A 105,053-nucleotide genomic window follows, 5' to 3' on the forward strand; every position below is an offset into this window, starting at 1 on the left:
GCTGGCTAGCTAACGTTAGCTAACATTAGACATAGTGTAGTGAGTAAAAGTTGTTTTCCCTCTTCATAAGTTACTGCCATCGTGTGCTTGGCAGCCAATCCTCTATTTGGGTAAACTACAATTCGTTGAGACTGCAGTTGACTGGGGGTTTCAAGGTTTAAGTGTTATGTTTTGTTTTTACAGAAGCATGGATTAATCCCGCTCAATAACAGAGAGCCAACTGGAAGCTGTGAGTCGGATGCAGAAGACTGTAGACTGCGTTCTGTAAAGCTGTGGTCAAGCTGTTTGACATTGCTTAGCATGTTGCTAAACATAAACTACAACGAAATAAAAATAAAATGTATTTATGTTTTCTGTCTGTTTTGGTTTAAAAAAAATCTTATGAAAACACTATAAACCTGTAGACTAATATTTTATTACTGCCATTTGATGACAATTGCATATACAGGAAGCCCAAATAAGTATATTTATTATTTTTCACAAAGGTTATCTCACAAGTTTCACAAAATGCCCCTGGTTTTCAGTCAGTGGGGGAAAAGAATTCCCGAACCTAAATAATATGTCCTACCCTGCCGCAAATATACATAGTAAACTGTAAACTAAAGTCAGGTTGGGGGGGTCTCAGGATCACCTCGCTGCTGTTTGCAGAAGATGTGGTCCTGTTGGCCACCTCGGACAGTGACGTCCAGCCTTCACTGCAATTTGCAGCTGGGAGAGTTAGCATTTAAAAATCTGAGGCCTCCTGGGGGCCTCTCCTTTGAATTTTTTATGGACTGGTAAGAGACCCCCGGCACATACTGGAGGGATTACATCTCCCAGCTGGGTCAGCCTGCTTGGCAGGCTGCCACAGCGACCCGACCGTGGTTAAACAATGGATGGATGGACTATAAGGTAGCTGGTGCTCAATCTTTCCAATAAACTAAATCTAAAAGGAAGCGTGTGATCTGATATTAAATACATGCAGAGGGTTCAGTGTTTTCATATTCATTCAGGTAAAGGATGTACGTTAGAAATTTTCTGATATTCATACAAGCATGAGGCTGTACGTTTGTAGCCAGTTTTCTCATTAATACAAAAAATAATTAGCAGGTATTAAACAGGGAGATATAGACTCTTTGAGAATAAACAACATAGAATCTTTTTTTTTAAATTTTACAATATATTTTTCTTTTAACTGCTACTACTACCAATCTATTTAATTACAACTAGCCTAATACTGTATTTTAGCTACCTACCGGCCTAATATATATATTATATATGGTTCGGAACCCAAGGTAAGCAATGCAAGAAAAGCATTTCTGCATCGACTCAAAAAAGTGAGGTACACACTTTTCCAGAGATTTGCGGTCCCCGGTTTACCTATGCCCATCCCCCACTTGCGCGGTCTTAAGTTTCACTTTCCTGAAGAACGTCAGTAGTAGCACGAGGCTTCACGAGCAGGCTGCACAAAACGATGACTGCACATGATGACATGAAATATGGAAAAACAAAGGAAAACAAAGTAAGTAACATTACATTAAACTAAATTTACACTTATTAGCTGTCATTTTTTTATGCTAAGCACATGTTTTCAGCTTAAAATCTCACCAAATGTGGAATTAGCATAGGGTGGTTATGCTAACGTTACCTAGCTAATGTTAAGTTAGTGTTGGACTATTTCTTCAGCATTTTCTTGATTATGGACTGCCAGTAAAATATATAAATAAATCTTAGTTAATATTCTTTCACCTACTACTTTATGGTATCAGTATTTATCATTAGCTTTTGATATTAAGAAGCTCAAGTTACTAGTTCTTATCTAATAGGCCTCAAGGTTTTACACACCTTAAAAAGCTGCAGGGAAGTTGTAGTTAGTGATTGTAATTATAATATTGACTTCACTAACATACAATAATATTTTATTTGCACACACGAGGTAAGCAGGTTATTAATGTTAAAGTTCAGCAGATTAAGAAGCCACCTGGCTGGAGGCAAACTGTAGAGCTGCTAGTCACACCTGAAATAACCGCTATTTCTATTGAAAGTGAAAAATCATAGATTTCTAGGTAAACAGATGTAACATCTACCCTGTGTTCATCCTCCTGCAGACAGAGTGCGCAGACTAGGCTGAGGAATCGCTTAAAACGCCTGAGGAAGCATCACAATGCATGCTTATCCAGGCACATGGAGTGTGAAAAACAGCAAATGCAGGTAATGATGGTCGGCCTCTTATTCATACAACCAAGAGTGATAACTGGGGAGGGGTGGGGATAGTTTTTCTTTTTTTCTATACTGGTGCTTTTAAAACAATACTGGTGCCTAAACCGATAGTCTTTTTTTTATTTTTTATTTAAAGGACAAAACAATAATTGAAATGCTGAGGCAACATTTGTTCTTCAAATTAAACAATAGATTAACTGTTTAATCAATACTGTAAATATAAATAAATGAAAAACACTTGGCTTCAAACTTTTTAACTTCAAACTATGAACAATATATTAACTGTTTACAGTTTTGTAACTTAGTGTTTCCCCTCTATTAAGAGCTTGAAGTGTATATATTGTATTATTGGAAATTGTGGCATACTAATCATTTAATTATAGATTCATGCTCATTGTGCAGGAACTAAAGATATGTAACATATTGAAAAGCATTTATGTTGGATTGACTCCGTTTGTCTCGATGTATTGACAACATGAATGCAGCAGTTGCAAGATGGAAGAGCTGCATTAAGCACGAGAGCATATTGTTTATCTACCGTGTGATCAGTGATGCCAGGAACGCTTAACTTAGTAACGCGTTACTCTAATCCGACCACCTGTTTCAGTAACGAGTAATCTAACGTGTTAGTATATCCAAACCAGTAGTCAGATTAAAGTTACTTGCCCAAGTCACTGTGCGTTACTATTTTGTCATTAATAGTAAACTATATATTTGATTTAATGCGTCTCTGGGAGTGAAGCCACGTTGGTTTAGAGTGTAGAGATCTGCCTCTTTAGCTCTCTGTGAACCTCATTTTCTGGATAAATGGTAACGTGTGTTTGTATCTTGTGTTTAGTCCTCAGAAAGCCCAAACTCAGAGAGGGAGACCTCATCACAACATTCATCTGGGCTACTGGAGGCATCCAAGTGTTTGGTAAGTGTCATGATAATCAAAAGCTCTTTCCTGCTGCTCATTTAGGGAGTCACTGTCTTGTCCTGGTTGAGGAGTGCAAGGTCAGAGGGCAAAGCAGAAAGTGCCAACCAGGCAGACACTGATCTGATAAGGTTGAGTTAGAGACACACCAAGCACCATCCAGCGCTCACGCTTTGTTCCTCATGTTACATTAATGTCAGAAGACACACATTGGATGTGATTGGATCTTGTGTTGCGGCGGGAGGACCTGCTCCTCCTCAACACCAGCCAATAGAAATCTTTCCCTTTTCCCCAACAAAAATGATAAAACATAATGTTCTTCCTGATGTTAGTCAGTTGTTCTTCTGACCTGTGGGCCGACAGAACTGCTCCTGCCTTTGCAAACAGAGCGCTGTTACTTGACCTGTGATCTGACAAATAAATGCCAAAGTTGTTCGGCTGAATTTGTGCAGAATAACCCCAACCGGGCTTCCAATTCTCAAACACGTTTGTTCCCGTACCCCGTAAGTTGTCGGGTTGTCTTGAAATGGGCTGGGCTTTAACCGTTATGCTCTTTTTTATGCAATTGACTCTTCGCAGGGAGCTTAATTAACAGGTGATATGACCAATCATACATGAACTTGAAAAAGAGTGCACTGTACTGACACGTACTGATTCTTTATCACTCATTATTCTTTATCACTGATGATCATGAGAGAGAGAGGGGAAGTGTGTGTGTGGCTTAATTTGTAATATTAATATTCAGTTATTTAACACAACTAGTCAACGTCAGACACTGAGTGCGTGAAGAGAGCCAGCAGACGGTAAAAAAAAAACTGATGACCGGCAGAGAGAGAGAAAGAGAGAGAGGGTCAGTGCGTGAAGTAAAAAAAACTGGTTAGAGCCAACTGAAAAGAAACAAGCCCCACGTTTACCTGAACTCTACAAGTTAAGAACAACAAAGAAAAAAAAACAAACTAAATCCTTTAAATTTATCGGGAAAGACCCGCAAACCTGCTGACTGAGGGAGGGAGAGGAGTTCTGTGTGTGAGTGAGCAGAGCGGGACACAGCAACACAATAAACAGGATGTGTGTAGGGGAGGGGCGCTGTGACTACCAACCAATCACAGAAGGCAGACACAGACAGCTACCCAATGAGAACTTTTATTCAATCCGAGCACAGATATTGACTCGTATTACTCGTATAATACTCGTACTCTGCAAAACTGCTTCATCTGTACCGGATACTCGTTTCAGCCGAGTATCCGGCTCAACTCTACCGTCTAGGACTTAATCACTGAGACACTCTCACGCACACTACAGAGCATCTCACTATACAACATGAGATGCTCTCGCGTTGTATAGTGAAATGCTTTCACGCACAGTGTAAGAGTGTCTCAGTAGTTAAGTCCTAAACGGCTCCTCATATTTACCTCCATGTCTCTCTCTGTCATTGACAGAAAGCACCACAACACTCTGCATCTGTTTTGTTGAGAAAAGTTATTTTCATTCAAAGGAATTCATTTAATAAATAGGACTATCTCATTTAATTTGATGAATCACTTCATTCAATGAAAATTTTCTTTGCAAACAGATGATGACAGAAATTCTGAGGGTCATTCTTAAACCTCAAACAAGTGTGTGTAGCTAAAATGAGATTGCATTTGTAACGGTAACTACTTCTGCCAGTGCTTTATATTGTTTTCTTTTTTTCCCTTATAGGAAACAAGCCTGGATTCTGAGAGCAACACAGATATACTAACACCTGAAGGTCCTTCCCCTAGTTTTGGTGATAACCCAGATGTTCCACCTCTGACCAGAACTGACAGCATATTTGTAAGTTTCCATGATGAAAACTAAAAGATTAGGGTAATTTGTACGTATGCACACAAACCAACAATTAACTGATCTACTAACAAGAATTGCGAGTGCATCGAAAATAATCAATAATGTCCTAAAACTACCCCGACAGTGGTGCTTGTTGTAACTTTGCACTGACCCTGTACAGTGGTTTGAATGTCCGGTTTGGTTGCCCAGTTTTTAAGGGGAATCTTAATGATAATATGAAAATGTTTGATTTAGCTATGATTTAGCTATAATGATATTTTATATTTAAAATTCCAGCTCACCCAAGAATACCTTGGATCAAGTCCCAAGCCGTCAGATGAATCAGAAGCCTCAATGATCTGCAGTGGAAGCAGTGGTGATGAATATAGCCCACCTCAAGACTCAACCAATATAAGCAGTTCAGAAGGATCTTCTGATGAAATCTGCAAGGTTCCATTGATGAAACCAAAGAAGTCACAGAAGACATACAGTAAGACATTGCCCAGTACCCTTTCAAGTCAAAACTCTGTTGACCAAAATCTTGCAAATGTGACAGTAATGAAGCTGAAAAAAAGAAAAGCTGGTGCCAGGGATTACAGTAAAACCCATTACTGTCTCTACTGTCCCATGCACTGCCATAAAATGGCTAGGCACTTAACACGCAGGCACAGCAATGAACCAGCTGTTGCAAAGGCAATCACTTTTCCATTGAAATCAAAGGAACGAAAACTCCATTTTGACCTTATCAGAAACAAAGGAAACCGTGTTCATAATAATGAAGTCCTAAAAGCTGGTAGTGGAACCCTGATCCCAAGTCAGCAATCTACGAACCAGGAGAAACCAAGTGAATATATGCACTGCATTAACTGTGAGGCTTTGCTTAAAAGAAAGTCATTATGGAGGCACATGTCCAGGTGCAAGCTAGCACAAAAATGCAAAACCACAAAGCCAGGGAAAAGTCGGATACAATCGCTCTGTGCCTATGCACAGCCCGTCCCTGATGATGTCAACAGAAAGCTTTGGGAGCTGGTAAATTCAATGCACCAAGATGATATTACAACCATCATTAGAGACCAGAAAAGTATTTTGAGACTTGGCGAACATTTATATGCTAAGCACGGACATGATAAGACGAAACACGACTACATTAGACAAAAAATGCGAGAAATGGGAAGACTAATTTGGCACGCGCGTAAAGCGGGAAAACTCAGACAAATGGAGGACTTCTACGTACCTTCAAACTTCAACTCTGTGGTCAAAGCAGTGAATGATGCAGCTGGCTTTGATGAAGAAAAAAACATATACAAAATCCCATCCCTGGCTCTGAAGCTTGGTCACAGTCTAAAGAAGATTGCGGATATTCTTGAATGTGAAGCAAAGATGTCAGAGGGTGACAATGAGGTGTTGCTTAAGAATTTGGAGCGAAGCAGGGGGCTGTATGAAAAAAAGTGGGATGTTTGCGTCTCTTCACGTGCCTTACAAACTCTCAAAGAGGGGAAATGGAACACTCCTCAGCTCCTACCATTCACGGAAGATGTCAAGATCATGCACATATATCTTGACAAGTGCAGACAAGAATATCTCAGCAGACTCAAAGATGATCCAAATAAGAAGAACTGGTCAAAGCTGGCCAATTTGACTCTTTGTGAAGTGATTCTGTTCAATCGCAGAAGAGAGGGTGAGGTTTCAAAGATGCCACTTAGTGCATTCACCCTAAGAGACACGTCAGAAGTCCATTCAGATTTGGCGCTAGGACTGACAGAGTTGGAGCAAAAGCTTTGCCAGCATTTTCAGCGCATTGAAATAAGAGGGAAAAGAAACAGGAAAGTTCCCATCCTACTAACACCAGACATGCTCTCCTCAATGGAAACCTTGGTTGCACATCGGCGGGCCTGCGGTGTACCTGATGAAAATCCCTTTTTCTTCGCCAGACCTGAAGTTGAGACTCACCTAAGGGGATCAGACGCCATCAGACAGATTGCAAAAGAATGTGGGGCCAAGCACCCTGAAACCCTGTCCTCAACCAAGTTGAGAAAACATGTTTCCACGCTGTCCACAGTTCTAAATCTGAAAGACAATGAAATGGACATACTGGCAAATTTTCTTGGCCACGACATTCGGGTCCATAGGCAGTACTACAGGCTTCCTGAAGGAACACTGCAGTTGGCCAAAGTCAGCAAAGTGCTCATGGCTCTCGAACAGGGCCGACTATCCGACTTCAAAGGAATGAGCCTGGACCAAATGCAAATAGATCCTAATGGTAAAGGAAATACTTATACGATTTCTGACTACATATCTTTTGTCATGTCATATTTGGGTGTTTTCCTTTATTTTCAGAGGAAGTACTGGAAGCTATAAACAGTGACGTCTCAGAGACTGAGAAGGACTCATCTTTCCGCTCTGCGTCTCCATCAGGTGGATTATGCATTTAACTGTTTTTACCATCCAGCCAGAGAGGCATTGCTGTGTGTTTAGTGCTGAGCTAAAGATTAATTGTCATTTTTTGTCGAAGGATCCTCAAGCTCTAAAAGAGGACAACCAACTACTGAGGAGTTTGGGGATGAGATTGGGCCCATAGGTACCTCACAGACTTGCTTCTTCTTTATTTCTTATATGTTATATGTTTCTTCTTATATGTCGTATTTTCGCGACTATAAGGCACACTGGATTAGAAAGACGCACCTTCAATGAATCACCTATTTTAGAACTATTTTCCTATATAGGGCGCACCAGATTATAAGGCGCATAGAATAGAAGATACTGCAGTAAAAAAAAAAGGATTTTAAGTGTGCCTTATAGTCGCGAAAATACGGTAGACAGGAATTCAGAAGAGAGAGATTTTTTTTTTCCAGATTTATTTCAACTGTTATTCTGCAGTGCAAACCTACAATTTAATTATTTTTTCTAATAGAACCCCAAAGATTGATCAGTGGACAGCCGACCTCTGATGATTCAGACAGCGTTCGTTCTGCTATCACAGGTAACCCACATTAGGCCATGGCACTTGGTTTCTGCATTCCCGTAGCCCTTTTCTGACAGAAAAGTTAAACAGACATTATTCAACCAGCACAGTTTTCTTTCAAAGAGGAAGATAGCTATCACTATTACAGTTGATATATATCTAATGAGATTATATATATATACATACATACTGTATATTAGTAATACAAATATTTAAGGACATAGTTTAGGACCGATAGATAATTGTTTAGGTTTTTTGCTTTCCTTCTGGTCAATCTGTACTATTTATATGATTAGATGATGTTGAATTAGTTGCTATACTTATTTGTTTTTTTACAGGATCAAAATCAAAGAAAAAACGGCGCACTGGGTCTGACAGAGGTGGCCCTGTAACAGGTATTTGACCTTTTGTTACTTGATTTTTCAAAAAGATATATACTTTATTCATTCCAATAGGGGAAATTTGTTTGTTACAGTATAAAAAGAAAAGAATAATGTCTTAATATTCTACCTTTTTATTATTCTTTATCACATCCCTGTTTATTCTCTTACTCACCTCATGTGATGAAGGCTTGTGCATCCTAGTCTGATTGAAAAGGTCTCAATTAATGACTACATTTAGACAATGAGGGAAGAGACTCAGTGACACTGTTATCCCTAACTAAAACTCTTAAATCCTGATATCATCTGCTTTGGCCAATAAATCAGATTTTTCTACCAAATATGTTCACCTGCAGGCAAGCGCATGCTCATTAAAATAGATAATTTCCTCAGCTGAACAAATGAAAAGACAGTAGGCTGCTTCTAAAGTGAGAGCCGATCTATACAGGGAAATATTTTGATTTAATCCAAGTCAAAACATGAGTGTGCAGCAGTGTTGCCACAGTTTCTTTGAAAAAGTAATCTGATTACTACTGATTACTCCTATAAAAAGTACGGCTGACGTGTCGTTGACGGCCCGGCTTTCACCCGGTGGGCCGTACACGCTTTTATAATGGTAGGGAAACACTGGCTTTATAGCACTTTGTCGCCACCAGCACAGAGTGCACAATGAACCTTGATATTTTCATCTTTAGCTGAAAAATACTTAAAATAGTGATTGTATTTCCAACTCGAAATGCGCATCTCTCTCTCTCTCTCTCCTCCTCCATTGTTGTTTGTGTCGCTGAGTGGTAGGTCTATGTATGTACACGTGACAAGACCTTCATGCTGAAAACGTGGCTTCATTATGTGGCTTCACTCCCAGAGACGCAAGAAATCAAATATATATTTTATTTTACTATTAATGACAGTGACTTGGACAAGTAACTTTAATCTGACTACTGGTTTGGACATCCTAACGCGTTAGATTAGTCGTTACTGAAACAGGTGGTCGGATTAGAGTGATGCGTTACTGGCATCACCGGTGTGCAGGTCTTAAAATAATATAAAGAGATGAGACCGCTGTACTTGCAGAAGGAAATAGCATCATGTAAATATAGTTAATCATTGTTTTCTGTTGTGAAATGAGTTTGATACATAACAGATTATCTTTAAATCCTTCACATTCCAAGTTTATTTCTTCTTTTGCACATAGGAATAAATGTCAGGTTAGGGTACCACATAGTCAATCTGGTCATCTGATACTGAAAATAAATCACCACTGACTTTCTTTTTTCTTTCTTTTTTGTATCAACCTCAGAGAAGAAAAGCTGGTCACTTGAAGAGATAAATGCTGTCGAAAAGACGCTGATGAGCTCAATACAATGTGGGAAGGTACCAGGAAAAGCTGACTGCATAAAGTGTATTAAAGCTTCCCCAGAAGCACTCAAGAACAGAAGCTGGACCGGGGTAAAGTACTATGTTAAAAATCGTATCACTGCCATTCAGCGGGAAAATACCAGGAGAACAACATGAAGGGACTTACAAATACTACACACTGGTTTGCTATATACTATGCTTTCTTTGTAAAAGACGGTTGTCTTAAGTAATTACAGTTTTCTTTAGGTGCCTAAGTTAGCTGTCTTTGGCACCTAGTGCCTTTGGCTCCTGTGCTGTTCTTTCGTTAATTTAATGCCTATGATTTTTGCCGTTTTGTAAAACAACTGACTTTAGGTGACTTGAGACAGTTGTCTTTGGCACATGGGTCCTTTTGTTGTTTAATGTTTATTGCTATAATGCTCTTTGCATTTTTCATAAAAGAGAGTTGTCTTTGGCTCCTTTTCACGTTGTTTCAGAAATGAATGCTCTTTGCTTATTTCGTAAAAAAGACAGTTGTCTTTAAGTGCCAAAGATGGTTGTTCCTTACCATGTTTCATAAATATAATGCTCTTTTTCTGTTAAAAAGAAAGGAGGCTAGGAATTAAAACCTTTTTTTATTCTGAGCTTAATTTGTCTCTCTTTTGTGTAGTTTTCCCAGCAGATGAAGTTTAAAGACTGTATTTGTATTGTATAAAAGGTAACAGTTTGCAGAGATAACATTTAATGTTGAACCAAACACTGTGTTTTGCTTGTGAAAACGGCCAGGTAAATCCATCAGGTAATACATTTTCCTCAATACTTATATTATAAATCAGAATATGATCTGTTTTTGAAAGTAATGGGGCAGTTTGAATTATTAGATTCAGTGTTAATTTTATATCAGAATAAGGTTTCATCCATTATAGGTTATTAAATGCTTGTCATGAACTGTGAGGTGCCTATCTGTGGTGTTGCCAATAGAAGTCACCTGACTTTTGACTAAAAAAAATAAAACCTGAATTTGTGACCCCCTAGGGACCAGTCCTCAGGGGGGTCACAAATTCAGGTTTTCAATTTTTTTGAGAGTATTTGATGATAAAGGTCATTTCTGTGTTAACAAAAAATTATAATGATTTTAGAAGTTACAACCATGCCTCTACACCATTCAGAAAGGGTGGATCCCACCAGTCTGCTTCCAGTCAGTGGATCCCACGGGGTAGTGAAAACCCGTATGTGTGTGTGTGTGTGTGTGCGCCGATGATCAGTGACACAGCGTGGACCACAGAATCCAGTCTACAGTCGTGAAATCCATAATCCACGAGTAACCATCGCTCCACAGAGCGCCGCGGATGAGATGCCACTTAATTGCCAAATGTTTTCCAGGTCACACACAGTAATTCTTTGGATTGGTCTAAGTAGGCCCGTTTTTAAAAAGGTCACAAAAGCCTCACATCTTCCTTCCCCACCCTGCACCCATCACCACAAACCGGCCTCTTTACCATGGAAACCATCCTCCTCACAACACAGTCCCCTGAGCGACGCTACGTGAAAAAAAGCCACCAACAAAAACCGCTCCCAGTTCCTCCGACGCCAGACGCATGTTATAGAATAATCCCACCGGTTACCTGGATTTAATCTGGCGAAGCACTAAAGGCCATGGCCCTGTCGATCACTCTCCAAGGTCTTATGATTACTTTAACAGCTCCCCCCCCCCCCCCCCCCAGGCAACACGGCCTGCCGACCCTGTATCGCACCCCGCGTGGCCCCGACCTTTCTGATCTGAGCGCGGCATAAAAAAAATAAAAAAAGGACCTTAAACCCTCAAAGTTCCCCAGGCGGAGAGAAGCAGGAGGGAAAAGTTCCCCTTCATCTTCCTCCCAGACGCACACAAAGAAGAGAGCGAGGCAGAACGCTCAAAATTGAGAAGAAAAAAAAAAAGACAACAAAGACAAACGAGTAGCAGGAAGGATCTATTTTCACTCATTATTAGTCTCCAGAGATGGAAAATCTCTTTAAAAGACGAGAGAATTTCTGACAACTGCGTCACTCAGACTCCCTTAGTGCAGGAATGTGTGGATCAATACGGGGCCGTTACAGCAAACCCCTCCAAAAGGTTACAGAGTAATGAGCACAACAAGAAACCAGATCACCAATCAGTGTCCACACAAAGCCTGCTCTGCTTTTACAAACCGCCCACTATTGGGTTTAAAAATAGAATGTTAAAAGAAAACTCCTACAAACATTGTGTCATTTGCTACTCGGGCTGAATGAGGTTTTTAAGTCACATCTTTTTAGGGGGAAGATTTAGGCACCAGTGAATGGTTGCAGTGGCTTCTGGGTCTTGGGAGTCATGTACTCTTGTTTTTGAAAAGGCGCTGATGATGCAATCGCACCACAATAAAGTTCGAGAGCACATTCAATCAATGCATCCATTAATCCATCCACGCCCTTTCAGCTCTGTGTTTTTCATGGGTCGTGGCAGAGACTAAAGGTCGCTCTCACCAGCCGTGGTATTAATGCAAATTATGTTGATGGACAAATTGGATCAAATCTGACAAAAAAAAAAAAAAATCAGTATATGTATGACCACAAAAATGAAAATGAACAAATGCCAAAAAAGGAAGCACACGGAAATGGGACATGACATTTAAACCAAGCCACTACGTTATTACCATGATCTCATTAAACTGTTATTAGCATCCAAAGCCGCTGCATGCCAATGAATGTGTGGGTTGCGGCGCCGCTCCCTACCTTTCCTCAAAAGTGCTCCAAACACTTGACACAGCGAGCAGTAAGTGAGGAGACAGGATCACGCGGTTAGGGAGGGTTCGGGAAACACACAGATGCAGGCGCACAAACGCACGCACGCACGCACACACGCACATACCTACAGAAGCACATATTTTTTGCAAGACTAGCTCTTACAGCATAATAATGCAGCCTGGATCGAGGGCTGGAATAAGATCTCCTGAAACCACAACGTGGAATTGATGAACACAAACAGAGCGCTCGGGTGGCTTTTAAACGCTCTGAGGTCACATTTCAGCTGGATTTTTTTTTTTTATTGATTTTTTTTATCGTTTTCTTACCTTGCGATCGACTCCCATATGCCTTTACTTTCACTATTTTCACTTAACAGATCCTCATTGATCTTCTCGGCCTTTTTCTGCACCTACACAGAAAGGAAAAGCAGACACAAAACGGTGGTTTTGACATTTATCTCGTGACAAACTTTGTAAATTCATCCTCAATTTGTTACCTGCTGAACCAACATCCAACATCCTCCCAAAAAAAAAAAAAAAAAAAAAAAAAACAACTCACCCTGACTTTGATGATTTTACTGTGGAAACTGTTGAGGACAACGACGACATCACCAGCGTCCGCGGGGGAATCGGCTCCATCGTGCCTACGAACAGGTGGAGTCAGAGTGTCAAAATAAACGATTGTGAAATGTGGCTGAAACTTATCAACTAACTGGAGAATGAAATCAATATGACCAAGTGGTGATAGTGGTGACTTTTTTAAGAATCTACACATCAAAGGTCCACCAGCTTTTTCACCCACCTACAGGATTTAAAGTCTAGCTGAATCTTAAGAAAAAAGGAATCCTCTTTTGCAATCACCAATTATTGTCGACATGATTTTCATATGTACAGGTGATGTTAAACATATCTTAAAACATGGTAAGCATCCAAAAGCAAAGATGCTGATATTTGAAGGCAAGTTTGTCGTTTGTCGATCTTTCAGCGTGACAGAGCGGACCGCGTACCTCATCACTGCACATGCCTCTATCAGCACGAACTGGAACGCCTGCACGTTATTAAATAAGCACTCACAGATCGACTCTCGTTTTTTCCGATGCAACGGAGTACTTGAGCGAAAGCACTCCGTGTGTGTGTGCGCGCAAGTGACTGGGCTTGATTCACGTGTTTCAGCCTCGACAACAGCGCAGAGGAAAACGTCTTCGGGACGCCAGGGTCTGCTGGGTCTCCCGGTGAAACCCCCGGAGGCCGTCTTCAGGAAAGAGATGAGCAATAGCCTGTAAATGCACAGCGAGCCATTACGACCCCGGTGCTTACTGAAGGAAAAAAAAAAACGACCCGTATCACTATGATAAATGCTCCCTCCTCATTGGGCCCACAGTGCTGCTTGTGTTTTGTCCCCCCCCCCCCCCGCCCCTTCTGCTGTCCCTGATGCAACTAAGCCCTTAGGCGCTTGTAATAGAAAGCACCAGAGATTAATGCGTGCACCGAGAAGAAGAGAGCTGGCCATCTCGTCCATCCCTGTCGGTGGCAGCGAGGGGGAAGCGGGAAACGCAGGGACCGGGACCGCAGAGCACGGGCACTCCCCGCCACACTCTGATCGGCCACCTCGCCGGAGCAGAGTGCCGCTAACCACAGGAATAATGACACTGCCAAGGTGAAAAATGACATCACCTCTTAGCTTCACCTGGAGGATTGGGGAATAAATCTTAGTCGTCTGATATGATTCCAGAGGAGCCGAGGGCTGTATGTGTCCTAAATCTAATGTGGGGGGATACCGGAGAAGGAAATATCTGTGATTGTAGGGACAAGTAATGTGACGGACACACATGCCATTAGACAGAAAGGGGGCGTTATGTCTTTGTTATGTTAAGCAGAAATGAGTCAACGAGGTTGGAGTTCCTTTGGAGGAGTAAGAATTTGATTTGTTCGAGAGCAAAGTCAGGACGCTCGGCGGAACATTCCGGTTAAAGTTTAAGTGTGGAATTAACAGAAGGCGAGGGAAATTATGTTTTGTGTGAAAACGCGTCAAAGCACAATGCCGTTCCACTTTTTGTCCGGGGGAAATTAGACAACCGCCGACGCACTCGGCCGAGCACAAGGAGCCTTTGACACCTACGCCGTCCAGAGGGAAAAAACACGTTCTGCCGCTGATACTCTGCTGTCTGGGTTGGACGGCGTTGGGAGGATGACCAGCTGAATCATCGCTCCACTCCGTCTTCTCTTTAAGAGCATCCCTCTCCTCCCACATCGTCTTTCTCCCCTCTGTAAGCGAGCAGAACTCCCTCTGCTCGTCAAAACCTTGAACTGCTACGGTGTCGGCGGCTCGCTGTGGTTGCCATAGCGATGGGCTTCACAGCTACCGGTGAGAAACGCGAAAGGTAGCTGAGAACAACCTTCACGCTGAGCCGCCTAATCAGAATCATTACCTCGGGTTTCTTTCTCGATTGACATTGACGGCAACAAGGAGTGAGTCGGGAAACGTACAAAAAAAAAGAAAAAAAGAAAAAAAAACAGCGGGGAATACTCACGAGAGAACCTGGTAGATATCCTCCGATCTCCCTTTACGTAACTTTAGGATCCAAGCGCCGGGATTGGCTTTCAGCTGGAAATATCCCTGTTGTGGTTCGAGACGGCAGGAGTCTGAGCATTTAATACACACGGCCTTCGCCCCAGGCAGATTCTGTTCTAAAACGTACTCGAATCGAATGTCATTGACGACTCTCGATAAGGCTACTGACCAGGTTGGCCATGACGATGGTGTCGTACATGAGCGGCTCCCGACTCATGCCCAGTGTGAACTGCAGCCCTCGGGGCGGCTGGCCTGTGGACAGGTCAAAGCAGTGGCCCTCCAGCAGAAGGTGCTCCAGCTCGTACTCGGCAGCCACCGTGCCGCTCACCTGGAGGCAAAACCCGCGGGTTACCGAGGAGACGGGACAAGAGGTGGGGGGTGGGGGGGGGGATGCAGGGAACGTGGCTAAGAAGCGAGGTACCTCCTGGAGGTGGATGTTATCCAGGTCGTGGGGGCTGCGGACGGCCTGCACCATCCAGCTCTCCGGTGTGATCATGATGAGGGTGAGAAGAGGGGATTCTGGGAGCTCCAGGAAGCGGGCGACGGGTCCAGGGGACACCGTGTCGTTGGCCAAGAAACTCACGTCGGGCTCCAATACGAAGCGGTAGAAGCTGGGAAAGCAAAGAGAATCACAAGGTGTGTGCCTGCCTTCCATATAACAGCACATTAATGCGGTGGCCGAGGCCATTTGGAGGCCTGAGACGGGCGGACGTCCTGCAGGACTTTTTGCCACTGCAGTCAACAATTCTATCCAACAAACGAGCAATGAAATGATGACATGTGGCGAAATGGTCTGCTCTCAGGGACCAGGGAGAAGGGCAGCTGGGAATATACAACCTCCTCAAAGTAAAGAATGCAATACTATTAATGCTTGGACAACAGAAATGTGTGTGCTGGTGTTTGCACCTGAAAGGTCCCCCTTCTTTGTTTTGTTTTTTTACTCAAAGCTGTCACAAAACTAATTGTTTTTCTTAAGTGCGCCTGTTGACACTGAGGAGTCATAACGGGGCGTACAAATCAAATGAAGCACAAAGCATGAAACCAGTGGAACACGCGGATACGTTCGTGCACTGGAGGTGTAAAAGAGGACAAAAAGGCCATTAACCATAAAGAGGGATGTTGATAATCTGTCAACACATATTTCATATTCATGGACAACTTTATAACCTTTGTACGAGGACTGTAAAGAAGGAAATAATAATAATATATACTCAAATGAAGATATTTAAGACCACATGTGAATTCGCCTTGTTTATATAATCCTTAGACATTCGTTTTTTTTAATTCACTTAACTTAGGTCACATGACCACACATGCAGATTAGGGTCAATAAAGTTGCAAAATTCCCTCACAGATGCTTTAGGGAGAAGCTAAGTACAGTTTGTAGAAGAAATCAAATTTGAAAAAACACTACAAATTACATGACTAACATCAGACCGTTAATGGTCAATTTAAACCCTGTAATTTGCTGTTATTCATCTTTTATTTATTTCTTTACACGTCTTCAACCACAACAGCGCGAGCAGTAAGCGATTTACCTAGAGATGCCGGGGGAGGCCCCAAGCAATAAGGTGGTGTTATTAAGCAGATTACATCTGCGCAGCATATTCTTACAAAAGGGAAGGAGCACTGCAGAGATGCCAAGCCTGCAGCGGCCCGAGGCCACACAAAACAAAGCAGGAAAACGCAATTACGGCGGGCGCCTACCTCTTGAGGGGCATCTCGGACAACTTGGCCCGGCAATTCATGAACACCTGCAGTCTCACGTTGACCACTTGACTGAGCACCTGCAGGAGTCACAGAGGGAGAGACCCAGTTACACATAGCAGGAGCAGAGCCCCCGACAGGGTCACAGCCCGCCGGAACAAAAAAAAAAGGGGCCGGAGGAAGCTCAGTAACTCTCGTCCCACCGAGACTCTGAGACACGCGCGAAAAGGCGCTCTCGTTTTAAAAAGCCCTTTGAGTAGCAACGTAATTTGATTTATTGACATATCACTCGTGACGCAAACAGTGGCCAAAAAACAATTAGCCGGACAACTGCTGTCCTCACGACTTCTACCGCACAACACTACACAACATTACTGAAGAGTGTACACTGGGAGCTGCAGCCACTGTCTCACTGGCTGTCTGCAAAAGGCCCGGTGAGTCATATTTAGATATTCCCCTAGAGAGCTAGTGGGATTCAGTAAGGTGATTCTAAATAACTTGCGACGAATACGCACACTTGTTTAAGCTCAGGATGATACTAAAGAAATGCTTATGTGCTTATGTGAGGATTTCTATCCGAGTGTTGTGGCACGCTGGCAAGCCTCTGCTCCTCTTCCCTTTCAGGGAGAGGGCTTTCAAAGCGTCCCTGTTGCGTCAGCGGCCGCCGGGGAACGAACGCAGCTTACGATCAGCAGAGGGGACATCTTCTGCGCCTCCCTCGTCAGGGGGTCAACGATGGCCACCACGTCATAGAAGACCTCGTTCTCCCGCGGGGAGAGGCGGAGCACACTGGGGAGGAGAACAACGAGGCCCCCGGTGAGGACGGCGGGACCCTTTTCTATTATGAAAAAGGAGGACAGAGCGTTGCCCACCTGTGGCTGTCTTGGACAAAGTGGACATCCCTCCTGACCTCTCCCTGGGGGGCTGCGGTGAGGAGGGCGTCGACCTTCATCACCAAGTCACTGGCGCTAAAGGGGGGGGGGGGGGGGAAGAGGTCGGCATCATATATTAAAGGGCTGCGTATGAGAAGAGGCGTCGAACAGAGGAGCCTTACGAAGTTAGCCTCATAAATCAATTAAAGCTGATGTGGCGGATGATTGCTTTTAAACACAAGAGGAAAGTGTCAAAGTGTCAGGTATTGCACATTAGAGCGGCTACTGTTATTATCATTTCACCGGTGATGACTAATAAGAAGGAGGATGCAGGAAAATACAAACGTACTGCTTTGCTTTCATGCCCATCAGTTTAACTTTAGCTTTGACTTTCTCTGCAGAAGCGCTCAGCGTAATCTTCTCCAGCAGCTGGAAATCCTCCGCGGTGAATTCTTCCTGCTCTTCAAACGGGCCGAGTACCTGGAACGAAGACAATAATGCAGTCGGAACACGGCTCCTCCGACTCTAATCTGGGCCGGTATTACATCGTTTACTTCTTGCCAAGGGAGTGCAGACGCCTGTGTGATTGTAACAAGGGCGTTTCATTCACTTTAAGTCATGCTTTTCTGTCACGGGGCCTTTGTTCTTTCCTCCATTCTATTTCTGGACGCCTGCCACTGCAGCAGTGGGATGTAAAATGATATTAACTGTTACTGCCATCTCAGAGGCTGCCCTCTTCATCCGGGGCTGTCAGCATCCCTGCTGCTGAGATATCAGTCATCAGCTCTGTGCATGCATACAGACCCCCCCCCCACACACACACACACACACATCTGCCACCTGCCACCTATAAACAACCTTCGTGACGATTTGGCGGCACCAAAAAAAAAGAAAAAAAGGGAGCTCCCCGTAAACATAAGAGGGTCAAATCTCCCGTAGTGCAGCGGCTCAGAGGAGCTACGAGGCAAGTTATTATTACAGAGACGTCTCAGGATCGATATTCTGAAAGAACGCCGAAGGCCGCTTACCCTGCCGTTGCTGATCACTGCCTGCTGCCCGGGGCTCAGTTTCAGGACATCTCGACAAAACAGCTGCTGACTGCGGATAAAGTCCACTTCCAGGGTGTTGAACTTTTTCTCGAAGGCATCTCTGTCCATGCCCTGCAGCGGATTAAAAAAAACCAACAACAAAAAAAACACTTTTTACTGGATGTGGGATCAATGGATTGCATCGCTGGCTCACGTTTGAATTTGTGCTGAACAGCGAGACCCGGCAGAGTAGCTCATGAACCCTTAAAACAGGCCTGTCCAAAAGTGAATCGGAGTGATGCATTGGTGTAAGGAATGATGCATGTGCGGCAAAAAAACAAATTAACCGCAACATCATTGATGCCCCGCATCAACGCAATCGCTGAAGTTTTGAAACGGCAAATATCACAGCCAGAGCCGAAAATGCACCAGCGAGAACGAGATTAATCAATTTGTAATTAATACACCAAACTCTTAATTAAGCCTTGACTATTTTAGTCCATGACAAATCTTGTGCGTGGAGTGCGTGGAGTGTGTGGAGAGTTTGTGCGGTCGGGTTATTAGTTTCTTCAACACCTCTCCTCAGGAGAACAGGTGAAATAGCAATAATGTCAGCACGATCCAGTCAGCAGGTCTGTGTGGCAGCCAATAATAAACTCATGTCCCTCGACTCGGGCTCTCGGCTCACACGGCTGCCTCCTGCTCATCTTCCCGTCGCTATTTCCAGCCCATTCTCTCACCGTCGTTGAAGGCTGGTATAATTGAAGGACTGTTTTTTTTTTATTTTTTATGGCTTGTCCGTCCCAAATGTAAACGGTTCAGTGTGACTCTCCCCCCCCCCTCTGACGGAGGGGATGGGAGCTCTCCCGTCAGCTAATTCCACGATAGGCACTGGAGAATTTGTTTTTCCTGTGTGTGTGTGTGTGTGTGATGCTGAGTGGGGAGGGGGAGGGGAGAGGGGGGGGGGGGGTTTACTGCAGGTCCAGAGGCTACCGGCCGTGGACTGCTTACAGAAGCAGAGTGATGGAGTCAGGCTCGGCTGAACGCATGTGGCTCGCAAAACCGGTGAGCAAGGAGCTGGACAATTTTATTTATATATATATTATATTATATTATATATTATATATATATATAGGGTCCCGGAGACCACGCACCCACCGGCTCTTTGAATTTAAAAGATGCGACGTGTGTAGCCCGCCTGGTGCTGGCCTCTGTGACGGATCAAGTGGAACTGACAGTGAGTCGGCCACTTGCCTCGGCATCCACAGGGTGTGGAGCATCACGCGCGCTCTAAATTTATTCTGTTTGTTGGTGTTGCGGGAAGGGAACAAGAAGAGGGGCTCATCAATCACCGTTTTCCTCGACTCTGCACTTGAATCAAGAGAGCAGTAGCGGACGGATCTTCTCAGAAGTAGTGATGCTCAACCTTGTTTTGTTGTGTCATCAATTACATCAGTGTTGAATACCTTTCCTCTCGTTTAGCAGAGAATTTCCCGTATACACTGTTCGCTGTATTTATGTAAAAATACATATACATATTTAAATAATAACCCCCACAAAAAAGGTTTTTGTGTTGAAAGTAAGAAATACAATTTAGGATTGAATGAAATTACCCTATATAAGACAAAATTATACATTGAGGTAGCGATCCCTTTGCATGGAAGGCAGTGTTATGGCCATATTGGATTTATAGGTTTTAGCAGCAGGGTGATGAAGTACCTCAGGTACTGTACCACACAGATTCAGGCTGAAACAGATACTTGCATCAGTTTAAATAATTTATCCCTAGATTACAGGTTATAAACTATATCTTCACAATATATATTGATATTGTAACCTAAGATTACACAAAGATGATGGCCCACCAACAGAAAATATCACAATAAACCAATATTCGAGATTCATTCACCACCTCCAATCAAAAGCATTCATGTGTTTAACAAAGCACATAACACATTGTAATTTTCTAATCAGCCTCCACTGCTGGCATGAAGAAAGAGGCTTCGCTGAGATGTGTCAACGCATGCATGAAACGTGGTGGTAGATATCAAAGGCATTTAAAAAAAAGGTCAATTAATTGTAATTGTTACTGGCGTTATTGTAGGTGTGACGGCCATGCTTCAAGGGTTGGACTTGTTGCTTACCAAATATCTTACTATATATATATAAAAATATATATCATCATGATACCAGTGTGAGATTTTAATAGTGATAATTATTGGTGCTTTGAGAATGTATTCAAACAATATTAACATTGATACGATATATGTCAATATATCATATCAATATGATATGTCAATTTCACACACTTATTTTATTATTAAGTTAGACATTTAGTCCTAAATGAAACAACTCTTTTTGATACTCAAACACTACTAACACATTATGTTTAGCATTAAAGTATTGAGGCTGAATGCCCCGCCTGTGACCATATGCAGCCATGAAGATACGCCTATGTCATAATGCAATAATGCAACTGGGTATCAACTAGTCTCATATCCTAACTTATCAAGCAAATCACTATGTGTCGAAGAAAGAGAAACACTTCTTTAATCGCTCCTTTACCTGCGTCAGAAGCTCCTTCATCTTGGTCCCCTTTTGGAGAAGCAGACTACTTTCCTCTCTCAGGAGTTTCTGCACAAACTCTGCTGCAGCCTTGTTCTTCTGGGTGAGGAGCGAGGCCCAGATCGCCCGATACAGCGCGCTGTTATCTCTGCTTGGCTTTCCGCTGGGGTTATTGATCACCCCAACACGCACTCCAGGGCTGACCTTCTGCTCACACACACACACACACACACACACACACACATTAACATAATTCACACGGTCCCATATTTCCACAGCCCACAGGTGTCACTCACAGATGGCGATGAGAGAGATGGGAGTGTTGATTAAAGTAACAGAAAAGGCATTTCCTTTTCTGCTCACTCTACCAGTAAAACAGAAAAAAAGGCCTGTCTGCTATATCACACATAATTCATCAGTAGTGTGTTAACCGGGTTATTTGTTGTTATGTAATCTGTGGTGATGCTTTTGCAAAGGGCATGATGCAGAGAATTCATTTAACGAATCAATTGGCCTGTCCCAATCAGAGAAACAGTGTCTCAATGTAGTTCATCTATTCCCCTCTGATGGGACATTTTCATTTACATTTGGTGTCTAAGGCGGGCAAACGTGAAAAGCTTCAAAAGCTAAATTGAAGCAGCATTTCCTCCCTTTAAAAAAGTAGGACTGCGTAAACAATACTCACCACGCGTTTCAGTGCACCGAGCAACAGTTTTCTCCCGGAGACCTTGTCAAAATCTCCGACTATCCACATGGTCACGGCACTCATCCCATCCTCATCTAAGGCACAAGAGCAATGTACTCTCAGCTCTACATACAGGTCACATTAAGGGCCAGTGAGTCTGCCCAGCGGTGTGCAATAAACTGTTAATAAGAAGTACCAGTGGAGGGCAAATGTATTTCTGAGTAGTTTTCTGCCTCATCGTGATGAGAATTCAGAAGAACAAAATGAGGCGTAGCGGCTGTTTAGTTTGTGTGGAAGACGCGAGGAGAGGCCGAGGCATCTGCCGCGGAGCGCAGTACACGAGTCGAGAATTGGGCCACGTGTCCCCCCCTCCCGCCACCACAGCCCATTCATTCAGTCAGTCAGTCAACTAGTCCAGCCTCCTCTGCCTCAGAGAGACAGCGGCACTCCGGGCCCGAGCACCCAAACGCAGCTCTGACCACCGTTTACACATTTGGCCGATAGCCAGTCAGCAGAAATGGCAATTATCTCGCTGGAGGCGCAGCCTGTCTGCTTTAACTAAGGTCAATTTCACACTTTCATGGATAAGTAAAGCAGTGTGGGATTGATTTTGCTTGGACAGCACTCATCTGACAGACTTTCAACAAGTGAACGCCTCACGCTGCTTCCAGCTTACGTGACAAAACGCAGATGCTCGACTAAGTGATTTAGATAGTCTTCTCACTGAGCTCACCGGCATTTGTAAAGTACTTCATCCTCTTGGCCATCACAGCGGTTTTGTCCCTGGAGTCATAGAAGGAGAACATGGTTGTGTCCTCCCAATCATCTACAACTGCAAAGCAGGAAAAGAAAAGTTGAAATCGGGAGTGCGGAATGCAGGCGGCGAATGCAAGACGAGCGCCACGGCTCACCTGGTTTGGCAGTGAAGTCGAGGTACTTCCTGTCAGTGCTCAAGATAAGAGGGTTCATCCTGGGAACCACGTTGGCCTGCTCCATGAGATAGTCCACCACACTGGAGCCTTCAGTCAACTGACCCTGTCAGCGCCGGATAAAAACAGTTCAGGGAACATCAATCCATAAAGAAACGTGAATGTCGTTTCTGCCCAAATTCAGAACAGCTCAATGGAGAAGTTTGAGCGTCTCCAAATTCAAGAATGTGTAGGAACAGGGAGGAATAATCACACAACATTAATTTTAAGACTGTAATCCAACCAAGTAATGTTGGCTATTAATTCATTTTAATGATTTACAAGATTATATTAAACACTCGGTATTAGCTCAGTTTGAAGCATATTCTCTGCTTGTAATAACCTCAGGCTAGCATGTGAATTATTCCTTGTATGAATACTATAAGCATGGGTGTACTGCAGTTGGTTAGAATTATCTAGAGTTTCATTACTTCAATTCATGCACAGATGTGTATATCTAAAAACATATTAATCTAGAGTTTCTCCTCCTGGCAATAAAAAAGGTGTAGATTTGGCAGGCTGAAAGTGAAGCGCGCACCGTGAAGACGGCCCTCTGGAAGCTGGTGGTCGTGTCCATAATGCGCTGCAGGATGATGGTTTCCAGCTCCTCTGGGTCCATCTCATCGGGGCTCAGGGGCACTCCGTTGAATAAAGCCAGCGGTAGGGAGCCCAGGCCGCTCTTTTGGTAGAAGACGGCCCCGTCCTGCAACGTGCAAAGCATGGTTGGATTCTTGGATAATTATATTTAATAAGTAACTATTTGAATTTCCGATAAAGAGGTAGAAACAAGTGACAGATGTTCGGTTCTTCTTACCTTCCTCTTGTCATCATACTCAGAATCTACACCGAGGATCCTTGCAGCGTTGGCTTTAGGGAATTTTCTCTTGAGGTGAGCAGAGATTGCATCAACAGACAGCATCTCCCCTGCCTCTACTTTGTTGTACATCTGCAAGAGAGTGGTCGTATCAGACCGGATCTCCACGGCTGTCAATAAATTCCTAACTCTATTTGAAAAAATCCCACTGATTCATCTATTTCAGAGATTGTCTCAAACCACGAGAACACAAGGCACAATAAAAGAACTGACGTATGAGGCGTGGACAGATATGAGCTGGCGAGGAGTGTGCTTTAGTTATTCTTAAAGAAGTGCTTTCTAAAACAACAGAGATTTATGAATGCAATATACTCACTGAGACCATGGACATCAGAGCCTGGGATAAATCATACTCGTCTGCAATGTAATTCAGCACCCTGAAAAATCCAACCCCCGCCTCTGAGAAGCCATCAATCTCATCTTCGGTGTTGACAACAAACACAAAGCCAATTCTATAGAAGGGAGGGCAAAAACAAGGAGTCAATTTGTAGCTGAGATGACAATCACTACCTGGTTAGGATCCTAAATGTCAAAAGAGGAGCATATAAACTCCTTCATATGAGCACCAACCTCAGGGGGATCTTGTGCTTGTAGAAAAGCTCTGCTAGTTTCACCAGCTCAACACTTTCTGGCCTTACTGGATCGAGGAACAGCACCTGACAGCAACAAAAAGCCTCATCGTCAATTCTAAAGCATAACACAGTGAGAAATGCTCATTATCTGCCTCGGATCATGGATGGATGGTCCCAAACAGGTCTGATAATCAGCTAAGTGTTAAGTATTAAAATGTACTCCGTGTTCTTTTCTGCGAGCGTGAGTAGAACCGCAGCACCTTGAAATCATTACAAACACCCAACGATTTGATGAAAACCCTATTTTATCTAGACCAGCAAAGAGGAGTCAGAAGCATCCACAGCTCCCTTTATCACCAGTAGCCTGCAGCATCTCTGGAAGCAAGGAGACTCACCAGGTTGAAGAGATTACGTCGGATCTGCCGAATGACTCCGGGAAAAGTGGCTCGGAGGAGCTCCTGTACACCCATTGGCCAGCTGCCGTACACTGGGTCGTTCTCGATGTCATTCATCCACTGCAAAGAGCATGACAAAACAAGGAGGGCTTGTGTGAAGGAAGATAGGTAGAAGCAACCCTGGGAAAGGTAGCGGTGAAATACCTCACCTCGAGGACATTTCTTGCTAGTAGAGGTTTTATATTTCTTATTGCGGCCATATATAGTTTGTCCTATTCTGATAAAAAAGTCGTTGATAACGGCTTGGAAAAGGGCAGGTATGCTCGGCAGATGATTGGATGAATCAAGCTCCTGTCGAAACATGTCAGTAGATGAAGGATAACGTCTTTTCTTCAGACAGAAGCCTTCAGTATTTTTCTTTGCACATCTGTAAATGAAGAACTAATCTCCAACCACGTGATCTCAAAATTCCCTTGTGATGTGGCAAGAATCAAGCCTGCCGTGCAAGGGTGATACTGGTGAAGACTAAGAATACCTACAGTCATTCCCAAATGTTGGGTATTCAATACGCGCATCACGGTAACTGCACCCTGTAAAAATGATCATCTCTTTCCTCTTTTCAATAAACAGGTAATACCAGGCCTACAAGGGCTATGTGCTGGATCGGATGTGAACATTTGTACATTGTTATGAAGGCACCCAAAATCAGTGCGCTTTTGGAAATGGCTTTTTATGATAAATGGCCATAATCATAGTTGCAAAGTGATCCGTCATTGCAGGACAATCTGGCACTAACGCCAAGGTCTTTCTAGCATTCAGTAACTTATCGAACAAGCCTGTTCTCAGTAACGAGAGGGGGGTGTGCGAGATAAAACGACAGACCTCTTGATTGAATGTGGAAAGGCAGAAATCCTTCAGCATTTTTTTTTAGCACCTAGAATATTGTAATGGCTAGAGGGACCAAAATGAAAAGGTTTTCATTTGAGAGCTGGTCTTGGCGGAGTCCCAATTAATACCTGAAGTTCCTGGCAGGCTCGACTAATACACTTAGTTCACACAGGAGGAGAAAAAAAAGATAAAAAAGGGCCAGAAAAATACTGCTCTTGGACAGGACTCACCATTATAGCTGGATGCCTGATATCTAAGGCGTATCTGTCATCCACGGCGTTCACAGGTAACCTCAGCAGCTTCCCTTGTTGTTCTCCTTTTATGCCTAGGTTATGAAGCCCTTCTAAGACCCTGGCCTCTGCTCTGAGGATGTCTAAAATGCTACAAATATAAGATCAAACGGTTAGTGTGTTGGACATACTTAGCTGCATGCCAGTAGCCGAGTGGGGCAATAAACGCTGATCTTGCTGCAGCAGGATGACGGAGCCAAAGCGCAGGCGGACCCCCCTTTGTCTCCCCCCCCCCCCCCCCCCCCCGCGCACCTCCTGCCGGGTTGCCTACCTGAAAGGGTTGTGAACGTCCAGGTCGATGTGCCGTCCGTTGATGAAGAGCTCTCCGTCTCCCGGGTGTACACCAACGGACTCACTGAGATGCTGAAAGATCAAGCTCAAACTCTTTAGTCGAATGCCAAAACCCCCCCCCCAAAACGAGAGAAAAATAAAGAAAGGACAGGTGTGCAAACGGATACTACAAGCGGTTAAATGAATACAGTGTGTGCAGATAAAATAGAACATTTTATGTTGTTATGAAATGTTGTTTATTCCCGATACTGATTACAAACCGGCTGTCTAAAATAACGGTGTTATCGGGGGAAAAAAGTCATGTGGAAGGGCTGCTTATTACGTCGCACCTTTTGGTTTTCCTCAATTTCTTTTCTCATTTCCTGCGTAACGGCCACTTTCGTCAGTGATCTGTGGGAACAGTAAAACACGTACAGCCACCATCAGCTTTAACGGCATCCCAAGCCGGCAGTAAAACACCAGTTTTAATCTCCAAAAGCATATGGGCTCCCGGTGTTATGTTTTCAGTCAACTCCCCATAAACAGTCAACTCTTACTCAGCATTATTTTGTGTTTTTACAAGCTGCCGGAGACAAAATGAGCAGACATCAAAAAGCTGATTAGATATCCGTGACAAACATGTATTTCATGTGTTACGTACAGTGCTCTATGGGGATAGGTCTACAGATTTTGTGTTGTTGGTTTGTGTTGTTTTTGTCTCCCCCTTCTGTTTCCATTCTCTCACTTCACAGATGTGCACACCTGGTTCCCCTCATCCAATCACCACACCTGTTCCAGATCTCCCATCAACCATTCCCTTTATATAGTCTGTTTGTTTTCAGTGGAGAGGAGGTTTTTTTGTGTTGAGCTGGGCCCGTGTTGTGAAGAGCTCTGTCTTGTGTTGGAATTGAATTGGTAACAGCCTACTGGTGTTTTGTGATATGTTTTGGTTGTGCGCACAGGGTCAATGAGGACAGGTAAGATACTCCGGGGTTTACATATTGCATACACGTAGGTGTACCTATTGTTAGTACCCTAGGCTAGAGTGAGCACCACCCACTGTATTTTTGGGTGCTAAGCACCGGTCAATGGGGGCGGGGTTTGTTTATGTTCTTTTCTTTGGTGCCACTGACAGTCCTTGTTGATCCCTGTGTCGTTTTTTTTGAACAATAAATACCTGTTTGTTACGTTTTGTGTGTTGGATTTTGTGTGGCTAACGCCTCACTTGCCTTGACCTGTTGCCCTTATGTTGCGCTCCAGGTCGAGCCACCAGGGAGTGTAACATAAAATGGGGGCTCGTCCAGGATATTTGATCCTTTATAAGCAACAGGTTGGATGAGTGTTGGTGTGCAGTACACACGTTGAGTAGGCTGGTGGTATTGGTTAGTTTGAGACAACATGAGCATGTTTGATCTTCAGGATTTTCTTGATGATCCTTCTGTGGAGCAGATTAATCACTGCACAAAAAAGGATTTGTATGCCATTGCGGCACATTTTGAATGTGCATTTTCACCAGTTCTGCTAAAAGCAGAATTAAAGGAAGCGGTGGTAAATATGTTGGTAAGCAAAAAAGTGCTTGTTACGGACAGCAGTGCGACTGCTAATGAGGTCGCTATTCCACAAACCTTGTCTTCTAGCGCAGAGGACAGTTGTGAGGAAGAGGTAGTTGATGGAGGGCTGGTTGCTGATAAGCCCGTTCCTTTAGATGCGGCCCCTGAGTTAGATCTGAAGCCTCCTCGTACGGTGCCCCGATTTTCTCCGTTTTCCTCTCCTAAAGTAAGCGATGAGGCCCGCCATAAGTTACGCCTAGCACGTTTACAATTTGAGGCGCAGGAGAAAGAGCGCGACGCAGAATATAGTCACAGGTTGGCTATTCGGAAAATGGAGTTAGGAATTGAGGCAGAAAGAATGGCATTAGAAATAGCAGCAGAGAAAGAGGTGAAGTTAAAGCGCCTAGAACTAGAAGCTGCTGCTGCTGCTTTGAGTATATCTCAATCTCCTAGCCCTAATAGGTCTATACACCTGGATCCCTCCGCGCCTACAAGAGGTTTTGAGGTGAGTAGAAATATTGTGTTGGTCCCTCAATTTCGCGAGGCGGAAGTAGACTCTTATTTTACTGCTTTTGAGCGAGTAGCTACCTCACTGGAATGGCCAAAAGAGGTCTGGTCAATACTGCTTCAGTGTAAGCTGACAGGGAAGGCACAGGAGATTTTAGCTGCACTATCTCTGGAAGATAGTTTGTGTTATGAAACAATTAAGGCTGCTGTGCTTCGTGCCTACGAACTAGTGCCTGAAGCATATCGACAAAAGTTCAGAACATTAAAAAAATTGTCTAGCAAAACATTTGTTGAGTTCGCCCGCGAGAAGGAGACTCTGTTTAATAGATGGTGCAAGGCGAGCAACGTGACTAGTTTTGACACTCTGTCGCAATTAGTTCTCATCGAAGAATTCAAAAATAGTCTGTCTGATCGAATTGTGACCTATCTCAATGAGCAAAAGGTGGAGACATTAGCGCAGGCTGCGGTGCTTGCTGATGAGTTTGCGTTATCACACAAACAAACGTTTGGAACTCTCAGATATGAGAGTAGGTCTTTTACTCCTTCTGCCTCGGCTAGAATGCAGTCTAGTCCGTCATCGCCACTCCGCTCTACTGAGGAACGAGAGTGTTTCTACTGTCACCAAACAGGTCACATAAAGAATGATTGTTTTATGCTAAAACGCAAGCTGTCACAGCCAAGCAAACGACCAAAAGAGGTTGGTTTAGTGCGTGCGTTGGTGGCTCCAGTGTCACTGGCCCCGGAGATGGAGGGTGATACTCTGGAACCTTGTTATGAACCATTTATATTGGACGGCCTGGTTTCCCTCAGTGCAAATTCGTTGAACCAGTGTCCAGTGCGCATACTTAGAGATACGGGCGCCGCTCAGTCTTTCATATTGTCAGACGTGTTACCTTTTTGTGATGACACTTTAAGTGGCTCTAGTGTGCTTGTGCAAGGCATTGAAATGGGGTTTGTGTCTGTCCCTCTCCATGAGATACATTTAGCCTGCGACCTAGCAAATGGAGTGTTTAAAGTGGGGGTGCGCCCGTCTTTGCCCGTTAGAGGCATCACATTTCTGCTAGGGAATGACATCGCTGGTGGTAAAGTTATGCCAGTTTTAGAAATTCTAGAACGACCTGAGATCTTGCAGCCTGATGTGTTGGCTCAGGACTTCCCTGAAGTGTTCCCTGTGTGTGTGGTCACCCGTGCTCAAGCACGTAGCTTGGGTGAAGCAGTTGTTTTGTCAGATACTCTGTTCGCGACTGAGTTGAATGGCCAGACTGTTTCCCCTGTGTTTCCTCAGTCTACTGCTGAGCCGAGTGTCCAGCCTAAGGTTCAGTGTGATCGGTCCACCAAAGAGACAACTAGGTTGCCCATGGTTCGAAGTAATCTAATTGCTGCTCAGAAGGAGGACATTTCTTTAGCAAAGTGTTTTGCTGCGGCTCTTGCTCCAGAGAGCGCTAAAAATAAAGAAATAGCTTATTTTATGGAAAATGATCTTCTGATGCGGAGATGGAAATCTCGCGCGGATTTGGATAACGAGTGGAGTTATGTCAGCCAAATTGTTGTTCCTACACAGTACCGACAGTCCGTTTTATCTCTGGCTCATGAACATCTCTGGTCTGGTCATCTAGGTATTACGAAGACCTATGACCGAGTGCTGCGACAATTCTTCTGGCCAGGTTTGAAGAGAGATGTGTCCTTGTTTTGCCGTACATGCCATGTATGTCAGGTCACGGGGAAGCCTAATCAAGTTCTTTTCTACTTTCGGCCTCCCTAAGATCGTGCAAACCGATCAAGGTACCAACTTCCTTTCGGGTATTTTTGAGCAGGTGTTAACATCACTGTCGATATCACACAGAATCTCGAGTGCTTATCACCCGGAGTCGCAGGGGGCACTCGAAAGATGGCATCAGACGTTTAAGTCAGTGTTGCGCAAATATATCATGGACAGCGGTAGGGAATGGGATGATGGAGTCCCCTTGGCTTTATTTGCAGTTCGGGAAATAGTGCAAGAGTCACTAGGTTTTAGTCCAGCAGAGCTGGTATTTGGCCACACAGTTAGAGGACCTTTAAGAGTGTTAAAGGATCAGCTAACAGGAGAGAGTTCGCCCACCCAGCGAAACGTGCTGACCTACGTAAGTCGCTTCAGAGAACGACTGCACGAGGCTTGCAGTATCGCTAAGGAAAGTCTCTCTGTTGCACAGCAGGGTATGAAGCGGCAGTTTGATAAAAAAGCACTTCCACGTTCTCTTCAAACAGGTGACTTGGTTTTAGTGTTGCTGCCTATTCCAGGTACTTCAATGAGTGCTCGATTTTCTGGACCTTATACTATTGACAGGAGGTTGAGTGATACTGACTACGTTGTCAGGACTCCTGATAGAAGGCGGAAAACCAGAGTTTGTCATATAAACATGTTGAAAAAGTATTACACTAGAGGCGATGTCCAGCCTGAGACTCGCAGTGTACCTCTTGTAGCCACTGTTGCAGTGTCAGCTGTGAGTCCTAACGCCGAGAGTGACGAGGATGGACTGAGTTTGCGCAATGCTCAGCAACAGACCCCTCGGTTGTCAAACTCAGAAATGTTGTTGAAACTTCCATCCTTAATGTGTCATTTAAGCAGGGAGCAGGAAGCTGACCTACTCTGCCTTATCTCAGAGTTCCCCTGTCTGTTTGGAGATGTGCCTACCCGCACTACGGTGCTAGAGCACGACATCGATGTAGGTGAGTCCAGACCTATTAAACAGCACCCGTACAGAGTAAATGCATACAACAGATCTCTGATGAAAAAAGAGGTTGATTATTTACTGGAGAATAACTTGGCACGACCCAGCTCCAGTCCATGGAGTTCTCCGTGCTTATTGGTTCCAAAGCCTGACGGCACTGTCCGATTCTGCACAGATTATCGTAAGGTAAACCATGTAACGGTGCCTGACTCATTTCCTATGCCCCGCGTAGATGATTGCGTGGATACCATAGGATCTGCTCGCTATGTCACAAAGTTGGATCTATTGAAAGGTTATTGGCAAGTTCCCCTTTCACCAAGGGCTTCTGCCATCAGTGCTTTTGCAACTCCTGATAATTTTGCACAATATTCCGTGATGGCTTTCGGGATGAGAAACGCTCCGGCCACTTTCCAGAGGTTGGTGAGTAGTGTTTTCAGTGGTGTGCCTAACTGTACTGCATATTTGGATGATGTGGTAATACACTCGTCAGAGTGGACTGCTCATGTGGACACTCTAAGAACTGTGTTTCAGCGACTAGCTGATGCATCTCTGACACTAAACCTTGCAAAATGTGAGTTTGGAAAGGCGACTGTGACCTACTTGGGTAAACAGGTGGGCGGAGGCCAAGTGCGACCCTTGGAGGCAAAGATCGCAGCCATCAAATCTTTTCCAGTACCCACCACTCGGCGGGAATTACGCCGATTCCTCGGAATGACTGGTTACTACAGAGGGTTCTGTAGGAACTTCTCTACCGTTGCAGCCCCGATGACTGACTTGATCAGTCCATTGGTAAAATTTGTCTGGTCAGATAGGTGTCAAATCGCTTTTGAATGCTGTAAAGCGCTATTATGTAATGCCCCGGTACTAAGTGCTCCTGATTTCAATAAACCTTTTTCCATTGAAGTCGATGCAAGCTCTATTGGTGCTGGTGCAGTTCTAACTCAGATGGATTCTGAGGGTTTGGTCCACCCTGTGGGATTCTTTTCAAAGAAATTCAATAGTAGCCAAATGCGCTACTCGACCATAGAACAGGAGACGTTGGCTTTGCTGCTCGCGCTCCAATTTTTTGAGGTTCATATTGGGTCTAGTGCGGAGCCTGTGATGGTTTACACAGACCACAATCCGCTGGTGTTTCTGCATCGCATGCACAATCACAACCAACGACTAATGCGTTGGTCCTTGATTATCACCAATTACAACCTGGTGATCCACCACAAAAAGGGCACTGAAAATGTGTTCGCAGACGCTCTGTCCCGGGTGTAACCATTGTTGGTTAGTGGTCGCTAAGTTTTTGGTCTTTATTTTTTTTTTCTGGATTTGACTGTTTAAACTTGGTTAACCCCATGATCTGATGTATCGTCAGCCATGGGCTGACTCTTTATAGGGGGGAGTGTTACGTACAGTGCTCTATGGGGATAGGTCTACAGATTTTGTGTTGTTGGTTTGTGTTGTTTTTGTCTCCCCCTTCTGTTTCCATTCTCTCACTTCACAGATGTGCACACCTGGTTCCCCTCATCCAATCACCACACCTGTTCCAGATCTCCCATCAACCATTCCCTTTATATAGTCTGTTTGTTTTCAGTGGAGAGGAGGTTTTTTTGTGTTGAGCTGGGCCCGTGTTGTGAAGAGCTCTGTCTTGTGTTGGAATTGAATTGGTAACAGCCTACTGGTGTTTTGTGATATGTTTTGGTTGTGCGCACAGGGTCAATGAGGACAGGTAAGATACTCCGGGGTTTACATATTGCATACACGTAGGTGTACCTATTGTTAGTACCCTAGGCTAGAGTGAGCACCACCCACTGTATTTTTGGGTGCTAAGCACCGGTCAATGGGGGCGGGGTTTGTTTATGTTCTTTTCTTTGGTGCCACTGACAGTCCTTGTTGATCCCTGTGTCGTTTTTTTTGAACAATAAATACCTTTTTGTTACGTTTTGTGTGTTGGATTTTGTGTGGCTAACGCCTCACTTGCCTTGACCTGTTGCCCTTATGTTGCGCTCCAGGTCGAGCCACCAGGGAGTGTAACATCATGGATATTGCTAAAACAAATGGGTTTCTAAAACACATAGTTCACATGCACTTCAACAACAGCAATGGTCATTACGGGATTCACAGACACACAGAGAAGGGGTCCTTAAAATATGGATTTCGGAATGGCACCAAATGTGTTCGAGATGAATTTCCTCACCTGGCTTCGCTCGGGAAGTTCTGACTGAGGTCTCTCATGAGCTTCAGAGCATCGAACTTTGGCACGGACATGATTCTGGCAGCTGCCTGGACACTAAGATCTGAGGAGATGAAACAAGGAACTCATCAGCGTCTGTACCTACGAACACACATGCTCTTTACGCAAAGCAAAGCAATGAAATTAGATGACAATTCTTTATGCTGATGAACTTAGCAACTGCGTGGCAAAAGACAACCATTTAAAATGAAAACATCTGGAGCAACAGATGGTATAATATGCACCAACTCAACCGCTAGAACAACACAATTGCAGTAATTATACTGTTTTCTGTCATCTTTCTTATTCCCCCCAAAACCATTAAACCGGTGAGATTAAAAATAAAAAAACCCTACCTTGCATCTCCCACACTTTGAGAGGAACCATATCATTTGTACTCTCGAGCAGATGTTTGCGAAGCTCGACCAGTTGCTGCTTGAGTTCAGGGTGAGATTTCCTTAAAAAGAGGAAATTGAAAAGGAATGAGATGTAAATACAATTATGGATTTATTTTCATCTCGCCCGTGAAATCAGCACAGCGGCAAAAACGGAAATCACAGGAGAAAAATCAAAAAGCGGGCAGTGATGCTTACTTTAAGGTTCCAAAAACAAACCCTTGGACCTCCTCGCCCTCGTCTTCCTCAGCTTTTCCGCCCGACTCTAAAAAGCACAAGATTTCGGTTTTGTTGCCTTGTACACAGCGAAATCCACCACGCAAAAATGTTTGACAAGCCACAAACTGACCTTTCACTTTGGTGTCGTCGACGGCTTTGTATTCGGTGCTTTTGATAGCCAGCTCCACACCGTAGCCAGACAAAAGCATCCTCCGAGGCTTCGGGTCCTGCGAGCAGTGGGAGGCGGGGGTGACGGCTTTAATGTAAAAAAACCCGTCCAGTTCTGTTTACATGCACGTTTCTTTCAAAAGCACCGGGATAAAAATCATCAGCGAGCGCCGATCCATTCCATGGGAAATTAATCGGACGCCATCTCTCCACTAAGTTCGCCAGTGTTGTGGTCTGGAAGATTATTGCCACACAGGAGACGCTTAAGTTCTGTAATTGTGAAAGGGAAACGGGGCCCCCCCCGGGGAGCAACAGCAGCTAAGCTGCACAGAAGAGGGCTGAATGCCGACTCCCAGAGAATTATCTTGACACGACCAGGAGAAGCGCCTCGGGACGCGACGTAGATACGCAATCGGGGGTCGGCGACTCGTCCCCGAGACTCAAAGCATCGCCTTCGTGCTTTCACCGGCGCAACGAGAGGTCTTTCTGCCGAACTGACATCTTAGATGGAAAAGGCAACTTTCTACATGAATAGCATCTGTAGTATTCTACTAAAAAGAATAATATTTCACTTCAACTGGACTGTCTAATATAGGCAAAATGACCAAATCCAATAAATGGGCTAAATAGTATAAGAAATAACGCTAATTTCCCAGGTACATCCCAAGAAGGACAAACAAAGTTATACTTGGTGACTTTTTGCAGAGTCTAACAGCAAACCGCCTTATTGATTAAAAACATTTCAGCTGTAGAACATTACTTCTACAAAAGCTACAGAAGAACTGAAACTCACCGCTACAAAATGACGCAGCACGTACACGAGTTTGCCGCCTTCAGCCTTCTCCGACAGCACCTTATGAAACGAGGTGAACTTCTTGGTTCCAATCTCAGCATAGAGGATCGCGACCGGCACATCTGTTGTATTGACCCCTGGATACGTGTGCTCGGTCTTGTATAGATATGGTTTTGGTCTGCAAACAATTTGAAAATGGTATAAATGGAGTCAATAAGGGCATCGTTGTTTATGAGAAAAATAACAGTTGGAGTATTTCTACACATGGGAGGAGAGCGCTTTTCTGTGTTACCTGCCTGCGGCTGCCTTCAGGAGCTTCTTGATGTCTTTGGTACTGCAGCTATGTTGACCGTGGACGGAGACAAAGGCAGGGCAAGCCTCCGGCGGGCCCTCATCATTGGCTATCTGTTAAAGAACATGAAGGAGCGAAGGAATGCTCTTTTAAAAACAGCGGCCACGACGTGACACCAACAACGCTGCTGCATTGCCCAGCACCTCGTTTCAGCTGCGAGGGGCCATTATTCCGTCAACTTCCTCAACTGGGGCATCGCTTTATACTACTAGGTGAACTTGGGCATAAACCTCAGAATCAGAGACATTGAAATTTGGACAAAATGAGAAGAAGATCGGAAGAAGATTAAAGTGACTGATATTCCTGCTGCGTTGACCATGAATATCTGAATCAAATTTTGTCCGATTCCATTGGGAAAATGTTAAGATATTTCATTTGATGAGTGAAATGTTAAGAAAAGAGAAATGTGCATGTTGATAAATGCATCAGAGACGGATTACAAAAGCAGTCCGATCAACTTTGATTACCAATGATAACTCTTATTTGTCACTGGATTAACCGAAGATAATGAACCTCATCCACATTTGAATTCTGCGTTAACCCACAGGGAAATACTGCTGTGAAAAAACAAATCATCTATTTGTAGTATTTAACACAGTGGATTAAGAATAATAACCGTTAAAGACATTCAAACTGTAAGGGAGCCCTGCAGAGCAACTTTGGCCATGAACTATTTTAAAAGACTAACAAGAAACTAATCCGTCTCTCTGGCATGGAGTAATATTCCCACGCTGAGTGTGAGAGTTTTGAAATAGTCGTACTAATGTGATAACAACGTACCTGCTGAGATGCTTGAACGGCTGGCGAGTACGACCGCAGGGACAGGGCAAATTTGAGGAGATTCACTTGAAGATCCGTAAGAAACTGGCCGGCTTTCTTGAGGATCAAGTTGTAGTACGAGCGCACGGATTCTGAGAGAGAAATCAACGTTAATCATTATGAGGTTTCAGAGGAGAGAAGCACACGTGCCGGGATGTCAAACTTAATTAGATATATTCTGGTTCAGATTACCTCCTTGCTTGTACACAGTGAGCTCTTTCACGGTGTCAACAAACTGCCAGAATTTTTCGTTCCCATCTTCACCAATAAACTCACTGCATAGGAGTAAAAATATTAAGTCAGCATCTTTACAGTAACCACCGAATGCCCAAATTACCAATTAAAGCTACAGACCAGACAGTCATTCTAAATATTTAAATTCTGCACAGGCCCGGCTTCATCGTTCACTGTGGAGTATCACACAGCCCTAAAAATAACGCCTGCCGTTAGTTACTATAAAACCATATTAAAATGTGTTCACACAGAGAGTTTCAAAAACAAAATTACTTCTGGCTGCTAAATCAGTCCACTGTGTGTGTGTGTGTGTGTGTACTGAAGTTAATAATTAAGGGGCACATGTTTACAGCACTGCGATGTTTTTTTTGATGGAATCAGTCAATTTAAGAATAATGTTCCCGTCAAACTACTTTAAAACATGTAATAGTTTCTAATGACTAGAATTACAGGCAACTAGACAACAAGAAACCATTTTCTGGATTTCTTTCCAAGGCCCTTCCAGGTCTATGATGTCATGTTATCTGTGTTCTGTGGGACGGTTCCAATTCAATTTGATTAAAGTAGAAGGAAGTTCAACCATTAAAAAAAAAACTAATTGTTGCCATTTCATAGGTCAACTCCTAATTTAGACACAGTATCTTTGGATAAGAAATTATTCCATATCTTGGATTGTAATCCTGGCAGTATGAATTATGTTGCAAAAGAGGCATAGGCTGCAATAAGAGGGCTTGAACTCATGACCCCCCGACCTCCGGCATTTCGGTACCTCGTCTCCAGAAGGAAAGGCGTCATGCTCCACTTCGCCGATAGACTGGCAGTGACTCCTTTGGACGTCGACAGCACATGGTGTATGTTCAGCAGCAGGGAGAGCGCAATAAGGTTCCTCATTGCTTCTGGCGAGACGTCACGTGAACCTGCGGCGGAGTAGAAAGCCAAACGCCGCCAAGTGCAGTTGCTTTTGAGAGGTGCCAGTAGGTGCCACGTAGCGGCGGTCACTCAGATGTAATGTGTACTCCAAAAACCATTACACCCGACGCGAGGACCCCCGTGAACCCCGATGCAGAAGATGCCAGCTAAGCGTTAACGTCACACGCGTAAGAAAACCGCGTAAGACGGCATTTGTTGGCGAGCCGTTCTTTTCAAGATACCGTTTTATTTGATTGAAAGGGGGGGTCAGGCACAGCGGAGCAAACTTGAGATGTTTAAGAGCCGTAAAGTAAACCGTCTTGTCGCGAAGCAAAACGACTGAACACAATTAAGTCCACAAAGGTCGTATGTGGGGGAAAGAAAAGAAAAAAAAACCCACGTAACGTACATTAGAAATACATAACCGCAGGTCAGCGTGTCGCTCAGTTATATACTTATATACATATATATATATATATATATATATTTATCCTTCACTCCGTTAGTGATGCCGACCACTTCCATACAAAGCGACTGTATTTGGGGCACTTAACAACGGGTGCAGCTGAAGCTAGTTGCCGGGGTAGCAGCGCATTGCGATGGCCGGCGTGGATGGTCGTTCGTGTCTGAAACAACCGTGACATAAAACATTGGTTGTGGCGTATCGTCCTTTTTTAGGGTCGAAATGTTGTTTGAGTGAACACAATCGGTCAAAAAAAGTGAGTGTAAGGTAGAAAATGATTGTGGCGACGTTTTAATTCGTTCAGGCACCGCGGAAGACGACTAAAGAGGCAGCCGCTGACGCTCAAACGCTTTCCCACCAAACACTAAATAACATGATCACAAGGTACAGAGTAATATGATTTAACAATTATAATATAACTTTTGATCATCTTAAGTTGTTATACATACATTCTATTTTTATATCGATCTATCAATCGAATATGTTTAGGCTGTTTTAGTATCAGATTTCCGTAAAGTTGGTGTATTGGTGGTAAAAAGCCTAAATCAGTGCGCCGGAATATTACAAATTGGTCCGCACCATTGCATCTTCCATTAGATCTCCCACTTCTGGTAAATGCTCGGGTCTTCGGATCTCCATGCACCCAACTTAAAGCCGGCTTTTAGAAGACTGAATTTGACCACGTCAAGATGATAACTTCAGAGGATCATTTTGGAAAGCTCCTTCCAGAGCCACAGAATACATCACAATACCGTTTTCGTGGTGACCTGTGCTACCCATTAACAGTGAACTTGTGTTTAAAATGGTTCTCGTTTAAACGTAATGTTGGTATCTCTTTGCACGACCATTTAAATTCTCTCTGCATTTCATGTAAATGCAAATTCTGAAGGATCAATTGATTAAAACTAAAGTGCCAAAGCTAAATCCGTGGTACTTCTTAATTGAGTCTATAAGGAGCAGTAATGAAACAAGAAAACAGCGAATCTTAAAAATAAAAAAGATTAACATAATGACGGTGATGAATATATAGAGCATATGTTAATGCACAGTAGTCCACTTCCCTCTGCAAATGTGAGGTTGTGAGGGTATTTCATGGTTCAAACGAATGTGATACCATTACTGCTGCAGATAAAGCAGCCTCACTTTTAATTGGCTCTAGTCCTGTCTTTTTAGCAGATATTAGACTTTAAATTGGCCTATTTAAAAACAGTATTCATGTCCTTGCCCTGGTAACGGTATACAGCACTGCCCCATTGCTTTAATCATAAAAGGTCACACTTGGGTAAATTCGGTAAAAACAAATTCGAATGCGTATTTGGATACATTTCCACGTTGTCTCCGTCCAGTGTCTTCGTGGGCTTAATGGCGTTATGGGACGGACGGATGGGATGTAGCCCAAACAACACGAGAACATAACGCGTATTGTGTCGGCTTCGGATGCAGCAGCAGCAGCATCAGCATCATCATCCTCCTCTCCACAGCATCACAGCACCGTCAGTCGGACCGCCGCGGAGGATGCAGCCGGAGGATCGAGCCCGACAGCCCTGCGCCGCGCCACGTTTCCTCTGGAGTCAGTCCAGCACCGAAAGGAACCTTACTGCGCTTTAGACCGGGATCGGCATCGAGGTATAAAAAAAAAAAAAAAAGAAAGAAAAGAAAAAAGAAGGAGGGTGAACTCAAAACTCAAATCAACTGGCTCAGTTTGAACTTGACGCCGGATAGAATGGGAGTCGCCCGCGCGGATGCGGCTCTACGCCGGCTTTAGAAGTTGGACACATGTGAATGCCACGACTCTGGACTTTGGACAAGAATTCCAGCGCATTTCAGACGGGAAAAAAGCGGGTTTTATTCCAGTTTAACCGAATGGTTTTATGTGCTCAACATGTGGCACGTTAATAACAGGCATCTTTAGTGTTTCTGACGCATGGACCATTATGATATTGATCCCCGAAGAAGCCACGGGCGCTACTTATTATTCACAGTAATGGAATGAAGAACATCATCTTGATACAATGGATGATAGATCCAGCAAGCTCATCTTGGCTCCTATTTTAGCTGTACTTTTCGTTATGATAGGCTACCAGTACATCTGCCCCGCTGGCAGCAATTCGTGCTACTTTAAGCCCGGGGAGAAATCAGCCGGCGTGAGCCTCCTCTCCACCCCGTACCAGGACACCGAGGACCTCTACCGAGATCAGGACCTCGAGGACGACAGCCCGGCCAGGCAAGCGTCACAGTTCAACTTCACCGAGCGAGACCTGGACAGGCACGTGGAGTTCGACATCAAAGCGGACGACGTGATAGTGTTTCTGCACATCCAGAAGACCGGGGGGACCACTTTCGGGAGACACCTGGTGAGGAATATTCGCCTGGAGCAGCCGTGCGACTGCAAGCCGGGCCAGAAGAAATGCACGTGCCACCGACCCGGGAAAGAGGAGTCGTGGCTCTTCTCCCGGTTCTCCACCGGCTGGAGCTGCGGGCTGCACGCGGACTGGACCGAGCTAACGAACTGTGTGCCCGACATTATGGATAAGAAGCAAGCCCAGAGGAATAACAGGTATACGTCTGATTTCCCTTGTGTGTGTGTGTGTGTCGTTTGTGAACGCTGGTTTGCTAGAAATAAGCTCTGTGGCTCCCAAACCACCGGAGTCCCAGAGCAATGTGTACAAACAGGCGTGCAAGACACATGCACTGGAGTCGAAAGTCCCCCCCCCAACCCCCCAACCCCTGTTCATTAACCATTGAGCCTTCGGTCGTGAGCCGCAGAGGGAGAAATAATAGATTGTGTCCTCCCACTGGAGTGATATTTCAGCCGGTGAGTCGGTAACAAAGTGCCTCTGCTGATTGTCCAAGGACAAATTATTGCCACCTCTGGGGACAACAGTACAAACTGCTACAACATTTACGACATGTTTTGCGTTGCTTGACCTTCAGACATCTTTTGTTTGTCATCGCATCCGTTGCTCACAATGATGCTGCCATTGCTTTCATAAAGAGTCCTATGAAGACTGTTTGAATTCAAGCAGAGAAGCATGAATTATAGGTTGTGTTTGGTAGAAATGATGGAACGTGTGTCCTGCTTATAGACTTGGTAGTTGACTTCAAAGAGTGGATCCGTCTCTGTAGTCCTAGTGAAATGCACCAGAACGTCATTCCGCCCCCTGCATTGTTGGTCGGTGGTGATTTTTCCCGTTGGAGTGTTCTTGTTAACTCAGAGAACAGGTTGATGCTTGATGCAATCTCATTGGAAGACAACAGTGTTTCGGTGAAGATGCCCTGAACCTATCTGAGAGGAACGGAGACGAAGAAACCTTCATTTGATCATCAATATACAGTATTTGATTATTACATTTTCTGTTATAATTCCATTGGAGGTGTAGAGATGCGGAACCATCACTCAAGGGGTCACGTCTTAATAACCTACTAAACATGAGCAATATGGGTGTGTTGTCAAACAGCAGAATAGATTTGTGTATTTTTCCATTACAATTAGCTTTTCTGGAGTGAATCTATAATATTTCCAAATCAATTAAGGTTAACTATCAAAATGGCGTGTTAAAAGTTTGTTGGTGATTTCCACAAAGATACTTTATGAGAAAATTCACCAACCACACAACGACAATTCCATCCTCTGTTTTGAAAAATACAATCTTGCCCTAAAGTACCTGAGCACATGATTTATTTCTGCTGTGCCAAGTGTTTTCCTTTACTTAGGAAAGTGCTCAGTGGAAGCGACAGCTCTTCATTTCACAGCTGCAGCATCTATTCTGCACTTACTAGTCCTCCCGTCCCTTGTTCTCTAGTGAAGCATCTATTCTGAGATAATTCTGCCTCGACGAACACTGTTGGCAGACACACTAAGTGCGACCCCCTCACTGCCGAGGCCGCTGCGCGCGGGACATTCACCAACTATTATGCAAATTTCATCTTCAGAATTATCATGTGTTGGAGCAATCTGTTAATTGAGATTTCTGAAACGGTGCGAGTTCCAAGTTAAACAACCCACCTTGTACAGTGAAATACGTACCCTGCAATAAATAATCCACGCTCCGCCCTGAGGGCGCAACGAGGAATACCAATCGTTCATCGCTGCCAATTCAGATGGCTCTCAGGTGTTTTTTTGCGGCCCGAGGGCCGCTCAGATTGAGTGGCTGTCTTTCAGCGGCAAGGGGGGCGGGGGCGGGCCAAGGTGAGCGGACGATGGCGCGCCGGGCCTGCTGCCGTGACACCGTGTGGCCTTTCCAGGCGGAGCCGGGGCCACTCAGGAGCTGTTGAGCCCGGGCCGCGCTGCCCGGGGAAAAGGTCAGGCGAGTCAGAGCGGATCACAGCGCTGCGTGTCCCGCGGGCCGTGGCTCCTCTGGAGCGGGCCCGTCAGTCAGGGGAGAAGTGGAGCGAGGCCGCGCTCTTCGGGGGGCTTTCTGGAGAAACGCACCTCTTAAGTGCTGTCCTCTGGAGTCGCTTGGCCGGAGAGCGTCGTGGCGTTACCATGCACGGTGGTGGGGGGGGGGGGGGGGGGGGGGGGTGATGAAAGTAGATGTTCACAATGCGACACGGGGTCACCGAAGAGGAGCTGATTTTCAAAACTGTGCTTGCACGAAGCAGGGAGTTTATTGTGTTTTCAGTTTTGCATTTGTAGTATACCTCGGATTGCTTTCCATCAATATGAAAATGAGCAAATTCACTTTCTAACTTCTATTTTTTACCATTCTGGTGCGGTAAGAATGTCTTTTATTGAGATTGCCCATAAGTATGTGAATGTGAGAGTGAATGTTTGTGTGTCTCTATGAATGTGGTAGTGAATGGTTGTGTGTCTCTATGAATGTTGGAGTGAACGTTTGTGTGTCTCTATGAATGTTGGAGTGAACGTTTGTGTGTCTCTATGAATGTTGGAGTGAACGTTTGTGTGTCTCTATGAATGTTGGAGTGAATGTTTGTGTGTCTCTATGAATGTTGGAGTGAACGTTTGTGTGTCTCTATGAATGTTGGAGTGAACGTTTGTGTGTCTCTATGAATGTTGGAGTGAATGTTTGTGTGTCTCTATGAATGTTGGAGTGAATGGTTGTGTGTCTCTATGAATGTGGGGATGAATCTATGTGTGTTTTTATGAATGTTGGAGTGAATGTTTGTGTGTCTCTATGAATGTGGTAGTGAATGGTTGTGTGTCTCTATGAATGTGGGAGTGAATGGTTGTGTGTCTCTATGAATGTGGGAGTGAATGGTTGTGTGTCTCTATGAATGTTGGAGTGAATGGTTGTGTGTCTCTATGAATGTGGGGATGAATCTATGTGTGTTTCTATGAATGTTGGAGTGAATGGTTGTGTGTCTCTATGAATGTTGGAGTGAATGTTTGTGTGTCTCTATGAATGTGGTAGTGAATGGTTGTGTGTCTCTATGAATGTTGGAGTGAATGTTTGTGTGTCTCTATGAATGTGGTAGTGAATGTTTGTGTGTCTCTATGAATGTGGTAGTGAATGGTTGTGTGTCTCTATGAATGTTGGAGTGAATGTGTGTGTGTCTCTATGAATGTTGCAGTGAATGTGTGTGTGTCTCTATGAATGTGGGGATGAATCTATGTGTGTTTCTATGAATGTTGGAGTGAATGTTTGTGTGTCTCTATGAATGTGGTAGTGAATGGTTGTGTGTCTCTATGAATGTTGGAGTGAATGTTTGTGTGTCTCTATGAATGTGGTAGTGAATGGTTGTGTGTCTCTATGAATGTTGGAGTGAATGTGTGTGTGTGTCTCTATGAATGTTGGAGTGAATGTGTGTGTGTCTCTATGAATGTGGGAGTGAATGGTTGTGTGTCTCTATGAATGTGGGAGTGAATGTGTGTGTGTCTCTATGAATGTGGGAGTGAATGGTTGTGTGTCTCTATGAATGTGGGAGTGAATGGTTGTGTGTCTCTATGAATGTTGGAGTAAATGTTTGTGTGTCTCTATGAATGTGGGAGTGAATGGTTGTGTGTCTCTATGAATGTGGGAGTGAATGGTTGTGTGTCTCTATGAATGTTGGAGTGAATGGTTGTGTGTCTCTATGAATGTGGGGATGAATCTATGTGTGTTTCTATGAATGTTGGAGTGAATGTTTGTGTGTCTCTATGAATGTGGTAGTGAATGGTTGTGTGTCTCTATGAATGTTGGAGTGAATGTTTGTGTGTCTCTATGAATGTGGTAGTGAATGGTTGTGTGTCTCTATGAATGTTGGAGTGAATGTTTGTGTGTCTCTATGAATGTGGTAGTGAATGGTTGTGTGTCTCTATGAATGTTGGAGTGAATGTGTGTGTGTCTCTATGAATGTTGGAGTGAATGTGTGTGTGTCTCTATGAATGTGGGAGTGAATGTGTGTGTGTCTCTATGAATGTGGGAGTGAATGGTTGTGTGTCTCTATGAATGTGGGAGTGAATGTGTGTGTCTCTATGAATGTGGGGATGAATCTATGTGTGTTTCTATGAATGTTGGAGTGAATGTGTGTGTGTCTCTATGAATGTTGGAGTGAATGTTTGTGTGTCTCTATGAATGTTGGAGTGAATGTTTGTGTGTCTCTATGAATGTGGTAGTGAATGGTTGTGTGTCTCTATGAATGTTGGAGTGAATGTGTGTGTGTCTCTATGAATGTTGGAGTGAATGTGTGTGTGTCTCTATGAATGTGGGAGTGAATGTGTGTGTGTCTCTATGAATGTGGGAGTGAATGGTTGTGTGTCTCTATGAATGTGGGAGTGAATGTGTGTGTCTCTATGAATGTGGGAGTGAATGGTTGTGTGTCTCTATGAATGTGGGAGTGAATGGTTGTGTGTCTCTATGAATGTGGGAGTGAATGGTTGTGTGTCTCTATGAATGTGGGAGTGAATGGTTGTGTGTCTCTATGAATGTTGGAGTGAATGTGTGTGTGTGTCTCTATGAATGTTGGAGTGAATGTGTGTGTGTCTCTATGAATGTGGGAGTGAATGGTTGTGTGTCTCTATGAATGTGGGAGTGAATGGTTGTGTGTCTCTATGAATGTGGGAGTGAATGGTTGTGTGTCTCTATGAATGTTGGAGTGAATGTTTGTGTGTCTCTATGAATGTGGTAGTGAATGGTTGTGTGTCTCTATGAATGTTGGAGTGAACGTTTGTGTGTCTCTATGAATGTTGGAGTGAACGTTTGTGTGTCTCTATGAATGTTGGAGTGAATGTTTGTGTGTCTCTATGAATGTTGGAGTGAATGGTTGTGTGTCTCTATGAATGTGGGGATGAATCTATGTGTGTTTTTATGAATGTTGGAGTGAATGTTTGTGTGTCTCTATGAATGTGGTAGTGAATGGTTGTGTGTCTCTATGAATGTTGGAGTGAATGTTTGTGTGTCTCTATGAATGTGGTAGTGAATGGTTGTGTGTCTCTATGAATGTTGGAGTGAATGTTTGTGTGTCTCTATGAATGTGGTAGTGAATGGTTGTGTGTCTCTATGAATGTTGGAGTGAATGTGTGTGTGTGTCTCTATGAATGTTGGAGTGAATGTGTGTGTGTCTCTATGAATGTGGGAGTGAATGTGTGTGTGTGTCTCTATGAATGTGGGAGTGAATGTGTGTGTGTGTCTCTATGAATGTGGGAGTGAATGGTTGTGTGTCTCTATGAATGTGGGAGTGAATGTGTGTGTGTCTCTATGAATGTGGGAGTGAATGGTTGTGTGTCTCTATGAATGTGGGAGTGAATGTTTGTGTGTCTCTATGAATGTTGGAGTGAATGTGTGTGTGTCTCTATGAATGTGGGAGTGAATGGTTGTGTGTCTCTATGAATGTGGGAGTGAATGGTTGTGTGTCTCTATGAATGTGGGAGTGAATGGTTGTGTGACCCCGGTCCAGGATGAACCCGTACCCGTCTCTAGCTAGCTGGCATTGACTTGCCCCCCCCGAGCCTCTAAGGACAAGTGTTATAGAAGATGACTGACTGACTAATTACTCTTATTAAGTTTAACCAATGTTTGCTTACAAGTATATACCCGGAAAACGTATTTAAAGATCCCCTGCAGATGAAATAATTATGAATATTTAATATGACGCAATGGTATTCATACATTAACTGAGGTGACAACATTCTCTCCGAGCCGTTTGGTTTTAAATTAAAATCAGGATAATGAGTTTCTCATTTATTACATATTCTTGAGCTTTCATTCTTCATGACTCTATTAACTCTACGCGCCCCTAACCTCCCTCTTAGTTTTTAATGCCTTTTAGGACCCATTAGGACACATGGCAAACTCGATCTGCTCCATCTTATCTATTACAACACAATAGGCTGCAATGGGTCCTTTGCACTGGTGTTGCTCAGGACACACACATTTGTTTTTTTAATTTTACTCTTAAAAAAACGGAAAATAGAGATATTAAATCCTCAGGGGAAAAAATTATTAAACAAGTCATAAGAAAATGAAATAAAAAAAATTAAGCACCTGTATGACATGAATAAAAAGCATACCTATGTATACGCTTATATATGTGTTTATATGGAACTGGATGTTCTGTTTCTAAATTTAATGTATAGAATTATTCAGGGTCATCGCTTGCATTGTTGCTGCTGTTGACATCAGCATCTCTTACTGTGTGTCCAGTCTTTCCCTCACCAATATAACATATGGCGCTCGCACCAAAACGACTGCCCTCCTCACTTCTATTCAAAAGCACATGTTCCCACTCAGAGTTGCTAGAAATTCAAGTTTGGAATTCAAACTAAATTGACTTTGGTACATGAAACACTGATGTCCCCTCGAGTTCCGTGCCTCCTCCACTTGGCAGGTACATGAATTCACAATTCGGTTCAAAATGCATTTTTCTTTAATGTCTTTTTCAAGTATTAGGTAGTGCTAACATCCTCCCCCGCCCCCCGTTTCATTTCCTATTAGCTGTCTCCCTCTTAAGCGCCGGCCTCGTGGTAATTTCATGCAGATGCTGATGTTGTAGTTTTCATAAATTATATCATCATTAGCAGCTTTCTGGTTGCTTATGCATAATTAATGCTCAGTTCAGAAGTACAAAGAGACCAAACCCCAAACATGACTACAGCACGGTCGCTCTTCGATACTCTCCTTTGATGAGAGAGAGAGAGAGAGAGAGATGTTCCTATGCAATGCAATGGATGTCCTCTGCTGTGAATCTGGATAATGAACTTCAGTTCGCCGTGTCCTCGAGGTCACATGTCATGTGCACTGAAAAGCTGTCTTTGAAGTAGTTTACATACAACAAAAAACGGGCAACTACTTTCTTTGGGTTTTTGGATCATTTCTGTGAATTCTTTGCTTCCTAATAATATCACTAGCTGAAGGGTTTTCTCTCAAACGATTTGTATTGTAGTCTTGCTGTACCCTGATTTAAAGGCTCTTTCACAGCGCTCGTAGACTTAATCTGTGAACGGTGCGTAATTCAAAATGTTTAAAACTTTTATCCACCAGTCATGAACATCACATATTCACATTCCCTGAGCTCCTACAACAATCCTACAGGAGCGGGAGTAAGACTGTTATTGATTACACGGCACATCAATGACATGACCTTTGCAGAATAACACCCCAAAATTATTTTTTATGCATCAGTGACGCAGAGAGGGCCGCATTTACAGCGTGGCCAGTGCCACTTACAGCTAGGATCATTGAACCATGCACGTCTCACACTCTCTGCATTCCTTCAGTCATTCTGGATTGAAATTATACAAAGGGAGAAGGTGCGTCAGAGACATAAGGTGTGACCTTACTACGTGACAAGACATTGACCACAAAACAATTTGATCAAGTACCATAGCATACATCATCTGAAGTTCAATGTTCTTTTTTTTCCCAGCAAAGAGATGTTCTAATTATCTCACTGTACGCAGCGCCAAATATAGCAAAACTGTGGAGCATTTTGCAGCTAAAGACCCAGAAGTTTCCCTGAGGAATAAGTCGAGAACAAAGCGCAGCAATGTGAGACTTATATTCATGAGGTGGATACAAACAGGTCTCTCATTGAATAGTAATTTTGCTCGATGTTGGATGTGTGCTTTTGGGACGATATCTAACTTCTATTAAATGAACACTTATAAAGACTGCAGCACGCATTTGAAACGTGTTAAATACAGTATTACCCGTAGATGGTTGCACTTTATGGAATGGCAGGAAACTTTTCTAAGATGCGTCCTGAAGCCTCTGGCCTAGCGTGAAAGAGAAAGCAGCAGACCTCCATGAGCACACTGAGGCAGCCGGGTGATGGATCGCCTCGAGACACAAATGAACTGGAAGGGGGAAAGTTGAGCAGATTTACAGTTCTGGTCTCTTCTTTAGATAAAGGAGGCAAAGTGCTCATCACAACGGTAGGGTGTTTATAAGGTGTGGAGGTGGGGGGGCTCCCCGCAGGCTGTGGACTCGGAGGGTGCGAGATTGCTTCTCGCGTGTCATTAATTGAAGTCGTCATCGCTGGCAGGCCTCAGCAGCCATCCAGTCGTTCTGATAATTAAGTGTTACCTGTGCAGAGAATACGTCAGAATCCAAATCGTTGCAGAAAGACGTATTTAACACGAGGACGTTAAACACAGCAGCGTGTGTTCTTTTCAAAACAACAAAGTCGATTGGCCATTTTCAATTCGTTACAGTTTAGAAATTGTCATTCCTAACATCCAATTAAAAATCTATCATAGTACTCTAAAAAATGATTACTTTGACTGATGCTGCGTGTCATCATGCAATACTGATATGATATTTCTGCACATCGGAGAGTTGGATATTAACATAATGGGAAGTCATGTAGCAGTAGAAGTTCAAGGTATAACATGGGTTAGACTTTTAGGATAAAAGGATTCATCTTTGCACTACAATCTTTAACACAGCTTTAGAAAAAAAGAGGGCAATCAAAGTTATTTGACAAACTAGGACTAATATTAAAAATAATACAGGCCATTGACTAAAATCTCTGGGGTCTGCTAAATCGTATTTGATCACGCAATGCTTGTATCTTAGTGAAGATGTGTAGTACTTTGTGTGACTCTGCACCCCACTTTCAAAAGTTTTTAATCACTTTTAGGAAGATTATACATTTTGTGCACTGTGGTGCCTCCTTTATTGGAAAGAGGATTAATGCCCTAGTTCCATGCAGAGCTCTGTTGCTTAATACATGATACACCAAACAGCGATTTGACTTTATATCAAGTAGTGTTGCACAACATATCTTAAATTCAATAATTGAGCACTTATTGGCCACTGCAATATTAGCATTTGGAGAAATGTAAACGCGTTGCATGTGTTTCAGTTGTACCGGCCTGGTTGTCACTGTCCATTTGGCTTGAAACTGTTGGAGATGCAGTGTGGATGGAGCTTACCGTCTTTCTCTAAAAGCCACTCTAGGTAATGAAAGCCATCCGGCTTGCCAGAGCAGTCTTCTAGTGTTTCCAATGCGGCTGTCAAATACTTGCTGGTCCGGCAAATATGAATCTCCAATGGTCTGAATCAGCATTCATAGTGCGATTAAAGGGGGACATTTGGTCAAGTCGCTGGCAACAAACCCCCCTTTCCTGGAAGACTCGGGTATACTCGGATCCACCCGTGTTAAGAAATATGGAATAACAGCCATGTTTTAAATCTTTTGCTTCATTAATAATGTTCCTCACTGAAAGCAATGACATTAATGATTCAGCTTAAAACCATATTGGCTTTAGTCAGAAATATTTTTTTCATAATTTTCATCGATCCCATCACATATGATGAATACCTTGTTCTAACGCTGAGCTATCAGATCCCAGGCATGCTGCCGTGGAGCTTAACTCCTACTTCCCAGTCACTTTGTGATGAGAGAAGAAAAGCACCTCCTCCAATTTAGTTAAACGTGCTCTGCGGTGTGATGGAAATGAGTCAACTGCTGCAGCAAATCAGGGATTCCGTGCTTAATGTCCCAGAGAATCCGGCTCAAATGCTAAAAAATGCCAGAGGGGCAATTCACTTTGGCCCTGTTCCCCCTCTAATTTAGTAAGAAACCCTGTCATTTCCACTTTAACAGTTGTATTTGTTCGAAAACTTTTTTAATTTATTCACGACGAATCCTCTGATGGTTTCTGATCACTAAGTTTACCAGTATTGAAAACACTGGTTATTGATATTTTTACCGGTTTAGCTTTTAAGTATCACCGTTGTTTTTTAATTCAAGACCCAATAAAATGCATGCTTATGATTAACGCGTTCTTTAACACTCATATAACGCTGCAGACATGTTAAGCCTCCTTGATAACGATCCTTGAGATTTCCTTCCCCCGTGTGTGCACGTGTTTTGTCCTGGCCTTGCGTCTTTACTTGACCGATAGACATACCAAGCATTTGGTAAAGGTCAGAAGGGGTTGCCGGGCTGTGTTATTTCTCAATTGATACCTGTGAGGCGCGAGGAGAGCACCAAGTCGGGAATAGCCGCCTCTGGTGTTGATTTATTATATCAACGTAGAAAAAAAGGTCATTTGTCCTCATCCGGGGTGAGCTGGTGACAGGTGTGTTATATACCGCCTCACACTGGCCCCCCAATTTGGATTCAGAGGTTCAGTGAGTACCTGGCACACACGGAAGTGTACGCACACGTAGAGTCACCTTCACACGGACTAATCTCTTGTGGCGTGAGGGAGTGTGCAAACCTCCCCCCCCCTTACGTCTTTTGGATAAAGCTCTGGATCTTTTGATGTTTTTCAGTGTTGGCTGGCGATGTGGTGATATGTGTGGGGGGGGAAAAAAAATGAAACCTTTCACAGTGGTTTCACTACAGGGAGAAGGTGCATTAAGATAAAGACAAACAAATCAGTCATGCCACACATGTATGTATAAAAAATGGTAATCCGTAAAGTCTTTACTGCTGGCGTCCTTGGCGTCCTCCCGGTGCGGCAGCGTCAGTCGGACTCGCTGTGAGAGACATTTGAATAATCTCACTGAACAGATTGCAGTCCAGATTGCCTCTTAAATTCGCCATTTATAAATAGGTGCTTGGGTTCTGCTTCATTTTGCAAAAAATGATTTTAGATATTTAAACAGCAGGGAACGTTGATCATTAATTAATACAAATTAATCTGCAGTGTTGATCAAACAGATATTTGCATTATTTATTAAATAAATCTATTCAACAAATGGCATAACAAAACAACTCCTACGAATCTATAGAATCCCTGTCTTGACCCAAATATTATTTTATATGTATTACCATCCTCTATATTATTTGATTAGTAGGGAGATAACTTGGGATGTTATGTTTTTTGCTGTATGTTATGCTGACTGAACCATCGCTTATTTTGCATCAGAAAAGAAATTTCCAATGCCAAGCAATTTATTTTCACAGCCCCACTACGATATTGCAGTATAAATTGGGTCCCGGGCCACGGTATAATGTGTATGGATTGGAAATCTGTCCAAACAGCAGCACGGCACCGGCGAACATGTTGTGGCATCGCAGAGTGCTGGCGTGGAACAAATAGCGTTGCGTCCTAGCACATGTTGCTGTGATGCAGCACATCAACTTCATCATAGGAATCCGATGTCCCTCAAAGCAAGGCAAGTCCTCTGGAGACGTCAGGCGAAAGGCTACGGGCCCGAGCTGTGAACCCCCCCCCCCCCCCCCCCCCCCCCCGCAAATCCAGGGATCACTTGGCATCGCATCGGTCCCCATTAGGCTGTGGATACTGGACTTTGCTTCATTCATCATTCTGCGTAAGCCTCCCCTCTCATGTAGGGAATCGCAGCTGATCATTTGTTTGCTTTCTTTCAAGGGTGTTGAGAAGAATTTATCCAAATGCTGCAAGGCGTTTGCCTCACTTGTAATGCTCGGCATGTCTGTGAATGATGACAAGTTTGGAGGAGAGGAACAATCTTAAGTGTCTTTTAGTGGTTCCTTTTCAACAGTATGTATGAATTATCAACAAATGGCTTTTCCCTCTCACTGTCATCAAGAAGCAGATTATGCCTTTGTTAAATATTTCAAGATGCGGTGTTAATGAATGCATATTTATGCAATATGTTGTACTTAATTGTTGTTTTTTATTAACATCCACGAAAGTCAGTGTAATGCAAAAGCCCTGTGTGGTATCTTTAGAGCTTTTAGCAACAATGTGAGAATTTTGCTGGGATTGCAATGCAGGGTGCCAACATGACTAATGGGCCGAACCTGGATCCTCTATCGACTTGCACAGAAATACTCAGGGATTGATTTGACTGCTTATGCCACTGCCATAATCTCCCTTCCAATGATAGGGTTTCACGGCTATTGTAAAAACTGCTGCCGCAGCCCTTTTTAAATGCCGGTTGTAATATCCAATCTGATCACTTAGGCTGCTCACTGTGTAGCCATGTGTCGAGTTACTCTTTTGAATTCAGCCCGCCTTGTCACCTCAGCATTACAACAATGAACGGATGTATTCCTTCCCTGGAAGGCACCTTGGAAGTGGTTGCAAAAAGAATGATAGGGTTACGTATATAATCGTTTTTACTCAAATAAAAAAACATCCATGCATGTATTCTGACTGATAATACAGCATCAATTGGTTTTGAGATATCTTACATCTTAAAATAGACATTGTATTTGACCACACGGTTAAAAGGAAAGCACCTTTGCAAAAGGTTGCATCTGGAGACAAGCCATAGCATGAAGGTCAAGGTCAAACAAATGTGCATGTTTCCGAGTTTAAAGCTCCACTGGGATGTCTTGTAGTGCGTTCTAACAGGCAGGGCATACCCTGGTATATACTCAATCTCATAGGGGCAGGGTCCCCGCTTTAAAAAAAGAAAAAAAGGGAACCTTGTGTCCCTAAAGTTTGAAAGCAGAGAGCTGAGCTCTAAGCAGCTGTCCTAGGACTGTGGCCTTTCCATGTAGATGATTGATTCAGGCGCGGTGAGGAGGGAAGAGGAGGGATCAGGCTCTGGGCTGTGTCCGTTAATCACACTGTATTACCACACAGGAGGCATTTATCACCAAACACCAAAGGCTTCGGTCCACGGGGAACACTGAAACCAATCTCGGCGCTTACATGCAATCCATCCAGGTCCACAAAAAGCAGCCTGGTTGAGCGCTACCACATCCGTTTTCCCTGTAAGAGAGGGTCTGTTACACAGGAAAGTAACAAGGAAAAAGAGCAAAGGAGGGGTTTGGAGAGATAAGTCCTTGGAAAGCCCTTTGTGATGTTTTTAAAGTTTTTTTATACCCATCCAATGTCACAGCCTTATGTTGTGCCCGTGTCACATCAGGCAGTGCAATCATGTAGCTTCTAAAACAGCACGCTTTAAAAGAGGCTACTTAAGTAGTAAATAATGCTGATTAATTTTGCGTTTTTGCAGAAAAGACTTACTTTTTCTGCCAGAGCCCTCAACCCATTGAGGTGAATGTGGGGGATAAAGTTTATCACACAGTACCGTGGTCTGTCGGAGGCCTTATGCTTGGATTGAACATATCCTTTTGAAGGTGGTGCAGTTGCTGGAGGTCCCAAGAAATTTCCTTCAGAAAATTATTTTGCATTATTAAAACACTTCACCGTGGGGGATGGGGATGATATTCCAAAGAGAGGAGATGAATCTACATGCATCACTCGTTTGCAGCTTGTATTTATTGTACTTTCAACGGCATCTTGTTTGGTTTCTGGTCATGTTCGTGAATCTGCATGTATCCCAAGTTCAGCTACGAGTCCTTTTTACGGACTGCACTGGTTTTTAAACTTTTAAAACGTATGTACTCCAGATAACATTATCCCTGATTAGTGGACCGCAGGACCCGCTCGCACAGTTTGCACTCACACCCTCTAACAACTGACACTAGCCCGGATAATGGTTTTCCCAGTGGGGGGGTTGTGTTTAAAGGCTGTGAAATAATGGGCCTTTGTGCAACAGGGCTCTCATGTGATCCTGACAAAAGCTAAAGTAAAAGCTTATACACTAAAAGCTAGAATTACTGAGGAGATGTTAAGTTGGAAAGTGGTCAGCAGCATATGAAATCTGTGTAATTGCGTGTGCCTCTAAGTGTTGGGAGGTTTAAAGTCAGTCTGGATTCTCTTGCATGGAGTAAAAAGGAACATTTTGTTATCTCTCCTTAGTCCGTTGATTAACATCACTTCATGCCTGTTATTCTCCTTTTGTCTAATACTTTGTGGTATAAATGCTACGGGAAAAGCTTGACTATAGACAATAAGTTTGTCCACAGGGAGTCTTTGCACAAGACGTATCGGTCTGACATTTGTATTAAAATGGAAAGTGGGACTGAGTGAGGTTGCTTGTCTGACCCTCGTTGTAATTGTTTAAATGTGAAGGCAGCGAACCACACTCCCTCAGGACATTGGCCCAGATGCTTTATAAGTTAGAGCAAACAGATGCCTGTTTGTACGCAGCTTAGATGAGCGGCTGTGTTTTGTCACATTAGGAAGAAAAACAACATTTAAACGAGGGTAACCACTGCTGTTTTTAATTAACGCACCACCCTTGCCATCACAGCAATACATTTGTCTGCTTTGTTGTCTGCTGAAGTAGATCAGAGTCAAAGCAGTGCCAGCAGTGTGCATTTGAGGTGAGCTTTTGCATTTAGTTTTTTTTTTTTCTTTCTTTTAATCCGAAAGCTACAGGGAAATATACCGTTTTGGAGGCTTCAGCATTTGGAGGCTTCAGCTCGGGCGGAACGGCGGGAGGGGGGAGGGGGGGGGGTAAATTCCACTTGTATTGAAAAGATTTGCGCGTCGTCCCGATATTTATATTCATGGCTCCAAATGGAAATGGCCCAACCGAGAGAGGTGGCCTGCAGTTTCCCGAGCCGGTCATTGATGTGCGGTAGAGGGGAGAGAGTGACATTTAACCGCGGGAGGATGAGCGCTCTCTGTGAACAGCTCCAACGCCCTGCAGCGGAGTAGAAGCACCGCGCACAGCGGAACCCGGGCTTCAGCTCGCCTCTATCGGGGGGGGAACTGAGGGAAGCGGAGAGGAACGGACCTCAGAGCTGAGGCAGTCGTTTCAGCCAGCCTCCACCTCGCCGCAGTCAGGAGAGACAAACAGGAAAATCAATACTCGCACTCAGGACAGTTCACTACTAGGGCCTCTCTCAACGCCGCTATCTGTCAGAGTCGGCCCCCTCAAGCGAGGTGGGGATGGGAAGCGCTGACAAGGAAGGTGTCAGGGCACACCCATCACGCCGTTAGAGAGCGACTGAAGTCTTGTTCAGCACCGTGGACAGCTCCAGTCAGACAGGAGGGTTAGGGAGAAATGTTGTTTTCCCAGGTTTGTCCATCCTTCTTTACTGCTTTGAAACTTTAGACATTCTGGAAGCTTGGAATGAGTTTATAGCAGCAGCTCATATTACCATCTTTTCTGTGTCAACAGGGTGAACTGGGTGAACTTAAACACTTTTTTAAATAGCATTTGCACGTCATAACCTTGCAATCGACAGGATCAATCGGAATTGTGTCTGAACTACAGGTGTTCTATCATGCCCCCCCATTTCAGCTAAATACACACCCACTGCTTGTCTTAAGCAGACAAGCTAAAAGGTAGCTACCGGATTAGCCAGTCAGCTCTCATTAGCTGGAGCAAAGACAATGTCAAAGACATTCTGCATCAACAAACTAGTGGCCGCTGCAGTAAATAAACATACGCAGTCTATGAAATAAGCCCAAAGACACATACATTAACCCATCTACTTAGCATTATAAGTGCTGCCTAGCAACCTAGCTAACTAGCTAGGTTGCTAGGTTGCTCGGTTGTAGAGTTTTTATTATTACTCAAGAACAAAGCAAGAAGTCAGTCTTAACAACTACTCTTAGTCTATTCACTTAGCAATTCCTTAGCTATGCATTGAATTGAGTCATTTTATTTACAGTCTTCAAAAAGACCATCAGGAGATAGCTCCTCACCTTTATGCTAGTTAGCCAAACGAGTAATGAGTTCATGTATATTATATTCTTTATTCATTCATTTATTCGACAGTAAAACATTTAGGGTGCTACTTGTTCAGTGTTATTGGAAAATCATTATTTTTAACAGGTGGTTAAGTACATTTTTTAGATCTCAATAGAGGAGCTACAAATAGAGCCTGGCGGTGCATTTTAGCAGGCCTTCCTTTCCAGTAATAGCCCTGTAAATGTGTTGGAGAATTGTCACGTTTCATCCTCAGTATTTCTGCTGTTTGCGTGTGTGTGTGTGTGTGTGTGTGTGTGTGTGTGTGTTTGTGTGGAGGAAGAGGAGGGGGCAATCAGTGCTGCCAATGGTAATGAAGCCACTGCTATAAACAGGCTAGTCATTCATGATTAACTGGCGTGTCATGCCTAAATTAATTGCCTTAATTAGCTATTGAACAGGTTTCAGGGTTAATGGGACAACAGGTTGGCAGTGAACCTGATTTACTGTTGGAAGTTAATGATTTTACTCTCATCTTCTCCTCATTCCTCGAAATGATTTGATTAACAGTAGGGCAGAAACAGATCCCCTTGTTTGTTAATACAAAATCAATTTCATGGCTGGCTGAGCTATCTCCGACTCTGACAGTGTTTTTGTTGGGCGAGCAAGGTCTTCCATCACCGGCATGGTGACAGGACAAACACAGAGAGGCCCGCGGAAGAGCGCAGACGGTAAATCTGCCCCTCAGAGTGCACTGCATGTTTGTGAAGCCGGCTGCTCTTCCATCCAACAAATTTACCTCCACTTTAAGCTTTTCTGTCATGAAGAAGCAGCCAGTCGGGTGAGTTATCCCAGAGACTGTGTCAGAGGAATAAGCCAAAGCAAGTAATTGTTAAGCAGGCACCGTAAAGTCTCCCCTGTGAGGCAAGCTCAATGTGGTTGGGAGGGTGTTTCATGAGAAATGCCCCAGGGGTGGAAAGTGTAAGGATATTGTCCTCAAATTGGCTTAACCTTGGCATTTTTTTTTATGGTTAACCTCTATTTTTTCTCATTGAAAACAGTTTAGACAGACAATTTGGCTCTGCTTCTCGGTGGCTCATTGTCCCTGCAGCGTGGCTCGGGCCCTTTGGCAGCAGCAGGAATATTACAGCTTTTGATATTCTTTTCTGTGACGCAGATTACTTTTGCTTATAAAAACGTGTGATTAGAGGAGGTTTGGTAGCCGCAGTAGGAATCCAAGCAAATCAGTTCATTGTTATACAGTTCAAACATAGTGATACGAAACGGCCGCTTATGCCAACAGAACGTAAACCCCTGGGTTACTGTGAGATGTGAATGGGTTTTAGATGATTAAAGAACATATTTTTGTAGACCTTTAACTAAGGGTTTTTCATTTAGAGATGCAACAATTAAATTGAATAATTAGGCCATCAAACAACAAAAAAATACACTATTGGGAGTGAATTGTTTTAAACAAAAAAAGCCTGATGGTTAATTGATTAAGCAATAAAGTGACCCTGAATTAAAACATTAAAATTCTTTTAATTCTTCTAAGCCATCGTTTTTTAATTTTTTTCATTTATATATTATATCTTCAAAAATATCAAAAGGAAATGTGTATATAATATATATTCATTAATAATTAGAACATAGTTCTAGATTGAGTTTTGGAATCTCTCCATGTTTCTGTATTTTTTTCCAACCATCCAAAACCTGAAGATGTTCAGTCTTAAAGAAACAAAAAAAAGCAAATCCACACGTGCGAGAAGCAGGAACTTCTTGGATTAGAAGATAAGCAAATAGTTCCAGGCTGCTTTTTATTTTAATCTACTAATCAATTCGAGGAGTATTCATTTTAGCTTGCATGTATTGGGTATATGTAATGCCAGGACCAAGTCATTTCACAAATGAAATCCCAGGCCATTGCACTCTTAACATTGCATTTTTGAGAAATCTAATAAAGCATCATGAGCTCATGCAGAATACCGCGCTGTAGTGAACAGGTAGTACATTGACATTTGATGATAAGGCTCCGGTACGTCCGGTTTAAGGGCGAATACAGCACGGAGCAGTAAAATATAGGGACGTTTCTGCAGAGCGGCAAAGAAAAACCAAACTTTGCATTATTTCATGCCCCCCCTTCACGGCGTTGTATGGCATCAACGGAGGCCGTTTCTTCGGTGGCCCTCTTGAATAGTTACGACTGCACACATCAGACTTTGAGCAGTTTTCCCCTTCCGCGAGAAGCGAAGAAGCGACGTGCAGAGGTGACGCGCTGTAAAACAAGTTGGGGGGGAAGCGGCGTGAAGGGAGGGAGGCTTTTCCTCACGCGGGGAACATAACCAGACAGTGTCAGTGTTCCCCAGTTGCTCCGGAGACGGCGAGCGCTGCGTTACTCACTCCGACGCGGTTTCGTCAGCGTTGGAAATCAGACACCAGTGAGCAACAAATATATTTCCCGGGCCTGTCAGTCTCCTTCTCAGGCTTTCTCACCCTGCTGCTTTGTTTCCTTCTCGGTGTCTCCTGCTGCCTTTTTCGTCTCCCTGCAGCCCCTGTGATCAGCTCGCCTGCAATGAAACTTTGTGACTGTGAGTCAGCTGGGCGCTCAAAGTGCCATTCATCTGAAAGACACAGCAGTTACACTCTGCCTTTAGACGAGGGGCCCGTGTGTGTGTGTGTGTGTGTGCGTGTGCATGTGTAGTCTTTTCAACTGGTTGTGTGTTATTCATTGGTGAAATATTTGATGTTGTGCGTGGAGAAGATAGAGCCGCATTAGTTGGCCACGCTGTACCGCGGATACACGTGTTTTACGGATAGCGTTGTCAAAGGTGGCAAACAGAGCGCGGCGTGTTTTTGGCAGGTGGCAGGTTTTTGAAGAGCGCGTTGACAAAGCGACACAATCTCACCGCAGTTGAAATAGTCCCAAAATGTAATCTTGGTTCTCGTGTTCGTCGGCGTTGTTGTTGTGTGCTTTTTTTTTTCACGGAGACTTCTTTTTCTTTATGGGGCGGATGTTATCAGACATCCAAACAAAAGTTGCAGGTCTTGGCAACAAACCCACGTAGTTTTGCAAAACACGTCCCACATCACATCGCTCGGGTCACTTAAAATTGACCTGAATGCGTTGGATTTTTCTAAATAGCTGGAAAGACAATCAGTGTTGAGTTTCTATTTTGTTTTGCTTTTGTTCAGAGCGGCGAAGAAAGAAATGACAATTATTCCTTGTACACTAAAATGCTAGTTGTTTTAGATGTTGCGTATTGCTTGTATTTGTTCGTGGCATAAAGACAGGGTGGAATGGACTAGTTTGATATGAAACATCCAATCATACAGCTTTAAACTTGGTTACACGCTCCATGAACTCCTGGACTGTTTGGATCCATCCGCTGTGCAAAACTGATGATCAAACAAAACAGTACCATCTGAAAGTTAATTTTACACACCACAGAGTATTGTTGTATTCTTACGCATAACAGTGTGAAGGCTGAAATATACAACGTTTTACATTTTTCTGCCACAACATCGCTACACCTCTCTGCTCACTAACCCTAACTTAACCTGACCAAGCCATCTATGTTGTTGTAAAAAAGAGACAAGATTATTAATGCCCAGAAAGTATGCAAAAAATGCAAAAAAAATCCTATCTAGTAACTAGTGAGGGCATTAAAGGGCCACACTGTCCTCTCTTTGTCATGGCAGGAGTTCATGTCACACGTCTCGGATGCTCTTTGAAGCTGATCGGGCAGCAGCCAAAGGAGCCACGGGGCCCAGGGCCTGGCGGCTGTCTCCCAGCACGCATAGTTACAGCAGCTTGACACGAAGGAGATGAATCATGGATGTTATCGGGTTAGGATCCGAGGCTCTTTTGCTCTCTAGATGCCCTAGGCCGATAGCCATTAACTCCACATCCGTGACGGCACGGAGCTAGAGAGACGCTTTAAAATGCCACAAGGCATTAACGATAGCCCAGGTCCAAGAAAAACCTGCCCGACTGTCCACGCCAGGGCGGCGAGCGAGATGCAGTGAGGCGGTCTGACAACCGGCATCGCTCCAAATAGCAAGAGAGAGAATCACGTCTGACCCCGGTCAGGAGAGAGCCTCAGATCCACCTCGCTAACAAGCGTCTCGCCTCAAAGCAAAGTAGCATCTTACTACTTTGGGGCTGGACAGACTGATATCTTTCACTCTTTTTTTTTTTTTTTTTTGTTTGCTTGCTTGTCATGTGTGAGATGACGACAAAGCTGTGATTTAAAGGCAACCGAAAATCTAATTTCGGGATTTGGACGGGAGGGATGCGATAGACCCAAGCGTGGCGTGCCGGCTCGCCGACTGAGCCGATGGACCAATGGAGCGGACGCTGTGTCCATCTGTGCGTCCATCTGCTGGGACGGGGAGCGAAAGCCCAGCTAAGAGCTGCCGTATAAATTGAGGAAACAGAACCCCAAAATCAAGATTATTCATATGAACCTAACGTGAGATGACACACACACACAAAAAAAAGCAACCTACTTGAAAGGGGGACAGATTTGTGTTTCAGGGCAGTTTAAAGGCAGTTTAAAGCGTTATGTGTGACAGATATGTGGTCTCTGGGAAGCACGATGATCGGCACACGGGTCGAATGGGCCCTTTTCGTCTGTGGTTGAAAGTATTTTCATATCTGTATTAGCTGACAAACCACCGTGGAGAAGCCCAATGTCACATTCTCTATTTCTGTGTGTCGGTATTGATCGCAGCGCTGAGGTAGAAGCTTCACTGTTTCTGAAAGTATGATCTTTGTTATCGCGTTGCACGATTCGATCGATTACAGCCATACACACTACATTCATTAAGCACGCCGTTTATTTTACTCCTTTGGTATTGATCCGGTTTGATTTCAAGACAGAGTAGTGAAATAAACCAGTATGAGGATTCTTATCCCTGAGACATCACGCGGGTCGATGAAGAGCGCCTTGCGATATTATATTTCATCTTTAACCAGACATTTCTGAATGTCTCTCTTTTGTTTTTGTCTTTATGAAACGGGCGCCGCAGCAGTGCACAGGTGAACACTTTGGTTTGCGTCACTTGATAACAATAAAAAGTGCCAATTAGAGCCGTCAGGAAAGGTCATTTTGACGGTCTCGTTTTTTTTTTTTTTTTCACAAGCCAGACGCCGAATCTGCTCACAGCGAGGCCAGAGCAGGATGACATTTAGTTCAGAGCGGCAGAATGAAAGAGTGGCTGTCCGTGACCAACCAACCTGCGTGCGCTGATAACAACACAAGATGCCAAGCAGCAGATTGCGTTGGTTACATTTAGTAACGCCGTAATTTAGATAGCCACAACAACAAAGCCGCACAGCGGGTGTTGGTGAATTGCAGATTTTTGCACCGAGGAAATAACACTCTCTGGTATCTATGCTTGTATGTCAAATGTTCTGCAACTTGTTTTGTATACGTGGTGGAGGTATTACAATCAATTGGCTGCATTGATTGTAGCCTAACCAGGTTTACCATAGAATAACATTTTGCTCTGACCTTTCACCTCAGGATCTCACCATTGTGTGTTAAAGCTTGTTCCTGGAAACATTATCAGCATCCTTAAGAAGAAGAACATGCCTGATGGAAATTACATTTGTCTTTGTAGTGTTTTTTTTCCCCTTATTCCATTGTATTTCATTTTTTCTCCTCAGTATTTCCTATAAGCTTTTATATTCATTAAACCCATGGTTTAAAATAACGGATTTGCATAATAAAAGATTTCAGATACACAAAGGCGCACATTCAAAGGGGTTTTAACCTAGATCAAAAGCTGCCAAAATGTACTCCGCAAATGCCAGATATATAAAAATATTTCTTGCATCCTTCATTTAGTTCATTTTTCCAAAGCTGAAATGGTTTTAACGGGACACCAATAATCCATGAAGCATCCAAGATTGATTTGAAAATATAAATCATATATTTAGTTTGGAAGGATGAAAGTAACATTTTGTACTGGAGTCTTTATCTCTGGTGTAAGCTTTAATAATGAGTATTTTATGATCTCTTATCCCAGAAGTCATAAAGCATGATCACACTTTTCATAGTTAAGTGCCCCAGTTGTCCATCCTTCCATCCATTAAGCAGAAAAGGCCATAAGGTTTAATTTCGGTAATGGGGCTTCCTGTTGCTGTAATGAAGGGAAAATGAGCTCGCCATCACATATTAATGGCAGCTCATCGACCACTTTGAGTTGAGTAAGGATCTATTGATATGTAGCACACGTAGCAGACATATCAACATTATACCGTACGTTGACCCTGACACCAGACCCCCAGCTTTGCAATGCTTCAGAGAGCAATGCAGACATTCATATTGACAGTCTGGCAGCGCAGAGTGAGCACGCAATGCTGCAGCCTTGTTAAAGGAACATCTCTAATTTATTGAGTGGGAATAATGGCTCAGCAGGACCCAGACACAACATTTCATATGTTTCATAACAGGCATCAGTATACAGCTCGTATGCTGGCTTTTAGTTTAACTCCTTCCCCATTGATCAAGTGTACAGAAAAACATAGATTCAAGAGGCATTGATTTATGTACAATAAACTGCAGAAACAATTTTTTTAAAGCAGAGTTAGATTCTATTTAAGAGTAACAATGCAACAAATTATTTTTTCATATATTTTGAATGTCAGACAATAACTAAAAATGCCCCTCACACATTTCTGCAGCACCATCTGACTTTTTAACCCCATCCTCATTTACGTAAAGTCCCTTACAGGTTGACAGCAAATATTCCTCTACTGATTACGTTGCATGTCATTTTAAAGCTATAAGAACGGAGACCATCCGAAGCCCGGCTGCTGCTCGCAGCTATGTGTGAGGATTTGAGCAAAAAGTTCTGCCCTGAATAGAAATTGTTGAGTCAGAAAATACAAATAGGGACAAATCTCTGGGTTGTGATTATCCATGCCATTAATCTGCCTTTTGTTTGTATTGTAATTTGGCGCCTGGTGCCGGGGCTCACACTGTTTCCGCGCTGGAGAGGGACCAGTGGACCACATCCAGTATGCTGAACACAGGCAGAGGGTTATTTCCGCAGAAGTTCAGCTCCCTCCCAGCAAGCTGTGACGGGATCCCTGTGGGTCAAAAGAAACCAAAAATATACTTTCACACTCAAAAAGGGGTTTAGGGACATTTGGGGGTTAGTTCAGTCAACAAGCAAACAAGCACGCCATTGAAGAGAGGTATTGGAGGCACAGCTGCAGAATTACAGCTTCATTGAATATTCCAATAGAACGGACAATGATCTCTTTGTTTTACATTTAGTAAATGTGTTTTATTTTGTTTTTCCGATCCCCGCCTCTAAGGCCCAGTTTTTAGTGCACTGTGCTGCAGAGCTGGTGAAATCATTCCGCACAGATCTCTCCCCGGACTCTAGCAGCACTGGTCTCCTCCGCGGCGTTGGGGTTTCATGGCAGTAGCATATCACTGATGGACATTTTATTTCGCCCCCACACAACACAGTCATATAATCCAGTTTGTGGCCCCCCCCAAAAAAAAAAAAAAGAATCAAATGTTAATTCAACAGCGGCCAAATAATCCCCTGAAATAACAGGCTTAAAAGCTAAAACCCTACATAATTTTATCTGGAATCTTCCAAACACTGACACCACAATGACATCAAAGCCGGACAGGAAATGCATCCCGAACAAATCAATGGACAGAAGAGTCGCATTAAGGCTTAATTCGTGGCAAAGTGGAGCTTTAGGAAAGCTGAGGGGTTCAGCTTGGCCCAGATAGGACCCAGAGAGAGAGAGATGCAGCCTGCTGGGCCTCTCATCCCGCTGAGGTCCGGCCCGTCACAGCAAAGTAGTTTTATTCTTTGGAAGTCACTGTTTTATTTCCTCTTTAATGAAAGCAGCCCGAGAGTGTAAACGCACGCAAACATGCTATGTTAAGATTAGTATTAGTGGTACAAATTGATTTAAAAAAAAAAAAAAGCAGTACCACACATACTGGGTTATGAATACTCGATTGTTTCAAAGATGAGAAACAAATAATGCAGAATATATTTCTTACATCTCTCTCTCTTCACATATTTCATCTGATGTGAAGATATCTCCCAAGTGAAATAACGGCCTCGCTACTCACTCACTCCTCACATAAATGATGTATGGGATTGTGCCAATACCAACAGTTGTTTTTACAATGAGCCTTATTGCCTCACTAGATACGCAAACTTATTTTCTTGTTTTCATGGAAAAGGAGGCGCTCCATTTATAACACCACACGCATGTTACGAAGAAATGAAGTACTGTACCTTTAATGAACTTGTTCTCTTTTAGTTGATAATAAACATAAACTGTGCAGCATTCCCTCGATGCATGTTTAGTGTTGCACATTTACAATCATAGTTTCTAGGTGAGGGGGGTTGGAAAAAGACATTTACCCTGCTGTTGAAATGGAATTAAACACTGTATCAGAGTACAACCTCACTGAAGCAACGTGTTCCCAGGGTTATTCATTGTCCAGGTTGCCTGACGATAGTGGTATTTTTACCTCTTGAATATGTCAGTGTTCGTGGTGATATCTCAGCATTTTGCTTTTTCAAGTGTGAAACAGAGCAGCGTGGACTCAATGTGGTAATTAGCGATGGAGCGCTGTAACCCTGACTCACTCAAGGACACTCACAGTACCACCAGCTCCCTCTTTCCAACATCACAACAGCCTCCATTGCTCCCCCTGAATGTTGCCTATGGGACATCATTGTGAAATAGAGCTTCATTATTGGATTTTTATCTGAATGCTACATCGCTCTGTATTGGTTTGCATGTAGGCGCTGCAGCACAGAGGAAATCAGTGATACATGACAGGAGGTTGTTTCATCCCTCACCAAATCCTTCCTTATGTCCCGTTTTGCTATATATACGTGTGTTTAAAGCACGTGCAGAAATGCCTTTTTTCATGCATTCTCATGAATGCGATTTCTCTCGACACTGGAGATGTGGTGAGATACGTTGCGGATACAGAGCCACATTATTCTCACTTTGCATCTGATACGCGGAGGATTGCTCTGATATGACTGAGCGTTCCACACTTTGATCTGCAGGCAGTCTGAAGACAAGATGAGACATTAGAAGATAGATGAGCTGGATGTTGGGTTACACAAGAAGGCCTTGTCACCCTGAACCGTGTCGTCCGCCCAGAGGTTGCAGCGGTGTACGGGACGAGTAGTGATTGGCTGAGAAGCACCAGATACTAGATGGCAGGACGGGCTGAGGTGAAAGGAAAGGCAACATGGGAGTGAGTCAAAGCAGTTATTCCCATCTCATTAGTCCCTTACCTCCAGTGCCGCCTAGTCAAAATGTACCTTCAAAGATGATATGTCAACAATTGGCTCATACAGTTTGCCTCATATTGCACGTTTTGTGTATTTTTTCAAGAATAAATATTAAAATGCAAAGTTTAATGGCTTATATTTATATTTATAAGATACATAAGTCCACCTTGAGAGTGATTGACCTCAAAACTTGCAATGAATGCTCCAATTTATCTAATCAACACAAATGATACTATGGTGTCTACAAAAAAGTGGTGTAAAAAAAAAAGAAACACCAGAAAAATGTAATACGTTGAATTTGTCTTTCGCGTAGTACATCATCATTGTTTAAATTTACTGCTAAAACCAATAAGTGGACATTGAGTTCATATCCGTTCATCAAGCTGCTATCTCCAAGTTCGATAAGGAACAACCTCTTTAGACAGAGTTGGTGTAAAGAGAAAAACAAAATAATATTCCTTCGAGTACATGTGGAATCTGTCCTCTAACTCTGCAAATAAAGTGGAACTTCAAATGCTTTCCCTTGACATCCTATGACCTGTGGTGATCCTCTCTGACCTGGAGAACATTGACCGTAAGACAAGTGAAGGCACTGAGTGTCGTCGTCTTCTGCTCAAGATGCTCACAAACTTGTTCCTAGCGGTGGCAATGGGAGCCAAAAGAGAAAATACAGCTGAAGTATTTTTCTTGTCTCAGCAGCGACGAACTGGCTGAAAATGTCTCTCCTGATAAATCACTGCATGAGATATTTTGTTATTTTTAGCTTAATTTGCAAAAAAAAAAAAGATGGTGCACAAAATGTTGGCTCTTGAGAAACAAACCACTGGTTAGGATGTAGTCTATTTATGGTATTACATGGTATTTCATAATACTATGTCATAATACTGTATCATAATGCTAGTCCGCAGGGCTGCTGGTTGACTGTTATATCATTATTCTATTTCATATGTTTGAACATTTTAAATGATTTAAGGGTTTATTTAAAATCTGTTGTATTTGCACAGACACAATGGGGCCCTGTGAAGTGTAGATGAGCAGTACTGAAAGCCTCCAGGGCTCGAACACAAACACAGTGAACTAAGAAAGGATCAATTAATACTATTATATTAATACTAACTGCAAGGCACAAATAACTTTCCGGACATGTGACTATGACATAAACTAAACAATGAGTACAGGTCAGAATACCTATATTATGGCATTCTGGTCAGACACCTATTTGGATCAAATTAACAGGATGATACAAAGTCAGCTTTTCATATTATTGCAAATAATCCTCACTTTCATTGAGGCCGGTCGGAGGATGAACCTTATCCTGAACCCGCTGCACAGATAACCGACCTGGTACACACCTCCGGCACTTTGGGCCTCTGCATATGTTCACTGAGAAAGAGCTGACGCAGCAGGAGTACATTTCTCATCACTGAGATAAAACTTGAGAATATTGTCTTCAGATGGCTCAATTTCAAATTTCACAGTCATGTTCTGCGCTGCACTTGAGGGTAAACGTTCTCCAGGATGGGATTTTCATTTGTGACGACGTTCCGTGGAAAGAGGTGTTATGCATTACATTGCTTCAACAATGAAGAAAAATGTCTCTTTAAATAAATACACATCCAAACAATTAGATGCAGGCCACCGTCTCCACGCAGCAATATGCATGGCTCAATGGTGCTTTTGCATTAATGGTGGCTAAGTAGACAAGTTTACAGCAGGATTAGTTCCCCTTTCAGAGTTTCGGGCTTAAGACTCACTAATTTCTGAAAAATACCATGAGGGAGATCATTTCGAAGCTTTGAAGTAACCCAGAGAGCACATTTCTTGGTAAAGAATCCTCTCTAATGAATCTGTTTCGTTATTACGTTTCCCATAGCACTGAGCAGAGGGGGAAATATCCTTGAAAACCATTTCAGGTAAATAGCTGGAGGAGAAATGACATAATGGCAAACATTAAATATGCATTCTGTAAATTCATCCAGACTCATCAGTCGAACTGCAGAAATGGAACAATCTCACATTTCACCATGATGAGCCTAAATAATTGAAGCCCTAGTTATTTGTATCAATCTAGCTTCTACTTTCTCAATTTTAACTCGAGGAAATGTGCTTTGACAGACACGTCGCTCTCATATCTTGTTAACCGATCGCACCGCACAGCTATATTCGTAACATCAATAACACAGCTAGAATCAGGTCTTCAAAGCCTTATTGGACTCATTAACTGTGGTGTTGGGAAGTAATGGAAAATCGTGTACCGAGGTTGCTCTCTTGATCTTATTTCTCGATTCCTCCTGAAATATTTGGAGAGACACGCGTTTCCAAAAGTCATTTTTAAGTTGTTGTTTTTTTATGATGTTTTCATGCAGATCGGAGTTGTGGCAAGATAAAAAAAATACATTCGCCCAATTAAACTGAGCTTTAAATATCATCCTATCTTTTAGTTGAGCCACTATATGGTTGGAGTAAAACTCTGCAGCTCTACACGGGCTGCAGGTAGCACCACTAATTGCTTTTCTTAAGGCTTCCACTCTGACCTGCACCAAACCATCTCCCAGAACAGTGTGTCAATAAGCTGTCAAAACACAGCACTTTGATGGGTTTTTTTTTTTTTTTTTTTTTTTTTCATCCCCCGGTGTGTTTGGGCGTGCTGCGGACATGTGACCCTGACCCCCACCCCCCCCCCACCCACCCTCCCCCCGGGAAGAAACAAACAGCAGAACGAAGAGGCAGCAACGTTGGCTTGCTTTGCTTGGTGGTGACAGCGTGACGAGGAGATCCGCCCGACAAACAAAGAGCGGACGGGGATTGGTAACCTTTTACAAAAACACACAGTGGGAGCAGTCGTTAAGGAACAAGTGAGGAGCTCTCGTGACAACTAATTGCACAAGTTGCTATTTTACTCCCCGCCTCAAATAAAGCGATATGTCCTACTGTGGAAATGGTCCCTCATTACGCCGAGATGATCTGACCCTACTTTCCAGTTTTAATGCCTCGCCAAGTTGAGTAAAGCATTGTTGGAAAAAAAAAAAAAAAATGTGCTGAATATTTAATGAAGAAGAGGAGCCTTGATAACGAGGGAGAGAGAGATTCTCAAAAAAATCCCATTGCTGGTAATATTTAGAGGACATTAGACCATAAAGACTAGATGCTGAGCTGATTTCCAAACATATTTCTTATTCATGAACCGTGTGTGACATACTCGTTAACCTCATTTCATCTGCACTCAAAGAGTCAGCTCAAAACATTTTTTCACTTACACTTCAGTGGTGTCTGGGGCCATTTTGGGTGTATTTGCTGTTTGAGAGATGGGTTTCCTGCTTCCATCCCCCAAAAAAATGAAGGTTGGCTTTGCTCCAAGCATTGAAAAATAGTACTTAGAAAAAGAATGTGTATGTACAGCTACTTTCTGCTGAATTTGAACTGTTTATTACACAAATATAGTTTTAAGTTTTGTTATTCTCCCTAAATTTATTGGGAAGAAAATTCCAAATTTGCTCATTTCATGTATAATGAATCAACGAGTGCCGATGAAGTTTCTGTCCTTTGCTGTATTCGCACGACAGCCTGAGATTCATTTTTCCGTTTGCTCTCATTTGACCGTAGGCGCAGAGATCTCGCACGTTAATTATGAGCTCAATAGGCCACAATGTTCAATTCCTGTACTCGTTGATGAAGGCATTTTCCTGGTATTGACTCCTAATAATACCCAGGATCTTGATGATAATGAGTAAGAATTGACTGTGGCAGATATTGATTTCCGAGGCTTCAATGCACAACTGCAGACTCTGTGAAAAAGCTGTGAGGCCGAGGAACAGATAGAGAAGCCATTTGAAGCCCTGATAACAATTTTCTTACAATCGATAGAATTCTAGTTACAAAACGAGAGATCAGCGGTGCCCTTAATTTCATCATGGAAATACCGTCTTCAGTTGTCCGCCACAGGGACTTAATCAAGCCGCGGGGCGATAATACCGTCGACGAATACCTGAACGTTACATTAAGGAACACAGGCCCATTACAGCCCAAACAAATGGACCTTCCTCACAAAAGTTTCTGTGTTCACTCAGGCTTTCTCCTCCTTCACTTCCTGCGCCAAAACGAAATCCCATCTACTGATGCGGAAACTCAAGCGCCAACGCGTTTTGAAAAATCTTTGTCATTACGGTGGCCGCGGCGCTCGTGTCGGCGCGCTGCTACGCGCGTCCCTGCGTGCATGTGAGCCAATCACGAGTCAGCGCTTTGAAACAATCACGACGGGGTTTGCGTGCAGTAGAATGACGCGAGCTCATTCGATGTTTCCCGCGTTTGCAAAGGACGGGTTGGTTGAAGCTCAGAGCTTTTCGGGGGCTGATGGAGTCGGCTGATGGAGTCTGACTCTGCGCATTTATGAATAATTTCCCAATGTGGCAGAACCGCAGTACTGACCAACGCGGCGTTTCGCAGGCTAGGCCGGTTTTTATCGGCATCATTTAGTAATGAACAAATCAACCAAAGAAGTAGTGAAAACCATGCTTTGTTATTTTACTTGTAGTCCGAAGTCAAATTAAAATAAACCTGTTGAATATTTGTTTAGATACAGACATTTATTTCCACTTGAGACTGACTTGCTTTTTCTATTTTATTCCGTACTTTGCGTATTGCAATGATCGGGAGGTCTGAACAGTATTCTCATCACTGTGTACACTGTGCTTCACATGGTTTTGGCTCATCTTTGCTGTTTTCTGCTTCTTCTTTTTTTTGTGTGTTTTTTTTATAGCCCTCCACAGCTGGCAGCTAAATAGACCCTGAGGTCCCTCGAGACATCTTGAGCTTGTAATTATAAGATTTGGAGTTCGGTCAAAAAGTAAGAAAGTCACTTTTGTTTTGTCTGCTTTTAATTATGATGTCGAGGCAGGTTTTTTATTCTCATTTCTGTTGAATTAAAATCTTTCTTTTAATTCAATACCTTCATCACAGTTCAGCTCCACACCCTCCTCCCGGTTAGCGATATTCATTCAGTTGGGGTCTCCTGCTGCCGGTTTAATCCGCCAGCCGAACTCCTGGTAAACCTACCAGCCCTTTGTTCTACGTTACTTTGCCTGCTGTTTCTGGAGCGTTAAACAAAAGCTCAAAGAGGTCGTGTGAGTGCATTTGGTTCCACGCGCGTACCATTACAACCGTAAAAAAACCTGCGCCTGTATAAATGCTTTTCCACCTTTCTACCGCCCATCACACTTAGAGACTGTAAAACCCATTCTGCTGACAACTCATGAGTGCTCTCCAGTAGGTACAATCATCAACATTTAATTAAACCCGATTTAAACCCCCATCTCGGCTCCAAATAAGCGTCGGCCGTTCGATTAACCCGCCGATCTGGAGGAGTGAGCAGGAGGTCGGTGTCGGTGGACAGATGAGAGCCGGGGGGGGGGGGGGGGAGAGACTCCGGAGGGCAGCCGGGCCTCCGCCGAGCTTTTGTAAGATCTCGTGTCACTATGCTGGACTCATTGAGCCCCGTTGTTGAATCCAGAAAGTTGCTTAATCTGCCGAGTAAATGGAGGACGCTCTGCCGTCCTTCGGGATGCGGGGCGGTACACGAGAGGAAAGTCGATTTACAACCTTTGTCTGCGGCATGATGAGGTTTGTGCCACGAGATGAGAGGGAGGCCTCCATCACCACCCACCCAGGTGTGGGAGGGGGGGCATGAACCCTGAATAATGCCAGAATGGGACTTCAGGAGTGCTGCTTAGAGTAAGCAGGGCTGCGCTCACTAGGGACGGTGCCATTGATAACCGCTAGTGTTGATTGACTGCTTAATTAAACCTTTTAAGTTTCTACACAAGCTGAATATGTGAATACTGGCATGTTGCTTCTGAGATGTTAAATACATCTTTGATGAGCACTAACTAGCTGTGAATATGAGTATTGACTTTTTAGTTACTTTTTCATTATAATGAGTAAACATAGAAACTTTCCTCAGACAATTCAAAGGAGACAATGTTCACACCTTTAGTAAGATCATGTCTGCCCTGTTCTCTCATACATCTCAGTAATTACATCCTCTAAAGTATCTCTGCTTTTGGGAGGGCTCTGTGAATCATACCTTGATACAAAGTACAAGATACATAGTCTTCTCATCGGCACACGCCGTTCATAGTAGCACCCGTTTATGTTTCATGTATTCATGTCGCAAAAAGAACGCGTGTTAAAATGATGGCGCACCGTATGGAATCAATATGTTTACATCAATTTCCACGTTTCAATGATCAAAGGCTTTTACAGAGTCGGCTGGGAAAAAAAAAAAGAGCGTCACTATTTGATCGCGGCTGTGGTTGCTTGAACGTGACGGCAGCGAAGGCTTATGAATCGTTCACTCTGCAGTTATCATATTAGTGATGGAAGCAATATCCGAGCCACGAGTTTCCATCCGGAAAGTCTGTGACAGAATTGCACAGATAGTGTTGACTATGCAGCCCCAGTAAGTCATCAATATATCACAGTGCTCAATGAACTAGTAAGTAACTATATCTATATGTGCTGAACATTAAGCTCCCACAGACACTGAGATTAGTTGGTCATCCTTCTTTCTATCTATCGTATTACAGTTATTAAAACTGTGTTTTACAAGAACATTTGTAATCTTGTAGCACATTAGCCTCCCCATAGGACGATATATACATAAAAACATATGTATATTAACATACCTTTCATTAAATTTTTATATACTGCTTACAAAAGCGAAATGGGGGGATTTCAACTTGAACATTTTTTATTTCTACTGACAACTAGCTTAGAATAAAAATATTGTGCATGGTTTATGTGCTTTAAACAGGTCCCTATAAGAATAAACATACAATTTATAAATTAATAAGTCAAACGTTTTTTTTTGTTTGTTTACTTGAATAAGGACTGAATTTATTAAATAACGTTAACGTTTTACACCTTAATGTTTACTAAAGTCCTTACTGTTTCCAAGTAAATGTCTCTCTCTCTCTCTCTCTCTCTCTCTCTCTCTCTCTCTCTCCCCCTCTCTCTCTCCCTTTCTCCCCCTCCCCCTCTCTCTCACTCTGTCCCTCTCTCTCTCTCTCTCTCTCCCTCTCCCTCCCTCTCAGCAGGGCAGGGATTATAGTCGCGGTTAAAACCTTTCCGGTGCTGCATGCCTGATACTCGGTGCCAAGCAAGGACTAAAGTGAGCGTCTGATAATCGGCCTCATCTACGTGACTCTCTCAGCTGCACTAATATGCCTTCATCACAATGCAAAACTTCAGGAACCACCCGGGGAGACCAACTGGAATATAAAATTAATGTTAAAATGCCAGCAAGCTGTATTTTTTATAGGTTGTAAAAAAAAAAAAGTAGTTCGTAGGCGCTGCAAAAAAAATCCATTGCTGAATAAAATGAAAGAATCAAGCAAAAGTAGAACCAATTCAATATCAGGCCTCCTCAGTCCAATTTTCCTCCTATTTGCTCCACATGGCCGGCAGCTAAATTGATGGAGGAGTTTCTCCCATCGAAATGTGCACAAAAGGAAATTCAAACTTTTCTGCATGATTATTACACCCACTGAATAATTAAACTACTTATTTAGAGAGCAGGTTTTATTGATCGTACAACATGGAACTATTTATTCCTGTGTCAAAGTTATAACAATCCATGTTGCGTGGGAGATGAAGTTTCTCCAAACCACTGGCCTTTAACGTGTTTTCGCCAAATATCCCCAAACATCAACCTCCTGTGAGATGACCGCACTGAGAGGAGGAAACCACATGGGGTTGTGTGCACTAAGTCACTGGAGGGGCTCTGGCGGCAGCATGCGAAGCTCTCGGTGTGTCTCCAGCTCTGTGTTATGTGAGCTGACGTGTGCTGTGGTTTCCACCTCCTGCCTGTGTACTCGCGTCCCTCTTCTGGCTGTATAATTAATTCATCGAACCGCGCGGGCACACGCCTTGTCGTCTCCCCTCCTGTCTCTCGCGGAGATCTTTGAAAGAGCGAGATTAAAGGAGGGCATAATTAGGCGGGAGGATTTTCACTATCAATGTAATTGAAACTGTGCTGTCATATTACAATGTCTAATTGGTCTCAAATTGAGAAAAAAAAAGGCCTTCACCACTGCATGGAGTCACTTACCCATGTAAAAGGAGAGTCAGCTTTCCCGTCTAACCTATAATTGTCGTTCAGCTATTGTGCAGCCATTTTCCCCTGTCGACACACTTATACTTATAACCCCTCTAACAGAAGACAGTAAATAGAGTCATATTCATGCATTTCAACTGTACCATGTCGTTAGGAAGTAGTAATGATTGTTGCACAGTTATGGACCCTGCAACAACACAAGTCTAAGTGCCACTTAAATCGTTGTTCTCCGCTGCCTGAGAGGCGGTGGAGGTCAAACAGGTGTCGTCCCGGCAACTGAAATGAGATGACAGACCCCATTAAAGACAAACTGCATGCAGATTTGAGTGAAGATGGTGGCGTCCCACCGGCCGCATTCCTCAGCTAAATGGTTTCATTTACCTTGTAATTTAGGTCTCGTCCCTGGTAAAGCCTTCCCTTTCCCTCCCTGCTCTTATGTGCTGCTGCTCATTGTGGAAAGGTCACAGCTCGCGGTGTATTTCATATCCAAACAGGGCGGGCAGATTTCCGCTCCAACAACATTTTGTTCAGATAAAGCAGTCGGCTCCATGAGGCTCAGTCGGCACGTGCTTCTGTTTCGTCTTGGCCGCGTAACAGAAGTGGATTTCTTGTGTCTTAGCTCATGAAGGTTTTTCTGTGAGCTGCCGCATTGTTGTTTTAGCCTGCAGGAAAATCCCACAGTCACATATTACACTTTCTATATCATAGGTTTTTCTTTATTAGCCCCTAGATCACACTCAATGTGGCTTGGGTGTGCCCCCTGAAATCTGAATTGATTTTATTCATTCGTGTAATAATAGTTGCATATTTCACCAAACCAAAAATGTAAGTAATAATGTGCCATTTATTACCTATTTTACAGATTGCCTCTCTTCTCTATGACTGTGCCTGTGTGCCCATTCAAAAGTTTTCAAAGTAGCACCTGCTGATCAGGTACCGGGCTATTAAACCCACTTAATCCTAACTCCACTCACTCAGATCCGTATGTATTTCAGAACAAGTGGTCTTCGGCTCTCTCTGAAGTCACTTTGCAGTACTCCCCCTAAACCGAAAAACTCTTGACGAGTAAAATCAGCACTTTTCCTTCTGGAAAAGGTCCTTAATCACTATCCTTGTGAGAAAGGTTCACAGTTTTTTATTTTTTATTAGATGAGCCATTTCCTTCAGAAATGTGACATTTCCATTTTACCGCGTCTCTGTCATATAAAAGAAAGACTGACACGTTTCCCCTTTTGAAGGGCAATTTCTCCGCCGGATGTTTCCGCCTCTCCCGGTTGCGAGCGCTCTCTGTGTGCGCACCATGTCAAGTGAACGCAATGCCACCTCCCTGACAAGGAAACGCGAGGTTCCACCCTTCTTCTCCTTTCTTCCCAGGTGACACCCACTGTCCCCATTCCGTCACCATCGAAAAAGTCAAACAAGATGCGAGAACCTCAGAAACGGTCCATTATGCGCCGCCGTGGGGAGCGCAGACGCCATTAAGGAGCGGTATCGGTTACGAATAATGCATGCCTCCTGTCTCGTTCTCGTCTCGTCTGAGAGGGACGGAGCGGCGCGGAGACGCACCGCAGAGACCTGGCGTGCGGAGTAGCGCCGCTTGAGTTCACAGACCGAGGACGTCTCCTCGCCCAGAGAGATGGTGGAGAGAGAATTCGCCAGGGGGGGCAAAGGGACGGGCCTCGCAGTCCTAGTCCAGAGACTCCAAGCTCGATTTCGATAAAATCACAGCATGTTGTGATTTCCTGAAGTTAAAGAACGCAGGGATGGAGCGAGTCATTACCTCAAAAAGTAATTTCTCTTTGGATATCTTAGCAACCCGACGCAGCACTCAGGGTTTTTACACATGGTTCAGCACATAACACTTACTGTAGGAAGTGGTAAAAGATGCACTAATCAAGATGAATTGCAATCAAAAGGCCGCGTGTTCGCCCGGGAGGAAACCGGCCTGCTCTCCCCTCAAAGCTGGCGCTGATCTGCATTATCTCCCCCCCCCCGTGAGAGATTTACTAATGAAAGCTGCAGATAACAAAACAAAGCATGCTGGGTTGTGGTGGATTGAGACGCCAACGATATGGGTTCCACTCCTGTTTTCACCTCATATCTGTGCACGCACTAATTTAAGAAGTGAAAGTAATTGTCGCAAAATGCAGAAACCCGAATACAACAGGACTTCACAGACAAACAGCCGGATGAGCACAGCGCGCTCGGGGGTTGTCGGCCATTTTTTATTGAAATCGGCAAAGAGGGACGACGCTGAGCCGATGCATGGCCGTCCTCTTTCAGCATGCGACCCGAAGGCTCACTCTTTCACTCGGAGGCGTTTATGTCTTTTTAATGAAGGGAATAAATTGTCTTGGTACGCAGTGTTTTTTTGAGCCAATGAAAGCCGTGCAGACTATGAACGGATTCACGCCGACGACCACGTGACAAAGACCCAGCAGCACTCTGCAGGGAAATATTTCAGTTGCAATGAACAAGATGCAGAAGTGAAAAGGATACGTGTGACAAAAATATGCTTCAGTGCAACAGTCTGAAGCAAATGTTCGCGGAATCTCTTTGTAAAGAATGACGAGACCACGCTGAAGGTGCCTGATGATTCCTTTGGCGCAGGTAATATCCGAGACAATGGTGACAGCCACAGCAAAGGATACTCACCTGACATGCAGCATGTTCTCGACACGTTGCGCTAGCAATACAAGATGCAAACACAACTTTACATGATGAAGCGAGGTTCAAACTATTTAAAACAGAATATGTCAACACATGGATGGAATACTAATAGTATGGGGTACATATTAAGCAATGCGAAGCTGTGAATTGAAATCTCCAGAGATCTGGGATCTAATTGGGTCCTTTGCCTCTGACTGGTTAGGCTTTCCCATCGGGACCAACGGGTTCAGTGCTTTGCATATTAGATCTTAAAATACACAACTAGATGTGGCCATACATCATTCTGGGAGGCTTTTCAGCTATTTATCCTAATGGAAGATATGGCTACGGCTTTGATATGCATCCGAATGTAACCATTAGTCTCACTATAGATAGTATTGGCACTTTCACACTTGCTGGTTTTAAATAGGAGCAGTTTATCCATAGTGCCGCATCCCAGACTGCGTGGCCACAGTGATGGTAAAACCATACACATCCTCAAACAGGTCCTCAACTATTGCGTCATAATATGGGTATAGCATTGCAAGAAGTGAGATTATTTTCAAGTATGGTGTAATATAAATACAGTAAACAAACGGTTGCCACAGCGATTCTATTTAAAATAGAATTCTATTTAAAATAGAATCGCTGTGGCAACCATAAAGTTCAAGCGGAGCGTTTTAGATAGAGGTTGAATAAAGGTATATTCAGACCAGCCACAAGTGAAAATGAAGTTGTTTGTGAATAAAAGCACAGTTTTGCCCAGAGCCCAACCATATGTTCCCCCTACGAAGATAAAAGCCTTTGAGTAGCCCCGATGCATGACTTTTACGTGTCAGTTATTCTTCCTGCTTGCAAGGTTTATATAATAAAAGTCATTTTTATTGATTTTACACCGGCGTACATGTAATGGTGAAGGTTAGTCATCGCAGTCTGCCGCCAAGGAACATGTCATTCATGCCCTGTATTACCAAAGACTAATATAGTTTGTGTTTAATTATATCATATCTATATATATAATTGAGGTAGTTTAGCTGAGGGCAGGTCCTTTAGCACATCTCTATTCCTGTTCTGACCTGCTGTGAGCTGAGCCGGCTCTGATGTGTGTGCAGCTCAGCCCATGTTTAAACGCTGTGGGGAAAAATGACCTGATACTAACTGTTGGAAACTTTGAGGTTTGACCCTCGGTCTGAGAAAACGGCATTTATTGAGTGGAAATCTCTTTTTTTGTGAATAAAGTGCTGTACCACAGTTGCAAAGAGGTACCAGCACTTTAGGACTTTTGCTAAAGAGATATTTCTCTTTAAGAATGTAGCATATGTAAATTGGTGAAAATGTAAATTGGTACCACTTAGACAACTCCGGTCCCACAAAAAGGAGGTTCTGTCGAGTACCGTAAAGGTCAGCTGAGCCACCAAAAAATGTAAGAATTTCAAGCCATCTTTATTACAGGTAATTCAAATCATATTATAAACTTCTCTTCTCTGTATAGACTAGGCAGGTGAGTATAACATATATATTTATATTATTATGGGGAAACTATTCCTTAAATTAATTTTGAGTCCAATACTAATACTAATGTCAGTAAACCCAGGAATATTTCCATTTTGCCTGATGCTGTATGTTAATTGCAACTTTACTTAATTTAATCAATAAACATCATGGTTAAACTATTAATGATTTGCATTAACCTTCTTGTTAAAAGGGCTGGTAAAAGTTATGTAAACTGTCGCAGTGCTGTGAGTTGTTATAAACTCCATAGTCACCATGGTTTTAAATAAAAAGACAGAGGCAACTAGCATGATGTTCAACTCATTGATTTCACATCTTAAAATACAAAACTGCCAGCCTGAAATCGCTTGACGAGATACAGTCAGACATCCCCACGCTGCCTTCCTCCCCCCCCCATAAACCTTCATCATCGCCACAATTTACCCGAACGAGGAGTCGCACGGAACGGGCCGTAAAAAACGAGGTGTGAAGAAGGAGAGAGACGGTCGTTTGTATGCAGCGTCTGAAGCGGGAGGGCAGTGAGGAGAGGGGATGCACAGCATAGCAAGAGATAAACACAGCAGATGCAGAGGGAGATTGACGAGTGGAATCACCAGCATGATTAATGTGACAACCTTTAAGCAAAGGTTATGGATCCGGAGGGAACACTAATGTCTCACACTAATGTAGGACATGGAGGAGCTGCAGAGTGGAGAAAAGGTCAGGAGTCAAGCGAAGGTGCGAAAATTACGGGAATGCCCCGTTCTCCTGGGTGGACTTCACTCTGTGCTTCTAGGAACATTCATCTCAACTCTACAAACTCCCAGATATTTTCGCTACTTGTTTAAATGTTGCCTAATCGTGATTGAAGTCCTCGCATGTGACGCCGCCCACCAAAGCTGTCGGAATGAGTGCAGACATAAACAGCACAGCCATTTGTAATACCAGAAACAATTATATGTACAGTGCATCGTCATTAGCAAGAAGCTAACTGACTTCAAGGATTCTGAATTGCATCGATGGTACAAATCCAAAAGGTGTCACGGTACTTGGTCTGAGACGCATGGCACTATCATGGTCATTACTAAAGCGGCACGAATATAAAAAGAGAGCTTGAGTAGATGCACGTGAACATGCTGCACGTGAATCAGGTTCGGCCGCATGCCGTGTAGCTGTGATGTCATCCGTGATCCACAGTCACGCCCATCTGTCGTGCACGAGACTGTTTGGGGAATGACACGTTGCACGGGAGCAATCAAGAGAGATGGAAGCTGTAACATTGTGAGGATGAATCAGAAAAGTCAACAGACTGCACACAGGTAAAAAAAGGTTTAGATGATACTGCTTACACACACACACACACACACATACGCACACATTGTCTACCAGTTGCATTGTTGTACTGGGACAACAATGCAACTTTCCCTATTCCCTGCCCTCTGCGTTGGCTTCTCCGTGTTGTCTGACCCACCCGCGAGCCCCCGGCAAGGGCGTCCAACTCCCACGTTTGGAAGTCTTGGTAAGTGAATTCGGTTCATCTGCTCCCTGACACCACGCACTCGGCCTGAAAGTGCTACGACCGTTATAGCAGCATGCAATCAGCAAGAGGCAGTGGGCTGAGATTGTGTCATTGAAGTTAATTACAGGCAATTAAAAACCCAATTGACTGTTGCTCTGACATTGACTTGGGGGGTTATGGGGCTCTTCTGGTGACATTATTCAGACAGCTGGTTTTCAGCCATACAAGGTGCAGGAAATCTCTTTGTTCCTGTTGCTCTGACCGACATTCAAGGTTCCCAGAGGATGAATTGTAATGATTGAGGATCACCGCAGTTTTCCTCTATCTTCACCATGAGTCTTCACAACTTTCTGGATTGATTGCCATGAACTTTACAGAGCGTCATTTTCCCCAGAGAATGACATTGAGTTCTCCCACAATCTAACACGTCAAACTATGACGCTCCACTGCAGCAACGCAAATTCAAACAAAGACACCTGCTTAAGTTTAGGCAAACAACGTGTGTGAGATAAGGTCATAGACCAATTAAAACTATACTATACGTACATGTAACTTCAAAATAACTCAATAACATTTTGTTGACGCAATTACCCGTGTCAACACCCGTCTCCTGGGTGACGCATGACGAGCTGTCAGGTGGAATGAGAACAACAGGCAGGAATAAATTAAACCCTGTTCTCAGACTCTTCCACTTCATCAAATTTGATCCTGTATTCTGGTTTCTGATCAACTGTAAAATACAACAATGAGTGTGTTAACGTGAATTAGCATATTTTAATATGCTGACGTGCTTTTATTGAACACCATACAAAGAATAATACTTTATGTTTGGCTTTAAAAGGTAATCAAAGGCACTTTGAATTGTAAAAACAGAAACGATTGAAGCAACAAAAATTTAAACCATGGCTGTCGACGCTGTTTTCTTCTACGTTGTGTTCATCATCGTTTTATACGCTTACAGCAGTTAATACGCAGGTAACAAACATACTAAAATCCTTTAATTAATGCGATTCTGACTGACTTCAGAACGCTATAATTTGCCTTCTGATGGGCTGTTTCATTACAATCTGCAATTAGTTTGGATGTTTCCAGCAGTGATTAACACCTTCTACTCTGTTGTGCATCACATTGTGGGTGAATGTAGTCCAGCGCTATCAATTTGTTTTGAGCATGAATGCCGACCATCTTTACTCCTGAGCACACCTCTTTTCTGCAGTTTTCTGTTGTGAGCATTAAAATCCTGCTGAGAGTAGACATGTACTTTGATAATGTTTGGCCTATGTTTTGTCTTTTTTTCCTCAAAGGAACCCTCAAATAGTTTAGCCAAGGAAGAAGCTTATTATATATAATAGTCAGTTGTAGCTCCGTCCTCTGCTCCATTGCTTGCTTTGGTTCCCATTTTGATGCACACTTTTAAATTCCTCTTGTATTTCTGCTCAATGACCTCTGTTTGGTTTGTGCTCCAGCGATACACACATACAGATGTGAGTGTTCTAGGGTGGAATGAGCTGCAATATGTCCACTATCCATTATTGATCAATGATAAACTAGAGTTTCACAGGGTTCTTGACTCAAACCAAGAAGGATAATGGGGCCAAATCCCCGGCCTCCAAATATTAGTAACGATGAAAGCTTTTCCCTCTCCACCCGCTGCATCCAATGTTTCCGTCATCCAGTAACAGTGAACACAATCCTACTCACAAGCGAAGGGTTTTGGTTACAGCATCCCCCGACGGCATGTGAATTAATCAACACCAGAGTGTTACTGCTGGTGTTGATGAACACACCTGATCAGATGTGAGGTTTTTTTACCAGGATCTCACATATTTGTCTCAAATAAATTAACTCACTTTGGCTCTAAATGTACACACTTGACAAAGTGGAATTTCATAAACATGCATGTGAATGGCCGCTGTCACTGGGTGCATGTTATATCCTTCATTTAGCTAGTTATTTAAGATTTGATACGAAAAATACAACTCTAACCAAACCTTGAACCAAACGCGTCTCTTCTTCCTGCTTCCTTTCAAATTGGCTCGGTCCAACGGATGCGTCAGAATATATTTAAATGTCTAAATCTGTTCCCTACGCACTGCTGTAAAGCAGCAGTGAAATATTCTCTTAGTACCTTTTTGATATTGAGTATGAATTGACTGTAAAAGGGGGTCAATCCCCCCGCCCTTTCCGCCCGCCCACACACACACACACCTTAGACAGCCATCTGTATCACTCCGGTGGGATGAGGGGGAACGGGGGGGGGCATTTTGACAGTGATGGCGCATGCAACTGACCTTTGGGACTTCGAGTGCACTCAAACAACACTTGGCGCGTGTGTTTACGTCCCAGAGACAGTCTAATGAGGACGTATCTGATGCCAGCCGACTCCAGGAACAAGTGCCAGGATGCAGCTGCTGCCACCAGGGCGGTAATCACAGCTTCTTGCCTGACTCATGTCGGGTAATTTTGTCAGCGGCGGCGTTCCTGTGACCCCGTAAGAGCAACTCTCCCTCTGATACACTTCATCTTCTACCTTTGTCATTCTTGTGTTTTTTTTTTTATAGTGGGATATAGTAAAGATGCTATTTGGGAACTTGTGTACCCTCAAACATTTTCCCGTATTCAGTGTGAATTGACCTCAAATTGACCTGTTTAATATCCTTTATCAGTCCTATGTACTTTGCAGATTATTACTAAAGTGGCGTCCTGATTTGGGGATTTGGCGTCTGGCAATTTTAAATTGGTATTAGAAAAATAGTTTGACTCTTGTTAACTAGGGGTAATGTAAGGCACAAAAAGAAGCATTAATTCACAGTACACTGGGCCCAGTACGACTACTCAAACGATTGAAAGAATGTTTCCACATGTCAGTCCCTCCCACAGTGAAACGCTGCACCTCATAGGCCAAAAGTTCGGCTTAAAAGTAAATAACATTGGCTTTCTATATGGGCATGTTGGTATGAGAACAGGTTTCCCATTTACAATCCACACCACAAACAACAATGGTGGCTGTTTCACCTTTAGAACAAACTCCTGAAGCAGACTCAGACACAGTGTAGTGGTCGTGGTTTAATCTCAGTGTTTCAGCTGATTGGGACAATAACATAACAAGTAAGTTAAGAATACACAGCAAATAGTATATTCTCCCTTAAATACACACCCCGTGTGACGTGTGTGTGTGTGTGTGTGTGTGTGTGTGTGTGTGTGTGTGAATCCAAGCCTGAAGGACAATAAAGTGTAAGCACAGGAGAGTGTTTGTGTAACTCTTTTAGTTCCCCTCCTGGGAGAGACGGTGTGCATGTTTGCCGTGCAGAAAGAAGCGAAGCAGCAACGGGGGGGAGCGGGGGGGGGGGGGGGGGCAGCAATGGAGTCAGCGTGAAATCTCAGGGCCACGTTCCACTTTATCCGCCCTCCCTGTCCTCCGGGGAAAAGGGTTACGTCGTTAAAAATTCACATTGCACTCACAAGACATCCCCCGAGGAAAGGTTTACCTGGCCAACACCTGTCCAACATTTGTTTTCCATCAGAGTGCACTTTGACATACAATGGTAGCCCAGATGTCTTTGAAGGTCTTCAAACTTGGTATTAAAGTTTTAAGTCTAAAACAAAATCAAATGTGATTGTAGCCATTCCCTGTCTTGACACTGACAGAAAGGTATGAATCTATTTGCATTACGCTTCCTTGTTCAGTGACTGTCCTTTTGAAACTATTAACTACAGTCATACTCTAGAGGGGGGAGTATGTTTGAAAAAAAAAAAAAAGTAACCATTTTCCACCAGAATGCCAGTGATTTCTCCTCTAACTGCTTTGATTGGTGACACATGATTGGTAGAATATCCAGTTAAAAGTGCAAGAATTTTCAGGCGCCATCGCTGAAACCTCGTTATTTTGAAGCAGTGACAGGTTCTGGATTTAGTCGGGTCAGTTGGACTCACTTTCTGCATGTCTATTTGTCTTGATTCCCAATTATTCTCCTTTTTGGCAGGTGGTGGAATTCTGTTCAATGGAAACGCTTCTGGTTTCATTTTTTTTTTTTTTGTAAAATCAGGTTAAACTGTAAATAATCTCACTAGTGAGATTTTCATTCAGGCCAATTAACATTCGACCTCGGACGTTTCGCGCGGCAGACCAAAGTCACCATCTGTCGACTCTGTGACGACCACGTGTCCCCCCCCCCCGCAGCTCTCTGACTGTGTTTTGTTTTACCCCCCGCAGGAACTTCTACTACATCACCATGCTGCGAGACCCGGTCTCCCGCTACCTGAGCGAGTGGAAGCACGTGCAGCGCGGCGCCACCTGGAAGACGGCGCTCCACATGTGCGACGGGCGCTCGCCCACCCAGGACGAGCTGCCCACCTGCTACAGCGGGGACGACTGGTCCGGCGTCACCCTGACGGAGTTCATGGACTGCCCGTCCAACCTCGCCAACAACCGGCAGGTGCGCATGCTGGCCGACCTCAGCCTGGTGGGCTGCTACAACCTGTCCTCCATCAACGACAGCCAGCGCAACCACATCCTCCTGAGCAGCGCCATGAGCAACCTGAAGAACATGGCCTTCTACGGCCTGACCGAGTTCCAGCGCAAGACGCAGTACCTGTTCGAGCGGACGTTCAGCCTGCGCTTCATCTCCGCTTTCACGCAGATCAACAGCACGCGGGCCGCCAACGTGGACCTGAGCGAGCCCGTGCGCCGGCGCATCGAGGAGCTCAACTACTTGGACGTGCAGCTGTACGAGTACGCGAAGGACCTGTTCCTCCAGCGCTTCCAGTCCACCCGCCAGAGGGAGCACCGGGAGGTGCGCTTGAAGAGGCGCGAGGAGAGGCGCTGGCTGAGGGAGCGGAAGGAGCAGGGCAGGCCGTGGTCGCCCAAACACAGGGGGGCAGGGGGCTGGGGCGGGAGAAGGGCGGGGGGAGGCCCGGAGAAAGGGAGCGAGGGGGACTTCCCCACCAGCACCACCACCGAGGACTACACAAGCCAAGTGGCCCGTTGGTGAGGATTTAGTCTCCAGAGAGAGAGAGACAGAGAGAGAGACAGAGAGAGAGAGAGAGACAGAGAGAGAGACAGAGAGAGAGAGAGCAACAGATTTAGAACCTTTGATTCTCTCTCTCTTGCACATCCGGTCTCTCTCTTTTCAGCTCACCATTAATCTGTCTGCTACATCTGTCTGTTCCTCAGCTTCAGTCTGATCCGAGTGCTCTGCTGTTTCTTTGTGAAAACTGCCAAGTCTGTGAGTCTCACAGCAGCTCTGCCTTGGAGTGCCCTTTGGTGTCTTAAATCTTTAAATGCTGTTCATACATTTTTTTTTTTTTGACATTTCACTTTGGCCTTGGTTATTAGACAGTAAACTGAGGTGGACAAAGAAGAAGAAGAAGAAGAAAGAAAAAATCAATCAAAAGAACCTGCCACGGACTGCAAACGCTTTTAATTCTGACACTCAAAGCAAAAGCGATGAACGTCTTTGAAGCCTTTGTTGCAACTGTTGGAAAACCCTCTGAGTGATGTATTTCTAGAGGAACTGATGGTTGCATGTCACACTTTAACATTATAATGCAATTTGGGTGTGCGTGCTCTAAGTCAAAGTTAATGAGACAAATATAATTCAATGACAGTGAAACCCTCGCTAGAGAGACCATGCTGTTTGCATGCATGTTGTAAATGAAATCATGGAAGATATTTGATGCTTATATTTATTTAGGTTAGAGTCCAGTATGTTTCATTTTCTGAAATGCAGTACTTTTTTTTTTTTACCGCGTCTCACGAAAATAACAAGTACACACACAAAGCTGCTGGCACAGGCACATCCTTAATAACTGTCCTTTTTCTTACCTTAGGTCAAACATTATAAAGAGAAAAAAAAGCATATTTTGTGGGTGTTTTTTTTTTTTTGAAGCAGTGGGTCACAGAGCTTAAAAGTTTGCTAATTAGCACAGGTGATGAAACGTGTCCGTGGGGCCGGTCTACGACCTGGCTGGGAATGAGATAATTGGCATTCAGCTCCGCGTCACACGGGCTGCTTTTAGGTGTTTGTAGAGCTGACCGCGGCTGCACTGTGATGCCAGCGCAGCACCGGCCAACAAACTGGTGCCTCAAAGCAGTTAGAGAAAAAAAAAGCGTGCCTGTCGTTTTCTTTTGCCCCGATAGTCTCCAGTCCTTCAGACCCAATCGGTGTGGCGGCATTACGTGAAGATGAAAGAGGGCTGGTTTTTTATCTGCTCAAGTAGGCTTCGGTGATGCTTTTTGTTCCTCCTATCCTCCTAGTTCACTCAGAATCCCTGCTTATCAAATTAGATGTTCACTAATTGTCTCTGACTGCAGTTACATACATTATAAAATACCTCAGAGGGCACAGTTTTATTTCGTTTTAAAGAATCACCTGCGTGTGTCGTCTAGTTTGAATGATTCATGTAGCTCGCGCGGTGAATGTGTTGAATGAATTCAGGGTTAAGTTGTCCAGAGGTGTTCTGGTGCACTGAGTTCAGTGAGGATGTGGTAGGCTGGATAAGGACAAAGGACAAAGACCAGGTGTATAGCACATAAAACTCCAAGTGTTTCCAAGGGAGAGAGAGCTTTGAACGTGGAATCGTTTTCTAGAATGTATAATTTAATGAATAAACTTTGTGGTAGTAAGCAGATTATTGATAAAATATTAGATAACATATATAAAATAATAAGGTATCATGTTGAATAATAAAGCCTAATTTTCAGATTTTTCTTTCCCTTTTGTTTGTGCTACTTCATTCATTTTAAAGGCTCTTTAAAGCAGCCTTAGATGCAGCTTTAGATGCTTGGTAAATTCCAAATAAATGAAAAATGTATTTGGATCATTAATAATAATCCAATATAAAATTCAAAATATAACGTTAGATATGTGTGGCTACATAAAAACATCAGTGGTTTCTAGGAAAACATATTTTTAGGAGGTAGAATTTGAGTCTTGGTATGATGAGATTTATGTGAAAATACCAAGACATTAGTGTTCAAACACAATATCTGAGCAACTCAAATTGTATTAAGTAAAATGAATTCATAAAAGTGAGTGTTCATAGGATCCATTGCTCATGCTATTAAGATGATTAAGAAAAGACGTTTAAGGGACCTTAAAGTGAATGCAGGATAATTCGTTTTGTGTTTTTACACAAGTCATTTTAAACACTGAATTCCACACAGCCACTTCAGTCTGCTGTGGAAAAAAAAAGATTATACGTAAAAAATATGTCATCGTCAGTTTATTCCATTGCTATTTTACAGAGAAGATTTCTTTTGGAAATGGGTTGCCAAACGGACGTTTATTTTGGAAACAGTCTTTTAATAAACCAACATGCAGCACTGCTGCGTGACAAGCTGTAGGAATGACAATGTTCCCCAGTGACAGATGGCATGAGCACAGCATGAGCAGTAGAGGTGCTGTGTAGCTATTAATGAAACCCTAATGAAACACTTGTTGTAAATGTGCTCTACACCCAGGTTACATTACATACATGTATTTGCTGTCTTAATGCTTGAGATGCATTGTCTATAGCGCCTCAACCGGGGAGCCAGAGCGGCGAATGTGAAATTGAAGGTGAAATAGTTAGTTCTTAAATCTTAAAAGGAAAGTTTTGGGGCGTAATAATGCTCCTGCGACACCACAGACCTCAGACAGGAACTCTAATTAGCAGATTTCTCCCAGCTGTGTGGTACCACCTGCAATTAATGGTAGCCATGGTGATGGTAACTGCAGAGCGATGCTCGGGTCAGACGGTTCCTTTTAATAGAGACTAAGCTCAGAGGCGTATTATTACTAAGTTATTAATCAAACTCCGTAATTATATCCAGATTTATACATATATACAGGGAGAGAGAGAAAGAGAGAGAGAGAGAGAGAGTTCATAGTTGGAAGGAGGATGTGAGAGATGGGAGGAGAGCGAGCGAAGAAAAGTCCCTTGTCCATAGCTTGGCTTGTGAAACCGCTCGGGTGATGTTGCAGCCGATCGGGCCAGATGGAGGGCACTCGCACACTTGGAGGCTCACAGCATAAGTCTGCTCGCTCCGGGGAGTTAGACCACACATGGTTTCTACATTTTGATGAAGGACACATGTATAAAGAGTGAAGTAGTGAGGACGTTGAAGAGAGTTCACCACATAAACCCCGGTCTGCATGCCCCTTCCCACATTCTGTCCACTCATTTCAATGAGGTGGGAATTCACCCGAAAACCTGAAACAGTTTGGAAGGTGTGAATGATGCAAACCAAAAAATGTACTTGCGACAATATCCTCAACGAGCTCACCATGTTGAAAACACAATCCCTACATTGAATGTTGTTGATGTGGTTAAGTGCCAAAAAAAAGAGGAAGACCAATTAAAGGACTTAACTGTGCATCCATTGCTTTGCTTTTCTGTGAGTTCTTAATAAACATTTTCACTAAAAGATGTCCTAAAAGAATATCCATCAATTTTGAAATTGTAAAAGTTAAAATACGGTGTAAATAAAGTGATGAGGTGGGGAATTGGCCGAAAAGAGTGAAATGCCTCTTTGTTTAGAGCATTTTAATGAACATGTACTGCCACTTATTGTATTTATTTATGTATTTATTCATTTCTTTATATAAATTAAATTGTTGCTAAATAATTGGCTTTGTCTGATGGAAAATACCAGTATTACCAACACCTCAGTTTTAACGGAAGAGAGCTTTCTTAGTGTAAGAATTTCTATGTACATGTTTAAAGTCTTGTGATGAAATTAACAGTCTAAAATCCTTTTGACGTGTAATATTTAATCTTTTTCAGACCTGAAAAAAAACCAAGTGACTTCTGCTTAAGATATCTGAAATAAATGCATTGAATGGCCATGACATCATAATGTGTGTTGTTTTTATATTTTCAAACTAGATATATACCGCTAATGAAAATGGTTCTTTAGGTATTTTGCAAGAACTTCTGTCTTTTAAAAGGGATTTTCATAATAGATTTCAGAGAGAACCCAACCAAACTTTATATGACTACGGAGTGCCAGCTTTACAGTGCAACTGTTGCATAGAGATTTATTCCTTAATTATATTCAACTACAATTTACTGTAACAGTGTGTGTCAACCAATCAGAAGACAGATGTAGACACAACCACCTGGAAGACTCCATTGCTGACAGATTATCATCTTGCAAATTGTCAGGGAGCTCCACGGGACAAATGAGCTACACCTTACTTACTGAGTGCGTATTCTTCTGAATGAAGTCATTCTTCCTTTTGTGAAGAAATAACAAGGTAAGCAGGTGTCTGGTGATGTCATCCGGCTCAATTAAAGCTAAGCACACTGCAATATTTTGGAACATTTCATTTTGTATTATTTGAGTTTATTTCAACTCAAATAAATTACATTAGTAATACATATAATTTAATAAAAGTATTATTTAATGTATATTAGACCACTAATTTGGGTAGGAAGTTTAAAGGTCAGATCTGATTAGAAGGTGCAACAATTGCCAGAAAATTACATTTCCATTCCCCTAAAAAGCAAAATTCCTCAGTGATGTATTTAGTTAACTTGGTTATTGTACTGCATGGCTGCCTATGTGTTGCAGGACTGCAGCAAATCATTTCCACCCGGAAGTTAGGACTGTAAACATTCAATAGGTTTAGAAGTATGTAATGACTTTAAGACAATTCTTTAAAAAAGACAAACGTTGCTTATTTTAATGTGATGTTCACATGAATTGGTCAGATCAGGAAACAGTACAAGCTAAACTCTGTATATTAATAGTGACCCTCATTCTAACATGCAGGTCATCTATTTACACCATCACTCGGCCGAGGACGGGATGCAGCTTGCATCCCAAAACTAACGGCCCACTTTTGGGTCCCTTGACCAACCCGCACCCTGTTGACCTCTAGCTGTGTGCGTTTGTGGAAATATATTTGAGAGAAGGCTGACATCTACGGGCCGTGTGACACAATTGCTGCTTATCTTGGTTCCCCTGAATGTTTTACTGGCTGTCAACTCCTATAAACAATAAAGAAACACCCGGTTTACCTTATGACATTTTTCATTAATAAAGAAATTAGGGAATGGAAGATGAAATGCGCCTCTTTCGTATTATCAAACATAACCATCGGTTTCTCTTTTACAATTTTTACCACCAGATGGGAATATTGCTCTGGACACTGAAATTATTTGCAAGCACGGTGTAGAGTACAACCAAATATGTCACATTTTGATCTTCTTTGTTAATAATAAAATACAAATATAAATAATTTATAAAACATTTAAATGGCAACAGACATCAAGGTTAGTTCATTTCATTAATCTTGTGTGAAAGAGAAATACTTTAAACTGGATTAAATTGGGGAAAAAAACCTAAATGAAATCTGATGAAAAAGAGATTTTATGAAGTTAGAGTATATCTCTTTCATCAGCAGTCATAACTATTTCCCTGTTAAATAGCTGGGACATTGCAATTAGCTACCATTTCAAGTGAAGCAGCTTGACTGAGTGCTGGGTTTATATCGAAAGGCTTTGCTTGTTTCCCCACAATGCATTTAATTGTCTTAATATGACATTCAAATCAAAATAGCTCATTTAGTGCAAATAACAGTTACAGTTCAATTAATTAAATCATGATACGTGAGTACTTTTGACGGTGACATTTCCTCAAAAGAAGCAATTAATATGGTGGCCTTTTCCTGTGGAACTTAATACCATCTCCAGTTATTCAAGTAACCGTTATTATGGCAGGTCAGATTAATATCTGTTAAAAGAAATATAAAAGTAAAGAAATCAATAAATTAGCCACAACTGGTTTATGAGTAACAATTGCTAACTAGATTATGAAATGTATGGTGAAATGTTACATTCACAAAGGTTTTAGTTTAGGAAACAAGTACAACATTAATATGCTAAATAACATTGATTAAATCCCCTATCCCTCCTTGAAAAAACAAACATTCCTCACATACTCACCGTAATGTTTTCATATTTTTCCGTTAAAGGCATTTGCTCCTCCTGACACCTTCGTCAGCACACATCATTTGCTGTAAGAAGGGTAATTAGTTGGTGCATTACCATCGCTGTCTCACTATACAATTACAGCCTCTTTTTCTGTGTTCTGATGTGTTCAGACAAATGGATCACACTCATATATATATAGTAAAACTTTAAATCGTCTGGAAACAAAGAGGGGGTTTCTCCGTACCTTTGGCCAACCAATTTATTAAAAAATGAATGAGAAGAAAAAATTGCCATTTTATATGACTTCATACTTTGTGAAGTCTGGCACGGGGAAGGCAGCAGGTCTCCATGTTATTTATTATGGTTATTGAAGAATAAGCTATCAAACATAATAGAAAAATCTTGCTACGTCTGTCTCCCTCCCCCGCCCTGACTGATCTTATCCGGGTTAGCATCCATCTCATTTGACCTTGAGCAGACCCATAAAACAGGAAAGCTGCTTTGCTTCTTACACTGATTATATCAAAGGTTTATCAATAGAACTCTTAAAAAGCCTTTGTCTATATGTATTTATCATGCAAATGATTTATACACAACACCCTTCACGATACATGGGTTACTTCATCACTAATTAAAGCAAATTAAGGGAAACAACATTTACATCCCATTAAATTAGAAAAATCCATATTAATATGCATCTTTCATTTGATGATTGTATTTGTGCGTGAAAGCGTGTTCTCATTAAACTGATCCAGAAAAACTCAAGTTTTTTTTGCTGTTCCCTTGGTAACAAGCAAACCCTTGCCCTTTCAGTCTACTGCCAGTCGTTTGGATCGTACCACTTTTCTGTCCTGGGGGGGGGACGTTAGGGGAGAACAAGTTTTAGAATAATCTCTTTTAACCAAAAGAGGACGACGTTAAAATAAACTTGATGCATTTACATGTTTAGGTAATATTTTATCTGATTTTCTCTACTTTAAACGTTGTATGTTAAATTATAGATAACCTCTGTCCTTATCAGCTCACCCTGAGAAACAGCGTCATCACATTAAACTGACGATCGTACTGTAAGCTGTCAAAAGCTTGTTGCTTAGCTTAAATCTGTGCAGCGCTACAGTAAAGTAAAGAAGGAACGAGGTCGAAATAACAGGCTAGAAAAATATGAACGGAGCAACACATTCAACTTGAGCAGACATTTCGGAAGCACTTGACATCTTGTTTTCGCTGGCGTTAGTGCGGGTCGGGCTGCCGTGTTGTCCGTCCTAGCTGGTGCGTGATTTGCCGTTTCCTCTGGGAGAGCGGTTCATCCGTGATGATGAGGTAAGCAGGTGCGCTCCTCGGCTAGCGCTGCGGCTAACGACAGCTAATAAACGGCAACGCTAGCAGTTCTTCAGAACTGCTAAGCCCCATACGGCGGAGGTGTCCTTAGCAATGCCAGCTAAGTGTATGTGATTAGCTAGCTAAGGTAGCCCGAGGATGAGAAAGCAAATCACAGACTTCCCGTTAAACATGCTACCCTCGAGGCAACGTCACCAAACTGTACACGACGATGGCAGGGGACGTTACATCTAGTTGGCAGTCATCGGCGTGCCATTGTATTGTCTGGCTATTTGTCTATTTGAGAGACAAAATGTTATTTGTACAGTAAGTTAAGGTTATATAACGTTACAGTAACGTGGGTATGGGCGGGACATCCATTATCAGACAACCACAATTCACGCTTCTCCCTTCTCCGAGAGAAACGCACACGAACGGTGTAGTGTCCAAAAAAAATACAATTACCAACCATTTTTAATGCGGTTAGATGTGAAATAACCCGCTCCCAAGTGAAGTGAGCATGGCACCAGGTGACACAAATACACTGAAATAAACATTTGAAGTTGACATTAAAAGACGACCAAGAAAAATGCAATTTATACAACAAAAAGTCAACTGTGCAACAGGAGGTTAATCCCCGCTAAATGCAGTAGAATAGAATACATTAGCTTGTCATCTTGGGAATTGTCATTCTGGATTTCAAATGAAAATTCCTTTCGAGTTAAAAAGCATCTTATCAGAAGTCAGTATGCATGGGTGCTGAATAAATTATGTATGCATATTTGCATATTTCCTCAATTGAGTTGAATGAGCTTGGATTAACATTGTGTTATTAAGGGGGTTTGCAGGATCTTTGGGCGTTAAATACAGTATCACACCATGTTCAGTATGGTGGGTAAGCTACGTTGCATGAGAAATTACCATGTGTAGAAATATGATGGTGAAGAACTCTAGTTTGTCAGTAAACAAAAAAACAATAAACTGCATGTACTTTCATTTCTATAATAAAAGCATTTGGGAAGCTTTTCTTATTAGGGAGGTGTACAAAATTAAATAGAAACATACTGGGACCTTTTTGAAACTTATTATTATTATTATAAACTAGCATGAATCGCCAAAAGCTTACGACATAGGGCCTGAATTACATAGATTTTACTTAGTTGTAAGACTAGTGCTCTGTACATGGTCTGTATCATGTTATTAAGTGTATAATTGTATGTGCCGACACTATAAGAGGTGACGAGGTCTCTTCTTGACTAATTACATTTCATTCTAAAGGGTCAACTGCCAGCAGTGTCTTGCTCCAAGCTGTGAATAAACAGCGCACCAGCTCCTGGTTTCTATTGGCCGACTCCTGAGTGGGCGGGTCTTCCTGGGGGCTGGAATCCAGACAGGAAGGGGGGGTGGCTGGAAATGTTTCTGCCAGAGTTGGACAGGCACATTTTACTGTTGTGAAGAGAAAGTCTTCGCTCACTGGATCACCGTGGACCAGAAGACAGGGTTGAAAGCTGTTGTCGTGGTTATTATATGAAGAAGTCAGCTGCTCACAAGTTGGATCTCTTATCTATATTCTTGGTCCGGGCAAGAAGTTCTTTAGTGCTACCAGAAGTAGGGAAGTAGGATTTTTTTTGCTCTGTTTCCTGACTTGCGCCCAAAGGAATTTGCTGCAGTATGCTGTGGGACAGCATGCAGCAAAGCTGAGCGGCTGCTGTAGCAGAAGATCTGGGTAAACAACAGAACATTTAAATTGATTTGTTTGGACACATGTAGCCCCCTTTTGCTCACTCCCTGCGGAGAAACCTCTCAACTCTTGAAAATATGTATTCTGCTCACAAAATAACCACCTTTTTCTGCCTGCTGAGCCACTTCCTGTGTGTTTTACTAGTCGGACGATCCAGTTTTGTGTTTGAAGCCAAACGTGGTGTGTGTTTAAGCTCGATCTTGCTTGCCTTCTGTTCTCTGTGTGCTCTGGTGGGTAAAGATTCCCCATATCTGATGGTAGCAATTCTGCACCAAGCCCTTGTCTTTTAACAAATGGGGAGTTACTCCGTAATGTGAAAAAAAGGTTAAAGTGAGCAGAGAACTGAATTTATATGTGATTTAGGATGAATTCTATTTTCAATTGTCTTGTCTTTTTCATGGTGCATATCGTTCACCAGAATATCTTACAAGTGTGACAAGATCTCATTCAGCTTACGGCCCTGTGGACGTGGGACTTGTTTACATGCTTTACTGCTATCGACTGATTATCTTCAGATCCGCGAGCTACACATTCCAGACTAGCACAACAGCTGTGACATTGTGTTTCTAATGTCGTTGACACTGTTTGTATTTATTGATGAGGCAGGTCCAGAGCTACCACTGGCAACATCAGGCTGGAAAACATCTAGATGTTCACCATAAGATAACACGGGGCAAAAAAAACCCAGGATGACTCACTGACCAACAGGACGAGGAATTAATGTGGGTTATGAATCCAAATTGAGTTGTACGATAGGGGGAGTTGTTCACTTTACCAAGCAGGAAACTGGTTTTGATAGCACGTGCTTTATTTCGTCTCTATGAAGCCGTAGTTTCCTAAACCCGGACTGCTAGTAGTCTGGTAGTTTTGTTGATCACATTTGAAAAGTGGCTCCTCTTAAACGCATTCCGCTCTTGTCATTTTCTTATTCCCAGTGTGCCGTTGGTTAAGGACTTGACTGTTCTCGTCTGTTTAGAGCTGCCACAAGCAATTATTTTCATTTGGGATTAATCTGTAAATTGCTGTTAATGTTTAATGCCCTTTACAGTATCCCAAACTCCAAGATGAGGCCTTCAAGAGATTTGTTTTTGTGTAACCAACAGTCGGAAACCTGTGAAACCTGTGTTGACAGGGATATCAAAGAGATAAAGATCACATCTGAGAAGCTGGAACCAGACAAACTGCGGTGGCTCTTAATTCAATTCAGTTCTAATCAGTCTCCTTTAAATAGAAGAAAGCACATGAGAAGCTACCAGTTATTATGGTAGCTCTATCTGGCGCCATATTTGTAGTTTTTCTTCGTATACAAATTCTGTAATATACATGCTTTTTGTCTTTCAGATCCCTGACAAATAGTGCCTTCCAGAACATAGCCTCGACTTGAAGTGGGTCCGTCTCTGTTGCCGGCCTTTGCGTTCTCTGAGGCCAGACTCGAGCAGCATCACAGGATACCTCCACCCTGAACAGCAGCAGCACCTCAAAACGCTGAAACAGAGCCACCTGTGAAAGAGAACAGATAATAATGACATGAGAATGTATGACTAAAGTGACAAGTCCTAATTAGATTTCCCTCACTTGTGCACTTTTTAAGGGCGCCAGTCTTTGTGGAGTACACTCTTGAATGTGTCAGAAACCAAACGTGTCTACAGTGGGTCCCGTCTCCCTTTGATGGGTGATTTGTCATTTAGTGGCCAGCCGTCTGATCATTCTGCTGATGGAGGACTCGCCATGTCATTTTAAAAGAGGACGTTGCACATAAGGACAACCTTCAGCCTTTGGTCTACGAGCCAGAGTAGATTAATTAAAAAAAAAACCTTTTTAATTTATGATTATAACCTTTGGTCATGGCGCTGAACATTTCTTCAGTGAGAGACACAAAATGGCTAACTCTGGAAGTCTGTCGACAGTTTCAGCGAGGAAACTGTTCACGCAGTGATGAGGAATGCAAATTCGCTCATCCACCCAAGAGCTGCCAAGTTGACAATGGGAGAGTTGTTGCCTGCTTTGACTCACTGAAGGTAGGAAACACTGCACACCCTCAAGCGTATTCTTTACCCGGTTATCTCATTCCTGTGTCCCTGAATGGGTGATTCCTCCGTTGTGTTATGGCAAATCAAAAATGTTTTTTTTTTTTTAACAGTTTGGAATATTTGGGCAGATCTCAGATGTTGGATTGTAGACGGTTTATTCTACAGTTTGCTGAGTTGCATTGAATGAGTCCACGGCTGCCTTAATCCAGGCTCACACATGCACCACACAATGCAGCTCTGCACCCTGGATTATACTCCTGTTGAGTCATCGTCTTATCTCCCAACTGAAGACACTTGCATGCACAGCTCGTCTGCAGCACAGAGCCTTCTGCGTGCTACGGAGGTCGGGCCTGAACCGACAGGTTTTAACACAAATAAGACAAACAGCATTTTTGGATTTGACTAAGATGTGGACGGCACATAATAATTAAACTTTAGAGATGGCGAGTCAGTAAATGATTTCAAATATATCAATCATTGTTGAGCTCATATTTTCAGAATGCAGGATAACCTTAGAATATCAGTCTTTTGTGAGATTGGGAATTGGAGGTCAGCTCCCAGTTGATGCAGTCATGTGATGATGTTGCATGAACCTTCATGTCTTTATGAATAGGCTTTTTGTCTGAGGAGTCAACAAATGTCTGTTCCCAGCATTTCTCCTGGTATAATGATATAATAATATAACTTATTAGCTGTTCCTCCCCCTTAGCGTTTATTTATTAGGAAGACAAACAAGCCGCTCAAGTCCTTCCCAAGGTCACGTCCCCCAACAAACGCTGGTTGTGCACACTTTGTCGTTTTGCCTCGTCCAATGGCATGTTATTGACGTGTAATTAATTCCGGGTCAAAACAACTGCACAAAGTGCCCGGCTCAATCATCAATTACTCCCAACTGAGTTAACTTTATTATACAGATTGTGCGCGTGCTTTGCTATTGTAACTAGAACCTCATGACATCCATGAAAGCAGGTGAGAGTCCTGTTGTTCACCAGTTTGAGAGTGTTTCCAGCCGCTCGCTCTCACGACTTTCAGACTTCTAGTGAGCTTACTCGTTCACCGCTTCACGCAACCTTTGCTCCGTACGGGTACGACTGTTTGGTCAGTGGAGCTTCCTTGTCTAACTGAGCCCTCCGTTGCTGAGGCGGAACCATAAACTATAAAGTTGTATAACAATGAAACATTTTACATTAAAAGGGGGCGAGTACTTCCTCTTGACACTTCATTTGCTATATCAAGACTAATGAAGCAATGATGGCAGTTCAGCCCACATGGATATTTACTGAAAGTAATTAATAAAAATCTCATGGGAGAAATGCAAATGATACTAAATTTGTGATCTTGATTTGAATACAAGCCTCAAGGGAAGCCAGCCTTGTATTATTCAAATGCGGGGCTTGATTGACAGAAATGATATTGCTAAGCTCAAGTTATAATCTAAAATCAGATCATAATACTTATGCTTAATAACTAGGCTGTCAAAATATAAAGCAAATCATCGTGGGATTCCCATTGGACCATCGTGCTCCTTAAAGCCCCGTCTGTCACATATTTATTGGTACATCATCTTCATCCAAATCTAACTTTAAGTGCAAATATGCAAAATGATGTTACATTAATGTAGTTGAGAAGTTCAGTTGTGGAGGTTGATGGGATGGATAGATGCTGGAAAAGGATGCTTTTCATCTCATTGTAGACCAATAATTAAAGCCACCAGCTTGTTTTAAAGGAATACTACAATCACCCTCCTGCATTTAAGTGTTCTTTATGCCCTTTTCCCATTTCCCCTGAATGCAGGGCCGATGCTCAAGAGAAAACTGCAAGTACCTTCACCCACCTTCACACTTAAAAACCCAGTTGGAGATAAATGGGCGCAACAACCTCATCCACCAAAAGACGGCCGCGGCCGTGCTCGCCCAACAGATGCAGCTCATGATCCCAGGGCCCGGCCTGCAGTCTGTGGTGAGCTCCGCACAGCCACCAGGGAGAACCTTCTGCGTGTGTTTTTGGTGCTTGTCTCACTTGTAATATATTGCGTTTTCCCTCATAGCCGACATTTCATGTTACACAGGGACTGGGAGCAAATACCGGTCTCGGCTACGGCTCATACATGACACCTTTGAGTCACGGAATGAGCCTCATCCAAGCGGACAACCTCTCCAACGCCTCGGTTCTGGTTTCTGGGAACCCTACCGTCACGGTCCAGAACTCCTCCTCCTCCTCTTCCTCTTCTTCTTCCTCTCCCTCGCAGAAGCTGCAGCGCACGGACAAACTGGAGGTATGCACGCATAACAAGGAGTGCTTTTAAACATCAGTAGGTTCGGGGGTAGGCGTTTGAGGGGGGGGTTCTGCTGAGTTCTTGTCACAGTGGTCCGCTCTTGCACCTCCCTCAGGTGTGCCGCGAGTTTCAGCGCGGCAGCTGTGCAAGAGGGGAGACGGACTGCCGCTTTGCTCACCCCAGTGACAGCCCCATGATCGACACCACGGATAACACCGTCACCGTCTGCATGGACTACATCAAGAGCCGCTGCTCCAGGGAGAAGTGCAAGTATTTTCACCCGCCTGCACACTTGCAGGCCAAGATCAAGTCTAGTCAGCAGCAAGGCAGCCACGCAGCCATGGCCGCCCAGGCCGCAGCCGCAGGCATGGTAAGACAGAGCCTTACTTAGTTTATGTTGCCAACGATACGGTGTTCTTTGGTGTACTTGTGTTTGCCATGACATCACTGAATGTGGAGCACAACGTTTTCGTAAACTATTATACCTAATGGCGTTATAGCATCCCCTTAAAATGTACCCGACGTGTGGTTATGAACATAGATCGCAAAGAAGGGTAGTTGCTGAAAAGGCTTGTCAATCAAAATCCAGAGGTGTCTTGCTCTTTTGATTTTCATGATGGAGCATGGTTTGTTGCTGACATTTTTTTTGCTAGTGCCTTTAAACAGCCCCAATGAAAAGATGCACATTTTCTAAGTTGGTACATGCACCGGGCTCCTCATTGGCTGAAGCGTTGATAAAATGCAGTTAACTGAGAAACGGCTGGTTAGACACATTTATTCTGTGCACGATGAGCTTTAAAGTATGATTCATCAGAATGGCGAAGCTTTCTGAAAACTGCATGCTTGGAAAAGTGCACAAAAGAGCAAAGTCATCTGTAATGTCTGATGTACCGACCTGACAGTTTCACGTTAATAATTTCTCACAATACTTTTACATTTCTTGGTTGGTTTCATTATATTAAATCTTAAATCTTTCAATTTCAATATGCCATGTGGCTTCAAAAATGTGCTTCCTTCCCTTCATAGAACACATACGTCACATTTCATAAACATCCTCTTTTGTACACATTTACATTATACTTTCGTTTAATGTAAGATTAAGATTTTACTTTAAACTCATTCACATCAATTATGGTGTGTAGTAGTACTACACACCTGCCACCCCCCCAAAAAAAACGCAGCTCCGCATTCTGTGTGTGATGACATTGCATACGTTTCTGGTGTTCTATTTGTTGCCTTTGGCCATTACTCACAAAACCAAATATGTTTTCATTTAACAATTGGAACGCTCTGGTCTTGATTACATTGTTATTCCTTCCTGAAAATGTTGAAAATCTGTGTATATATTCAAAACGATATATGGTGTGTGTACTGCACTGATTGCATCATGTAAGTGGTAGTGTTTGGATTACAATTAGCCAATTCTGATAGTAATATTGATATATAATACTTATCAATATACATTATAAAACAAGTACAAGATGGTGCCCTGTCATTGCGGATCTGCGTTCCCAAAGCTATTGCGTAACTGTACATGTTGATCTACTAATGAAGAAGTCTTTAGTTAGTGTGTCCTTTACTTGCTTATTTTGGTTACTGTGCATGAATATTGTGTTTTATGTTGTATACTACATTCAGATTATTTTGTTTTTGTTTTCCCCTTCTCACCTATCCACAATGCTGTCCCCCATGACGCACCTCTGCTTGCTGTTACCTGTATGTTAAACGCTTGAACCCCATTGGCCCACTGCCATCATGTGCTCGCTGCCTGCTATTAAAAGACTCAGTCGACTGCCAAAGCAATGAAGCGATCCCTCGAGGCAACTGTAGACCTGGTATTTTCACCTTTTGCTTTGGTTGTAGCTATTAATTGTACTGTAATAACTTGCCATTGTGATTTAAAGCTTCTTCTCATGTAGTCTTTGTGTACACAGTCTTCATTAGTAGCCTTAAATGCTTGATTTGATAGATTATTTTTAAGTTTGATGTTTTTGGTTATTCCATTCATATATGTATCCTAAAACATGCTTGATTTCTCCGCTATGTAATAACAATCACCGTTATTGTGTAGTTGTGTTTGGCGTTTTTCTCTTTTTTTTCTCCATATTTCTGTAAACGAATTCTAAATATTAAGTGTAAATGTAGAGCATAGCTCAAGAGAAAGAGAGAGAGAGAGAAGAGAACGTTCTGGTGTGTCATGTCCTCTCTTGTTTGCTTCCAGGCCTACCCCTACAGCGTATCCCTACCAAAGAGACCGGCTTTTGAGAAGAGCGGCTGGGCCAGCTCTCTCCTCAGCCCCAGTTTTTTGCACTACCAACAGGCTCTGGCCAACACACAGCTGCAGCAGCCCACTGCTGCGTTCTACCCCGCAGGTGAGCCCTTCATGCCTAGTGTGGATTCCATGTGCCTCTGCTCACGACTAGTATTCACACGTTTCTTGTGACTAGCCTGAAGACATAAGGTTTTACTAAATTGAATCTGCATATCTTCTTAGTTTATTGCTGCGGGTCTCAACTGTGTATTCTTACCCCACTAAGGAGGAAGTCATGTGTGATGATATGTGTCCGTAAATGCCAGCCTCTCTGTCCTTTTGATAACCCCACAGGTTCTGTCTTCTGCATGACTCCCAATAACGGCATTGGTAGGTCCTCTCCTTATCTATCAATATGTTTGTCTCATTATCAATGTAGTTTAAGTGTGAAGCTTTTTATAGTGATCAAGAAATTGGGTTATTCTAGTCCAGGAATGCAATAACCCCCCCGTAATAATGGTCAACCAGGGAAAACAATTAAAACCACATATGAAATGATTTGAGGGAATGATTGTTGCATGTTTGTGCTTTTTGGGTTTGACAATACATTTGTGTGGTATCTAGTTTCCCGTAGTATATCTCTAAACATCGTCCATCAGAATAAAAAGATGTAAGATTAGATTGGATTTTGTTTGCACGGATTAGGAAATTTGAGCAGCATCCCTCAGATTTACTTTACTGTTTTTATACTCTAACATGTTTTACATTATTAAAGCACCACATATATATCTAAAGACACTTTGGTCATGTCTAATGGCTTCAGTGTAAAATCTGTTTCTTTTGGGATGTCAAATTATGGACAGATTTCCTAATGTTATCTCCTATTGGCTCTCCTTTTACATTCTCCCCTGCTGTCTCGCTATGCTGTGTGATCACATGCCATCTGCTGGTCTAACCCAATGATGGCTTCCTGCTAATGTCATATTGTATTTGCCTGGCAAGAGAAAGAAGCACATTGCTATGGTTACCATAATGCTCCACCTCCCTTTTCATTGCTTTCATGGTTACCTTCCTGAAAAAGTCCCCATGATGTACAGTGCTACGCCTGCTACTGCAGCAGCTACTCACGCCACAAGTGTCCCCTACGCAGCAACAGCGCCAGCTCCAGCCAATCAGGTTTGCTCCTTTTTAAAGCTTTCTTCTCCAAATCCTTGAGCTCTAAATGAGTGCTTCATCTTCAAATCAAGGGAGTCGCTTCATCGAGGTAGCCTTTGCCTGCTTGCATTGCTTTCCATTCAGCTTCATTACCTGTAGCCCATCAGTTGAATTGCAGTAGAGAGCACCTCACCCCTTTCCCAGATGCCTTCACACTACACGCATTAAGAGGTCTGCCATCGGGAAATAGTGGTTTGCATATTTGTTTATTGCATTTGCTCCATCTGGGTGTCTTTGTCTTTTCTTTACTCAATATGCAGTTCCAAATGTCGTCGTAATATTTGGAACAAAATATGACTTTTGGTGCCTCTCATTCTGGTTGTATTAATTAGTTCACATTTGTACGAATTGTACTATGATCATCATTCAAATGTACTTTCCTAATGGTTTATTTTTTATAAATTAACCTCCAACAAGACATTTTTCTGGACTGGAGATGTTACGCTGTGTGTTTTTGTATAATCTGTGTCATGTTTCAACTTGCAGTGCAGTAAAGTTATCCAATGTTATTTGATGCAGTTTGTTTTTTGCCATATTCTGGGAAATATTTCCATCCATCATATAATCTTGGAATTTTTTTAACCTTAATCAATTGGTCACCCGTCACAATTAAGTGTGCTGTATTTTCCTCCTGACACAGATCGTCCTCAAGTAACCACCAGGGACAGACGTCTGTGCCGCGTTGCTGCTGTTAAAGACGCCAAACAACTGCTCTGTAAATATTCTGTTAACACCACACACAACTTACAACAAGCTGCATGCTGATAACTTCACTGATGAACGAGTTGAAGACGTTACTTTGATCCCTCATACTAAATTGCGTGACTCAATGACTTGGATTAGACTGTGTTATGGAGGTGTTGCAGAAGCTCATTGTATGCACGCCGCTTTGCAACCTGCGTTAACACGTGTCACCAGTGACCTGCACCATTCCCTGGTCATTCTTTCGAGAACAATTGCGATTAGCTTCTTAATCGGTTGAAACGCAAAGTGTCTACAACGGCATTCATTAAGGTTGCTTTTTCTGAATAAATACAACCAGGCAACATATGGGAATTAAACAACTAAGAATATGGAGAAAAACAGAAAGATCGTCCACTTTCAGATTATGATTATGTAGTTATTTTAGAGGAAGAGATGAGTAGGAGAGATAAAATCTAAAAACCTTACATGTTGAGACCAGGTGATTAAAAAAAAAGTCCTGTACGAATTGTACCCTCAAGGTATTGAGCGGCCACTTACTTTCCTTTCTTGAATGTGTAATGTAAAAATGCTTTTAGTAATGATTGTTTATCTAGTGCCAGCTTTAATTCTCTAAATATTCTCTAAACACCACATTGTAAAGATTACTATAGTTTCCTGTTAAATGTCGTTAGGTTAGTGCATCCGTATTGTTTACCCTGTCAGCCTCAGAGAACAGGATCAGTCCTCCACCTCCTGGTGTGCCTTTGCATTGCACATACAGCATGTTTGCCAAGTCAACATACTGTACATTGCTCCATTTGCTGCAGATACTTTTTCTTCAAGGCAGAACAGCAACAATGATTCAAACATTCAGATTTTCTTCTCTTTATTGGAAATAGAAAAAAAATAATCATTTGAAATTGGATTATCGGTCCCGGTTTGACTTGTTGATTGTGTATGTAAGTGGCTTTGACTCCTGGAGCCAGTTTCACAAAGATAGACTTTGGTTTAGGTCACACCGGTGCTCGTGGCTGTATCTGTTCAAAGCGGTCCAGTTCTCAACCTTCTTAAGCGGCACAAGGATTTTGTACAAGGAGGAAAAAAAACTCCAAAGAGTCTTATTGATAGAAAATAAAATCCAGTAGTATAAGATCTCAGCCGTGTGCAGACCTGCTGCATAGCTGGGCTGTGGCTTCTGCGTCCCTCAGGCTCTGTGCAGCCAAATGTAAAACAGGTTACCCTGTTCTTTAAGATCTCTTTCCCTTCTCATTACTCGCGTCGCAGCATTGTAAGAAAACCATAAATGATGAGCCATAATATCCCTCTTTGGTGCCACTGGTCAGCAGGTGCCACTGATTGTTACCATGGAAATACCCCCCCCCCCCTCTTTTACGTTTAAAATAAGCCCATTTAGATTTTTGTGAAACTGTCCAACTTCCATTTGTCAAAATTAGCGCCGTGTGGAGTGGCCTAACGTTAGCACCAGTAACAAGCTTCTTTGTGAAACCAGCTTCTGCTTTAACGGGTTTTGGGGAAGAGCCATTGAAGTCACCTCCACAAAATGGGTATTAAATTACTACTGGTTATATTGAAACTAGAGTTCCTGTAATCGTAGAAGGGATGAGTCGAGTAGAGTGTGAACTGTTAGTCTTAATGTTACAATCAGTTGTCAGTACTGTAATATTTGAATGTTATAAGTGCCTGAAGAATTGTACAGATGAGGATATCCGTGCATATTTAAAAGGCTTTGTGTGAAAAATCACTGCGTTAAATTTACTCTACTTAAGTCACATTTAGGAAGAAATGTTTTGCAATGCTTTGTTAGTGCATTCGCCAATTCATTTTTCACTGACGCTCAAGTTTGTATGTGTGTACAATGAATGAGAGTTGTCATCCAGCTTCATTTCATCAGGTCCACTAAGAAGATAAGTGCTTAGTGCACAGTTAAATACTTTATGTAGTAAAGTAGAGCTTAAAGAGGTTGAGGTTTAGCAAAGCTAAGTTGTGTTTGGTTGATAACACATTATGCAATGACCCTACTTTGTTTGAAACGGACAACAGACGGACCGGGTATTGTGTCTGGTTGAGTTAAAAAAAAAAAAAAAGCAGGCCGATGTAAATCACTCATAAATGTTCCGTTCTCTTATACACCCGGTTTTAGTTTCCTGTTTGGAAAACAGCTTGTGCAGACATCAATCTTTTGTTTTATGTTTATGATGTTTTTTTCCTCTTTTTTTTATGGATACGTGTGTGTGAGCATGTGTGTGTATGTGTACACTTTTTTGTGATTAACTCAGACAATCCACCAAGAGATATTTCATCCGGGTTTTTTTCTTCTTCTCAATTTGCCGTGAGAAGTTTCATACACTATTGGTTGGAATATAAGGAGTATACTTGCATATGTTAATAGTTCAACATTAGAAAAGAACACTTTTAAAATGTAATCTCTTCTATTTTATGACGAATGTAATTTATTGAACTGACTTTAGCTCTGCTGGAGGTTCCTCAAAGGGCCTCCATCTGTTGTATTAGCCTACGATAAGCCGTCTTGTGTCCAGGGATCTAATGTCGGAGCAAAGAGAAGCTGAACATATTTCATCCCTGTCACAGCCTTGTCACCTGTGAGGGACGACAGCCTTTGTCTGAGCAAGGCCATAGAATTGCTTTTTATGTACAAAAGTGCATTGTACAGGCCACATTTTATGGAAAGTAACTTTCATAATAGTGTAATAATAGTTTGTCATTTAATTGTGATGTTGAGGCAATCTGAAGTTGCAGTGATTAAAACTCTGTTTGTAGGGGGGACAAAGTTGTTTTTCCGCTTCACAAAAACATTAGATTGTTCTATCGGATATTGGACTTTATAATGCCATGGTGAAACACTGTAAGTGATCCAGTGCATGAGAAACGTAAATTGTGTGTTTTATATGGGTACCACTGCATGTTAACATCTTGCAGCAAACATATAATCCACCCTTGGAGAGTCTGTAGTCAGATGATCTGGAGTTTATGGTTTGACATCTGATTGAACTTGAATTCTCTTTTCAGAATGTCGATTGCTTTCAAATTTTAGGTTATTCGATTTAATGACATGTTTTCCCATATTTATTATATCTGCAAATGAAAGGAATAGCACAGAGTGTTTGTTTCACCTTTTGGCAAATAAGCTTGAATGTCACGGAAACATCTGCACATGGGAGTTGTTTGAGATTTGGATCACCCAGTCGAATAGATGTGGACAGTAAGAATGTTTGGTCAGACTGACTTAAGCACTTTCTCAACCGTCAGACTGAGAAGACATGCTTTTTGTGAACTTTGCCTTATCTTTAATCTATTCCTGAATTTTTTTTTATTCCTCCAGTAATTATTAGTTATATATTGTCTAATAAGTAAAAAAAAAATTTTAACTCAGCTTTTCTGTGAAATTATTGCTAGATAAGTTTTGAGTTTGAGGCCAAATTGACAGTTTGTAAAATATACCACAAAACTCTCCTGATAGGACTAGCTACATTGCTTGTTAAAATATATATCCCATAGTGAAATATGCCGGTGTCATACTTTTAATCTGGTCCTGAATATGAACTGTCCCCTCTTCTTTTTTTAACATACTTTGGAAAAATATTTTATTGTGTATAATTTAACATTTCATGTTGATAGTTCTGCTCCTGTAAATTCCAAATGGTGTAATATCTAATATTGCAAATAAATAAATGTCAATTAAATGCTGTCCGTTGAGCTCTTTTGTTTTTTACAGAATTGTAACTTGTAACCCTACAACTAAGAAAGTGGTACTTTTTAAATGTTTTAAGTGCGACAAGAGAAACCCATAACGGTCAATTCAAACCAGAAGATGATATCGTTTAGGGCTTGTGTTCTAGTTTTATAAATTTATTTCTTTCAGGTAGTGTGCCTTAAAGTTGTATTGTGAGTCTCCTGAAATTGGAATTTTAGCAATGCAATGCTGCTTTATTTATAAGATTAGGCAATTCAAGCAAGTCTGAACATTTTATAATGGAATGAAAAATAAATTGAAGATTGTATATATTGAAAAATAAAATATCATTAAATTGTATAGCATAGAAAAGACCATAGATATAGTGCAGTAACATTCACTGTTTTTCATAACCTCACAAAGGTTTTGGTAACGTAACCCGCATCTTTACAGATCAATAAATAACTTTGTAAATAATTCAGTACATCAATTTATTGGCATCTTTCAACAGCATTCTCAAATGTGGACAGACACATCAAAATGCAGTGTTACCATAGCAACAGCATCCTGTGCATTTTCTCCTCCTGGATACACATCCTCGAGCCGCCGCCGTGATTGGACGAGCTCTCC

At 42.8% G+C, this 105,053-nt stretch overlaps 4 protein-coding genes and 1 long non-coding RNA gene across 12 annotated transcripts; 4 read left to right on the top strand and 1 right to left on the bottom strand.

Moving 5' to 3' along the window:
- Nucleotides 1–3,069: 3,069 nt before the first annotated feature.
- LOC119213205 (uncharacterized) lies at nt 3,070–5,403 on the top strand. The gene is made up of 3 exons (XR_009956995.1): nt 3,070–3,115; nt 4,817–4,930; nt 5,219–5,403. It is a non-coding gene; the product is annotated as an uncharacterized LOC119213205 (long non-coding RNA).
- A 293-nt stretch (nt 5,404–5,696) lies between these two features.
- Nucleotides 5,697–7,353, top strand: LOC134132797 (uncharacterized). Its single transcript, XM_062564892.1, has 2 exons — nt 5,697–7,181; nt 7,259–7,353. Exons 1-2 carry the CDS (start codon nt 5,774–5,776, stop codon nt 7,351–7,353), a joined length of 1,503 nt encoding a protein of 500 aa, XP_062420876.1. The 5' UTR covers nt 5,697–5,773.
- Nucleotides 7,354–11,518: 4,165 nt separating this feature from the next.
- On the bottom strand, nt 11,519–37,458 carry uggt2 (UDP-glucose glycoprotein glucosyltransferase 2). 3 transcript variants are annotated; one of them, XM_062565017.1, is made up of 32 exons: nt 36,785–37,458; nt 35,974–36,056; nt 35,743–35,873; nt 34,903–35,015; nt 34,611–34,788; nt 33,780–33,876; nt 33,629–33,695; nt 33,392–33,492; nt 33,000–33,099; nt 26,400–26,460; nt 26,051–26,142; nt 25,720–25,870; nt 24,602–24,721; nt 24,205–24,290; nt 23,951–24,086; nt 23,575–23,706; nt 23,299–23,463; nt 22,704–22,827; nt 22,526–22,624; nt 21,793–21,887; nt 21,108–21,314; nt 18,543–18,674; nt 17,864–17,994; nt 17,515–17,610; nt 17,329–17,431; nt 16,643–16,722; nt 15,357–15,546; nt 15,105–15,263; nt 14,895–14,980; nt 12,923–13,007; nt 12,691–12,773; nt 11,519–12,376 (listed from the first exon to the last, which is right to left on the bottom strand). In XM_062565017.1, the coding sequence occupies exons 1-32, from the start codon at nt 36,904–36,906 to the stop codon at nt 12,349–12,351; spliced, it is 3,633 nt and encodes a 1,210-aa protein (XP_062421001.1). In that variant the 5' UTR covers nt 36,907–37,458; the 3' UTR covers nt 11,519–12,348. The 3 variants fall into 3 exon arrangements, with proteins under 3 accessions (XP_062421001.1, XP_062421000.1, XP_062421002.1); XM_062565016.1 differs by having other exon boundaries at nt 11,519–12,569; XM_062565018.1 differs by lacking the exons at nt 34,903–35,015; nt 35,743–35,873; nt 35,974–36,056; nt 36,785–37,458 and having other exon boundaries at nt 11,519–12,569; nt 33,780–33,905; nt 34,611–34,735.
- A 97-nt stretch (nt 37,459–37,555) lies between these two features.
- hs6st3b (heparan sulfate 6-O-sulfotransferase 3b) lies at nt 37,556–83,289 on the top strand. Its single transcript, XM_037489539.2, has 2 exons — nt 37,556–39,944; nt 82,492–83,289. Exons 1-2 carry the CDS (start codon nt 39,400–39,402, stop codon nt 83,267–83,269), a joined length of 1,323 nt encoding a protein of 440 aa, XP_037345436.2. The 5' UTR covers nt 37,556–39,399; the 3' UTR covers nt 83,270–83,289.
- A 6,958-nt stretch (nt 83,290–90,247) lies between these two features.
- Nucleotides 90,248–104,433, top strand: LOC119228458 (muscleblind-like protein 2a). 6 transcript variants are annotated; one of them, XM_037488030.2, is made up of 10 exons: nt 90,248–90,518; nt 93,598–94,274; nt 96,081–96,245; nt 96,334–96,561; nt 96,677–96,931; nt 98,343–98,396; nt 98,783–98,933; nt 99,167–99,202; nt 99,894–99,988; nt 100,668–104,433. In XM_037488030.2, the coding sequence occupies exons 2-10, from the start codon at nt 94,101–94,103 to the stop codon at nt 100,680–100,682; spliced, it is 1,173 nt and encodes a 390-aa protein (XP_037343927.2). In that variant the 5' UTR covers nt 90,248–90,518; nt 93,598–94,100; the 3' UTR covers nt 100,683–104,433. The 6 variants fall into 6 exon arrangements, with proteins under 6 accessions (XP_037343927.2, XP_037343925.2, XP_037343930.2 ...); XM_037488028.2 differs by lacking the exon at nt 99,894–99,988; XM_037488033.2 differs by lacking the exon at nt 98,343–98,396.
- The last annotated feature ends 620 nt before the right edge of the window (nt 104,434–105,053 follow it).

Source organism: Pungitius pungitius, chromosome 10 (assembly GCF_949316345.1).
Source record: "Pungitius pungitius chromosome 10, fPunPun2.1, whole genome shotgun sequence".
NCBI lineage: Eukaryota > Metazoa > Chordata > Actinopteri > Perciformes > Gasterosteidae > Pungitius > Pungitius pungitius.

What these genes read in the sequence shown, in the direction of transcription:
- LOC134132797 (XM_062564892.1), top strand. Translation starts at nt 5,774, where the DNA reads ATGCACTGCATTAACTGTGAGGCTTTGCTTAAAAGAAAGTCATTATGG. An exon ending in AATGCAAATAGATCCTAATG is followed by an intron (nt 7,182 to 7,258) that starts GTAAAGGAAATA and finishes CTTTATTTTCAG; the next exon opens with AGGAAGTACTGGAAGCTATA.
- uggt2 (XM_062565016.1), bottom strand. Translation starts at nt 36,906, where the DNA reads ATGAGGAACCTTATTGCGCTCTCCCTGCTGCTGAACATACACCATGTG. An exon ending in CGACGACACCAAAGTGAAAG is followed by an intron (nt 33,696 to 33,779) that starts GTCAGTTTGTGG and finishes TGTGCTTTTTAG; the next exon opens with AGTCGGGCGGAAAAGCTGAG. An exon ending in AAATTGAGGAAAACCAAAAG is followed by an intron (nt 26,143 to 26,399) that starts GTGCGACGTAAT and finishes TTGATCTTTCAG; the next exon opens with CATCTCAGTGAGTCCGTTGG.
- hs6st3b (XM_037489539.2), top strand. Translation starts at nt 39,400, where the DNA reads ATGGATGATAGATCCAGCAAGCTCATCTTGGCTCCTATTTTAGCTGTA. An exon ending in CAAGCCCAGAGGAATAACAG is followed by an intron (nt 39,945 to 82,491) that starts GTATACGTCTGA and finishes TACCCCCCGCAG; the next exon opens with GAACTTCTACTACATCACCA.
- LOC119228458 (XM_037488028.2), top strand. Translation starts at nt 94,101, where the DNA reads ATGGCGCTGAACATTTCTTCAGTGAGAGACACAAAATGGCTAACTCTG. An exon ending in CCTGCTTTGACTCACTGAAG is followed by an intron (nt 94,275 to 96,080) that starts GTAGGAAACACT and finishes CCCTGAATGCAG; the next exon opens with GGCCGATGCTCAAGAGAAAA. An exon ending in GACTCCCAATAACGGCATTG is followed by an intron (nt 99,203 to 100,667) that starts GTAGGTCCTCTC and finishes CTCCTGACACAG; the next exon opens with ATCGTCCTCAAGTAACCACC.